At 57.3% G+C, this 136,395-nt stretch overlaps 9 protein-coding genes across 24 annotated transcripts in view; 4 read left to right on the top strand and 5 right to left on the bottom strand.

Moving 5' to 3' along the window:
* PYCR1 (pyrroline-5-carboxylate reductase 1) overlaps nucleotides 1-2,441 on the bottom strand; it is a gene marked incomplete at both ends in the record, with an annotated part of 3,083 nt that extends 642 nt beyond the window's left edge. The window contains 6 exons of the mRNA XM_080714171.1: nucleotides 285-448; nucleotides 599-691; nucleotides 906-1,127; nucleotides 1,496-1,675; nucleotides 2,079-2,149; nucleotides 2,375-2,441. Coding sequence (XP_080570297.1) covers nucleotides 285-448; nucleotides 599-691; nucleotides 906-1,127; nucleotides 1,496-1,675; nucleotides 2,079-2,149; nucleotides 2,375-2,441 — 797 coding nt within the window. The remainder of the gene's footprint in view (nucleotides 1-284; nucleotides 449-598; nucleotides 692-905; nucleotides 1,128-1,495; nucleotides 1,676-2,078; nucleotides 2,150-2,374) is intronic.
* An 8,071-nt stretch (nucleotides 2,442-10,512) lies between these two features.
* Nucleotides 10,513-11,436, bottom strand: MYADML2 (myeloid associated differentiation marker like 2; the record flags this gene model as incomplete). The annotated part of the gene is made up of 1 exon (XM_080712966.1): nucleotides 10,513-11,436. The coding sequence occupies one exon, from the start codon at nucleotides 11,434-11,436 to the stop codon at nucleotides 10,513-10,515; it is 924 nt and encodes a 307-aa protein (XP_080569092.1).
* A 5,740-nt stretch (nucleotides 11,437-17,176) lies between these two features.
* On the bottom strand, nucleotides 17,177-25,070 carry NOTUM (notum, palmitoleoyl-protein carboxylesterase; the record flags this gene model as incomplete). The annotated part of the gene is made up of 11 exons (XM_080713766.1): nucleotides 17,177-17,483; nucleotides 17,708-17,755; nucleotides 18,288-18,435; nucleotides 19,862-19,962; nucleotides 20,073-20,264; nucleotides 20,969-21,071; nucleotides 21,369-21,427; nucleotides 23,087-23,147; nucleotides 23,602-23,697; nucleotides 23,777-23,829; nucleotides 24,742-25,070. 11 exons carry the CDS (start codon nucleotides 25,068-25,070, stop codon nucleotides 17,177-17,179), a joined length of 1,497 nt encoding a protein of 498 aa, XP_080569892.1.
* A 13,196-nt stretch (nucleotides 25,071-38,266) lies between these two features.
* ASPSCR1 (ASPSCR1 tether for SLC2A4, UBX domain containing) lies at nucleotides 38,267-85,765 on the top strand (the record flags this gene model as incomplete). Its single annotated transcript, XM_080712967.1, has 16 exons — nucleotides 38,267-38,368; nucleotides 39,739-39,794; nucleotides 46,089-46,203; nucleotides 49,630-49,730; nucleotides 65,136-65,193; nucleotides 66,700-66,773; nucleotides 66,926-67,352; nucleotides 79,722-79,861; nucleotides 80,080-80,161; nucleotides 80,671-80,737; nucleotides 81,319-81,381; nucleotides 81,699-81,751; nucleotides 85,089-85,140; nucleotides 85,313-85,382; nucleotides 85,448-85,623; nucleotides 85,704-85,765. The coding sequence occupies 16 exons, from the start codon at nucleotides 38,267-38,269 to the stop codon at nucleotides 85,715-85,717; spliced, it is 1,650 nt and encodes a 549-aa protein (XP_080569093.1). The 3' UTR covers nucleotides 85,718-85,765.
* Nucleotides 85,766-90,456: 4,691 nt separating this feature from the next.
* Nucleotides 90,457-97,361, top strand: LRRC45 (leucine rich repeat containing 45; the record flags this gene model as incomplete). Its single annotated transcript, XM_080713564.1, has 17 exons — nucleotides 90,457-90,682; nucleotides 91,114-91,175; nucleotides 91,443-91,513; nucleotides 91,754-91,932; nucleotides 92,110-92,238; nucleotides 94,296-94,408; nucleotides 94,669-94,727; nucleotides 94,873-94,950; nucleotides 95,052-95,187; nucleotides 95,261-95,338; nucleotides 95,416-95,527; nucleotides 95,612-95,682; nucleotides 95,928-96,020; nucleotides 96,274-96,366; nucleotides 96,692-96,865; nucleotides 96,935-97,082; nucleotides 97,165-97,361. The coding sequence occupies exons 1-17, from the start codon at nucleotides 90,463-90,465 to the stop codon at nucleotides 97,359-97,361; spliced, it is 2,013 nt and encodes a 670-aa protein (XP_080569690.1). The 5' UTR covers nucleotides 90,457-90,462.
* Nucleotides 97,362-97,905: 544 nt separating this feature from the next.
* Nucleotides 97,906-99,537, top strand: RAC3 (Rac family small GTPase 3; the record flags this gene model as incomplete). Of its 3 annotated transcripts, none has more annotated exons than XM_080713654.1 (6): nucleotides 97,906-97,940; nucleotides 98,279-98,350; nucleotides 98,529-98,646; nucleotides 98,750-98,812; nucleotides 99,141-99,300; nucleotides 99,341-99,537. In XM_080713654.1, the coding sequence occupies 6 exons, from the start codon at nucleotides 97,906-97,908 to the stop codon at nucleotides 99,535-99,537; spliced, it is 645 nt and encodes a 214-aa protein (XP_080569780.1). The 3 variants fall into 3 exon arrangements, with proteins under 3 accessions (XP_080569780.1, XP_080569781.1, XP_080569782.1); XM_080713655.1 differs by having other exon boundaries at nucleotides 99,407-99,537; XM_080713656.1 differs by having other exon boundaries at nucleotides 99,141-99,304; nucleotides 99,407-99,467.
* Nucleotides 99,538-102,107: 2,570 nt separating this feature from the next.
* Nucleotides 102,108-103,771, bottom strand: DCXR (dicarbonyl and L-xylulose reductase; the record flags this gene model as incomplete). The annotated part of the gene is made up of 8 exons (XM_080714268.1): nucleotides 102,108-102,211; nucleotides 102,301-102,418; nucleotides 102,502-102,566; nucleotides 102,646-102,745; nucleotides 102,828-102,870; nucleotides 102,957-103,111; nucleotides 103,518-103,615; nucleotides 103,720-103,771. 8 exons carry the CDS (start codon nucleotides 103,769-103,771, stop codon nucleotides 102,108-102,110), a joined length of 735 nt encoding a protein of 244 aa, XP_080570394.1.
* A 5,028-nt stretch (nucleotides 103,772-108,799) lies between these two features.
* On the bottom strand, nucleotides 108,800-110,463 carry LOC308275882 (carbonyl reductase [NADPH] 2; the record flags this gene model as incomplete). The annotated part of the gene is made up of 8 exons (XM_080714269.1): nucleotides 108,800-109,006; nucleotides 109,085-109,202; nucleotides 109,364-109,428; nucleotides 109,520-109,619; nucleotides 109,685-109,727; nucleotides 109,801-109,955; nucleotides 110,036-110,133; nucleotides 110,412-110,463. 8 exons carry the CDS (start codon nucleotides 110,461-110,463, stop codon nucleotides 108,903-108,905), a joined length of 735 nt encoding a protein of 244 aa, XP_080570395.1. The 3' UTR covers nucleotides 108,800-108,902.
* Nucleotides 110,464-135,842: 25,379 nt separating this feature from the next.
* The window catches only part of GPS1 (G protein pathway suppressor 1), a gene marked incomplete at both ends in the record, with an annotated part of 4,563 nt that continues 4,010 nt past the window's right edge, over nucleotides 135,843-136,395 (top strand). For 9 of the 14 annotated variants that reach the window (XM_080712634.1, XM_080712629.1, XM_080712639.1 and 6 more), the window contains one exon: nucleotides 136,149-136,181. In XM_080712634.1, the coding sequence (XP_080568760.1) occupies nucleotides 136,149-136,181 (33 nt within the window). Of the gene's footprint in view, nucleotides 136,182-136,343 lie in introns of those variants that run through there. The other 5 variants (XM_080712632.1, XM_080712633.1, XM_080712630.1 and 2 more) reach the window with 3 other exon arrangements.

Raw genomic sequence — 136,395 nt, forward strand, 5'->3', positions numbered from 1 at the left:
AGGAGGAGGGTGTTGAGAGCGGGCCCCCAGAGGCTCCCTGGCTGTCACAATGATAATCTGACCAGGGTAACAGTGCAGGCTGGGAGAAGGCCTCCAGCTACACGTGCAGACGCCCCTCCACACAGGACAACAGAAAGGGGTGAGGGGCTCCGCAAACTGTGACTCTGGGAACCTTGGGTTCTCTTTGCCCTGCCTCAGGCCAGAGCACAGGCCACATCTGCTGAGCGCCGGATGAGCTGCTGCCTGAGGCCAAGGCTGTGCCGCGCTGGGCAGCAGGGGCCCACCGTGTGCGGATGCAGGAGGCCTCCACGGCGTTGATGAGCAGGGAGCGGAAGCCCCCACTCTCCAGCACATGTAAGGCATGGATGGTAGCCCCGCCAGGAGAGCAAACGTTGTCCTTGAGCTGGCCGGGGTGCTGCTCCGAGTCCAGTAGCATCTTGGCTGCACCCTGCGGCCAGAGAGAGGGTCTGATGGCAGTGGGGCCCCACCTGCCTCCTCAGCCACTGTCCAGGGTGCAGTGCCAACTCCCCGCCCATCTGCCCCGGTGCACCTGCTTGGCTGGCAGGGCCACCCTATCAGAGGGTTGGAAAACACTGACCAGGAGGGCCTGAGCCCCGAGGCGGACTGCCAGGCGCCTTGGAAGCCCCATCTTCACACCGCCATCAGCCAGGGCATCCAGGGCAGTGAACGCCTGCGGGGAGAGGGCTCCCTGAGCCAATGCCCGCCTTCCCTCTTCCTCTTCTGGCCCAGCACAGGGAACAGGGTAAGTGGGGCAAAGCGCCAGCTCCCACAGCCTGGGAGCCCAGACACCAGCCCTCCAAGGAGAGCAGAGATGGAGGAGAGGGTGCCCCAGGGCCCTAGGTCTGCTCACAGCCCCACAAGCCACCCATCACGCCGGCCCTCACATAGGCAGGGCCACTGCCGCTGAGCCCCGTGACGGCATCGATCAGGTCCTCCTCCACCTCTGTGCAGAAGCCCACGCTGCCTAGAAGCTGCTCCAGGAGCCGCCCGTCCTCCACCTGGGCGTGGGTGCCCGTGGCGTACACGGTGACCCCCTCCCGCACCACCACGGGGGTGTTGGTCATGCAGCGGATGACCTTGGGTCCTGGCCGAAACGTTGTCAGCTTCTGGAGGAGAAATCAGCTGTCAGCCAGGCGTGGTGGCGCACTCTTGCAATCCCAGTACTCAGGAGGCTGAGACAGTAGGATCGTAGGTTCACAGTCAGCCTCAGCTACTTAGTGAGGCCTTCCGCAACTTAGTGAGACCCTGTTTCAAATAAACAATAAAAAATAGGGCTGGGGGTAGAGCTCGGAGGTAGAATCCCCCTGGTTCAATCTCCAGACAACAGCAAGAGACAGGGGGGAGGGGGAGAGAATCAGCTGTCTTTCCTGCTCCCCAATGGAACATTTCCTCAGTTCTCAGACGGAGAAGCCAGCTCCTGACCACGGCACCCCACCCTTCTGCAGGCCCTGCTGGCCCGGCCCACAACACCCACCTTCTCAATGGAGCTGATGGTGACACCGGCCGCGCAGGACACCACAATGTGCCTGTCCTGGATATCGGCGCCAATCTCATCCAGGATAAAGGGAATGATGTGCGGCTTCACAGTCAGGAAGAGCACGTCGCTGTGTCGCACCGTCTCCCTGTTGTGGGGTGTCAGGTTCACCCCCAACTTCTGCAGGAGAACAAGGCAGCTCAGCCTAACCCAGAGGCTCTGTGGCCCCACAGGGCCTGAGACCAGCCCAGAGGCTGCTGGGCTGTGGGTGCGGGCGGGGCTGGACTCAGGGCGTTGAGCTTGGAACCCCCTCAGCTGCCCTCCACACCCAGAAATGGAGAAAATGCTCTGCTCTGCAGTGTGTCCCCTCTGCAGACAGAAAAGAGATGCTCCACACGCCCCTGTGCTGAGCCCCGCTCACTCTTACGTCTAGGGAGCCCCGCTCCAGACCAGCACCCCCCACCGCTGTGCACAGGCCAGCAGTGGAGCCGCAGCAGGGCCTGAAGACACCCGGCCCATCACTGTCCCAACCCCAGACATGGGCCCTGGAGGACCCCGTGACATACCCTCCACCTGCACCTACCCTGAGGGCGGAAACCGTGGTCAGGTCCATGTCTGGGGAGCTGGCCATTATCTTGTGGGCAGCCAGGACACCTGTGGGGCAGAGTCCCTCCCTCAAGGCCAGTTCAGGCCTCCCTCCCTCGACTGCCCAGAAAGGAGGCTGAAAAGAAGTCCCAGCTCACTGACAGGTAAGGCAGCAACTCAAACATATGGAACCAGGCAGAGGCTGCGGACCCCAGCGCCGCCTCCATCCCAGCCCTCCACCCCCAGCCTCGTCCAGTCTCTCCCACTCAGGCCCCTCCCTGCCCCAGGGTCTACCTGCTGACGTGAAGCCCTTGGCCAGGGCAAAGGCCAGCTGGCCAGCCCCGATGAAGCCCACGCTCATGATGGCCGGAGGCCCGGCGCACGCAGCCCTCGCCTGGCACGGGATCTGCAGGGGCAGCTACGAGAGTAGCCCCGCGGGACACGGAGCAGGAAGTTAGGTGGGCAGTGCCGGGCCTGGCCGCTCCTCCGGGGCGCCACGCTCCCGCCCCAGCCGGCCTGACCCTCCCCGCTGTCCCCCGTCCGGCCCGGCTCGGCTACTGTCCCAGTGCTCCTGCCCGGAGCGCGATCCTCGTGGCCCTCCAGCCTGCTGCTGAGGGTCGCAACCCCCCTGAAAGGGGTCGGAGGGGCGCGGAGGAAACGATCGGGAATGGGAGAGGGCGCAGCGAGGCCCCAGCGCTCGAAGACCCCCGCCACGTCCGAGCCCCCAGGCCGACCAGAGCCCCCGGGTCCCGAAGCCCCAGACTAACCCCTGCCCAGCTACCCCCGCGCAGCCGGCCCCGGCAGTGCCGCGCCCGCCACGCGGCAACCGCGCCCAGGCCCCGCCTCCCCGGCCCCAGCCAATCAGCGGCGCGGCCTCTGCTCTCCGGCCAATCGGGATCCGGGCCCGAGCATCTGGGCATTGCATCACCCTCAGGTCCCGCCCGCCGGCGCCCCGGGTCCAGGCGCCCGCCCCAAAGGGAAAGACAACTGCGCCTCGGGTCAGCGGCGAGAACCCCCACACCACCACCTTCTGGTGGGCGTCTTTTCTGTAGGGTCTCTTCAAGGGCGCCCCTTTGAAAGCTGGATATCCTCTGGTGACAGGCCCTTTGCGCTCCCAACCTCCTTCACACAGGTGGTAGGCAGCTAGTACACGGAGAGAGATGATCTTGCAGTGCCCCCTGACTTCTTGTCTGCAGAGTGCCTGGGAGTGCTCCACCCTGAGTCTCAGGGAGAATAAGTTCTAGACATCCCTCGCCCTCCAGGAAGCAGCCAGGGTCTGTATCCCTGCTGTGGGGCTCCTGGACCACAGCAAAGAGGAAGGGATCCTGGGACAGCTCGTGACCCCAACAAGGGCAGAGGTGCCCCGCTTTACTTTTTCTGTTCTGTGTCTTAGGTGAGGACAAGCTGCTTCAGAAGGTAATTTCAGGCCAGGCGTGGTGGTGCACGCTTGTAATCCCAATACTTGGGAGGCTGAGAAAGGAGGATCGCAGGTTCGAAGCCAGCCTCAGCTACTTAGTGAGGCTTTTAGGAATTTAGCGAGACCCTGTTTCCAAATAAAATATAAATAGGTCTGGGAGTGTAGCTGGAGGTAGAAAGCCCCTGGGTTTCATCCCCAGTACCACACACACACACACACACACACACACACACACCAGACAAAAAAACAAAAGGTAATTTCAGAACCTGACCTGGTGCACACCTGTAATTCTAGCACTTGGGAGGCTGAGACAGGACAATCGCTGGTTCAAAGCCAGCCTTGGCAACTTAGCAAGGCTCTCAGCAACCTAGTGAGACTCTGTTTCCAAATAAGAAAACAGAGAAACTGGGCTGGGGGTGTAGCTTGGAGGTGGAAAGCCCTAGAGCTCCATTCCCTGCACCACACCCCAGGAATGGAGGGAGGTGGGGTTGGCTCAGGAGGTGGTGGTGGTGAGGTGGCCCCTGGAGAGAGCAAGTTGGCATGCGGACGGGGGAGTCTGGTCCTCACCCTTCAAGGGAGGTGCTGGGGTAAGGGTGTGTCCCAAGATGAAGCTCAAACCTATGGCACAACACCTAGGAGTTCATTATGTTTCCAGACAAGAGCTTCCTCAGCCGGGCGCGGTGGCACACACTTGTCATCCCAGCATTCGGGAGGCTGAGACCAGAGGATCACGGTTCGCGGACAGCCTCAGCTACTTAGTGAGGCCCTCTGCAACTCAGTGAGACCCGGTTTCAAAATAAAAAAATAGAGGCCGGGCGTGGTGGCGCACGCTTGTAATCCTCGCGCTTGGGAGGCGGAGACAGGAGGATCACGCAAGTTCGAAGCCAGCCTCGCTGGCGTAAGAGACCCTGTTTCAAAAATATAAAATAGGTCTGGGAGTATAGACCGGAGGTAGAAGGGCTTCCAGGAACCCCAGTACCACTAAAATAAATAAATAAATAAATAAATAAATAAATAAATAAATAAATAATAGAGCAGGGGCTGTAGCTCGGAGGTAGAATGGGGTTCCATCCCCAGACCCGCAAAAAAAAAAAAGAGCTTCCTGTGTGTGTGTGTGTGTGTGTGTGTGTGTGTGTGTGTGTGTGTTGCTGAGGACTGATCCCAAGGGCTGGCCATACCCCCAGCCCTTTTTATTTTTTTTATTTGGAAACAAGGTCTCACTGAATTGCTGAGACTGTCCTTGAACTTGAGATCCTCCTGTCTCAGCTTCCTAAGTACTGAGAGTATAAGCCTGTGCCACCGCTCCCAGCTGGGGGTGTAGTTTGGAGGTAAAAAGCCTCTGGTTCAATCCCCCCCCCAAAAAAAAAAGATTACTTTTCTCCAAGTGATAAGAAAGTTACTCCCTCCTAAAAGCAAAATAAAATACAGTTTTCTGGCCGGGCGTGATGGCGCACGCTTATAATCCCCATGCTTGGGAGGCGGAGACAGGAGGATCACGCAGGTTCAAAGCCAGCCTTGCTGGCTTAAGAGACCCTGTTTCCAAATAAAGTATAAAATAGGTCTGGGAGTGTAGCCTGGAGGTAGAAGGGTTCCATTCCCAGTACCACCAAAAGATAAAATAAATACATAAAATACAGTTTTCTGGATGAAACTTTTGTGTGTGGGGGGGTACTGGGGATGGAACCCAGGGGGCTTCTACCTCTGGGCTACACTCCCAGACCTATTTTATATTTTATTTGGAAACAGGGTCTCTTAAGTCAGCTGAAGTTGGCTTTGAACTTGTGCAATCCTCCTGTCTCAGCCTCCCAAGTGCGGGGATTACAAGTGTGCGCCACCATGCCTGGCCTGGATGAACCTTCTAATATACTATCTTCCTCTTCTTTTCCTTCTCTTTCTCCTTCTCCTTCTTGTTCTTTTAAGTACTAGGGATGAAACGCAGGGGCATCTTACCTCTGAGATATACCCCTACCCCTGTTTTTTAATTATTTTTCTTTCCTCTTTTCTTCTTTCTTTCTTTCTTTCTTTTTTTATTTTATTTTATTTATTTTTTTTTGTGGTACTAGGGGTGGTACCTCCCAGACCCTTTTTTTTTGGGGGGGGGGTCTGAGGATGGAACCCAGGGGCATTCAACCTTCGAGCTACACCCCCCACCCCACTTTATTTATTTATTTTTTTGGTGGTACTGGTAAGGAGATAGAAAGGAAATAGGCAGATAGGGAAGAGGCCTCGGTAGAAAATACTTAATTTCCTGAGGGGTGAGGGGCCAAGGTTCAGAGATGAGAAGGAGAAAGCTTCACAAAACCATCTGTTTACTAATCAACAAACCCAGGAGACATCACTGGAGCAAGTCTGACACTCCTACTGAAAGGAGATGAGGCTCTTCAAAGGACATGCAAATACCCTATGCAAATTCTGAGAGCTGCTTCCCAGAATTCCCCAAATCCCAAACTCACCACAACCAAACAGAGAACATGCAGACATATATAAAAACCTCTAGCGCAGCCACCAAAACGGGCTTTTCCCTCTTGGGGACCCCCTTCCCTTTGGGGAGCTTTTCTCCCTTGCAGGTCACGTTAGCTTTGAGAGAAGGCAGAGTGCAATTGAGGGCACGTGGCTCAGGCTACACTCGGGTAGTGACCTGAAGGCCTCTGCTGGACATCAAGGCCGACCAGGGCCCCTAGGGGTGACCTGCACTTCTTTTCTGGCAGATTGCAACTGAAGGCATTTGGTTTGGGCTACCCTCAAGTATTGTTCTGAAGGCAGCTGCTGGACCCCAGAGTTCCAACCGCCCCTTTGGGGTGTTCGGCCACTTTTCCCTATTCCCTGCTGCTTCCAATAAACCACTTCCTCCCCTTCCTGCGGTCTGCAGGTGTCATTCTTCGCTCACCATAGACAAGAACCCGGTAAGGAAACGCCGAGTTTCTTCTCAAGAAACCCCCCATTTCACTGGGGTTCCTGGAAACCCTTCTACTTCCAGGTTACACTCCCAGACCTATTTATTTTTTATTTTTATTTGAAACAGGGTCTCTTAAGCCAGTGAGGGTGGCTTTGAACCTGCGATCCCTCCTGTCTCTGACTCCCAAGCGAGGGGATTACAAGTGTGTGCCACCACGCCCAGCCTCCAGCCCTATTTTTATTCTTTATTTTGAACAGGGTCTCACTGAGTTGCTGAGGACCTCACTAAGTAACTGAGGCTGTCCTTGAACTGCGATCCTCCTGCCTCAGCCTCCCAAATACTGGGATTAAAACCATGCACCACCACACCTGGCTTTTTTATTTATTTTATTTTTATTCTTTCTTTGTTTGTTTTGCTGTACTGAAGATGAAACCTGGGGGCTTTCTACCTCTGAGCTACACCCCCAGCCCTATTTTTTTATTCTTTATTTTGAAACAGGGTCTCCCTGCATTGCAGAGGACCTAAGTAGCTGAGGCTGTCGCGAACCGGGATCCTCCAGTCTCAGCCTCCCGAGTGCTGGGATTACAAGCGTGCGCCATCACGCCCAGCTTGGCTTTTTTAATTGTTTATTTGGGAACAGGGTCTCACTAAGTTGTAGAGGGCCTCACTTAAGTAGCTGAGGCTGGTTGTGAACCTGCGATCCTCCTGTCTCAGCTTCCCGAGTACTGGGATTACAAGTGTGCACCACTACACCTGGCTAATTAATTTATTTTTAATATGCTTTTATTGATGAATTATAGTCTCATATCATATCATAATGTAAATCATATTTATTAATTTATTTATTGTAGTACTGAGGATTGAACCAAGGGGGCTATACCCCAGCCCTATTTTTATTTTTATTTATTTATTTATTTATTTTAATTTATTTATTTATTTTTTTTGCGGGTCTGGGGATGGAACCCAGGGGCATTTGACCTCTGAGCTACACCCCCTGCCCTATTTTTTATTCTTTATTTTGAAACCGGGTCTCACTGAGTTGCAGAGGGCCTCACTAAGTAGCTGAGGCTGTCTGCAAACTGTGATCCTCCAGGTCTCAGCCTCCCGAATGCTGGGATTACAAGCGTGCGCCACCACGCCCGGCTTTTTTTTTTAATTTATTTTTTAATTTTTAATTTTTAATTTTTTAATTTTAGAACCCAGGGGCATTCTATCTCCAAGCTACACCCCAGCCCTATATTTTATTCTTTATTTTGAAACAGGGTCTCACTGAGTTGCAGGGAACCTCACTAAGTAGCTGAGGCTGACTGCGAACCGTGATCTTCCTGTGAACCGTGATCTTCCTGTTTTAGCCTCCTGAATGCTGGGATTATAGGCGTGCACCACCACGACCAGCCTTTATTTTTTATTTGAAGCAGGGTCTTGCTAATTTGCTGAGGCTGGCTTTGAACCTGCGATCCTCCCATCTCAGCCTCCTAAGTACTAGGATTACAGCTGTTTTTTTTTTGTTGTTGTTTTTGTTTTTTTTTTTTGGGTGGTACTGGGGTGGAACCCAGAGGCTTTCTACCTCCGGGCTATACTCCCAGACCTTTTTATATTTTATTTGGAAACAGGGTCTCACTAAGTTGCTGGAAGCCTCACTGAGTAGCTGAGGCTGGCTTCGAACCTGCGATCCTCCTGTCTCAGCCTCCCAAGCGCGGGGATGACAAGCGTGCCCACCGCGCCCGGCTGTCGTTTTTTGTTTTGAACAGGATCTTGCCGGAGTCGCGGGCGCTGTTTTCAAACCTGCGGTCCTCCTTCTCAGCCTTGCAAGCCCAGCTTGCCGTGCTCCTTTTGAGCCCTGCTCCTTCCCTCCTGTTCCTTCCCTCCTGTTCCTTCCCTCCTGCTCCTTCCCTCCTTTGCCCTCAGAACCTTTGGCATTTAGGTTGGGCCTGGCATGGTGGCACAGCCTGCAATTCCAGGACTTGGGAGGCTGAGACAGGAGGATCTCAGGCTCAAAGACTGCCCCGCATCTTAGTGAGCGTTCCAGCAACCCAATGAAACCCTGTTTGAAAACAAAAAATAAACAGGGCTGGGGTGTAGCTCAGAGAGAGAATGCTCCTAGGTTCAATCTTCGATGCTACACACATAAAGAGAAATCTCTTTCTAGTTATTTTTGTCCTTAGAAGCATTTTTGTAGCTGAGTATGGTGGCGCCCGCTTGTACTCCCAGGAGGATCACAGGTTCAAGGCCAGCCTCGGCCACTTAGTGAGGCTCTCAGCAACCTAGTGACCCTGTTCCCAAATAAGAAATAAAATTGGGCTGGAGGTATAGCTCAGAGGTAGAGTGCCCTGTGTTCAATCCCCATGTCACAAAAAAAAAAAAAGAAAAAAAGAAAGGAAGAATGAATGCGTGCATGAATGAATCTGCCCTATCTGGTGACATGGTCCTCTGACCCCAGCCTTCTCCCCCCATGGGGACCTTCAGGACACCTGCAGACCCAGGCCCACCTTAGAGAACCTGTGGTTGAGCCCAAACCCCCACCCTCTCCAAGCCAGCAACATTGACGTAGGCCCCACCTGCCGGCTGACGCTGACGGCCAGGGGCTGGCCTGCGGCCCTTGGGCCTCAGAGCTGCTCAGATTCCACGGTCCAGAAGGTGCAGCCCCTCCCCTGCCCACGCCCAAAACCTCTGGGACTCCCAGGCAGGGTATGGGGCCTGGTGGGTGCCCAGGGTCCCTAGGGAGGAGGAGGGGAAGCTCAACGTTGACCCTCCTTCCCAGGGGCCCATCTCAGCCATCGTGTCCTGTCACCCTCGATGTAGAGGACACTGCCTGTCCCTTCGCAGAGCCCCGGTCCTTCCCTACACCCCAGGGCCCAGGGCGCCCCCCGAGCCCCTTCCTCCCCCAGCCAGGCCTGGTCCAGGCCCTTCTCCCAGAGCACCCAGGGAACAGGTCCCCGCAGGTACAGTTGGTCACAGCCGCTCGGCAGGGACGGCTCGGTCAGAGGCAGAGCACAAGTGAACATCTGCATTTATTTACTGTTCAGAGGTGGTTTCAGAGGTGCGGCGCACACCAGCACTTGGGAGGCTGAGACAGGAGGACGTTGGGGGCCAGTCAATTGGCCGAGGGGCTCATGAGCTGCTACCACCATGCTTTGGCTTCAGGTGGCCGGTGGGCCTGCCTGAGGCTGGTCCAGTCTCGGCTCTGGTGCGGGAGAAGCTGGCTGCAGTGTGCAGGGGGATGGTGCCAGGGGTGGTCAGGAGCAGCAGGCATCTGGACGCTTGGGTGGACGCACCTGAGCCCAGGCTCCGTGTCCCAGGCCGGCCTCCCAGAGATGTGTCAAGGCGCGGCAGAAGCTGCTGTGTCATGGCCCGTGGTGGCGTCCGGGTGGGGGCTCCAACACCGCATCAGGACCATCTCCTCAGCCCTTCCTGGCCACCAGCGCCATCCAGCTTGCTGAGCCCTGGAGGGCAGCCCTGGACAGCCACAGCACAGTTGTCCCTCTCCCTCCAGTGGCCACAGCCACGCGGCCTTCCAGGGCCCGGGAGACAGAGTCCACACTGCCAGTCTTCTTCTCCTGGGTCCGGCACAGCTCCCCACCAGGGCTCTATTCCTGGGACTCTGGGAACTGTCCCTTCAAAGGTTTCGGCTTCCATGTCCCCTCTGTTGGCCTGGTACTCTCCTGGGCTTGTTTCCAGCCCATCACACACCTGTGGAAATTGTCCCCTTTCTAAGGTATCGCCCGGCCAGAGTGCCTTTCCAGACACTGGTGGACATACTGGGCCATCTTGAATGTCTATCTGGCCCCCGTGTTCCCATCTGTTAAATGGGTCACAGTGGTCTTTGCCCCAAAGGGTTCCCGTGTATTACAGTGGCCAGAACTGAGCCCAGGGAGGGCCAGGAAATAGAGACAGAGTCAGAGTTAGGAAGAGGTGAGCTGGTCTGTCTCCCTGCTCAGGCAGGGCCTCCAACCCTCCGAACTTCCCCAGAACCCAGCCTCGGAGTGCTGCTGGAGGCCCCGGAGTGCCGACCTCAGCCCTCGGCCACCCTCCTGTTTGCTCTGACATCTTGGCTCACCTCGGTCACCCTCTCATGCCTGGAAGCTAGAGAGAGCCGGGTGGCAGGTGTGGCTTGCCAGGCTACAGGGTAGGCACGAAGCGGATCCTCTGGGAGTAGGCCAGGTCCACGATGTAGAGGAGCAAGTTGACGTAGGTGAAAATTGCCACCACCAGCTGGCTGTCCCAGGGGCAGCCGCCCCGAGGGCAGTCGGGGGGCCGCCTAGGCTCCCCGTACTTGGGGTCGAAACAGAAGACCGGCCAGATCACCGCGGCACTGAAGTACAGGAGCACAGCCAGGAAGGTATACAACACCACCAGGCGCTCGAAGGGGCAGCCCAGGCCCCCGGTGTGGCCCAGCACACTCAGGGCCACCACGGCCACCGTGGCCAGGAAGCACAAGCTGTAGACGGCCACGCACCACTGGGTGGCCACGTAGCGGCCGTAGCGGCTGTCGTGGACCAGCGCCCCAAAGATAATGCAGGCCACGAAGGCTTGGACAATCTTGAGAAGCCCCGAGACCGTGGCCATGTAGCTGGCTACCTGGCCAGGCCGGGCCCGTGTCAGGGCCACCTCCGCCGCGTAGGCCAGAAAGAGGAGCCCGGCGAAGACGCTGGCCGCCAGGCGGAAGTCCCTGGCCAGGCAGCCCGCGGGCTGGGGCGGGCACTCCAGCCGGGTGAAGTAGAGTGGGTAGATGACGGCAGCCGTGGCACACAGCAGCGTGGCCAGCATGGCGAAGGCGGCCGTGAAGTTGCCCCAGGACAGGCGCAGGCAGCCGTGGAGCCGCGTGAGCTCACAGGCCACCACGAGGAGCGAGATGGCGAAGCAGAAGCCCCAGGCGGCCATGCAGAAGGTGCCCTGGACGCCGGCAAAGCCGCCCCGGTGGGCGACCAGGCTGAAGGTACTGCAGCCCAGCGCCAGCTGCAGCACCCGGGCCGTGCCCACGGGGGACGTCACGGCACCCAGGTGCAGGTAGGCGCCCCCGGGGGGCTCCATGGTGCTGCCCATCTGGCCGAAGGCCTCCCGCTTCACGCAGCGACGGTGGCCCTGGGAGCCCTGTCGGCCGAGGGCCCTTTGTCTTCTGCGGCAGCCTGCAGCGGTGACATTGCGCCCGCCAGGCAGCGTCCGCCGCCTGTGGGGGAGCACCCCAGCACTATAAATAGACAGCCAGGATCAGAACCCTGGAATAGCAGCCGTGTGCCTGTCCCCATCCAGGAGGGACATCTGACCCTGCGTCCACCAGAGCCTCCGCGGGACCATTAACCCCCTGGCTGCCGGCGCTGCCCTCTTCCCTGCCCCCAAGCACCTGCTTCTGCCAGTCGGGTCAGTGTGGGGAGGGGCGGGGAGCGTGGGGGCTTCCGCAGCCTCCAGCCGGCTGTGCTGGGGGAGGGGTGGAGGAGGCTCTGAGCCGGTTCCTGCTCATTTCTCTCTCACCTTCTGGACAGTGGCTTGGGGCAGAGCTCTGCGGGTTTCAGGACTCTGTTATCACTGTCCCTGGGGTTCACCCCAGAGCCCTGAGTGGAATTTAGACACCCTGGCCCCAAGTGCCAAGGGCCCACCCTCCTTCTTGTCACTCGCAGCCGGAGGGCTGCTGCAGCAGAGAGAGGGGTTTGAGCTTGAGATATCATTGAGGAGGATCTTATGAAGCTCTTGTCCTTTGTAGGGATATAAATGCCTAAGGGAAAAAAACTTGATTCTTAGATTTTTTCTTTCTTTTTCTCTTTCTCTTTCTTTCTTTATCAAGATGGGGCCTTGAGCTGGGCGTGGTGGCCCATGTTATGATCCCAGTACTCGGGAGGCTGAGGACCCCAGGTTTGCTGCCAGCCTCAGCTACTGCACGAGACCCTACAATTAGTGAGACCCTGCTTCAAAACAAAAAATAGGGCTGGTTGTAGCTTCGAGATAGAATGGCCCTGGGTTCAATCCCTAGTACCCCCTCAAATAAAATGATGGGGTTTTTTCTTTTTTTTTTTTTTACTGGTCTGGGAATGGAACCCAGAGGTATTTGACCTCCGAGCTACACCCCCTGCCCACTTTTTTATTCTTTATTTTGAAACAGGGTCTCACTGAGTTGCCAAGGACCTCACTAAGTAGCTGAGGCTGTCCGCGAACCGCGATCCTCCTGTCTCAGCCTCCTGAATGCTGGGATTACAAGCGTGCCCACCACGCCCGGCTTGATGGGGTCTTGTTGCCTAGGCTGATCTTGAACTCCTAAAACAGGAGGGACCCTCCTGTCTGCTTCAGTCTTCTGAGGAGCTGGGACCACAGGTGTGCACTGCTGGGCCCCCACTAGCGCTCTCCTCTCTCTCTCTCTCTCTCTCTCTCTCTCTCTCTCTCTCTCTCTCTCTCTCTCTCTCTCTCTCTCTCTCTCTCTCTCTCTCTCTCTCATGGTATTGGGGATGGAACCTAGGGGCATTCCACCTCTGAGCTACACCCACTGCCCTATGTTTTATTCTTTATTTTGAAACAGAGTTTCACTGCGTTGAAAAGGGCCTCACCGAGTAGCTGAGGCTGTCCATGAACCGCGATCCTCCAGTCTCAGCCTCCCAAATGCTGGGATGACAAGCGTGCGCCACCACGCCCGACAATTCCTCTCTTTTTGACTTTTCCTTTGGTGCTGGTGACCGAGCGAAGGGCCATGCACATACTAAGCATGTGCTCTCACACCGAATTATACTTCTAACCTTGGCTGAGTTTTTTCTTTTTTCTTTTGGACTGTCGACTGAACTCAGGGACGTTCTCTCTCGGAGCCTCACTAGGTTGCTGAAAATCTCCCTGAGCAGCTGAGGCTGGCTGAGAACCTGCGATCCTCCTGTCTCAGCCTCCCAAGTACTGGGATCACGGTGTGCATCACCACGCCTGGCCTCCAGTCCTTAATTAATTTTGTGTATGTCTGGTACTGGGGATTGAACCTGGGGCATTCTCCCTCTGAGCTGCACCCTCAGTCCAGTTTGTTTTTGTTTTTTGCGGGTCTGGGGATGGAACCCAGGGGCATTTGACCTCCGAGCTACACCCCCAGCCCTATTTTTTATTCTTTACTTTGAAACAGGGTCTCACTGAGTTGCAGAGGCCTAAGTAGCTGAGGCTGTCCGCGAACCGCGATCCTCTGGTTTTAGTCTCTAAATGCTTGGAGCTGGGCGTGGTGGGACACACTTCTGATCCCGGCAGTTGGGAGGCGGAGACAGGAGGATCGCGCAGGTTCGAAGCAAGCGAGCCTCACTGGCTTAAGAGACCCTGTTTTGTTTTGTTTATTTTTGGTGGTACTGGGGGTGGAACCCAGAGGCTTTCTACCTCCGGGCTATACTCCCAGACCTATTTTATATTTTATTTGGAAACAGGGTCTCACTAAGTTGCTGAGAGCCTCACTAAGTAGCTGAGGCTGGCTTTGAACCCGTGCGATCCTCCTGTCTCCACCTCCCAAGCGCGGGGATTACAAGCGTGCGCCACCACACCCGGTTAGAGACCGTTTCTAAATAAAAATATAAAATAGGTCTGGGAGTGTAGCCCAGAGGTAGAAGGGTTCCATCCCCAGTACCACCACCAAAAAAAAAAAAAAAAAAAAAATGCTTGGAGCCAGGCGCCACCACGGCGGGCTTCCAGACTTTTACTCTTTAATTTGAGATGGGGTCTCACTAAGCTTCTCACTCACAAGTTGCTGAGGCTGGCCTTGAACCTGTAATCCTCTTCTCTCAGCCTCCGAAGTACTGGGATTACAAACTGTCACCATGCCTGGCTTAATTAAATTATTTTGTGGTACTGGGGATTGAACCCGAGAGCATTCTACCTCTGAGCTACACCCCAGCTCTATTATTTTTATTATTAGTAGTATTTTTTTGCGGTACTGATCCCTTCAGGCCAAGCCCACAAGTCATGTGTTTAATGAGTTTCACGTCCAGACACACAAAGCCACTTCGGACACCTCTGGGTCCTTTCAGATGGAGTAACACATCCCTCTAACGGTAAGAGTCATCGCCGACTACCTTTCCCTGTACAAAGATCGGGTCTCCCGGTGGCATGTCCTGCGTCCCCACCCCTGACCATAGCACTGCAGGCCCCTTCCCCCAACCAGCCTCCCCAGCCACCATGGCAGCCGGCCCCTCCTCCTCCACCCAGCTCTCCTGCTCCCTGTCCTCACGGGACAGCTGAGAGCCGTCCAAGGCCTCCCAGGAGGCCTGGCTCCAGACCGCAGCTAAGCCCCGGTGACCCTCCGTCCTCACCAGCCTTCAGCCGCTGTGATGCTAACCTCACTGCCGCCCTTGGCTACTGGGACGCCATGGATTGCTACGGGGGGCCTGTAGGAGTGGTCCTCAGAGGAGACGTGGGCCACCTGGCTCCGCCTGGGGAAGCAGCAGTGGGGTTGCAGGAGTCCCAGCTGGGGTGGAAAGGGGCCGGGATGCTTCTTAGTTGGCCCTAGGGCACCATGAGCGCCTCGACAATTCACACACCCAGCCCTGCTCGGGTCATCAGGCCCAGGGCTGCCCTGACCTGCTGGCAGTCAGACCCCAAGATCCCCACCCCCATTTTGTTAGGGGTTGAGGGCTTGGGGTCTTCCTGGTTCTCCCTACTACAGGAGTGGAGCGTGGAGCTGCAGGTTCCCGGTGACTGGTTGGAAGCCAGGTATGGTCTCTGGCTGATCCATCCCAGCACCTCTCTGAGCTTTGATTTTTTTTTTTTCCGGTACTGGAGATGGAATCCAGGGTACTGTACTCACTCGCTCACCCCCAGCCCAATTTTTTTTTTTTTTTTTGGTCTTTTTATTTTTGAAACAGGGTCTCACTGAATTGCAAAGGGCCTTGCTAAGTAGCTGAGGCTGTCCGTGAACCATTATCCTCGGGTCTCTGCCTTCCAAATGCTGGGATTACAAGCATGCGCCACCACGCCCGGCTTTTTCTTTTCTTTTCTTTTTTTCTTTTTGGTACTGGATATGGAGCCCAGGGGCATTCTACCTCTGAGCCACACCCCCAGCCCTTTTTTTTTTTTTTTTTTTGCGTGTCTGGGCATGGAACCCAAGGGCATTCGACCTCCAAGCTACATCTCCTACCCTGTTCTTTATTCTTTATTTTGAAACAGGGCCTCACTAAGTTGTGCAGGGCCTCACTAAGTAGCTGAGGCTGTCTGTGAGCCGCGATCCTCCGGTCTCAGCCTCCCGAGTGCTGGGATTACAAGCGTGCGCCACCATGTCCGGCTCCCAGCCCTATATTTCATTCTTTATTTTGAAACACGGTCTCACAGAGTTGCAAAGGGCCTTGCTAAGTAGCTGAGGCTGCCTGTGAACCGCGATCCTCCCGTCTCAGCCTTCCGAATGCTGGGATTACAAGCGTGCGCCACCATGCCTGGCTTTAATTTCTTCTTCTGCACCTGGAACTTATGATAAACCTTCCTTGTAGGGCTACTGGCAGAATCAATAACTGGATTTGCGTAGAATGCTTTGCTCAGGAAGTTCAACCCCAGATGCCCAAGGCCTGGGTACGACCTTGACATTGCCACAACTGCTCTGTAGCCAGGTGTGGTCGTGCACTCCTGTAACCCCAGAGACCCAGGAGGCTGAGGCAGGAGGATGATAAGTTTGAGGACAGCCTGAGCAATTTAGCAAAACCCTGTCTCAAACCAAAAGAAAAGGGCTCAGTGGTGGAGTGCCCCTGGGTTCGATCCCTAGTACTGCTAAAACAAACAGATGCCCTGTCCTTGCCCCAGCAATCCCACTTGGAGGTTAAGGTCAGCGATTTGCCCAGGAGCAGAGTGACGCAGACAAAGCTCCCCTCAGGCACCCTTCACCTTGCTGAGCCTGTAACCCACAGGCCCGTTGCAGGACCAGCCGGGAGCGGCAGGAGCCCGGTCTCCTTGTGTTCCAACAACCTGGCTTCAAAGAAATAGGAAGCCGGGCGCGGGGGCACACGCCTGGAATCCCAGCACTTGGGAGGCTGAGTCAGGAGGATCGCAGGTTTGACTAGGGCCTTGGCAAGCAGTGAGACTCTCATCAACCTACAAGACTCTGTTTTCAAATAAAAAATAAAATAGGGCTGGGAGTGTAGCTCAGAGGTAGAACACCTCTGGGTTCTATCCCCAGTACCAAAAAGATTTTTTTCAAAATAAAACTAAGAAATAGGGATGGAGAGAAAAGCTCAGAGATAGAATGGCCTGGGTTCAGTCCCCAGTAACACACGCACGCACACACACACGCACGCACGCACACAGCAGTATGGCTGTTATCAGCTGAGCTGGGAAGTGGGTATTTGACAAATGATGAGCAGGGCCTCCCAGGGAGGGGCTCAAACAGGACTGGGTGGGGTAGGGACCCGTGGACATAGAGGAGGGGTCAGCAGCGGCCCCCTTCCCCGTCCCCTGCTGCCCTGCGGGGTGGTACAAGGCGAGCAGAACAGTCCTTCAAATAATCAGGTTGCACCGTGAGTTTCTTTCATTGTCTTTTTCTTTCATTATTTAAAAAAAATATGTTACAAAACAATATCATTCATCATATATTTCTTGCTTATTTTCCTTTTTTAAAAAATTAAAGTAATAAAAAAGTCACTTTATAAAATAATACAAAAGGGCACGATGAGCTGTTCGGGCGGCCCTCCGAGCTGCGGGGTCCGGAGCCCAGTGCGTCCCTTCTGGCTCCCTCCCTGCGCGGCGGGGCGGGGGCCGGGGCAGGGAAGGGCGCGGCCGGCCGGGGGGCTGCGGGGGGCTGCGGGCGGCCGCACACCCCTGCGGGCGGCGGGCCAGGCGCGGCCGTGGCTCCGGGCGCCCCCTAGCGGCCGCCGGGCAGCATCCCCAGCACCTTGCCGGGCTCCAGGCCCTGCTGCTGGGCCACGGTCTGCACGTCGAAGCCCATGTGCATGAGGAACTGGGCCACGTTCATCTCCTGCCCTGTGAACTGGTCCCGGATGGTGGGGCACGAGGGGTTGCAGTGGGGCCAGGGGCAGCTGTCCACCAGGTGGACGGGGCAGCCCTTCAGGGGGACTTTGCTGGCCTTCTGGCTGTCATGGAGGCTTCTGTCCCAGCAGTGCAGGGCCCGGGGCAGCGAGGTTCCCTTTACTTGAACGTCAGTCCAGTGACTGCAGACAGAAAGCAGGTAGGGGTCACAGGAGGGCATCGCGACCACTGGGGGGCGCTGTTTTAATACCTGCCACACAGCCAGCTGTGCGGTGAGCGGCTGTGGAAGCCCCAGGACGCCCTTGGCGGAGGAGCTGGGAGGGGCTTGGTGGAGGGCAGGTGTGGGCGCTGGGTCATTGGAGTCAGGGTTGCAAGCGCAAGCTGCCCAGGGCCCAGGCCCACTGACCTCCGGATGATGATCTCGTGGGAGAGGCAGGCAGGGGCGAAGCTGGCCCTGCGGGGAGAAGCTGCCTGAGCCCCAGGCCCGGCCCCCAGCCTGGGCGGCAGGACAGGAAGCTCCATCCTGCCCCTGCCCGCTGCCTGGTGACCCCTCCCTCCTGTCGCTGGGACAGCCAGCTGCTCTCTGCCTGGGCCACGGCCCTGCCAGCCGTCTGCTCCCTGCTGCCTTTAGTACCTCCGAATCCTGCTCAGAGCCCAGCTCACTGGGTGCAGAGTGGGCCAGGCAGGAGCAGGAGGCAGGCTCCAACAGGAATCCTGAGATTTGGGGGACTTCTTTTTTTTTTTTTTAACCCACAGGGATTCCTACCTCTGAGCTACATCCCCGGCCTATTTTTTTATTCTTTATTTTCAAACCGGGTCTCACTGAGTTGCAAAGGGCCTCACTAAATAGTAGCTGAGGCTGGCCGCAAACCACAGTCCTCCTGTCTCAGCCTCCCGAATGCCGGGTGGGACCTCTATTTTTAATCAAGTGGCTTACTGAAGACTTGGAGGGCTGAGTGAGCACCCCAGGGAACCCGCACACTCACGGCACATCCTTGAGGGTGCCGCGTAGCTCCCGGCCAAGGTTCTGAATATACAGCCACTGCCCCTCCTGCACCGGCTGCCCCGTGAGGTGCACATTGTCCACGGTCAGCTGGGCCTCATCAAACAGCCACTGTACCACAAACACGGGACCTGGAGGGGGGAACTCGGCTCAGCTTAGCCTGTCTGGCTATTGGAGCTCCCAGCTCCGTAGCTGAGTGCCCCCAACCTGTGTGCCTGCCTGCTTCCTTCTTTCCTTCCTTCTTTCCTTCTTTTGTGGTATTGGGGACAGAACCCACGGGCATTTTCCTCCAAGCTATACCCCCAGTCCTATTTTTTTTTTAATTCTTTTATATATATATATATTTTTTTTGTGGTACTGGGGGTGGAACCCAGGGCCTTTCTACCTATGGGCTATACTATCAGGCCTATTTTTTATAATATTTTATTTGGAAACAGGATCTCACTAAGTTGCTGAGAGCCTCACTAAGTAGCTGAGGCTGGCTTCGAACCTGCGCGATCCTCCTGTCTCAGCCTCCCAAGCATGGGGATTACAAGCGTGCGCCACCACTCCTGGCTTATTCTTTTATCTTGAAATGGTCTCATTAAATTGTGGAGGGCCTCACCAAGTTGCTGAGGCTGTTTTCAAGCCTGCATTCTCCTGTTTCAGCCTCCCAATACTAAGATTATAAGAGTGTGCCACCACACCCAGCCTTTTCTTTTTTTTCTTTCTTTCCTTCTTTCTTTCTTTCTTTTCTTTTTTTTTTTCAGTGCTAGGGATTGAATCCAGACCTTCCTGCATGCTAGCAAAACTCTCTACTACTGAGCTACACTCTCACCCCTCCTTTCTTTCTTTCTTTCTTTCTTTCTTTCTTTCTTTCTTGTATGTGTGTGTGTGTGTGTGTGTGTGTGTGTGTGTGCGCGTGCGCGCATGGGGTGGAACCCAGGAGCATTCTATCTCTGAGCTACACCCCAAGCCCTATTTTATTTTTCATTTTGAAACAAGGTCTCCCTACATTGTGGAAGGCCTCACTGAGGCTGGCCTTGAACCTACAATCCTCCTGTCTCAGCCTCCCAAGTACTGGGATAGCAGGTGTGCGCTGTGCACTGGCCTCCCATTTCCTTAAAACCCGCCCTTCCTTGAGGAAGGACCCTCGATAACTTATCATCACTTTGGCCTGGCTCTCAGGGACTCATTCCAGTTTGATCAAAATTTGGTGGTCATGTCCCCTTGCGCGGGACATCACCACTTCTCAGTGGGTCTGGGGAGGTGCCGCCAATGCCCTGCTGCCCAGGGGGCAGTGCGGGGATTCAGCTCTAAAGCTGTCCCAAGCACCAGAATGAGTATGGTGACCAACCATCCTGGTTTGTCCAGTGCCAGGCGTTTCAGGGCTAAAACCCGGACAGTTCCAGGCAAAGAGAAGTCAGCCTGGCATAAACTGGTTGTCCTGGCACACGTCTGGTCCCTCTGTGGCCAGGGCAGTAGTCTCTGGTCCAGGCCTCAGAGACTCTGGATTTTCAGAGACAGCGAGTACAGTCATCCCACGCTGCCCACGTGCACAGCCCAGCCGCCACTCACAGCGCAGGGTTGGGTAGACTTTGTAGCCAAAGAAGCAGTTCCACTCCTCGCCCTCCTTGAACTGGCGCCGACAGCGCTCTGGGACCATCCCATTCCAGTACCTGGAGCCATAGCTGCAGGTTAGGATGCTGCGGGCCCTCTGCCCGAGGCCCGGCCCACCCGGGGTCTCTGCAGCCGCAGGGTCCCACGCAGGGCCTGGGACCCCGGGTACCTGAAGCCTCGGCGGATGGCCTCCGTGGGCGCACAGGTGATGGTGTCGACGCATTCTGTGTGGCGGTATTGCTTGTTGTCCAGGAACCAGCCCGAGTCGGCCAGGCCCCGCACCTGGATGCCTGGGTACCCCAGGTCCTCCAGCTGCTCAGCCACGCGGTCCACGTTCAGCAGCACTCCGGTGCCCCCCGCGCTGCAGGGGAGGTCGGACATGAGGCCAGGCGGCCCGGAGCTCACGCCCACGCCAGAGCCTAAGGAGGGGCAGCCCCCTGGGGGCATTTGGACAGGCGGACACATTGGCTGCTCATGCGTAAACCCTACAGACCCTTCGGCTCAGAGGCAGGGCTGGTGGAGCTTTTTCCCACACAGGGAACCGAGCTCTCCCTCCCTCCTTCCCTTCCTCTCGTTTTCTGCCTCAGTGTCCTTATCTGGAAATCAGCTGCATCGCCTCAGGCCCCTTCGTCCATTCTGTAATGTGCCGTGCGAGCCTACTGGCTGACAGGTATGATCCCTGCACAGCGGGACCCTGCCGAAGGGGCATCCAGCCATGGCTGACCCTAAACCACTGCCTGCGGTCGTTCGTGGAGGCCAGAGTTCTCTGAGACCAGACTCCAAGATGCCCCTAAGGATGGGGGTTCTGCTTGCAGTCTTGCCCTACCACTGCCCACCAAGGCTGGGCACGCCTGGAGCCGCGGCTGCATCAGGGCAGCGGACCCCAAAACACATTCTGTAGGGCTCTGCCTCTTCCTTGCCCTCCCCTGCGCACTCCCGGCCTTGGCCCAGGGCTGCCCCCCTCACACGCGCGCCTCCGCCCAGGGTTGCCCCCCTCACACGCGCGCCTCCGCCCAGGGCTGCCCCCCTCACACACACGCCTCCGCGCAGCGCTGCACTGCCCACCTGCTCCCAGCCAGCAGCAGCACCTTGGCCCCGCTCAGCCCTTTGCCCAGGAGTTCCCGCACCACCTCCTGGATGATGAGGGCCCCCATGAAGACGTACTCATCTGCGTGGAGGAGGGGCAACCTCAGGTGGGGCCTGCGCAGAGAGAAGCCTCCTGCCCAGGCTAGCAGGACACAGGGTCTGGGATCTTCCTGGGGCTGGGGTGGGTTGCAGGGAGTGGGCTGGGTGCAGGAGGCCCAGCTGGGTGCCCCAGGAAACATCAGGAGTGTGGACACCTCAGGGCCAGGTCACCTGCTGACAAGCAGGTGCCCTGGGACCCTCGTAGGAGGTGTTTGAGCAAGAGTCCAGGCAGAAAGTGTGCATGCCCTGTCACGGGAGGGTCGGGAGGGCAGGGACTCACCCTTCTCAGGCTTGGAGGAAGCCCCACTCCAAACGTCACTGGAGCAGTAGGGGATGAAGCTGCAACATGGACCACAGGAGACTGTTCTGCTGCCCAGAGCCCCAGGGAGGACAGGAGCCCTCGAGAAGGACCATCCCCCAGGAGGGACCATCCCCCAGGAGAGACACCCCCCAGGACGGACCAGCCCCCAGGAGGGACCAGCCCCCAGGAAGGACCATCCCCCAGGTAGGACCACTCCCCCAGGAAACACACCCCCCAGGAGGGACCAGCCCCCCGGAAGGACCATCCCCCAGGACGGATCACCTCCCCAGGATGGATCATCTCCCCAGGAGAGACCAGCCCCCAGGAAGAACCATCCCCCAGGTAGGACCACTCCCCCAGGAAACACACCCCCCAGGAGGGACCAGCCCCCCGGAAGGACCATCCCCCAGGACGGATCACCTCCCCAGGATGGATCATCTCCCCAGGAGAGACCAGCCCCCAGGAAGAACCATCCCCCAGGTAGGACCACTCCCCCAGGAAAAACACCCCCCAGGAGGGACCAGCCCCCAGGAAGGACCATCCCCCAGGACGGATCACCTCCCCAGGATGGATCATCTCCCCAGGAGAGACCAGCCCCCAGGAGGGACCAGCCCCCAGGTAGGACCACTCCCCCAGGAAAGACACCCCCCAGGAGAGACCAGCCCCCAGGAAGAACCATCCCCCAGGTAGGACCACTCCCCCAGGAAAAACACCCCCCAGGAGGGACCAGCCCCCAGGAAGGACCATCCCCCAGGACGGATCATCTCCCCAGGAGAGACCATCCCCCAGGAGAGACCATCCCCCAGGAAGAACCGTATGACCATCCCCCCAGGAGACCACTCCTCAGAAGGACCATTCCCCCAGGAGGGACCACCCCCCAGGAGGGACCAGCCCCCAGGAAGGACCATCCCCCAGGTAGGACCACTCCCCCAGGAAAAACACCCCCCAGGAGGGACCAGCCCCCAGGAAGGACCATCCCCCAGGACGGATCATCTCCCCAGGAGAGACCATCCCCCAGGAGAGACCAGCCCCCAGGAGGGACCAGCCCCCAGGAAGAACCGTATGACCATCCCCCCAGGAGACCACTCCCCAGAAGGACCATTCCCCCAGGAGGGACCACCCCCCAGGAGGGAACAGCCCCCAAGAAGAACCATATCCCCAGGAAGAACCATACCTCCAAGAGGGACCATCCCCCAGGAGGGACCATCCCCCCAGGAGAGACCATCTCCCAGGAAGGACTATCCCCCAAGAAGTATCATCTCCCTAGGAAGTGTCATCTCCCCAGGATGAACCATCCCCTCAACAGGGGCCATCCCCCCAGGAAAGACCATCCCCTAGGAAAGACTATCCCCCCAGAAAGAACTATCTCCCAAGAAAGACCATCCCCCCAAAAGGGACCATCCCACAGGAAAGACCATCTCCCAGAAAAGACCATTCCCCTGGAAGGGACCATTACCCCGGGAGGAACCATCCCCCCAGGAAGGACCAACCCTAAGAGGGACCATCCTCCCAGGAGGGACCATTTCCCCAGAAAAAGCACCCACCCAGGAAAGGCTGGAGGAACCATCCCCCCAGGAAGGACTATTCCCCAGGAAAGACCATCCCTCCAGGAGGGACCATCTCCCAGGAAGGACCATCCTCCAGTCTCCGACGGACTCCCTAAGAACCCTTCAGGAAGCCCTCCATGCTTCTCTTACACCATGTTTGCATTCCACCAGTGGGGGTTCTCCTCTGGCTGAGAAGACAGGATCCCTGTACCTGGGGACACAGGGCAGTGGGTCTTTCTTACTGGAGGGCTTGTGTAGGGATGGGGACTGCAGAGAGGCGGAGAGGAAGAGGATGTTCCTGCTTAGCCCCGGAAAGGGAGATGAGTAGAGCTGACCAAGTTCTAGGGGATGGGTGGGCTTAGTCACTGCGGGTCACCAAGGCCACTCACGATGCCCAGCCAAGGTGTGACCCTGGATGTCACCCTTGATCTCCATGCTTCACCAGCTGCTTTGGCCCTGGGAGGATGGCCAGTGGCCACCATAGGCACTTGAAAATTTTCTGAGGAATTGTAACTAAAGCCAGCGCTCCCTGGCCCAGGAAACTCAGAGCCCTGGGACCGGAAAGACACCCGAGGCTCTAGGAAATGGTGCAAGGTTCTCCCGGAGGGCTTCATTTTGAGAGCCTGAAGGCTCGCCCCTCCCCGGCCCCGGGCCCGGCCACTGACCTGTGCGAGTGTGTGGCCAGTCTTTGGAGCTCATAAGTCGCCGCATCGTGTCGTATCTGGAGTCGCAATTCTCGCGGTTGAAGCAGTACCAGCCGCCTGCGGGCACACCCGCCACACTGGAGCCCTGGGGCCAAAGGGAACCAGCCCTTCCCGCGCCTGGGCCCCCGGGACGCACCTTCCAAAAAGAGCAGCCAGCGCCGGCTGCCCTTGGACTCCTTTAGGTAGTAGCTGCAGGGAAAGACTCGCCGGTCAGGCGGCGCGCGGGGGCAGAAAGGGTCGTTCCACCTGTCGCCCGGTGCGCGCGTCGGCCGCACGGGGGCGCCAGCGGCCAGGCCCGCACGGAGGGCGCCGGCCCCGGACGGGCGCCACAGTCCCGAGAGGGGGCGCTCGGGGGCCGGGACCTGCCGCGAGGGGCTGTGCGGCCCGTGGAAAATCCCCACGGCCCGCCCGGCGCGGACCCGCGGCAACCTCGGCGCCAGCGGCGGGCGGGGAGCACCCCGGCTCGAGGCCGGGGCGGGGGCACCGGGGCACGCCTGCGGGCGTGGGGTGGGGGTGCCGCCCAGGCGGTGTCGCAGCCTCCCCCCTAAGGCGCAGCCTGACGTCCACCCGCTGAGCGCACGGGACACCAGTCCCTCCGCCAGCCCCAGCATCACATCTTCCCCTGCCTTCGGGGCTGGTGTAAGATTAGAGTGCAGCGCCCCAGGCCCTCCCGTCCCACCTGGCCCCCCGACTTCCTCGCCCCTCTGGTTAGGGACGGGGTTCCTGGCTGTCCAGAGTCGACCTGGGGTGGGGTGGGAGCGGGCCGGCCCTCCTCGCCCCCCAGCGTCGCCTCTTGTTGCTGAAGCAGGGCCGCCCCACGCTGCCTGCCGTCTGCCTCCGTGCCCACGCGGAGGGGCCGCTCAGGTGGCCGCGGGCGGGCTGGTTGGGGACCGAGCCTCCGAGCGCCGCCTCGCGCGGGAGGCCACGGTCCGGCACCTTCCAGGGCCAGCACCCCGGGGCGCCCGCCCGACGGGAGCCCTTCTGCCCGGTGCGTGAACTGCCGCCACCGACAGCGGGGGTCCGGCCGGCTCGGCACGGGGGCGGGCGGGGAGGCGGGGAGGCTGCCCGAGCCCGGCGGCTGGACGGCCCCGGGGTCCTTACCCTGCGGGGCTGCCGTCGTTGCAGGTCACCGACGTGTTGAGCAGGAGGTGCAGGCGCAGGTCCTCGTTGAGCTGCTGCGCCGAGCAGGGGTACAGGGACTGCGCCAGGCTCTTGACCTGCGCCATGAAGCTGTCCATGTTGCCCTCCACGGCCGTGAAGTCCAGCGGGAAGCTCTCCACCGGCGCCGCGTCGGCCCGATGGGGGGCCGCCGGCTGGGGCGGCGCCGGGGCCGGCTGCGGGCCTCGGCGCCTCCAGGTCTTCCTGCCCTGGCCGCCCCCGGCCCAGTGCAGCAGGCCCAGCAGCAGCAGCACGCGCACCCCCCGGCCCATGGCCGCGCCGCGCCGCCCGCGGCCACCTGCGGAGGAGCGGGCGACTCTCAGGCCGCGGCCCGGTGCGCCCGGCGGCGGCGGCGTCGAGGCTCGGCCGCGGCGGGGTCCGAGCCGGGCTCCGGGGGCGGCGCGCGGGCTGGGCGTAGTCCGGGGGCCGGGGCCCGCGCGGGGGGGGAGGGGGCGCCCGCTCTGTTCTTGGCGGCGGCGGCGCCTTTTCTTCCCAAACCGCGAGCCGGCCGGAGGGGCCCGGGCTCCCCGCGGCGGCGCTGGGCCTGGCTCCGCGGGGGGCAGCGCGGCTCCCCGCCCCGGGCGGCCTCCGCGGGGGGCGGCGGCGGGAGCGCACCTGGGGCCCGCGCCCCCTCCCCGGCGGCCGCCTCGTCGCTGGGCCGCCCGCCCGCCGTGCGCCCGGCTCGCCGCGCTCCCTCTGGCGCGGGCGCAGGGCCGCCGGGGCTTTTATGCAGCCGGCCCGGGATCAAAGCGGCGCGGACCCGGCTCCGCGCCGAGGGGCCTCCGGGAGGCGCGGACAGGTGTGGCGAGCCGCGGGAGGGCACTGGGGACAGGGGGCCCGGCGACTCGATCAAGGCCGGTGGCCGGGTGAAGTCCGCGCTGCCGCGCCCCCGCGCAGAGGAGCCTCTGCCTAAAAACCGCTGCCCGGCCGGCCACCACTGGGGGAGGGGACCGGGAGCCCGAGGAGGGGCCGGCGTGGCGACCGCTTGCGACCTGGCGCCTCTGCCAGCCCCCTCCGCCCCGAGTGCCCTCCGCTCCACTCCCCAGGGCTGAGGTCGCTGGGGACGCCATGAGGTTCCCGGCAGGAATTAAAAGTGGGGACGGGGGGGGGGGGGACAGGTGCTTGCTCAGCAGCCTTTCTGCTCTGGGGTGGTGGTAGGACAAAAGAAAGAAAAAACAGAGCTGCCCCCTGTGCCCCGGACACCGTTCACGCACAGAACCTCCTCCTGTTTGACTTTACTCTGCCTCCTGCAGCCCGGTGGTCTTTCCCCGACGACAGAAAGTAGGCCTGGCATTTGCTGCAAAGGGTCCAGACCCCCCCCCCCAGCAGGGCTTCTGGATCTCACCTCTTAACTGGGCACTCGGCCAGCCCGAGCCGAGCCTGTCTCACCTGGGAGGCACCTGCCGCGACTTCCAGGCAGCTCAGAGTTCCGGGGCCCTCTGCCCATCCCCACAACACCTGCACCCCTCCCGGCCGAGCCTAGAGCTGACAAAAGACAGGGAGAGGCCAGAGGACCCTGGGGAGCTGGCCAGTCATGCAGGGAGGGGCCCAGGGCGCCCCAAGCCCACCATCAGGCCAAGAGGTGCCCCACAGACCAGACAGGCTCAGGAGCAAGCGTCCCACCTGTTGGTGGGAACGGAGTTCAGCTCACAGAGTCTGCATGCAGCTTTTTTTATTCAGATCCACACTCGCTGTTCCTGTGTCACCAGGTCAGTTCAGAGGCCATTCTTGGGATGGGCCGAGGGGCAGTAGCTTCACCCTCAACGTGTCTTCCCAGGTAGCCCACAACAGAGGAGGATGACCTGGAGGGTCTGCAGGGGCCAGGTCCTGCCCCAGGGGCCCTCTGCTTTCAGAACCTGTTATTCCAAGCCCTGGCGGAGAAGTGCCAACTTCCAGCTGGGTGGCACGGATGTCCAGGGTCCTGCTGACCTGGCCCTGAGCCACTTCCTGGCAGCCTCATCCTGGGCAAGCCCTGCGACGACCCCCCCCCCCCCGCGTGCCTTCATCTCCTCTTCCTCAAAGCCGGCAAGTACCCTACCTCTGTCGGAGGCCGCTGTGGGATTACGGGAGCCCATGCGTGAAAGTGCACAGCGGGTTGGTGGTTATGATTACCAGCGAAGCCCCAGGACGAGAGAGGAACATGCATATTATGTTCTCTGGCATCTGCTGTAACGCGATTTAGCCTGCACATTGAACCACAAAGAGTTCATGTTTTGGTTTACTCAACACTAGTAGCAGAAGCAGAGAGGGGCTCAAACTCAACATTTCCTGGAACTTTTCGGCCCTACATCTCGGTCTCGGTCTCCCCTGCTCCCCCTCAAGCCCCTGCCATGACCTGATGACTGCCAAGGCTGGAGTCTTGCAGCCAGGGACAGGGCCCTGAGGCTGCTCATATCCCTGTCTTCCTCCGAAACCCAGACGGGCTGGCTCTGTCCTCCCCCAACCAGCTTCGTCCTCTGCGCCTGGGCTGTCCCCACCCAGAGCTGTCAGTTCTCTGAAAGCCCTGGGCTCTGGGCCCCTGCTCTCAGGCCACCTGTACCAAGGCCAGCATCCACTGTGGCTCTGACGAGTCACCGCAGGACGGCTCTGGCTTCACCATCACCAGGCTGGATACCCCGTCATGCCACTTGCATGGCTGTGTGCAAAACCATAATAAGCAATAACAAGTGTTGCTGGGCATGGTGGCGCACGCTTGTCGTCCCAGCATTCGGGAGGCTGAGACTGGAGGTTTGCAGTTCGAGGCCAGCCTCAGCTACTTAGTTGAGGCCCTCTGCAACTCAGTGAAACCCTGTTTCAAAATAAAGAATAAAAAATAGGGCTGGGGTGCAGTTCGGAGGTAAATGCCCTCGGGAATATCGAGACCCTTGTGCATTCACTGCTGGGGAAAGCGTAAAATGGTGCAGCTGTGGCAAAGAACAGTTTGGTGGCTCCTCAACCAGTCAACATAACGTCGCCGTGTGACCAGCAGGTCTACTCCTAGGCTTAGACCCAGAAGACTTGGAAACGGTGTATGGACAAAAGTGTTTGCCTGACGGTTCGCAGCAACCCCGTTCACAATGGCCAAACGGTGGGAACAACTCAAAAGTCCCGCCGAGGACTGGATGACCAAACGTGGCCTCGCTCTACAGTGGGGCATGTTTCAGCCATAAAAAGAAAGAGGTCTGACACACGCCACAATGTGAATGAATCTCGAAAACACCGTGTGCTAACCGAAATAACCCAGACACCAAGGGCTCACACAGTGTGACTCCGCTGCTGTGTAATGGCCAGAGACAGAAAGTCGGTCAGTGGTAGCCAGGGGACAGGAGGGACAGGGAGTGACCGTGGACTGTTGATGACTATCTCTGGGGTGATGAAAATGTTCCAGAATTGGCTGCGGTGCCGGTTGCACAATGCTACGAATGTACTAAACACCATAGAAGTGTACGTTCTGAAATTGCTAGCGCCATGCTCTGTGAGTCCCCCCAGAAAGTGCCGGTGAGTCAGACTGCTGGTGGGCAGCGGGATGGGCGCCGGGCACCAGGCAGCTGGGGGAGTGGGGCCGGAGCCCAGGTGAACAGAGGCTGGGCTGGGCTGGCCTTGGCACTGTTCCCCTGGACAGCTGGGGTGGCCAAGCGCCCACTTCCTGTATTTGGGGCCTGGCTCTACCGCTGGCCTGTGCCTGGGCGCTGAACTTCTGTCCTTCCTCTGTGGGGTGGACTCAAAAACCCTTGCCTCACAGGGGCCTCGTGAGCTCAAATGAGGCTGTAGGTACAGGGGCTCGGTCCTGGTGTCCCCAGGCGATGCATGTGGGACACACGGCACTAACAGAGGACAGGTGCCGCGGGAGGTGCCGCCGACCCCTCGGGGATCAGGGTGGTCTGAGGTCCCAGGCCTAGGAGGCTTGTGGAGCAGCTGGGATGGCAGACACTTACTCGGGCTTGGGGCTGATGTTCTAAGCCACGCTGTGGAAGCGGTCCCCCAGAGACGTTCCCGTGGATGCTGGGCAGCTTGGACACCAGCCCAGGGTTGTGCCCTCCTCTGCCCCCACCGCCCCACTGCCGTGTCAAGGTTGGGTACTGCACGCTTCCTGCCCCTGAGCTTGCCTGGCAGCCATTCAGGTCGGTAGCAGGTCCTCCTTCCTGATCTTAGACCTTGCCCGCTCAGCTGCAAGGGGGCCTGGGAAAATGAGAGTCCCGAGGGGGCTCACCCTTCCCAAGGGGCACCGCACATGCAGGATGGGGGTGCAGGTTTGTCTCACTGCCCCCCTATGGGAGGAGGGTGGGGCCAAGGATGCACAGATGAATCCTGAGTTAAATGACTGTCAGGAGTCCTGGGCCCCGTCCTGGCAGGTGGAAACCTAATCCCTGGCAGGAGGGAGGAACGTTTCAGTCAACAAGAGCTAGGGCCCATGTTGGGTGGCTGTGGGGCAGGCTGGCCTGTGGGTGCTGGGGAGAGGGCAAAGAGTGGACAGCATCAAACGGGCCAGGTTCCCGTCTGAGACCCTCTCAGGGGCCACCAGATCAGTGGCCTGTCCAGGGCTGGGCCTCGGGGCACAGTTCCCGTGCCCAGATGTGGGCGCTCAGGCACCCGCCCTCCCCCAGCCTCGCACTCAAAGCAGAGGGCGGCTCCGTGGTCCAGCCGCGCCGTCTGGGGCCCAGCTGTTGTGCGCTGGCCCCAGCCTTACTCAGCCACCTGGGCGGCTCTGTGCCCCAGCTGAGGGCCTCCGAGGCCCAAGTAGGCAGGGAAACTGGGGGAACCATCCTGTTCCCCGTCGGTGCGTTCCAGGGGGAGGCCCTGATCCCAGCTCTGGGGGCTGACCTCCAGCTGAGCCCAGGGGGGCCTCAAGGCCAGGTGGTCCCTGTTCAGTTTGAGCGCCCTCGCTTTATTGGCAGGCTCCCCCTTTCCCTGAGGAAAGCCCCTCAGCCAGGGCTGTCTGGTAGGGGCAGCAGAGGCCAGTGGGGCCACGCAGCCAGGACCAGAGCCTTCAGAGACAGCTGCTGCTCAGCAGAGACCTGGCTGTGGAAGCAGCCCGATGTGAGCAGCCCTGAGGCGCCCTGGCAGAAAGGGCTTCTCCCTCCCCCGGGACGGAAGCAAGCGGGAGTCAGAGCCCCTTCTCTGGGGATATGAGCGCCGAGAGTCTCGGCCACTCCACTGTACCCCTGACTGCTCCCAGCGGGGAACGGAAGACCGGTGAGGGCATGTCCATCCCCGGGCTCTGACCTCTGGGGCCTTTGGCCCTGCTGGCCCTCTGGCAGGACCTACCCTCCCCGACCCCCGGCAGCTGGCCCTGCCCCACCCCACCTCCCCGTGTGGCTTTGCCTGGTGGATGGTCTGGCCGGAGGACCCTGCTGGATGCCGACCTGCGCTGACTTGGGCCAGTTGTGGAGGAGCGGGGTCTACCTGGCGGTGGACACTCCAGAGCTGGGAGGAAGGCTGTGGGCAGGGGAGGGGCTCCTGGTTCATCTGTGAGAATGGGGCTCCTTGGGGTGTGTTGGGAGCCTCGTCGGTGCGCCCGGCAAGTTCCTCATCCTTACTGGACAGTTGAGGGGCCAGGGCTGGGGAGGTCAGGGGCCCTCGGCCCCAGGCGCAGGGGCCTTCCCACCTGCTCAGCTCGGGCCCCTGGCCCTAATGAGCTGTCGGCCAGGCCCCTCGTTCAGCTGCTGGTCCCCAGGCTCCTACTGCACTAGGGGCTGCAGGCCAGGGAGCCCGGCTGGCCATGTGACCTCGGCTGGCCCTCCCTCCCACCCTGTGATCCACACGTGGCCTCTGGGGAGGCTGAAGCAAACCCTCAGATCTTGCCACTGGGAACCTTTCAGCGCCAGCAACATCAAAGGGGGCAGCGGGGGCGGCGGATGCTTCTCTTAAAGGGCCATGCCACTTTTAATTCAAAGCAGATCCTGGGAACAGCTGTCTAGCTGCTGCAGGAGGGAGGCTGCCGCAGCGAGGCGGAGTGGGAAGGTGGTGTTCGGGGCTGCCCTGCCCTCTCCAGACCCCTGAGTTTGCTCCTCAGAATGTAGTTACAGCACAGAGGTTAGGTGGGGCCGAGGACAAGAACCAGCATGGGTGAGACGCTTTCTCAAGCCTTGCTGGAGCCTGCTAAGCAGGGTCTCACGATGAGGCAGGGAGCTGCTATCCCACCAGCCAGCAGGGTGGCAGTGTAGACCCCAGCTTCATTTGTTGAAAGAAAATGGTGTAACAGGAGATTCCTACCTGCCCAGGTGCCGGCACTGCCTGCAGGCCTCTGACTGAAGTTGAACGTGGGCAGCTCCGTGTGCCAGGGGAGATTCCTGACGGTCATTCCCTAGCTCTTGGCAGGCACACTTTGCAGGTCTCTCTCTGTTTCTCTCTCTCGGGTACTAGGGGATGAACCCAGGGACATTCTACCTACAGGTGCCATTTCCAGTCCTATTTTACTTTTTAATTTGAAACAGAGTCCTGCTAAGGTGCCGAGGGCCTTGCTAAGCCACTGAGGCTGGCCTCAGACCTGTGATCCTTCTGTCTAAACTTTTCAAGTACTGGGATTACAGGCTTGCACCACCACACCCAGTTCTGTGCAGGGCTTTTTTCAGGAGGGGGCAGATGACAGAAAACAGCTGCCCAGGAGCTCCTTGACAGGTTGTCAGTGGGAACAGAAATGTGAAAACTGTGCAGAAGCCGGGCGTGGTGGCTCATGCTTGTAATCCCAGCACTTGGGAGGCTGAGACAGGAGGATCGCACAGGTTCGAAGCCAGCCTCGGCTAATTAGTGAGGCTCTCGGCAACTTAGTGAGACCCTGTTTCCAAATAAAATAGAAAATAGGTCTGGGAGTCTGGGAGTATAGCCCGGAGGTAGAAGGCCCTGGGTTCCATCCCCAGTACCACCAAAACAAAACAAAACAAAAACAAAAAACCCCAAAAAAGGACAGAATGGGCTGATTCCCTGGCCTGATTCTCTGTAGCCTGGGACAAAGACCCCAACCCCCACTTCTGGTCAGGCTCAGGGCTTCCCACAGCTGACTGGGGACTCAGGCCTGCAGTGGCCTCGGCGAGGTCAGTGCTGTGGCGGCTCCCATGCCACAGAGGCAGGAGGGAGGCACCGGCAGGCCCGCTCTGTGCCAAAGCCAGCAGCGACCAGCAGGAATACATTTCCTCCTCTTCCTCCTCCTCCTCCTCCTCCTTCTTTGCTTCTTCTTTTTTGTACTGGGGATGGATCCCAGGGGTAGTCTACTTTCAAGTTACAGCCCCAGCACTAGTTTTTATTCTTTATTTTGAAACAGGGTCTCACTGAGTTGCAAAGGGCCTCACTATGTAGTAGCTGAGGCTGTCTGCAAACTGTGATCCTCCTGTCTTAGCCTCTAGAATGCTGGGATTACAAGCGTGCGCCACCACACCCGGCTAGTCGCCGTCGTCTTCTTCTTCTTCTTCTTCTTCTTCTTCTTCTTCTTCTTCTTCTTCTTCTTCTTCTTCTTCTTCTTCTTCTTCTTCTCCTCCTCCTCCTCCTCCTCCTCCTCCTCCTCCTCCTCCTCCTCCTCCTCCTTCTTGGTCTGGGGATGGAACACAGGGGCATTTGACCTCCAAGTTACACCCCTGGCCTATTTTTTATTCTTCATTTTTTATTTTTATGTTGATCATATTGAAAATAGCACACATTCAGAGAGTGCTTGGTGCCCCCCCTGCTCCCCTCCCCTTCCAACACTGAGTGTCCAGGCTGACCATGCTATATTCGTACTTTTACACATATTTGGACGTAGCTCCTCCATTAATCAACCTCAGCCTTCTTCCTCTCCTCTCCTTCCATTCTAGCTTTGCTGAGGTTTCCCCTCCATTATCTGGAGTCCCTCTGGCATCCCCAATGCTCCCTAGTTTGGGCATATTAGAGAAAACACACATCCCTTCTCTTTCTGTGCTTGGCTGACCTCACTTAATATAATGTTCTCCAGGCAGGTCTTTCCATCTTCTTGTGAATGACATGATTTTGTTCTTCTTTATTGCTGAGTAGAATTCCATTGTGTGTCTTTCTTTCTTTCTTTCTTTCTTTCTTTCTTTCTTTCTTTCTTTCTTTCTTTCTTTCTTTCTTGGTGGTACTGGGGTTCCTGGAAACCCTTCTACCTCTGAGCTACACTCCCAAACCTATTTTATACTTTTTATTTGGAAACAGGGTCTCTTAAGCCAGTATGGCTGGCTTCAAACCTGTGCAATCCTCCTGTCTCTGCCACCCAAGCGTGGAGATTACAAGCGTGTGCCACCACGCCCGGCTATTCTTTTTTTTTTTTTTTAATTGGTGCACTGTATTCATACATCATAGTGGGATACAAACTTTTGTAGACATACATGCACACATCGCCCAGTCAGCCCCGACCCGATCCCCACCCCATTCCCTCCCCATCCCTCCTTCCCATGCTTGGCTTAGTGGTTGACATCTAGTATTATAGCAATTTATCCAAAATTAAAAATGATAATTTCACATAACAGTTTCATTTGTCTGATACCAAGCTTTTGATGACTTAAAGATAACATTTCAATATTTCTTTTTGCTTTCTTTCTTACCAGAGAATATTTTTTTCTATTTTTTTAGGTGAAACTATCATATATTTATATATTTATTTTTCAGAAAAAAATCTATCCTAATATGGAATATGGACTCTAGATACCCAAAACGATCTTGAAAAAGAACAAAGCTAGCAGATATATATTTTCCGACCTCAAACCATATAAAGCTACAATAATTGAAACAGTGTAGTACTGTTCTAAAGGCAGATATATAGACCATTGGAGTTAAATACAAGCCTAGAGCTAAATTCTTCCCTATATTATCAAGTTATTTTTGACAAGGTTTCCACGAACATTTGGTGGTGGAAATAATAATCTTTTAACTAAATATTGTTGAAAAATAATAATTACATGGAAAAGAATAAAATTGGACCCTTACCTAATCCCATATACAAATATTAACTCAAAATAGATAAAAGACCTAAATATAAATCTTAAGACAATAAACTCTTAGAAGAAAATCTGGGTCATAAAACCTCACAACATTGAAATTGGCAGTGATTTCTTGGATATGATTTCAATGGCACAGGCAACAGAAGAGTATACAAACTCCCTAAAAATATATATATATATATATATATATTGTATAACCAAAGACAATGTAAACAGAGTTAAAAGTTACTAGTAGAATGGGATAAACTATTTCCAAATGCTATATCTGAAGGTATATTAATATTCTAACTAGACATCCTAAAAATTAACAACAATAAAGGCAAACAATACAATTTAGAGATAGGTAAAAGACTAACGTAAATAATGAATCTCCACAGATAACCAAACCAATCTTAGTTATCTGTTGGATGGAAAATCTTGTTTCTCTAGTTCTGATGTGTGTTACCTATTTCTTCTTTGTAGTTAATCTCTTTGAGTATTTTCTCTAGTGCTGGTTTTGAAGACATAAATTCCTTCAGTTTCTGATTGTCATGGAAGCTTCTTATTTCTCCATCTAATTTGATAGAAAGTTTTGCTGGGTAGGAAATTTTTGGCTGGAAGTTGTTTTCTTTCAGAGTTTGGAATATGTTACTCCAAGCCCTTCTGGCTCTCATGACTTGGTTTGGGAAGTCTGGAGTGATTCTAATTGGTTTGCTTCTGAATGTCACTTGGCCCTTTGTTTTTGTTGCCTTTAAGATTCTCTGCTTGGCTTCCACATTGGTCATTTTGACAATTATGTGGCGTGGGGATCCTCTTCTCCGATCCTGTCTAAAGGGGGTTCTATAAGTTTCCTGGACCTGTGTATCGACCTCTTGCTCTACGTTTGGAAAATTTTCTGCTATTACTTTCTTGAAGAGATTGTTGATCCCTTTGGTTTCACTTTCTTTTCCTTCCTCTATTCCAATTATTCTTAGGTTAGCTCTCTTAAAATGGGCCCATATTTCTTCAATGTCAGATTCCTGCTGTCGGATATTTTTTTCTAGATTAGAAACTATGCGTTCATTTTTGGAATGATTATCTTCTAAGAGCGAGATTCTGTTCTCCGTGTGGTCTAATCGGTTGTTCATGCTTTGAATTGAGGCCTTTACTTCATTAATTGCATCCTTTATCTCTTTTTGGCTCTCTCTGAATTCTTTTCGAAGCACCTTTATTATTTCTACAGTTATTTTCCTGATTTGATCTTCTAGAAATCTCTGATTTTCTGTTTTATCGGGTTCTGATGTTGTGGGGTTGTGGGCATTCATTGCTCCAGTGTTATTCCTCTTTCCCATGATTTCGGAAGTTTGTGCCTTCTCTGGGTTCTTCCCTTGGGTCACTATGGCTTCACTTAAGGTTCTCTGGATCTCGAGTCTGTAGTATCTCAGACCCCACTACTCCTTTACTGGGTTGTATCACAGAGTCTCCGACCCAGAGAGTCGATAGAGGCTGCTTTAGACTGTGGGGGGTGCCAGGTTGCACGTTCTCCTATGGTGTGATATCTCTGCCACCGCCCCTCCCCCGCTGGGTCAAGTCCCAGGGAGTACAGTACTGGGATTTCTCCTCTGTGGCCCGCAATTTGACTCACTGTTCTTGAGTACGCAGATGTAACTGTACTGGACTCGGTGAATTCACTGCTGCTGCCGCCGGTAGCAATATGGCGCCGCTGCCACGCCCTTGGCCGTGAGGCTGGCGTATTTTTTCTTCTCTGGTTTTGAGATCCACTCTGAGTCCCTGCAGCATGTGCTGAGCTCAGCCACTGGGAGCTTTAGATGCTCCCTGCGCCGAAAGATCCCGCCTGGCTGTGCCGCAGCGGCTCACCTCGGCTTGCTGTAGCCGTCCGGTGAATTCGCCGCTGCCGCCGGCAGTATGGCGCTGCTGCCACGTCCTCGGGCGTGAAGCCGGTGTATCTCCTCTGTGGCTCTGAGCTCTGTTCTCAGTCAGCTTTCTCTCTGGAGCCTGGTGATTTTTTTGTTTCTCTGGTGATGGTGTTTTCTGGCTATGAAAGGCGCTGATTTTGTGGTAATGGAGATTGGTTGTTAGCGGGGCTCTTAAGCCCCGCTTTTCTCGGTCGCCATCTTCCCGGAAGTCGGCCGGCTATTCTTTATTTCTTATTTTTTAATTTTTTTTGTGGGCCTGGGGATGGAGCCCAGGGTCATTTGACTTCTGAGCTATACCCCCTGCCCTACTCTTTTTTTTTTTCTCTGCCCTACTCTTTATTCTTTTTCTTTTTTTCTTTTTGCAGGTCTGGGGATGAAACCCAGCGGCATTTGACCTCTGAGCTATACCCCCTGCCCTGTTTTTTTATTCTTTATTTTGAAACTGGGTCTCACTGAGTTGCAGAGGGCCTCACTAAGTAGCTGAGGATGTCTGAGAACCGTTGATCCTCTGGTCTCAGCCTCCCAAATGCTGGGATTACAAGTGTGCGCCACCACACCTGGCTTATTCTTTATTTTTTTTTGAAGCAGGGTCTCACTGAATTGTGGAAGGCCTCACAAGTTGCTGAGGCTAGCTGAGAACCTGTGATCTTCCTGTCTCAGCTTCCCAAGTACTGGGATTACAAGTGTGCGCCAACATACCCTGTGGGAAAATTTTCTTGACTGAAGATGTCTATAAAATGTAGGAGGAGCCGGGTGTGGTAGCGCATGCTTGTAATACCAACATTCAGGAGGCGAAGACTGAAAGGATTGTGGCTCGTGGACAGCCTCAGTTACTTAGTGAAGTCCTCTACAACTTAGTAAGAACTTTTTTCAAAATAAAGAATAAAAAATAGGGCAAGGGGTGTAGCTTGGAGGTCGAATGCACCTGGGTTCCATCCCCATCCCCAGACCTGCAAAAAAAAAAAAAAAAAAAAAAAAATGGAGGAAAAACCTGGAAAGTCATGATGTTGCAACAATAAATGTCATAATGAATTCATTCATCATTGGATGTTAAAATTTTGGGGTGAATGGTTATAGAAAAAAAGTAGCAATTCTCTCAGAGTATTTACCCACACCTCTCTCATTTACTACACAAAGAATAAGGAACCTTGCCCTCGACCACACAGGACTCTGGCGGACCCCGACTCGATCGAGTTGTCAAACCTCATGTCCTCCCTCTCAAGGCAGACTGGGCCCTGGATTTCCTGATGGCCTGTGACCAGTGTCACCTCACGACTGTGGGATGTTGAAAGAAGAGAGGCCCAGACTCTGACAGTGCTAGTGTCTTGAGCAATGGAATCGACCCACTGATGTTGCCCTGGCAGCGGGCACTGCTCAGGGAGGCCCCGGGCAGCCCAGTGGTGTGGTGTAGACAGGCCTTCAGATGTCCCTGGGGCTCTTGCAGTCAAGGGAGGTGCCTCTGGGTATCAGTGTACCGGCGTGCCTGTGGGATGGATGTGTTGTGGAGTGCACCCACAGAAGAGGGGCTCCTGGAACAGCAGTGCCCCATGGCCGCAGGGTCCTCCAGACTCCTGCTGCCCGCCGGGACACAGGGACACAAGTGTGACCGGCACAGGCAGCTGAACAGGCGGGAGTCCAGGATCGGATTTAGAGCTCAGCCAAGACCAAGGCTGGGGGATACTCCTGCAAGTGCTGGGACTGGTCCCTACAGCCCACTGCAGTGAGGGAGGCACCTCCCTCCAGAGGAGGAGCTGCTGGAAGGCCAGGACCAGAGGAAATCCTCCGGAATTGCAGGTGTGTCACTACACCCGCTCTACTTTATTTTTTGTGGTACTAGAGATTGAATCCAGGCGCATTCTACTGTTGAGCTAGCCCCCAGCCCTATTATTATTATTAATTATTATTATTATTATTATTATTATTATTATTATTATTAGTGGTGGTACTGGGGTTCCTGGAAGCCCTTCTATCTCCGGGCTACACTCCCAGACATTATATGTATATATACATATATATATATATATGTATAAATTTTTTTTTGAAACAGGGTCTCTTAAGGGTCTCTTAAGCCAGCGCGGCTGGCTTCGAACCTGCGCGATCCTGTCTCCGCCTCCCAAGAGCGGGGATGACAAGCGTGCGCCACCATGGCCGGTGCTTATTTTTATTTTGAATCCGGGTCTCCCTAGGTTGGTGAGAGGCTCATTCATTTGCCAAGGCTGTCCTTGAACCTGTGATCCTCCGGTCTCGGCCTTCCAAGTCACATTACGGGCCTGCGCGGCTGCCGCCCAGCTCTAAGGCAGACAGGCGTGCAGGCCGGGTCTGCGGTGTGAGGGACGGCGGGGTGGAGCCAGGAGGGGCGGTGTGGGAGCCGGCGAGGGCCGCAGCGCGGAGGCGTGGAGGGGTGTCAGGGAGCCGACCTCAGGCCCGCGTGGACTGTGGGGGTCCCGCGCGCCCGGGAGAGCCCTCGGGGCGCCGTCCCTCCTCCCTGAGGTGCGCCCGGGTCAGGTGCGCTCAGGGGAAGCCGGGTCGCAGGGCTCGGGGCGTGGCCGGGGGCGTGGCCGGGGCGTGGCCACCGAGGCCCCGCCCCGGCCGCGTGGCTGTGCGTCGCGGCTGTTTCCGATAAAGTTGTTTGAAGGCGAGCGGGCCGCGGGTCACGTGGGCGGGCGGAAGATGGCGGCCCCGGCGGGCGGCGGGGGCTCCGCGGTGTCGGTGCTGGCCCCGAACGGGCGGCGCCACACGGTGAAGGTGACCCCGAGCACCGTGCTGCTGCAGGTGGGCGCGGCGCCGAGGCCGGGGGCGGGGCGGGGCGGGGCCTGCGGCGGCCAATGGGCGGCGGGCGGCGCGCGGCGGGACCCCGGGCCGGGCCGGCCTGGCGGCCTCCGGGCCGGAAGCGAGCCCTGCCGAGTCACCCTCGTGCGCTGGCACGGATTCAGCCCCAGCGTGTCCGAGCCCCTGCTGAGGGCGACCCCGGGATGCCCAGGGACCCGACACGCGGCTGCGGCGGGGGCCCAGGGCGTGGGATGGGCGCAGAGCCCAGCAGTGGGGGGGGCGCGGTCAGTCGGCCGGACGACGGGGCCGCTGCGAGGACCCGCGGGGCCGACCCCGGGCTTCTGGGGAAGAGGGGCGGCGTCGGCAGCCGCAGCAGGTGCGCGGAGGCCGCCGGGCCCCGCAGTAGCCCGCCAGCAGGCTCGAGGCCGGGTGCAGAACTGGAGTTTGAACTTCATTTCCTGGGAGGGCGGGATCCCACGGGGTGTGATAGGAAGGTCTGTGGGAGCCAGGCACGTTGGCGCAGGCCTGTAGTCCTAGTACTGGGAGGCCGGTCCAGTTCAGGAAGATTGCAGGTCTGAGGCCAGACTCATCGATTTATCGACTTTGTGAGACCTAATTTCAAAATTAAAATAAGGGCCAGGTGTGCTGGCACACTCTTGTAATCCCAGTACTTGAGCGGAGGGTCGCGGGGTCGAGGACATCCTCACCAAATAGTGAGACTCTGAGCAACCTAGTGAGGCCCTGTTTCAATTGAGAATAAAATAGGACCTGGGCATGGTGGCACACACTTGTAATCTCAGCATTTGGGAGGCCGAGACAGAAGAATCGTGTACAAGGACAGCCTCAGCTACTACTACTTACACCCTTTGCAACTTAGCGAGACCCTGTTTCAAAATAAACACGTAAAATTAAATTAGGGCTGGGGTGTAGCGCAGAGGTAGGATACCTTTGAGTGCAATCCCCAGAACCACAAAATATAAATAAAATAGATCTTGAGATGTAGCTCAGACGTAGAACATCAGTGGTTTCAGTGGCTAGTACCACATTAAAATAACATAAGATAAAGAAGGTTGTAGGGCTGGGGTGGTAGTTCACAGGTAGAATGCCCCGTATTCAATCCCCCCATCCCCACACAAGAAAAATGGCTTATGGGGAAAGGCCTTCAAGTTCCAGAGCATGAGATCAGGCCATACAGGTGATAGCCACAAAGCTGGGGGGAGAAGGCAGGAGTGGGATCCTCAGGAGGAAGAGGGGAGATGGATGCCACTGGGGGTCACTTGCATCCAGTGGCCATGTGCCAGGTTTGCCTGGGCGGCCAGGCCACAGGCTCTGCCTGGCCGCACCCTGAGGCCCACTGTCCTTTGACCTCCTAGGTTCTGGAGGACACATGCCGGCGGCAGGACTTCAACCCCAGCGAATATGATCTGAAGTGAGTGTGCCGGGCTGGGCTGTGGGCTCTCTGTCTCTCCCCCTCCTTGGGTGGCCTAAAGCACACAGTGTGCCTTCCCGCCTCTGGGGGCTGGAAGCCCACATCAAGTGTGGCAGGGTGTGTCCCGAATGTCCTAGGGCAGCCCTCCTTACCTCTCCCCCAGGCCCGGGTCTTCCTTGGCCCGTCGCGGCCCCACTTCTCATCTCTGCCTCCGTTTTCACCTGGCCTCTTTCTGTCTTCTAAGGACACTTGTTGATGGGTTTAGGATGATGTCATTCAACATTCTTCTTTTCTTAGGGGGCACTGGAGATGGAGCCCAGGGGCATTCTACCTCCGAGCTACACCCCCAGCCCTGTATTTTATTCTTTATTTTGAAACAGGGTCTCGCTGAGTTGCAGAGGGCCTCACTAAGTAGCTGAGGCTGTCCGGGAACCCAGATTCTCCTCAGCCTTCCAAATGCTGTGCACCCGCCACTGCACCTGACCACAGTTCTTAATTACTTTTGCAAAGACCCATTTACCAAATAAGGCCACATTCACAGGTACTAGGGGATAGATAGGACACTCAGGTATCTTTACACAGGGGCAGTCTATCTCTGATCTACACATCCAGCCCCTTTTAAAAAATGTATTCATTTAGAGCCGGGCGTGGTGGCACACGCTTGTAATTCCAGTGCTTGGGAGGCTGAGACAGGAGGATCGCACGGGTTCGAAGCCAGCCTCAGCTACTTAGGCTCTCAGCAACTTAGTGAGACCCTGTTTCCAAAGAAAGTATAAAATAGGTCTGGGAGTATAGCCTGGAGGCAGAAGAGACCCTGGGTCCTACTCCCAGTACCACCACCAAAAAAAAAAAAAAAAAAATTCATTTATTTATTTTGTGTGAGTGTCACTGAAGTTTGAACCCAGGGGCATTCTACCTCCAAGCTACACCACCAGCCCTGTTTTATTTTCATTTTGAAACAAGGTCTTGCTAGATTGATGAAAACCTTATTATTTGCTGAGGCTATCCTTGAACCTGCAATTCTTCTGTCTCAGCCTCCCAAGTACTGGGATTATAAACTTTCACCACCCACCTGGATCTTTTTTATTTATTTTGAAGGCCTCATTAAGTTACTGAGGCTATCTTCAAACCTGAGATCCTCCTGTCTTAGCCTCCCAAATACTAGGATTATGGAAATGTGCCACCATGCCTGGCTCTGATGGGGATTGAACTTGGGGCATTCTACCTCCAGGCAATACCCTCAGCCCTATTTTTTATTCTTTATTTTTGAAACAGCATCTCACTAAATTACTGAGGCTGGCTGGGAACCTGCAATCCTCCGATTTCAGCCCCCCAAGTCCTGGGATTACAAGCGTGCACCACCACAGCTGGCTTTCTTTATTTTTTATTTTTTATTTTTTTTATTTTTTGGTGGTACTGGGGTTCCTGGAAACCCTCTACCTCTGGGCTACACTCCCAGACCCATTTTTATATTTTTATTTGGAAACAGGGTCTCTTAAGCCAGTGAGGCTGGCTTTGAACCTGCGCGATCCTCCTGTCTCCGCCTCCCATGCGCGGCTTATCACGGCTGGCTTTCTGATGTATCTTTTTAATGGGCACTGTTCAACCCTACAGGGGGTTTTAGTGCATCTCGTTATATAAGTTCCTGGGGGTTCTCTGAGGGCAAGGAGCTGGTCAGGGAGAAACCCTGCAACCACATGGAGCCTGGCAGCCTTGTCCCTGGGGTTCCACGTGCAGGTCTCTTTCTGTGGGCACCAGCCTGGCGAGAGGGCTTCCACCACACCCTCAAGGGATCCGAGGGCACGGAAGAGTCAGGATCCTCACACTCGTGAGGGATAGAGCCATGTGTAGAACTGTGTGTGTGTGTGAGTGAAAGAGACACTCACACACACATCCTTACGCACATATACCAGGGATTCCGCCCGGGGTAGTCCACTTCCTATCTACACCTCCTCCAGCCGTTTTCACTCTTTGGGAAAGGCTCTTCCGATGTCGCTGAGCCTCCCTGTGTTGCTGGAGCTGTCCTTGATCCCGTCCTCCTCCTGTCCCAGCCTCCCCAGCAGCTCTGCAGCTCACAGACGGGTGTTCACCGTGTAGTCCTAACAAGGGGCCAGTGGGCACAGCCTGCTCTCTCAGCCTGTCCATGCTGCCTTGTGGGGCTTTCCCGGAGGAGTTTCTCAGGAAAATACCTGTCAGGCCATCCCAGCCTCCTGCCCGAGGCCTGGCCATCTGAGAATCCCGGACACCTCTTGGAGCGGCAGGTGGGTGGTCCCCAGTGCCCTGCGGTGGGTGTCGCCTGCTCTCTGTCCCCTGCTAACCTGCCTGTGGTTAGAACCAGTGAGTGTGCTGTGAGTCAGCCCTGCTGCAGTGTTGGGTCAGCTTTTTGCATCTGTCCCCCTCAGCCACTAACTGCATAATTTGTTTGGCCTGTGATCCTAGTATTTGGAAGATTAAGACAGGAGGATCACAAATTCCAGGCCAGTCTGAGCAATTTAGCAAGAACATGCATGTCTTTTTTTTTTTTTTTTTTTTTTTTTTGGTATTGGGGATTGAATCAAGGCATTTTATCTCTCAGCTATATCCCTATCCCTTTTATTTTTATTTATTTATTTTTGTTTATTTGTGGCACGAAGGATTGAACCCAGGGGCATTCTACCTCCAAGCTATACCGCCAGCTCTATTTTTAATTTTTATTTCTTTTTATTTTTTTGGTACTGGGGATTGAACTCAGAGGCTTCCTACCCCCAGGCTACACCCTCATTCTGATCTTATTTCTTTATTTGGAAACAGTCTCACCAAGTTGCTGAGAGCCTTGCTACATTGCAGAGGCTGGCTTTGAACCTGTGATCCTCCTGCCTCAGCCTCCCAAGCACTGGGATTACAGGCATGTGACACCACTCCTGGCTATCTTCATTTTGGAACAGGGTCTCCCTAGATAGCTGAGAGTCTCACTAAATTTATGAGCCTGTCCTTGAACCTGCAATTCTCCTGTGTCAGAATCCCAAGTACTGGGATTATAAGCATGCAACACCACGCCTGGCTGTTTTTATATTTATTATTTATTTTTTTGTGGTACTAGGGGTAGAACCCAGAGGCTTTTCTACCTCCAGGCTACACTCCCAGACTCCTTTTATACTTTGTTTGGAAACAGGGTCTCCCTAAGTTGCTGAGAGCCTCACTAAGTAGCTGAGGCTGGTTTGAACCTGTGCGATCCTCCTGTCTCAGCCTCCTAAGCGCTGGGATCATAAGCATGCACCATCACGCCTGGCTTATTTATTTATTGATTTATTTACTTCTGGGTTTGGGGATGGAACCCAGGGGAATTCAACCTCCAAGCAAAACCCCCTACCCTATTTTTTTTTAATTGGCTATTTTTATTTTGAAACAGGGTTTCCCTGAGTTGCTGAGGCTGTCCTCAAACCTGCAATCCTCTTGTCTCAGCCTCCCAAGTACTGGAATTATAGGCATGTGCCACTGTGCCCAGCTGGGACTTATCTTAAAGTAAAAACTGAAAAGGGCTGCTTGAAGTTTCACAGTAGAGTGCCCTGGGTTTGACCCCCCAGTATCCCCAACAGTACAGAATCAAACGCGCTGCTCCTCCTGCTGCCTGCCGCCCCTGGCTCCCCTGGAGCTGCCTTCCGCCTCGCTCACACGCCCACGGCAGTTCCTGGGTTCCCAGCGCTGGAGGTGGCTCAGTGCGGCTCATCCTCGTCTCCCAAGGCCCTTGGGCTCTGTAAGTCGTTCACAATCCGGAAGACACTCAGGCCTCTGGCGTTTAGTGGTTCCCACTGCTGTGTGTGTATTCAAATATTATACAGAGTTTTCTCCCCAGGTCTGTCATTTCCCCCTAAACTTTTGCTAGAACAGAACCCAGCGGCTGACCTGAGGGCAGAAGTCCTCTAGTTATTTTTCCAGCGGTGGCTTCCGGCCTGTCTCCTTATAAATCAGAACCAGCAGCTTTGTGTGTTTAGAGCCACAAGCAGGAGCTTTTCAGACATGTACGATCTGAAGGCTGAACAGTGGTGGTTCTTGTTCTCCCCGGGTGCAGGGACCTCAGGGAGTTGGGATGAAAGAGGGACAGGGTTGGGAAGGCCCCCAAGAGGGTGCTACCTGCAGCCCGTGGGCCCAGGTGAAGCCGCACAGCGAGCCCCTCCCCCCTCCCTGGCCGGTTCGGTTCTTCTCTTCCCAGGGTCAGGTGTGTGCCATCATGCCTGTCCGCGACCCATGCGTGTTTTTAGCTGGGCATCAGGTCCAGGCCTACTTCTGCATGGCTTAGGCTGCCGGTCGACTCCTCCATCTGTTTCTTGCCTGCAAGGCAGGCTAGCTGTGCGGTGGCTGCATTTTGGAGAAGGCTGGCATCTTGGAGACTCCCCAGACGAGCTCAGGGCCTCCGCACACTCCCCTGGGCAGCTCCTCACTCCCCGACCACCTGCTTCTCTGCAGTCCTCCCCGTGTGGGCTCAGAGGAGGCTCACCCCGCCCTCCACCGGGTCCACCTCGGCTCCTCTCTGATGGCTGGAGGCTCAGAGCCCTTCGTGCACAGCTGGTCTGCAGGGCACGGCGGAGGGGTGGCAGCTGCTGTGGGTTCCAAGGTGCGGCTTAGCTGTTTAGTCTTTTTTTTTTTTTTTTTTTTGCAGTACTGGGGATGGAACCCAGGGGCATTATACCTCTGAGCTACACCCCCAGCCCTATTATATTTTTTAAATTCTTTATTTTGAAACAAGGTCTCACTGAATTGTGGAGGTCCTCACTAAGTAGCTGAGGCTGGCCACAAACTGCCATCCTCCGGTCTCAGCCTCCCAAGTACTGGGATTACAAGTGTGCGCCACCACGCCCGGCTTAGCTGTCTAGTCTTGACATTAGTTCACCTTAAGGACTTTTACACAGCCTTTTGATGCTGTGACCAAAATACGTAACAAGAATAACTCCAGCCGGGCGTGGTGGCGCACGCTTGTAATCCCCGCGCTTGGGAGGCTGAGACAGGAGGACCGCGCAGGTTCGAAGCCAGCCTCAGCTACTTAGTGAGGCTCTCAGCAACTTAGTGAGACCCTGTTTCCAAATAAAAAAATATAAAAAAGGTCTGGGAGTATAGCCCGGAGGTAGAAAGCCTCTGGGTTCCATCCCCAGTACCACACACACACACAAAAAAAAAAAAAAAAAAAAAAAAAGAGTAACTCCGAGGAGGAAAGGTTTATTTGGGTCACAGTGCAGAGGTTCTGTCCAGGAAGAGCCAGCTCCAACCACGGGAGCATCATGGCAGCAGGACATGGTGGAGAGAGTTGCTCAGCTCTTGGCGGCTGGAAGCAGAGAGACAAAGCAGGGGTGAGGGCCAGATGCCCGTTCCCTGCCCCCCAGCCACACGCTACCTGCCTCCAGTTGCACCCCGCAAATCCATCCAAAGTATTAGTCCATCAGTGGGTTAGGATTAATTCACCGACAGATTAGAGCCCTCTTGGTTGAATTATTTCACCTCTGAACATTGGTACCCTGCCAATACATGGTCTCTCCTGGGGGACATTCTAATATTCAGACCAGAACAAGGTCTTTGGGCTGGGATGTTCCAGGTGTGGTTTCTCTGGAATCTCTGCCTCCTCTGCTTGTCTCTAGGGTGTGTCCTTCTTGGAGGGAGGAAGGAAGCAAGAGTCAGGCCGGTGGCTGTCACGTATGCGAGAGCAGCCGTGGCAGCCGGGAGAGTGGAGAGTTGTCTGTTAGCACTCTGGAGGCTATTTTTCTGTGTGTTTCTTTTCTTTTCTCCTTTCTTTCTTTCTTTCTTTCTTTCTTTCTTTCTTTCTTTCTTTCTTTCTTTCTTTCTTTCTTTCTTTCTTTCTTTCTTTCTTGTGGTACTGGGATTCCAGGCTACACTACCAGACCTATTTCTGTTTTATACTTTTTATTTGGAAACAGGGTCTCATAAGCCAGCGCGTCTGGCTTCGAACCTGCGCGATCTTCCTGTCTCCACCTCCCAAGCGCGGGCATTACAAGGGTGCCTCACCACGCCGGCTGTGTGTTTATTTTCTGAGGGTCTGCTTTTGGGCCCTTTGCCGCTGTCAGCCTCCTGGCCTCCCCAGAGGCTCGTGGTGCTGGCAGCCTCCTTCCCTGCCTCCTGGGCTTGGTGCTGAGTTGGCACTGCTCCTCTTCCTTCCAGAAGGCCCCTGGAGTCCGGCACCGCTCTGTCTCCTCCGCAGGTCACACTTTTCACAGCCATGGGGCAGGCTGGTGGGACCGCCTCGCAGTTTAGATGGGTCAGGGCGAGTGGAGCCTGTAGGGCAGTGTGTGGCCTTGGTCTGTCCTGCAGGTTCCAGAGGACTGTGCTTGACCTCTCTCTCCAGTGGAGATTTGCCAACCTGCCCAACAACGCCAAGCTAGAGATGGTGCCGGTGTCCCGGAGCCGGGAGGGGCCTGAGAACATGGTAGGTGGCAGCTGTAGAGCCGGGGGCTGCTGCTCCAGCTTCTGCTCAGAGCCAGGATCGGCCTACAGCGGGCCAAGGGGGCCGGGGGAGTGCCACTCGGTGTTGGGCCCTGGGTCAGGAGGGCTGGGGAAGGAGAGCTGAGCCTGGGGCCTTTGTGGGCCAGGCCAGAGCCTGGGTTTCCTACTTGGGTAATTAATGACTAGAGATGAGAGCTTATATGGATTCTTATTTTTTGTACTGGGGATTGAACCCAGCAGAACTCTACTACAAAGGTTCATTCCTAGACCTTTTTCTTTTTTGTTTTGAGACAGGGTCTTGCTAAGTTGTCCAGTTTGCCCCAAATTAATTAAATAATTAACTTATTTTGTGGCACTGGGGATTGAACATGGAGGCATTCAACCTCTGAGCTACATCTCCAGCCCTATTTTTAATTTTGAAACAGGGTCTCGTTAGATTGATGTGAATCTCATAAGTTGCTGAGGCTTTCCTTGTACCTGCGATCCTCCTGTCTCAGCTTCTCAAGTACCGGGATTGCAGGCGTGCGCCGTCACACCCAGCGGCCCCCAGTGCTCCTGCCTCAGCTGTCCCAAGTGGCTGAGATGGCAGTGGGCCACCGTGCTCAGCTGCTGGCCGGCCTCTGTCACGCGCTGCTCCTCAGCCTCCTGCACTCTCCCTCTGTGAGGACGCACTCCTCCATCCTCAGTCCAGGGCATCGGTGACTCTGCAAAGCCACGTGGGCTGGGGCTGGCCGCCGTGGTCTCTCCAGGACCGCTGCTGTTGTGTCCGCTGCAGGGAGAGAGCGTGGCTTCCTGCACAGGCCCTAAGGGTGGTGAGGAGGGGCCCTGGTGCTGCCACGCAGGGTGCTCCTCTTGTGCCTCACTGTGTTGTTCTGTGTGGCATTGGGTTGGACCCAGGAGCATTCTGTCTCTGAACTACACACCAGCTCTATTTTTTATTTTTTTATTTTGTTTTATTTTGGTGGTACTGGGGGTGGAAACCAGAGGCTTTCTACCTCCGGGGTATACTCCCAGACTTTTTTTTTTATATTTTATTTGGAAACAGGGTCTCACTAAGTTGCCGAGTCTGACTTCAAATCTGCTTTTCTCCTGTTTTAGCCTACCAAGCAGTGGGATTATAGGTGTGTGCCACCATGCCCAGCATGTTACTGGGACTTTTTTTTTTTTTTTTGGTACTGTGGATTAAACCCAGAGGCTTTCTATATCTGACCTACTCTCTAGCCTACTTTTACTTATTTATTTATTGCTATTATTATTTTTGTGGTACTGGAGATAGGACCCAAGGGCATTCTATCTCTGAGCTACACACCCAGCCCTAGTTTTATTATTTATTTTGACACAAGGTCTCACTAAGTAGCTGAGGCTGTCCACAAACCGTGGTCTTCCTGTCTCAGCCTCCAAAATGCTGGGATTACAAGTGTGTGCCACTATGCCCGGCTTTTTTTTTTTTTTTTTTTTTTGAAACAGGTTCTTGTTAATTTGATGAGAGTCTCACTAATTGCTGAGGCTGTTCTCCAACCTGCAATCCTCCTGGCTCAGCCTCCCAAGTACTGGGAGTAAAGGTGTGCCACAATATATCCTGGCCTATGCTACTGAGATTTAACGTAAATAAATATGCATGTAAAGAAAGAATCCTGTGGCTGAAATAGGAAGGTAAGCCTGACTTAAAGAAGTAAACCCAGGCTCAAAGCCAGCCTTGATAACTTAGCATGACTCTCAGCAACCTATGAGACTCTGTTTCCAAGTAAAAAATAAAAGCTAGGCATGGGGCTGCATGTTTGTAATCCCAGTACTTGGGAGGCTGAGACAAGAGAGATCGCAGGTTCGCAGCCAGCCTCAGCTACTTAGTGAGGCCCTGCACAAGTTAGTGAGACCCTGTTTCAAAATAAAGAATAAGCCGGGCGTGGTGGTGCACGCTTGTCACCCCAGCATTCGGGAGGCTGAGACCAGAGGATCACAGTTCACGGACAGCCTCAGCTACCTAGTGAGGCCCTCTGCAACTCAGTGAGACCCGGTTTCAAAATAAAGAATAAAAAATAGGGCAGGGGGTGTAGCTCGGAGGTCGAATGCCCCTGGGTTCCACCCCCAGACCCACCCACACACACAAAAAAAGCAAAAACAAAATAAAGAATAAGAAATTGTGCTGGAGTGTAGCCCGGAGGTAGAACGCCCCTGGGTTCCATCTTCATCTCCAAAAAAATAAGAAATAAAATCAGATTGAGGGTATAGCTTGGGGGCAAAATGCCTCTAGGTTCAATCTCCAGTACCAAAAAAAAAAAAAAAAAATGGAAGTAAATGCTAAGCTGGGCGTGGTGGCACACGCTTGTAATCCCAGCATTCAGGAGGCTGAGACAGGAAGGATGTGCTTTGCGGACAGCCTCAGCTGCTACTTAGTGAGGCCCTTTGCAACCCAGTGAGACCCTGTTTCAAAATAAAGAATAAAAAAATAGGGCTAAGGGTATCACTCGGCGGTAGAATGCCCCTGGGTTCCATCCCCAGTACCACACACAAAAAAAGTAAATGTTAAATTGGGCATGGTGGCACACACCTGTAATCCCAGTACTTGGAAGGCTGAGACAGGAGGATCCCAGGTTCAGAGTCGGCTTCGGCAACTTAGTGAGCCTCTCAGCAACTTAGTGAGACCGTTTCCAAATTAAAAATAAAATAGGAGCCTGGCGTGGTGGCGCGCTTGTAATCCCAGCGTTTGGGAGGCTCAACGGGAGGATTGTGGTTTAAGGACAGCCTCAGCTAGCTAGACCCTTTTGAAACTCAGTGAGACCCTGTTTCAAAATAAAGAATAAAAAATAGGGCCAGGTATGGTGGTGCACGCTTGTAATTCCAGCATTTGGGAGGTTTAGACTGGAGGATCGCGTTCGCAGACAGCCTCAGGTACTTAGTGAGGCCCTCTGCAACTTAGTGAGACCCTGTTTCAAAATAAATAATAAAAAACAGGGCTGGGGTGTAGTTTGGAGGTAGAATGCCCTGGGTTTCATCCCTAGTACTGCAAAAAAAAAAAAAAAAAAAAAAAAAAAAAAAAAAAAAGCATCCTGCTTAGTTATGAAAAATAATTAAGAAAATATAACATAGTTACCTGTTGCTGTGTAATAATTTTCCTGAAACATGGCCATACAGCACAGTCAGTTCACCAGCTCTGAACATCTGCCTGACCACCGAGCCTGTGGTTGGGTTGGGCCAGCGCAGTCAGACACAGCTGCGATCCCCGGGCCGCAGCCCTCCCTCGCGTGGCGCCTGCAGGCCAGTGCACCCTGGGGCCTGTTGGTGCCCTTGGGGTGTGCTCTCCCCGGCCAGGTCTCTCTTGAGGCAGTCTTTTGCCTGAGCCTGGGGGTTAGATGTGGCCAATAGGACGGCTGCTCTTCCTCCTAGTAAGCTCCTCCCATCTGCCCCCTAGGTGCGCATCGCTCTGCAGCTCGACGACGGCTCCCGGCTGCAGGACACTTTCTGCTCAGGACAGACCCTCTGGGGGCTCCTCAGCCACTTCACACAGACCAGGTGAGCGCTGGTGGGCAGGCCCTGTGCCGCATCTGCCTCTCTGGGACCTACCTGCTTGTGGCCCGAGCCCAAGCCCTTCGGCACTGTGACCTGGTGAGAGGCTGTGTGGCTGCCTGTTCACCTGTCAGCACCCAGCTGCGAGCAGCCAGCAGCTCTTCTTTTTTTGTCTCTTGGTACCGGGGATCAACCCAGGGCATTCTACCTCTGAGCTACACCCCCAGCCCTATTATTTATTTATTTAGTACTGGGGATGGAACCCAGGGGCATGCTACCTCCAAGCTATACCTCCAGCCCTATTTGTAGTTGTTTTTTTTTTTTTTTTTAATGGCACTGAGGATTGAACCCAGGAGCATTCTGCCTCTGAGCTACACTCCTAGCCCTATTTTATTTTATTTTGTTTTACTTTTTTGCAGTACTGGGGATGGAATCCAGGAGAATTCTACCTCCAAGTTACACCCCCTGCCCTATTTTTTATTCTTTATTTTGAAACAGGGTCTCACTGAGTTTCACGGGGCCTCACTAAGTAGTGAGGCTGTTTCTGAACCGCGATCCTCCTGTCTCAGCCGCCTAGATGCTGAGATTACAAGAGTGCCCACCACGGCTCTTCCCATTTTATTATTTTTTTAATATAAAAAACTTTTTAAATTAAAAAAAACACTTTTTTTGATGGTACTGGGGTTCCTGGAGGCTGTTCTACCTCTGGGCTACACTCCCACGGGCTATACTCCCAGACCTATTTTATACTTTTTTATGTGGAAACAGGGTCTCTTAAGCCAGCATGGCTTCGAGCCTGCGCGATCCTCCTGTCCCCGCCTCCCAAGTGTGGGGATTACAAGTGTGCGCCACCACGCCCGGCTTATTTTTATTTTGAAACAGGGTCTTGTTAAGGTTGCTGAGAGTCTCATTGTTTGCGGAGGCTGTCCTCAAACCTCTGATCCTCTTGTACAGCCTCCCAAGTACCAGGAGTATAGGCATCCAGTGGCTTTTTTTTGCAGTACTAGGGATTGAATATCTAGGGGCATTCTGTCTTCAAGCTACATCCTCAGCCCCCCCCATTTTTTTTCAGTACTGGGGATGGAACCCTGGGGCATTCTACCTCTATCCTACACCCCCCCCACCCTACTTTTGTTCTTTATTTGAAACAAGGTCTCGCTGATTTGCAAAGGGCCTCACTAAGTAGCTGAGGCTGGCTGCGAACCTGGGATCCTCCTGTCTCAGCCTCCCAAGTACTGGGATTACAAGCGTGCGCCACCACGCCCGGCCAGCCATGGCTCTTCTTACTGAGCTTGCAAGCCAAGCAGCTTGGCCTTGCCCTCCAAAAAGGACAAGGGCTTCCCTCTATTTTTGTGGGGGCGTGAGAGGCCCCCAAAAGCGTGGTGAGCAATACAGGGTACTTAAGGTACTAGGTGCCTCTTCCTCAGACAGAATCTATGTTTTGAGGATCCTTGACTAGAACAGACCAGACGCTGCAAGACGTCAGTGACTCTTCTACTGACAACCTGTAGTTATAAAACTTCCTGTAAAAGAATCTTCTTAATGCTGGTTTGTGCTAGGTGTGGTGGGGCACACCTGTAATCCTAATACTTGGGAGGCTGAGACAGGAGGATTATTTGAGGCCAGCCTCAGCAACTTAGTGAGACCCTGCCGTGCGCCGTGGTGGTGCACGCTTGTAATCCCCACGCTTGGGAGGTGGAGACAGGAGGATCGCGTAGGTTCAAATACAGCTTCTCTGGCTTGAGACCCTGTTTCCAAATAAAAATATAAAAATAGGTCTGGGAGTATAGCCTGGAGGTAGAAGGGCTTCCAGGAACCCCAGTACCAAAAAAAAAAAAAAAAATCATTAAAAATAATAAAATAAGCTGGGTGTGGTGGCGCACACTTGTAGTCCCAGCCCTTGGGAGGCTGAGACAGTAGGATCACACAGGTTCGAAGCCAGCCTCAGCTACTGAGTGAGGCTCTCAGCAACTTAGTGAGACCCTGTTTCTAATAAAATATAAAATTAGGTCTGGGAGTGTAGCCCGGAGGTAGAAAGCCCCTGGGTTCCATGCCCAGTACCACACACACACACACACACACACACACACACACACACACACACAGAATATAAATAAATAAAATAAAAACAAAAAACAAAACAAAAAAAAAACAAAATAAAAAAGTAAGCTGGCCGTGGTGTCCCATGCTTATAATCCTAGTACTTGGGAAGCTGAGATAGGAGGATCACAGGTTTGAGGATAGCCTCAGGAGGTAGTGAAACTGTTATCAACCTAGTGATAACCCTGTTTCAAAATAAAAATAAAATAGGGCTGAGGACATAACTCAGAGGTAGAATACCCCTAGGCTCAATCCCCAGTACCCCCCAAAATAAATAAATAAATAATAAAGCCACTGGTACAGTACTTGTGAGGCTGAGACAGGAGGATTTCAGATTTGAGGATAGCCTTAGCAATCAAGACTCTGAGCAACTTGGTGAGACCCTATTTCCAAACAAAAAAAGGAACTGAGATGTAGCTTGGAGGTAGAATGCCCCTGGGTTCAATCTCTGTTACCACAGAATATAAAAGTAGCCAAGCGTGGTGCATGCTTGTAATCCCAGCACTTGGGAGGCTGACAAAGGAGGATCACAGGTTTGGGGCCAGCCTCCTACAACTAGTGAGTTTCTCTACCACTTAGACCCTGTTTTAAAATAAAGAATGAAAAACAGGGCTGGGATTGTAGTTGGGAAGTGGAGTGCCCCTGGGTTGGATCTCCAGTACCCCTAACTATGCTATGTACGTACAAATGCGTGCACGTACTCACCTAGCACTGGGGTGTACCCTGGAGGTAGAATGTCTGTGTCCATCCCCGGTGATGCACACGGCTGGGTGCGGTGGCCGCCGCTTGTAATCCCAATACTTGGAAGACTAAGACAGGAGGATCACAGGCCTCTGGCCATCCTCAGCAACCTAGGCACTTCGCAGCTTAATGAAACTGATTCAAACTAAAAAAAAATTAGGAGCCAGGCATGGTAGTGTGTGCTGGTAATCCCAGTACCTGGGAGGCTGAGACAGGGGGATCACAGTTTTGAGGACAGCTTCAGCAGTGTAGCAACACTCTCAGCACCCTAGCGAGATCCTGTTTCAAAACCAAAAATAAGAGCTGTGATTGTAGCTCGGAGTTAGAATACCCCTGGGTTCAGTCCCCGGTGCCACAAAACCAACCAACCAACCAACCAGCCAGACGGAGCTCGGTCTTTGCACTGTGGAATGGAAGTCTGTGTTCACGCTAGAGGACTCGGCGGCAGAGTGGAAGGAGCGGTGTTTGCTGTGTGGCTGTAGACACTGCTGTGGTCTCTGGGCCTCGGGCCTCGTCTGTACCACGGGTGTGTAGACAAGAAGGGTTGATGCGTCTCCAGGGCAGGGAGCGGGGCCTGGCACTGGGCTCCGTGGGCATTGAGCAGACACTTGGGCTGGCCCCGTGGTGGTGAGGGCTGTGGTGGAGAAGCCGTCGGCCCCCACGCTGTGCTACGGCAAGGTGCTGACGTCTGTGGGCCGGGGTTTCGGAGACCCCGCATCAGCAGTTTGAGTGGCTGTGAGGTTGAGGCCAGGTTTGACTAGGTTTAAAAAGAAGGGAGAAGCAGGGTGTGGTGGCGTTTGCTTGGGATCTCTGGTTCAAAGCCAGCCTCGGCAGCTTCATGAGGCCCTCTGCAACTTAGGAAGACCTTGTTTCAAAATAAAAAATAAAGTTTGGCTGGGGGCGTAGATTGGAGGTGTATTATGTCCCTGAGTTCAGTCTGTAACCACAGTACTTGGGAGGCTGAGACAGGAGGATCGCAGGTTCACTGCCGGCCTCAGCAACATAGCGAGGCTTTCCGCAACCTAGCTGCAGTGTTGAAATTGAGTCAGGGGTTGCAGAGGAGTGTGAGACCAGCACTTTTTATCTTGTGCTCCTGGGCAAGGTCTGTCGACCGATGTTGGTCAGCAGAGTTGCACAGGGAGAGGAAGTGAGGGCCTTTAGGTAGCCAGGGTCTGTGGGTGGGGCTAGCGAGGTGGGAGCGTGCCGGGCCTCTCCTGACACCTGGGGTCTGCCCTGTCCCTGCTCTGGCTTCCTGGGCTCCGGGTCTCCTGTCCCAGCTGCAGGGTCCTGTGAGGGGGGGAGGGGACCAGATCTATCATCCCGGCCTTTTGGGGATATTGGTCGACAACCGAGTCAGTAAGTACTTCCTGCTGGCAGGGGCATGTTGTGATGGGGGCCCCTCCACCAGGAGAGGTCGGGTTATTCGGAAGCAGGCAGGCAGGAGTGTGGCTGCAGCAGGAGTCGATTGAAGGTTACCCTGGACAGCTCAGGAACGCGCGTCTGAATGAACGTTAGCAGGCAAGGGGCTAGCAAAAAGGAAAAGGCCAACCGGCGGGTGAGGAGCTCTGAGCCAAGAGAGCTCACCTTCCCTGAAAGAGTGAGCTGCGGAACCACCATTGTTAGTAAGCAAGGGCCTGGGTAGGAGAATTAACGCAGGTGTGCGTCTAGCGGCCCAAGGGGCTCGATGAGGCGGAGCCTAATGATGTGGGCTCGCTGGCTTGAGCGGGAGGCCAGTTGTGGAGCCTCGGTGTGCACAACACTGAACAGTGCTAGACCCACTTAACCCCAAGGTCCAGAAGGGCACATTATTTAAGGGGTTTCGGCAAGCGCGGTGTGTGTCCCGTTTATGGGCATCGCTGCCAGGAGGAGTCTTTCCAAGGAGGCACAGATAAAGCAGTGGGTGACATCTGATCGGACCTGGGATGAGTTTAAAAACTTGACAGTTCGCCGGGCGTGGGGGTGCACACTTGTAATCCCCGCACTTGGGAGGCGGAGACAGGAGGATCGCGCAGGTTCGAAGCCAGCTGTGTGTGCTGGCTTAGGAGATCCTGTTTCCAAATAAAAAAGTATAAAAAAATAGGTCTGGGAGTGTAGCCCGAAGGTACAAGGGTTTCCAGGAACCCCAGTACCACCTAAAAAAAAAAAAAGAAACTTGACAGTTAGTTGGACCAAATTGATGTAGGCGGAAATGGTTCGTGTGGGTGGAAGCTGCCCCTCTAGGGTTTTCTCTGAGTCCAGAGTGTTGATGTGAACCTGCACCTGGGCACTGGCTGGCACATAGGCAAGGGGGAGAGAGAGCGAGCCCAGCGGCCCTGGTGCAGACCCAGCTAGTACAGCTTGCCTGTCACTCCTGAAGCCCGTCACATCTGGTGCCGAAACCTGGGAGGAGGGTCGTCTTCTCCCTCCCTGAGCCCCCTGTGGCTCCCCATGGACCGTCCTCCCGAGGCCCCTGAGCTGAGCCCTCTCTCTGCTTTCTGGGTTTTGGCACCAGATGTAACGTTGAAATTGAGTCAGGAGTCGTGAGGGAGGCAAAATCCAGTAAAGGAGTGTGAGACCAGGCACTTTTTATTTTGCGCTCCCGGGTGAGGTCTGTCAACAGAGGTCAGTCATCAGAGTCACGTCAGAGAGAGGAAGAGAGGGACTTTAGGTAGCCGGGGTCGTGGGTGGGGCTAGCGAGGTGGGAGAGTGCCGGTCCTCTCTCAATTTCTGCGGTCTGCCCCAGCTCTGCTTCTGGTTTCCCAGCCTCCAGGGTCTCCTGTCTCAGCTACAGGGTCCCATAAGGGTAGGGGGAGGGAACCCAACCTATCACTAGTGAAACCCTGTTATAAAACAGAAAGGGTTGGGGCATAGCTCGGAGGTAGAATGCCCTGAGTTCAATCCCCAGCACCATGAAAATAAATAAATTTAAAAAAAACCAAAAAACAGAGGAGAGCTGGTTGTGGTGGCGCACGCTTGTAATCCCAGCATTTGGGAGGCTGAGACAGGAGGATCCGGGTTTGCAGCCATCCTCAGCTATGGAAGGATGCCCTTTGCATCCCAGTGAGACCCTGTTTCAAAACAAAGAAGAAATAGGGCTGGGGGTGTAGCTCAGAGGTAGAATGCCCCTGGGCTCAATCTCAAGTACCAAAAAAATAAAAATGAAAAATGGAGAAGCAAAGCTGGGCGTGGTGGCACACGCTTGTAATCCCCACGCTTGGGAGGCTGAGACAGGAGGATCGCACAGGTTCGAAGCCAGCCTCAGCTACTTAGTGAGGCTCTCAGCAACTTAGTGAGACCCTGTTTCCAAATAAAATGTAAAATAGGTCTGGAAGTATAGCCCAGAGGTAGAAAGCCTCTGGGTTCCACCCCCAGTACCACCAAAAAAATAAAAAATAAAAAAAAATGGAGGAGCAGAGCATGGTGGCTCATGCTTATAACCCTGTACTTGGGAGGCTGAGACAGGAGGTTCAAAACCATCCTCATAAGTTAGTGAGGCTCTCGGCAACTTAGCAAGACCCATTAAAAAAAAAAAGCCTGGGGTGCAACTTGAAGGTACACCCTTCAAGGTACACACCTTCAATTGAACCGTAATTGCTGGTTCAATCCCCAGCACCACAAAAACAACAGAACCGAATCAGATGGAGGCGTGGAGGGTCAGGCGAGCAGAGGTCAAGTGTGCGTGGCCATCTGAGCGGCTGGTGGGGATGCGCAGAAGGATGCCGCTGCGCAGGTGAGGGCCTGGCGCTCCCGCTGCCCTCGGCAGGACCAGGTTGGTAGAAGCAGTCAGCAGAGGAGTCTGTGGGACATAGGCGCCAGCCAGGGACCCCTTGCCTGGAGGCGCCGCAGTCTGGGGCGGCAGCGGTCGGGAACAGCCTGCGGCAGGCTGCCTGGGTGCTGCTCACGGTCGCGGGCCCTGGCAGAGTGTGAGAATGTGCGCGGCACAGCCCAGGCCAACAGGAGCTGGCCAGCCTGCATCACCGCTGGCACTGCTGCCCCGGCCGGGCCCCGAGGGGAGAGAATGCGGTGCATCGGGCATAGATGAGTCCTGCCTGCAGAGGAGGTGCGAGGTGTGCCAGCCCAGCTGAGGGGCAGAGGGCTCTCAGCAGTACTGTCCTCATGAAATCAGGACCTGAGGACAAAAGACATCCCAAGGCTCTGAGGGAAGGGCAGCCCTGGAACCCCTGCAGTGGGCAGGCAGCCAGGTGTGGGACCATGCCTGTAATCATGGACTTGGGAGGCCGAGACAGAAGGGTCACAGGTTCGAGGCCAGCCTTAGCAATTTGGCAAAACATTGTTTGAAAAATAAGAAATAAAAAGGGCCTGGAGCGTAGCTTAGAGGTAGAATGCCCCTGAGCTCAATCCCTAGTCCCAAACAAAAACAGGCATACCTAAACAAATGAGAAAAGCTGGAGTCAAAAAGGATGCAGGCCTGCAGTAAGTGCCTTCCAGGCAGGGACACTGACCCCAGCAGCGCCTGATGCTTCAGTGGAAGGGCTGCCTCCCATTCACTGTTGAATTGCAATGGGTGGGCAGGGATGAACGGGATGCCCGGGGTTGCCAGTGGGCGTGGTGATACCAAGGAGACCATAAGCTTCTTAGGAGCAGCAGAGGAAAAGTGGGACAGCCCTGTTTGTGTGTGTGTGTGGTTGGGGATGGAACCCAGAGGCATTCTACCACCAAACTACACCCCCAGCCTGACTTTTTATTTTCATTTTGAAATAGAGCCTCACTATGTTGGCGGTGGGCCTCACTAAGTAGCTGAAGCTGGCTGCAAATCTGCAATCCTCCTGTCTCAGCCTCCCAAGTACTGGGATTACAAGTGTGCGTCACCACGCCCGGCTTGGGGCAGTCCCTGCAACAGGAGTGTGGGGCCTAAGGCCACAGCCCCTGAGGTCTGAGTGCGAGCCTGTGGAAGCTGTTGGGGCCCTTTGTAAACACGGGGATGAGGTGTACACAGTGATCTGTGCCCAGCCCTGTTTTGCTGTGCTGTAATTGCCTTCCTGGAGATCACATGGGAACACTGCTGCTGTGTCATCTCTCCTGAGCGACCAGAGCGCCAGGGCCACGGCCCTGTGCCTCGGAGTGCGGGCTGCAGGCCGAGCTGAACAGGCTGCCTGGCTGCGCAACCCCAGTGCTCCCTTGGGGTAAGCGCCAGAGGCAGAAGTGCTAGACCAAAAGATAGGGCATCTTTTTTTTGTGTGTGTGGTGCTGGGGGAGGAACCCAGGGCCTTCTACCTCTAGGCTATACCTCCAGCCTATTTTATTGTATTTTTTTTAAATTTGGAAACAGGGTCTTGCTAAATTGTTGAGAGCTTCACTAAGTTACTGAGGCTGTCCTTGAACCTGTGATCTTTCTCAGCCTCTGAAGTACTAGAATTATAAGCCTGTGTCACTACACCCAGCTAGATGGGGCATCTTTATTTTTTTTTATTTTTTTTATTTTTTGGTGGTACTGGGGTTCCTGGAAGCCCTTCTTCCTCCGGGCTACACTCCCAGACCTATTTTATATTTTTGAAACAGGGTCTCTTACGCCAGCACGGCTGGCTTCGAACCTGCGCGATCCTCCTGTCTCCGCCTCCCAAGCGCGGGGATTACAAGCGTGCGCCACCACGCCGGGCTAGATGGGGCATCTTTAAAACTCATTTCTGACTGGGTATGGGGGTTCATCCTGGTAATCCCAGTACTTGGGAGGCTAAGATAGGGGGATTGCAGGTTTGAGGCCAGCCTCAGTGATTTAGTGAGACTCTGTTTCAAAATTTAAAAAATAGAGCCAGGCATGGTGGTACACGCTTGATATCCCAGCATTTGGAAGGCTGAGACACGAGGATCGTGGTTTGCAGACAGCCTCAGCTACCTAGGCCCTTTGCAACTCAGTGAGATCTTGTTTCAAAAATATAATGAAGAAGCCGGGCGTGGTGGCGCACACTTGTAATCCCAGTACTTGGGAGGCTGAGACAGGAAGATCGCACAGGTTTGAAGTCAGCCTTAGCTACTTAGTGAGGCTCTCAGGAACTTAGTGAGACCCTGTTTCCAAATTTCCAAATAAAGTATAAAATAGGTCTGGGAGTATATCCCGGAGGTAGAAAAGCCCCTGGGTTCCACCCCCAGTACCACAAAAAAAGCCAGGCGTGGCGGCGGATGCTTATAATCCCAGCATTCCCAAGGATCGCGGTTCGCGGACAGCCTCAGCTACTTAGTAAGGCCCTCTACAACTTAGTGAGGCCCTGTTTCAAAATAAAGAATAAAAAAAAATAGGGCAGAGGGTATAGCTCGGAAGTCTTACGCCCCTGGGTTCCATCCCCAGGCCCGCAAAAATAAATAAATAAATAAATAAATAAATAAATAAATAGAATAGAATAAAAAATAGGGCTGGGGGTGGCTTGGAGGTAGAATGCCCCTGGGTTCTATCTCCCAGTACCGCAAAAAAATAAAATAAAATAAAAATATGTCTGGAGGCCTAGCTCAGGGTTAGAATGCCCCTGGGTTTATTCTCCACTACCACAAAAAAAAGCAGTTTGTTTTGTTTGTTTGTTTGTTTGTTTGTTTGTTGGGTCTGGGGATGGAACCCAGGGGCATTCTACCTCTGAGCTATACCCCCTGCCCTATTTTTTATTCTTTATTTTGAAACAGGGTCTCACTGAGTTGCAGAGGGCCTCACTAAGTAGCTGAGGCTGTCCATGAACTGCGATCCTCCTGTCTCAGCCTCCCGAATGCTGGGATGACAGGTGTGCGCCACCACGCCCGGCTCCAAAAAAAGGTAGTTTTATCTCTTTATCTCTGAAAGTGCTGACCCAATTTTGTCTTGGAAGCTGGCGCTTATATACTGTGGAGCAGGATGGAGGCCCCACGCTCAGTGTATTTCCAGCGCTGGTGAGGGTGCAGTGCCAGGTGAGCACAGGGTGGGGACCTCTCAGAGGGGACGGTGGGCAGCTGAGTCTCCACCCCAGAGACGCTCCTCTCGGAGGTGAGGGAGGAGCATGCGCCTCAGGGCGTCACACTGCCCCAGGCTCTGGGTTTCAGTCTCCAGGGTGAGGCAGGCAGGAAGCTGGCTTCCTGGTGACGCCTCGGGGTACGGAGAGTCTAAGAGGGGCGCTGTGCCTGGTGGGGCCAGCGTGGGTCTGGCCAGGCCTTGTGCATTCGCTCCTGGGCTGGAGGCAGTAGCATCCCGACCCCTGGCTGGCTGCGGCCCAGCCCTGGCCCTCCAGCTCTGGGGCGGCGCTGGCCGCTAGGACTGTCAAGCAGCCACACCTAGCGGCCATGGCGCTCACTCAGAGTTCCCACTTACCACACTAAAGGGAAGGTAAAAACCGCGCAATTAATGTTAGTAATGTTAGCTCAGTATACCAAGGTACTATCCCTTGCACATGTAATCAATAGGAAAATCAGGTTGTTTATTTTCGCGTGAGGCTTTGCGTGGAGTGTGTCACACGAGGAGCCGTCTCCGGCTGCTGCTTGTGGGCAGGCTGGGCGCTCTGGCTGTGTCCCCCGTCTCATGCTGGGAGGGCACACACTGGCTGCCAGCTCCAAGCCGAGGAGGGTGGAGGGCCATGCCGATGTCCGGGTCACCGGTTCGTCCGCCCAGGCTGAGCCTGCGCTTTAACTAAGGATGGATGCCCTCTAAGTGATCAGACACAGATAGAAGTAAAGTGCAGTCTCTTGTGGGTCGGGGGATGGGCACACCCGCAGGCCACACACATGGGGCTGGGGACACGCGGAGAGGAAGGCACTGTGGGCCCTGTGGTCCTGTGAGCAGTTCTCCTCCACTGCGAGCTCAGGCAGGTCTCTGCAGCAGACCACATCTGCACAGTCACGTGGGTGTGACGTGCACAGGGTCAGTCCGGCAGGCTGTATCCCGGGGCCAGGGAGGTGGTCACCAGCTGGCGTTGGATCAGGCAGAGATGTGTGTGGACCTCCTCAGGAGCGGAAGGAGGTGGTGCTAGGAAGCTGATTCCAGGGTGGTCGAGCTGCTGGTGACTTGTGCTCAGCATAGATCCCGAGGCTCCATGAGTGAGAATTCACCAGCCTGGTCAGAGCCCATTGCTGCGGACGTCCAGTATTCAGGTGGTCCCTGCCTCCGCCTGTCTCGCTGTGGCCCAGCCACTCGGTGTGGGAATAGCGTGGGCTTTTTGTAAATGTCAAGTCCCTGAACTCACTAGAGGGGACTCAGCCCTCAGAGCTGCCCCCGTCCTGGCAGAGCCTTCTCCCACGCCCTGTTACCCCCTCCCAGCCTAACTTCGAGGCTGAATCCCTCCGCTTTGCATACTGCTCCTCTGAGTAGGTGCTGTACCTCCGCGCAAGGCCAGGTGGTCTCGCTCCTGGGGCTGGAGGGGCTGCCGGTGAGGGTGGTGCTCTGCTGATCTGAGACCGCCAGTGGCCACACTCAGGTCCACTTGTGCCTAGAGGTTCCATAGCTGGGACTCTCCCAGGATCAGCTGCTTGGCTTTCTTGCTCACTCCAGCCTGGCTGGGCTGGCAAGTGGTGGGCCCAGACACCGGTGCCTTGCTGGTGCTCTGCAGGCCTCCGGGGCCCGTGGGAGCTGTGCCCAGTATGTCCCCCCGGCGGCCTTCCCTGGCTTTCGTCGGCATGTCACTGGTGCGGACAGTGCAGTGAGCTCGTGTTGGTAGTGCTGGTGTTTTACAGACAGGTACTGCCTGTCCCCAGAGCATGGTATACTTCACAGGAGCCAGGGCCCACACAGGCAGACGGTCCCCCCAGGGTGAAAGTCCTTAGGCCTGCCCTGCCCGGACACCTCGCTGGCCTGCGAGGGCGAGACCCTGTCCATTCCCTCAGCACTCGCCCTGTGGCCGAGGGGCTTCTCTGGAGGAGGCCACACAATGTACCTGGTGTCGTGTCCTAACTGATGAGCTGGAGTCTGCTGACTTGGCCTGGCCCAGGCGCAGGAGCAGCTTTGTGGGTTCTGGGGTTCCAGTCGTTTGCAGCTCATGAGGTCTGCGCAAGGGTGCCGCGCAGCTGCACTGACGTGGGAAAACCACAGGCCCCGTGTCCAGGACAGAGAGCTCTGCTTGCTGGCCTGGTGGCAGAAGGTCTGGAAGCGATTTTGGCCAGCCCTCCCTCGGCCTGTGGCCGCTTGACATGTTTACTGGCCCTTCCTCTCAGACCCCACGAGGGAATCTGATCCGCCTGCTGCTCCTTTTGGAGAAGCCGCACATCAAAGCCCGGCCGGCATGTACTGTGCCCCGTTTGTCATCTGTGTCCATGGTGCCCCAGGGAAGGGTTTCGAGAGGGGGCACTGGCGACGCTCACTGGCGGATGGTGTGGGGCCGTGCCAGGCAGGGTCAGTAGCTGGGCCAGCTGGGTGATGACCAGCTGGGCTCTGCAGCCGATTAGTGACATGCCTGTCACATTCAAGGGACAGGACCCTTGGTCTTCCTACCCCCCTGCCTCGGGCTCTCATGGGGGTGCTGTCCTTGGGAAGACAACCTAGGGAAGGAAAGATTCCTCGGGGCTCAGCGTCAGAGTTTGAGTCCACGGTTGCGCGCCCCAGTGTTCTCAGCTTGTGGTGAGGCAGGTCATGGGGAGAGGAAGGGAGGATGTCAGGGACAAGGTACAGACCCAGAGCTCCTCCCCCAAAGACCCATTCCCTCCGGCCAGGCTCCCCTCCTGCTGTTTCCACCACCTACCACAGTCCGTGGAGTTGTGAGTGCATCAGTGGCTTTGCTCACAGACAAGGTCAGAGCCTGTGGTTTCTCCCTTCCCAAAGCCCGGCTCTGAGCACCGCTGGGCCACGACCGATCCTTCATGCAGGAGCCCTGGGATGCTCCAGAACCAGCCCGGCAGCCTGTCTTCCTGAGCTGAGATGTTCCCTTCTCTCCTCTGGTGGCTTTAGGCAGAAGAGCCACATGGGCTAGACAGGATGGCACACGCTTGTAATCCTAGTGCTTGGGAAGCTGAGACAGCAAGAACGCAGGTTTGTGGCCAGCCTCAGCTACTTGGTGAGGCCCTCAGCAGCTTAGTGACACCGTTTCAAAATAAGGAATAAGCCGGGCGTGGTGGCGCACGCTTGGGAGGTGGAGATAGGAATAAGCCAGGCATGGTGGTGTGATGGTGCATGCTTGTAATTCAAGCATCTGGGATGCTGAGACAGGAGAATCATGGTTCGAGGACAGGCTCAGCTACTTAATGAGACCCTGTTTCAAAATAAAGAATAAAAGCTGAGTGTGGTGGCGCATGCTTGTAATCCCCGCGCTTGGGAGACTGAGACAGAAGGATTGCACAGGTTTGAAGCCAGCCTCAGTTACTTAGTGAGGCTCTGTTTCCAAATAAAATATAAAATAGGTCTGGGAGTATAGCCTGGAGGTAGAAAGCCTCTGGGTTCCACCCTCAGTACCACCCAAACAAAACAAAAATAAAAAGAATAAAAAATAGGGCAGAGGGTGTAGCTCAGAGGTTGAATGTCCCTGGGTTCCATCCCCAGACCCGCGAAAATAAGTAAATAAATAAATATATAAATAAATAAAATAAAGAATAAAAAATGGGAGCGCCGGGCGTGGTGGCACACGCTTATAATCCCCACGCTTGGGAGGCAGAGACAGGAGGATTGCGCAAGTTCGAAGCCAGCCTTGCTGGCTTAAGAGACCCTGTTTCCAAATAAAATATATAAAATAGGTCTGGGAGTGTAGCCTGGAGGCAGAAGGGTTCCATCCCCAGTACCACCAAAAAAAGAAAAAAAAGAAAAAAAAACTAGGGCTGGGGATGAAATTCAGAGGTAGAATCTCCCTGGGTCCCATCCCCAGTAAAAAAAAAAAAAAAAAAAAGGGGGGGGGAATTAAAAAGTAGGGCTGGGGTGTAGCTCAGAAGGCCCTGAACTTGGCGCCTCCTGTCTGGTGCGTTTGGGGTCTTGTGTCTCCTGAGCTCTGGGCTTGGGGTTTCTGGTGGCAGGTGTCTGTCCCCCTGGGCAGAGGTAGGTCCAGCAGCCAGTTGGTGGCGGTTCCTGAGCAAGTGCTCCCCAGTTCTGCCTGGCCTCGCGTGGAGGCCGCACCGGCCTGCGGTAGGTATCCTCTGCTTCGTGGAAGCACCGGGCTCGGGCCATGAGCCTTGCCTCCTGCTGAGGCTCTGCATGTGGCCAAGGCTGGTGGCCAGGCAGGGAAGGGATGTACCCTGGAGCCCAGGAGCAAGAGGAGAGATCAGAGAGAGCACGGAAGAGGAAGGAAAGATGCCAGCCCTCCTGTGGGAGGGGCCGCGGCCTGGCTGGCCGGCGGCAACAAAACACACACAGTGGCCCGCCATCTTTGCCAGGGGTGTGTCTGGGTGGCACTCAGGCCTTCCCTATCAGGTCCTTTCCCCCTGTGAAGGCCAGTCTCACTTGTGTGCGTCCCCATGGAGGCGGGATGCTGGCCTCAGGACACCGCCTACGTGTGCCTTGCCCTCAGGCACCAGCTCAGCTCCAATGCGCCCGGTGCGCTATGGGGCCGAGGCAGCTGTGAGGCTGGCAGTAGTTGCCTCCTCTGCCTGGGTCCTCCTGTGGCCAGTTCCTCTTCTCTCCAGGAGAGGGACTAAGGTCCAAGATGGACTTTCGGCATTTGAGGTGAATTTTACAATGGCGTGTCAGGAAATTTAAGAGTGAGCTTGTCCTTGGGGGCCGTGGGTGTCAGCATGGGCAAATTGCAGGGCCAGGATGTGACCGGCATCTGCGGTCAGTGTAGGTGGCTGCGCACGTGGCTGTGATGTGCAGAGGGGCGGTGGCGGGGTCAATGGACAGATGCGGCAGTCTTGCCAGCGAGCGCAGCGGCCGAGCTGAGTGACGCCGTCCAGGATGGAGATGGACAGGACAGCAGGAAGAGCAGGGAGGGTCTGGTACCTGGTCTTCCTGGCCTGTTTGTGCCCGCCAACCCTGCGCCAAGCCCTTGGCCTGTGGCCATTGCCCTCAGTTACTGTCTGGCTTATGGTGTGAATCACCTTGGAGCCCATCCTGCCCTGCTCGACCCTGCAGATGCCCATCCGAGCCTTGCAGGAAAGCGCCACCATTACTGTCCATGTTGTGGGCTGCGGCTCCCAGCTGGGATGTGGTGGGGCACAGCCCACCTCCTTCGGGACACTGGGCCCTGCAGGCACAGGTGACAAGCCGTGGTTCCAGGGTGTGGATGGTCAAGAGCTGACGCTCTGGCCCCAGGAAGGCCGTTGCCCTATTTGGCTGGGGTCTGGGCAGAGGGGATAGTGCGGTGGTGCTCGTGCTTAGGAACTGGGCCACTTAGCTCTGAGGCTACTTAGCAGGTCTGCGCTCTGAGTTGTTTCTGGTGGTCTCTGGTTGGTGTCTCTTTTAGAGGCAGCTTCAGATGACAGCCTGGGGACCCTCCCAGGACCTGTTGCAGGCCCTTGGACTGGTGCATGACTGGGTGCCACCTCCAGGGATTGGCAGGGCGGCTTGTCCCGCTCCTGTGTGGCCCTCGGGTCCAGCCTCCAGGCTGGGGGGTGGGAGAAGTCCCCGGACTGCGTGCTCTGGGCTGGGCCCGCGTAGCTCGCCTCATGGAGAGGGGAGGAGGCCTTGGAGACCCCGGGCCAGGGAGACTGGGTCCCCTCGGTCCCAGCCGTCCTGTGGGGCGGTCCCTGATGTGTTCTTTCCTGTCCTTCCAGGGAGCGTCTGCAGCAGCCTGGAGAGGTGACCCCTGTCTGTGTGTACATGAGGGATGAGGTAGGTGTTGGCCACCCACCCTTGTGCAGCCCGCCCTTTCCAGCTGGAAGCTCCCCGCTTCACTGTCTTCAAAGAGGCAGCCGGGGCAGCAGGCTTCTGAAAGCTGATGTGTTTTATGGAAAAAAGCGGAACAGTGGCTCTGTTGGAGCTTGGCTGCGGCTGCCAGGCTGCTCCCAAACCTCCCTCTGCGGCCTGTTTGTGTTTTCAGCTTCTCTCAAAGCCCAAGAGTCACAAAAGTGGTTTCTTTTTAATAAATATTTGCTTTGCTTCGTGTTTTGATCTTTTTCAAAACCGAGTGCAGCATGGCGCAGCGAAGCCTGGCAGTGGGGGCCTGCGTCTGTCGGCCCTGCCCAGCCCCGCGTGGCAGGCTCCTGCCTCCTGGCTGTCCCGACCTCACAGGGCTTTTTGTTCCCACCTTGGCCCCACGCCCTTTCCTGGCTGGGGGCTGAGCCTGCCTGCGGGACGGGACTTCATCCTGGCCTAGAGCTGCGAGGGGGCAGGAAACAAGCTGAGCGGGTGGGGGCCACCTCGCCAGCGCCTCCCTGGGAGGACGCGGCCATGGCCACCAGACCCGGGCCTGCCACTGGTGCTTGGCACACAGTCCGGCTTTTGTGTTGTGTGGAGGCAGCTTCCCAGAGCCGGCCTTAGCTCAGTGGACTTGGCTATCTGGGCCTGAACTCTTCTGTCTAGAGCTGAGCATCAGGAGTGACCCTTGAGGGCCAGAAGATAGATCAGTGCCTGAGTCCTTGCCTGGCACGTGGAAGGCCCTTGAGCTTCAGCCCCTAGCACTGCCGTAAAAGAAAAAAGTAGTTCTTGAGAGGGAGGACCTAGAAGAGCAGGTCCGAGTCCCTGAGGCAGTGTGACCGTGTGTGTGTGTGGAGGAGCTGGCCTGGGCCCTGCCCTGCCAGGAGAGCCTGTGAGGTGGCCGTTCTGAGCTGAGACTGGGGTGGGCGCCTCCAGCGGTCCTCAGCCCCGCAGACAGTGGGGATTCCCTCCACAGGGGTTCTCGGGCTCCTGGAGCCTGCGGGCAAGGCGGAGTGAGCAGGGATGCACCTAACGCTGCTCTGCCCCTTACTGCCACAGGCAGGCTGCAGGGAGGAGGCTCAGAACGCTGCCCTCAGCAGGCTGGCCTGTGGTGGCCATGGGCCTGGCACTTGGGGAGCAGAGCCGCAGGGTTGTGGGTGGGGTGGGGTCGCCTGCTGCCCGGGAGGAGCCGGCCAGGGAGTGCCCGTGCACCTCCAGTCTTCTACCCGCCCACCCCTGCTGGCCTCGAGTCCCTGGCCTGTTCTGCTCTCTGTCCTGCTCTGTGTCTCTGGCCCGTGTCAGCTTTGGGCAGGGCACCCCCTCCAGTCAGTCCTCCTCCTGGGCCTCGATGGGCGCCGGTCACAGCTGAGGATGCTGGATCGAGAGGGAGTGTAGGCCATGGTGGGCACAGGTGGAGGGCGTTCTGGGAGGGTGCGGTGGGCCTGACTGTGCAGGCTCAGGGCGCCCTCCTGTGCTCCTCAGGTGACCGGCAGGGCCGCCTTGCAGAGCACCACGCTGCAGTCACTGGGCCTCGTCGGGGGCAGCGCCACCATCAGGTAGGCCGTCCAGCTTTGGGAAAGCGCTGGGATGGGGATGGTGCCTTCCTGCCAGCTCTCCTCTTTCCGGGGGTGAAGCGGACACGGGAGGGGCCGTGGTGTCTTTCTGGAGGAGGAAGAGATGCTTTGCTCACTCTCTGGCTCCCACCTAGGTTTGTTGTGAAGTGCTGTGACTCTGCGGGCAAGCAGGAGCCTGGGGCCTCCAGGAGCAAGACCCCAGGAAGCCCAACTTCCTCCATGTCTGCCAACCAGGCTGCTGGCAGCCCTGTGCTCCCCTTGGACTCAGGGGAGCTCAGCAGGGGCGACTTGAGCCGGCAGGATGCCGTGGCCACCTCGGGGACCGGCCTCATGGGGAGCCTGGAGCCAGCAGACACTGGGGCGAAGCAGAGCGAGAGAGAGCCCGCCCCTGCCCCCTTCGTTCCTTTCTCTGGTGGGGGCCAGCGCCTGGGGGGCCCTTCCAGGCCCTCGGGGTCTCCAGTGTCATTCTCAGCTCAGGGCCCCAAGTCCTCTAGCCCTGGAGGCCCTTCCAAACCCAAGAAATCAAAGCCTGGAGTGGAGCCACAGCGGGAGCTGGAGCCGGTGAGGGCTGGGCCTTGGGGTGGGGCCGGGCGTCCTTCTCGCTCAGGAGCAAGCCCCTTGGCTGGTTGTGGCAGCCACCACCCCCTGGTGTCTTCCCAGCTTGTGGCTTCTAGGGTGTGTGTGTGTGTGTGTGTGTGTGTGTGTGTGTGTGTGTGTGATGTGCTGGGAATGGAACCCAGTGGCAGTCTACTGCCAAGCTATGCCCCAGTCCTTTTTATTTTTATTATTTATCTATTATTTTTTGCAGTACTGGGAATTGAACCCAGGGGCATTCTATCCCGGAGCTACATCCCCTGCCTTTTTTTTTTTTTTTGGTGGTACTGGGGGTGGAACCCAGAGGCTTTCTACCTCCAGGCTATACTCCTAGACCCATTTTATATTTTATTTGGAAACAGGGTCTCACTAAGTTGCTGAAAGCCTCACTAAGTAGCTGAGGCTTCGAACCTGCGTGATCCTCCTGTCTCAGCCTCCCAAGTGCAGGGATTACAAGCGTGTGCCACCACGCCCGGCACCCCCTGCCCTATTTTTAATTTTTATTTTTGAAACAGGGTCTCACTGAGTTGCAGAGGGCCTCAGTAACTACCTGAGGCTGTCTGTGAACTGCAATCCTCCAGTCTCAGCCTCCCGAATGCTGGGATTACAAGCGTGCGCCACGACGCCCAGCTCCAGCCATGTTTTTTATTTATTTATTTATTTTTGTGGGTCTGGGGATGGAACTGAGGCATTTGACCTCGGAGCTACACCCCCTGCCTATTTTTTATTCTTTATTTTGAAACCGGGTCTCACTGAGTTGCAGAGGCCTCACTAAGTAGCTGAGGCTGTCTGCAAACCACGATCCTCTGGTCTCAGCCTCCCGAATGCTGGGATTATGAGCGTGCGCCACCATGCCCGGCTTATCCTTTTTTTTTTTTTTTTTTTTTTTTTTTGGTGGTGGTACTGGGGTTCTTAGAAGCCCTTCTACCTCCAGGCTACGTTCCCAGACCTATTTTTACATTTTTATTGGAAACAGGGTCTCCTAAGCCAGCGCACGCGGCTGGCTTCGAACCTGCGCGATCCTCCTGTCTCTGCCTCCCAAGCGTGGGGATTACAAGCGTGCGCCACCACGCCCGGCTATCCATTTATTTTGAAACAGGGTCTCACTAAGTTACAGAGGGCCTCACTAAGTAACTGAGATTGGTGGTGGACCTGCGATCCTTCTGTCTCAGCCTCCCAAGTGCTGGGATTACAAGCGTGGGCCACCATGCCCGGCTTGCATGGTGGCAAGTCAACCTGACAGGAGATTGTGATATCTTGGGCCACTAAGTAGGGCTCTGACTGCCTGGTAGGGACTTCCTTGGCATGGAGGTTCCCATGGCTGTGGTTAACCTTGGTTAGGAGTTAGGAGCGGCCCTGAGCCCTGGTGTAGCGACTGGGTCCGGGGCTGGTGGCCTCACTGGCGCCTGTGATGCGCGTTGCTCTCGTGATGGCTTTGTGAGTGGGAGTTGTGTGCACGCCCGTGTGCTCAGCGTCTGCCCGGCTTGTCTCAGAGCTAGACCTGTCTCAGCCCATTTGCCTGGTTCTCCCGCTATCCTGGTAACCTCACCCACAGCCCACGCGGGGCAGGGCACTGTGTGTATCACACCAAGTGGACGGCTAGCAGGTGGTGGCACGGCCCCCCACCTGGGGCCGCGTCTGGGTGCTGGCGGACTCCGCGGGACGTCCACCTCCACGCTGGACATCTGATGGCCCTGGCTACTGCAGCCGTGGCCGGGCTCCTGAGCAGATGGGCGAGGTGCGGGCCAGCTGTTCGGCTCGTGCCTAGAAGGCAGGGCCTGGGTTTCCTCAGGCTCTGGGTCTCTGCAGCCGAGCACGGGGCTTCTCTAGACTCTCTGGAGATGGGAGTTTGCATACCCCGCAGACATCAGCACTGGGGTCGGGCTGCGGTGGCGTTCCCTGTCCTCGAGCTCCTCCGGTGATGGGAGACTCCGTCCAGCCCACACCGAAACGCCTCAGGCCCTTGGGACATGCAGGACTCCCCTCCAGGCAGGGCTCCTGGGAAGCTCTGGCTCTTCCTCCCAGAGTTCCAAGCAGAGCTCCGTCAGCAGGATGGGAAAGCCACAGCTTCTGGCCCCCGCTGGAGAGGGCCCTTCCTCTGGCTGGCATGTAATCTGAAGCCTGTCGCCTGGAGCTGGCAGTCATAGCTGGCCGGGGGTCTTGAAGGGGCACGGCTGGTTTGGAGAGAGGAGGTGAAGCGTGTTTTGTTCAGCACGCACTTCTGCCTTGGCGTTAGGAATGTCCGTAGAGAGACAGCGTCTGGGCCAGCCTCAACCTCGCCTGTCACCTGTGACGCTCCACAGAGCCACCGGAGCCGCAAGGGGAGTGCACCCGGATTTCAGGGGCTGGGGATGGAGCGCAGAGGTAGAATGCCCTGTGTTCAATCCTCAGGAGCACCAAAAAGAAAAAGAAAAAAAAAGGATTAAGAGAGTTAGCCCGTTGCAACATAACAGGAAGGACAACCAACAACACAATCCTTCCTTCACAGGGGAAACAAGATTCTCCACCGAGCAGGCATGGTGGCACAGCCTGTAATCCCAGCATTTGGAAGGTTAAGACAGAACCTGCAGGTTCCAGGACAGCCTCAGCAGCATAGCTTGCTGACACCTTGAGCAGTCTAGTGAGACTGTTTCAAAAACAAAAAATAGAGCCAGACATCGTGGTGCACACTTGTAATCCCAGCATTTGGGAGGCTGAGACAGGAGGATCATGGTTTGAGGACAGCCTCAGCTACTACTTAGTGAGGCCCTCTGCAGCTTAGTAAGACCTTGTTTCAAAATAAAGAATAAAAAATGTAAAATAAAATATAAATAAAAAATAAAGAATAAAAATAGGGCTGGGGGTATAACTCAGAGATATACTCAGAGATATAACTCAGAGAATACTGGGTTCCATCCCCAGTACTGCAAAAAATAAAAGAAAGAGAAAAACCTGTATGTTGTTTTCTGGCCTTCAACATAGGTTTTTTTGTGGTGTTGTTTGTTTTTTGCAGTACTGGGGATGAAACCCTTCTACCTCCGAGCTACATACCCAGCCCTATATTTTATTTTATTTTATTTTATTATTTTTTGAAACAGGGTCTCACTAGGTTGGTGAGAGTCTCACTACCCGCTGAGGCTTTTCTTGAACCCGTATCCTCCCAAGTATGGGAGTTACAAGCATGTATCACCATGCTGAGCTCTTCTGTTCTAATCATTTGTCTTAGTTGTTGGGGTTTCTGTAATAATGCCGGGTTTGCCTTTCCTCTTTGTTTTTGTTTTGGGTACTTGGGATTTCACCAGGGTATTTTACCTCTGAGCTACACTTCCAGCTCTATCTTATTTATTTTGAAACAGGGTCTCACTAAATTACCGTCCTCTGGCCTCTAACTTGCAATCTCCTTGTCTCAGCCTCTCACGTCCTGGGTGTACAGGTGTGTGCCACCATGCCTGGCTTTTCTTCTTCCCTCTGTCTGTGCTCTGTTCTTTTTTTTCTGGGTTGCTGATATTTGGTAAATAGTAGCTATATGAGCCTGATCATAGAGGAACAATCTGTGGATGACTGTTACAGCAAAAAGTCTTTGTCAAGCTAAGGAAGTTACTGTTCTTAATTTTCTGAAATTTTTCTTAATATACTTAGGTTTTTTTTTTTTTTTTTTTTTTTTTGGGGCGGGTCTGGAGATGGAACCCAGAGGCATTTGACCTCCAAGCTATACCCCTGCCCAATTTTTTTTATTCTTTACTTTGAAACAGGGATTCGCTGAGTTGCGGAGGGCCTCACTAAGTAGCTGAGGCTGTCCGTGAACTGCGATCCTCCGGTCTCAGCCTCCCGAGTGCTGGGATGACAAGCGTGCCCACCATGCCCGGCTGGTGTTGATGTTTATGTACAGTTTTTTCTGCATCAGGTGAAGTGAGTGTTTTCCCTTGAGTTCATGGGCATGTGTGGTGTGGAGAGATCTCTGTATCGAGCTGTGCTTGCATTCCAGGAGTCTTCTGGCTGCCGGGCACCGTTCATCTTGGGCAGCTACCACTGTGTTTCAGACTTGTGTATCTGTGTGGTGAGACAGGCTGAGATTTTCTCCTGGTTTCATCTTTGTCCAGCCTGGGAATGGTGACCATCGCACTGTGAGGGAGGGTGTCAGCCCTCCCCTTTTGTGTCCTGGAAATAGCCTTTGAGAGAGGCGCGTCCATGGCGGAAGGGTATGCGATACTCCAGGCTGTGCTGCCATTGCAGCTGGTGCACGTGAGGCCCAGGTGGATGGCTTCTGAGCATGTGTTTGTGGGGCTCTGTTGCATCCCACCTTGTCCCTTCTCTGGGAGCCACTGTCCAGATGGGCTTCCTGGCCCTTTACCTGACTTGTCCCTGTCGTCCCTGGCCTATGTCCTGGCCTCATCTTGGAGCCTTGTGGGCAGTTGCTTAAGTCTCCCTTGTCTCATCTGCAGAATGGGGGTGCTTGCGGCACCTTGGACTGAGTGCCGGAGTAGGTGGGGTGGGGCCCCAGCCACCCTCAGTCATGGGCTGGCAGTTCTGAGAACCCAGCTGTCTCCAGCAGCAGGGCCAGGCCTGGGCTTCTGCCCCCGCCTCATCTCCCACTGCTGTTTAAGATGGTGGGTCTGAGTCTGGTCCCTGGCTCCAGGCATGGGTTCTCCTGCCTTTGCTGTTCTTTCACATGGTTCTTCACTCTGGTCCTGGCTTGGGGCACAGCGGCTCCTGTCTTTGTGGTCGTCCTGTCTGGTTCCTGCCTCCAGACACAGCAGCCTCCGCCTTTGCGGCTCCCGTGTCTCCCTCGCTGTGGCTCCTGTCTCAGGGCGCAGAGTCCCACCTTGTCGTTCTCACTCCCAGGTCTGCTCCGTGGGAGCTCGTGCTCCTCATAAAATGCGCGTTCCTGTTTCAGTGGAGCCCACCTTCCTACGCGATCTCACCGTCACCATGCATCAGACCTGGTCCTGCATCTCACATTGAGGTGACCCGTTCTGGGAACAGGGAGCAGGCCTTGCTGGGGAGGCCCGCTGTCCCCTGCGTCCTGCCAGGTCTCTGCCCTTTGCCTGCCGCCCGCCTCCACCCACCACTGCGGGACCCTTGCTCCTGGCCGGCCTTGGGGCCGGGGGCCAGAGGTTGGTGTGTGTGAGAACCAAGGTCCGCCATTGGTTATCGCCACTGGGGCTGCCGCTCTCTCAGGGCTACCTGTGTGAGCCCATGTGGGCACACTGTAGTCCTGGCACTGTGTGAGCCCCCATGCCGCAGGGAAGCGCTTGCTCCTGCCTCCTGCCACATACCTGGTGGTGCGCTGTGGCTGTGGCCACTCCCCGCTAGTCCAGGTCCTGCGTGGTGCCCTGAGCCCGGGGCTGTTCTGTGTGTCCTTGTGTGGTAGCAGGAGAGGGGACCAAGTCCCAGGACCTGTGCATCTTGGTGTGGGATAGTGTGCCCTGCCCCAGTGATGGTGACGCTGCCTGAGCCTCCTGGAAGTAGGGCTGGTTGGGGGCTGGTGCTGGGCCTGGCCACTTCGGCCTGTTTTTTTGGGACCCCGGGTTTGAGGGACCAGCACTGTCTTGTGTGCGGATGGCTCGGCCTGGGCAGGGCCTGACTTGGATATGCCTGCCGTGTTGGGGCTGGCGCAGCTGACCTGGGCTGCTCTGGGGTGGCTGGCCCTGTCCCAGGGAAGGGTCCCAGTACAACCCCAAGGGCTGATCCAGGGCCGCAGCCAGAGCCCAGGAGGGGGTGCGTCCTCCCGCCTCCACCCGCCCTGGGCCTTTGATCTGGAGCAGGCGGCTGATTGATTGCGGACAGTCCCGCCTGCTCCGCAGGCCTCTTGTCACCAGCAGCCACACGCCCAGAGGGCCAGCCAGCCGCATGTGTCTGCTCTGTGTCCCTGCCCCGTCCTGGGGGGAGGGGGCGGGCGTAAAACAGAGCTTTTTGGGGGAACTTCAAAGGTGCACTGTAGTAATCAAAAAGAGTTTCCAAGTTCCCCATTAATGTTTTGCCTGTGTGTGGTTTTTGGATTTAAATAAAGACTTAGAAGAAAGAGACAGGATAAGATGTAGGCAGGTCCTCACCGAGGCCGGGGTGGTGCACAGACCCGGGCGGTTCCTGCCTTTGATCTCAGGCATTAATTATTAGAAGGTGGTTTTACTGCGATCAGAACTGGGCGCTGGGAGAGGCTGGGCTGCCCGGCGCCCCCTGGCCCTGTCCTTTGAAGTCCCTCCACGGCCGGGAGGCCGCCCTGCAGCTCTGCCTGCCTGCCGATCCTAGCAGACCCCCCCCCAATGCTGGTGGACGCCCCAGCAGCTGCTGGCACAAGGGCTGATCCCGATCAAAGACCTGTCCGCGGGCAGGGCTGGCGGCTGCCGCCTGCCCCTCCCCCGGGGGGTTTCCTCAGCGCTGGGCGCCCTCGTCAGGAGGCCTGGCCTTCGCCCTCTGCCCAACACCCTCAGGACTCCTGGGGTTGTGAGGGCATGCCTGGGAGGTATGGGAGTGTGAAGCGCTCGCTGCCTCAGTGAGGTGAGGATGTGCCCGGGGTAGTGGGCACGGCTGAGCCTGGGCAGCAGGTGACCTTGGAGGGCTGGGCTCCGTGCTGTGTCAAGCCTCCTGGCTGCCCTGCTGCTCCTCAGCCCTGCCCTCGCCTCGCCTCGCCTCGCCCTGCCCACGGGTCAGCCTTGTGGGGGTGTCGTGGACAAAGCCCAAGCCCAGCTGTCCTGAGCCGCAGGCCATGCCTTCATTGCAGGCCACAGGTTTGCTGGCAGAGGGCTCAGCAGCTGTGCAGGTGGCCCCTGCACATTTTGGCTGCTTTGTGTGTGTGTGGGGGGGGGGGTCTGGGGACGGAACCCAGGGGCATTTGGCCTCTGAGCTATACCCCCTGCCCTATTTTTTATTCTTTGTTTTTTGAAACTGGGTCTCACTGAGTTGCAGAGGGCCTCACTAAGTAGCTGAGCCTGTCCGCGAACCACGATCCTCCGGTCTCAGCCTCCCGAATGCTGGGATGACGAGCGTGCCCACCACGCCCGGCTCTTGGCTGCTTTTGAAGCCTGATGGCTAGCAGGTGACGAGGGGCTGAGGTTCCCCATATGGACTGTGCTGGAGAGGTCCTGCAGACCCAGGACCGCATGCGCCTGCCGTACTTGGGCCATATCTGCTGGGCAGTCCCTCCTCCTCCCTCGGCTCTGTCTTCCCTGAGCTCCCCAGAAGCGGGTGCCAGGTTTGCCAGGAGACCCCACATTGCTTGCGTTGATTTTTTCATTATTGGGGGATATCCATGTGTTTTCTTCATGCGGAAAGTGGTTGGCTCCACAACGTGCAGGTGCTGCCTCTGCAGCCCGAGGTTTGGCACCCCTGTCCTGTTCTTAAAAGCCTTTCCTCACTTCGCCGTGATGTAGCTCACATTCACAGTAGAGGAGCCGAGCAAGTGAGAGGTGCTCAGGGGCAACCGACACCACCTGCCGAGCACCGGCACTGCCAGCGTGTGCTGCCCACGCGGTGTCGGAGCACGCAGACCGGCGGCACCTGGGCTCAGAAGCACGTCTTTCTTGCCTTTTCCTGGGCTGTGCAGAGCCTGCGCCTGGGCCACAGTGCTGCGAGGTGCCGCAGCCCGCTGGCGGTGGTCTTCACCCTGACGCTGACTTCAGTAGGTCTGGGTGTCCGTGGGGCTGGGGGGGGCAGGAGGGGCTCCGGAGAGTGATGTGTTCTGCTGACTGCGACTGTTTCTCTGCGCCCCAAGGTAAACCAGGGTCCGTGGGGACATTGTGGCCACAGGCACTGGCACCCACCACCCAGGGCTGTGGCTGTGGCGGTGGGGCTCTGAGCTGGGCACGGCGTCGGCTCCAGAGGAGGGCAGGCTGCATAGCCAGAGACCGTGTGTGTGGGCAGTGCGGCCTGGGCTGGGGTCGGCGTCCCCGCTTCTGGCCTTTCAGTTGTCTTCTCCCTGGCCACGTGTGGTTGCGCGCTGGTGGGCAGGCCCGGCTGGCGATGCCACAGAGTCGTGCCCAGGCCTGCCGAGGCGCCGTCCGCTCCGGCAGCCGGGGCCGTGCTTGTTGCTGGGGAGACAGGCACACCTCAGAGGCCGTGGTGGTGCGCGAGTTCCAGCCATGCCACCGAGGCCGGAGCGCTCGTGCTGACACCACGGCTCCCGCGCCGGCCACATGCTTCGGCGCCACCCTCCCGAGGGCAGCCGGACATGGTGAGTAAGCCGGGAGGTTTGGCCCGCATCCTGTCTGTAGTGATTCATGAAGCTCAAAGCCGCGAGGGAAACAGTTCCCGTTCCCTCCTCCCAGAACCATTGTCAGAGCAGCCCAGGCTGAGGAGACCAGGACCCTCCGGAGAAGCCCTAGAACCCGAGGCAGAGGCCGCTCCAGATCAGAGCAGCCCAGGCTGAGGGAGACCAGGACCCTCCGGAGAAGCCCTAGAACCCGAGGCAGAGGCTGCTCCAGAGAGCTTTTGCATTTTTTTCTCCATGCTTCATCACATCCTGGAAAATTACTGCAAGAAATGCCACCTGCCAGTCGTGGGGGTGCACTTGTCCCCCAGCACTCGGGAGGCTGAGACAGGAGGATCACAGTTCATGGCCAGCCTCAGCTACTTAGTGAGGCCCTCCGCAACTTAGAGCCCGTTTCAAAATTAAAACATCAAAAGTAGAAAGCTCCTGTTTTCAGTCCCCAGTACCTCCCCCCTCCCCCCTCCCCCCAAAAACCAGAAAAGACACGTTATCAGGATCCTTTCTTTTTTCTTTTGTGTGTGTGGGGGGTACTGGGGTGGAACCCAGGGGCTTTTCTACCTTTAGTCTATACTCCCAGATTTTTTTTTTTTTTTTTTTTTGCGGGTCTGGGGTGGAATCCAGAGGCATTTGACCTCCGAGCTACACCCCCTACCCTATTTTTTATTCTTTATTTTGAAACAGGGTCTCACTAAGTAGCTGAGGCTGGCTTTGAACCTGTGCGATCCTCCAGTCTCCGCCACCCAAGCGTTGGGATTACAAGCATGCGCCACCACGCTCGGCTCTTGGGAGCATTTCTGACAAGAACAAGGCCAGCCAGGCCCAGGCGAAAGCCTGGGTGCACCTCCAGGGCCCAGACCTGGCCCTGCCTGCCCACCTCGCTGAATGGTGCCTGCAGCAGGGCCCATCACCAATCCTCATGCCTCTGTGCTCCCCGAGCCAGGAGTCAGGCCTCCACTGCCCCTCAGGTGGTGGCACGGCCTGCCAGCCCTCAGAACTGCCTCCCTCCTGCTCTGGCTGCCCCCCCACAGTCCCGCCTCAGTTTCCCCTCTCTATCATGTGGCAGTCATAACAGCCCCACCCTGCAGGCCTCAGAATGGCCCCAGCTCCCCCTCCATGCAGATTCCTTATCTGCCTGCCCTGCTCTGGCTGCAGCACCTGGGCACCAAACATGTGGGGTGGAAAGATGGGGTCCTGTGTTCTTGGAGGGTGATCACCTTCAGGAGCCCAGGCCAGTGCTGTGTTCTTGGTGGCCTCTGAAGTCGTGCTGGAGACTCGACTTACAAAGGTGTCCCAGGCTTCGTCTCTGGCTTCCACTCTCCTGCAGGACTCAGCTCTGGGCCCCCTGTGTCAGCTCTGGAAGACACACAGGATTGGGGTTTGGACAGCTCCTCTCTGGCAGTTAGATGCCCCGGGAAGTGGGGGCTGGCAGTGGCAGGGCATGGTCCCCAGCAAGATAGCCTCACTTTAGGTGCAGGGACAGAGACACCTGCAGGGTGGGAGGTGCTGAGCCCGGATGCAGGTGGCCTGTGCGTGGTGCCGCTGAGCTGACGGCGGCGGGCCTCGGGATGGTCAAGAAGTAGGCCTGTTGGGAGCTGCCTGCCCAGCCCCCACCCCTTCCACTTGCTGGAGTCCCTCAGTGGGGAGACACATCGCACTGAACTTTCACTGGGCTGCACCATGTCTTGGAAAGATTCACCCTCAGCTGCCACTTGGCCTGGGGCCTGGGCCCTGCACCTTCTGCTCAAGCCTCTTCTAGCTTGGGAGTCATCAGGAACCCTCTAACTGCCCTGGAGTCCTCTCCCAGCCTCGGCCAAAGAGAAACAAAACCTCCTCTTGCGCCCCCTAAAAGCCAACTGGAGGGAAGAACAAGGATGGGCACTTGCGCATGCCTGTCCCCTGCACTGTCCTGTGTCGGGCTCGGGGACATCTCTCCTAGCATCGTTCTGTCCAGGCGATAGACCCAGCCCCTTTCCTCCTCTCCTCCCTGGTGGGCCAGTGTGGCCTGCCCCCTGCAGTTGGCACTGTGCTTTCCCCCTGCCTGGTGGTGTCTCGTCCCAGACATCTCTGCCTGCACCTCGGATGGGAGCCATGCGTAAAACTACCCATCCCAACAACAACAAATGAGAGCCAGGTGCTGGGCAGAGTCCCGAGTAAACAGGGCCAGGGCGTGGCTTGGGACAGGGCTCTGGCCTTCCCCACCCGCCGCAGCCCCTCCCTGCCCAGCGCCGCCTCTGCCACGGAAACTCCCGGGAAGGCTCCAGGGCCCATGATGTCTCTGCTCACATGTGCCGTCAGTTCTCTGGCTTCTCTTGCCACCCTTTGGTGGCGAGGTAACGTTTCCTATCAGCCCAGCCACAGAGCTCTTGGGAGACTGAGGGGTCCCACCTGCCCTCTCTGTGGTCCTGGGTCCAGCCCGACCCTTGCCCAGCGGCTCTGCTCTGGTGGGCACTGTGCCCTTGCTGCTCTCCTGCACTGCTCCCCTGGCAGACCCACACCCAGTGCAAAGGAGGCCTGTGGGTGTGACTGGCACTTGGTCTTGTTTGACAGACTTCCCAAGCAAAGTCAGGGAGTCTGGGTTCAAAATATTGAGGAATTTAGTTAATTTCATTTTCAACTGAAATTAAGTGACCTTGTGGTATGAAGGGGATAGTGGCTGCTCATGTCTCCCATCCTGGAAGTGGCCTGGGGTGTGTGGGCCATAGGATTATCAGCACTTCCCAGGGTGGGCATGCCTGCATCCTGCCGTCCCCTTGGTCCCCAGGCTATGGCCAGGAAGTACCAGGAGAGCCCAGGGTAGCTGTGCTGGCGTCTCTCCTGTGGCCAAGTCTGGGGGCAGGGGCCCGGTCTGGGTGGTCAGGCTCAGTTCACTCTTGGGCCTGGGGCTGGCTCTTCAGTAAGGGCCTGGAACTGGCTACCAAAGCCTACTCCTTAGCTTAGGGCTCTGAGACTTCATCTGCATCAGGATCCCAGCCTGCACTGGTCCCCCAGGGCCAGGAAAGCTCCCGGGTGGGGGCACCTCCACGCACTGCCCGCCTCCCTCCCTGGGAGGGCCCGCGGAGCCGCGGCCCTGCTGGAATGTAGGCGCTGTGGCCACGGGGCAGCCTGGCGCCTGGAAGCCTGGCAGGAAGAGCTCTGGTGTAGACTGCTTGCGGCGGCTGCTCTGTGGTTGTGGCTTTGAAGGGGCAGCCCCCTGGGGCTTTGGTTAGCCACCTGTGGGCCCCTGCCACAGGCCTCCTCCAGCCAGCCCTTCCTGTCTACTCTGCCAGGACAGTGCCCCAGGTCAGAGGGTCAAGGTGTGACCAAGGACCCGACCTCCATGGATGGTGGCTGGGTGGTCCTGGGGACCCAGGGCAGGTGCTCATCAGGCCGTCCCCTGTGGGTGAGCTGGGCCTGGGAGGACAACCTTGGGTGATGGGGCCTCGGCCTGGCCAGCTATGGAGCTATAGGAGGGAAGGAAGCTGTTCCTGGAGCCTCCAATCCTGTCCCCACGTGGGCGCCGAGGGGCAGAGCAGGAGCAGAGGCTGGGGCCACCCGCCATTGATGTGTGTGTGCTGTTTTGTTGGAGAAACGAGCTGAGTGGGCCCCGCTGGGCACTCGTTGAGCCTGGCTCCCTGGGGTGGCCTCAGCCCGGGGGCCCACCTTCTGGGAGCACCACAGACAGCGGCTTGCCTTGGGGGTCTCCATTGCTGTTGCTGCTACTTAGGAGTGGCGCTGTCCTTTGGTCCCCAGGGTGGGCAGCGGAAGGGCTGGCTGGCTCCCCAGAGGAGGGAGAGGTGGAGTCAGCCACGGCTGAGAGGGCACTGGGGGCAGTGGCTGGGGTTTTTGCCAACTCTAATTTGAAGGCTGTTGCTGCCTCTCCCCTCAGTGGCACCCCTGACGTGGCCTAGAGCAGGGGCACTGCTTCCGGGTCAGTCGCTGTCTGGCTTCTCCCTGACGCGTAAAGTGCACAGGGAGCTGCCTGAGCTGCACTCATCCAGTGCCCTGGGTAGTGCGGGTGCCGGCCCTAGCTGGACCTCAGGGTAATGGGTGTGCTGAGCTGTGGGAGGGGCTCCAGCTGGCTGGCCCCCGGCTTGCCGTCCAGGGCCCACCGTGCTAAGATGGAGGGTGCTCCGCTCTCCCAGGAAGCACGTCAGCCTCCGTCTTCTCCCCAGCCCGTGGACCGAGACCCCGTGGTGTATCACCGTGACCTGGGGGACCTGCTCCAGGCCTGGCCAGCAGAGCTGCCCGATGAGTTCTTCGAGGTGACCGTGGATGATGTGCGACGACGCCTGGCCCAGCTCAAGAGTGAGCGGTGGGTGCCCTGGTCCCTGTGACACCTCTTGTGCCTTCCTGTGGTGGCTCGCCCAGTGGGTGCTGCCAGGCTTGGCCCTGGTCCAGGCCCCCACAGCCCCGTTCTTGGCGCACCTGCAGGTGTGTGGGCTCCTAACCCCTCCCTGCCCTGGGGGGCAGCCCTAAGCCCTGGGTGACACCTTCTGAGGGACACCTGGCTCTCAATTTCTCCTGCCACAGGAAGCGCCTTGAGGAAGCCCCCTTAGTGACGAAGGCCTTCAGGGAGGCTCAGATGAAGGAGAAGCTGGAGCGCTACCCGAGGGTATGGCAGGACAACGTCTGTCCTCATGGGGTGGGCCTCAGCATGTGGCCACGACGTGCCGTGCCATGGCGTGTGGTCACAGCACACAGCCTGTGCCACTGACAGGGACATGTGCATCCCCCGTGCTGGTAGAGGGGCGTCCTGTGCGTCCGTGGTTTACCAGTTAGCCAACCAATCTCTCCATGTTTTATTTGGACGTCTCTTGTGGTGCTGGGATGGGGCACAGGGCTCACGTGTGCCAGGCAAGCACCCCACCTTCGGGCTATGGCACAGCACTCTGGTGGAAATCTTAGAACAGATTTTACAACATAGTGTCCTCAGAGTGCCTGTGTCCACACAGCGGTCCCCGTCCCCAGCCATGCCTCAGCCCTGTCGGGGGGCGTGGGGTTAGGCTGCACAGCCTGGCCAGGGGCGGCTAACGCTGCCTGGGGTGGGTTGCATGGTGAGACCGCCCTGTGCTGGGCTGAGCTGTGTCAGTCCCTCTGACCTTCCCACTTGTCCTGGTCCAGGTGGCTCTGAGGGTCCTGTTCCCTGACCGCTACATCCTGCAGGGCTTTTTCAGCTCCACTGAGACAGGTACGCAGCCCTGGTGTGGGCTGGGCCCCTGAGTACCTCTTGGTCCATCCCTTCTGAGCCACAGGAATATGGCTGCCTGCTGTTTAGGTCCAGGGAGCCTGGACAATGGGGGCTCAACTCCTCTCTGTGGGACATCCAGAGGGGCCCGAGGTGGGCCTGGTACAGACCATGAGCCGGCCTTGCCACAGGCGCTCAGGTGCCCAGGACCCCCATCCCTAGAAGAAGGCAGCGAGGCAACCCGGTCCCAAGGGCCTCCGTGTCAGCGAGCTGGCTGGCACGACAGCCCCAGGCCTGCGAGGCCCTCCTCCAGCAGAGCTCCGCTGGCATGGTGGGGGAGCCCCGGGCTGAGCAGGGCTCTCCTCAAGGAGGGAGGGGGTCTCAGTAGCAGCCTGTAGGGCCATCTAGCCGCGTGAGCACCCAGGAGCTCGGAGAAGCGGAATTGATCCCTCCCTTGCTTAGCCTCTGCTGAGAGAGTGGGAACGGTGTCCGAGTGTGGGCACAGCCTCGGGCTGGCAGTGGGGCAGGAGGGAGGCCCAGGCGGCAGCCATCCACAGCCCTCTGCTGTCTCTTCCCTCCTCTAGTGGGGGACCTGCGAGACTTTGTGCGGAGCCACCTGGGGAGCCCTGAGCTGCCGTTTCACCTCTGTGAGTCCCTCCTGAGCCTGCCTCCAGCCTTCGCAGAGCCCTTATCCAGGCTGGCCTGCCCCCCCCCCGGGGGGGGCTCGAGGGGCCTTTCCATAGAAACAGAAACGTCCTGAGGCCCGGTCATCCAGCACCGCCCCTGGACCAGGCGGGCTCGGTGCCCTCTGCTCGGCAGCCTGGCCTCCCCAGTGTCGGTTCTCAGCTCAGGCTGCGGGGAGGGGGGCTCGCCCCAGTCGGCTCCTGCCGAGGTGGAGGTGGGCCGGGGCCGCCTGGGCCCAGGGCGGGGACAGCGTGCTCCCTGACACAGCCTCCCTCTGCAGTCATCACACCTCCCAGGACGGTCCTGGACGACCACACACTGACCCTCTTCCAGGTACTGACTGCTTGCTGGGTGCTGCTGCGGCAGGGCCCCCTGGGAGGGCGGGAAGGGTGCAGGGTGAGGCTGCGGTTGGAGGGTGCTCAGGCATTGCCGCAGGGCAGTAGCGCCATTTAGAGCCGGCAATTCAGAGGGAGCCGCGTGCCTCTGAAGTTTTCTGACAGGGTTTTCCAACCTCCTCCGCTTCCTGCCTGGCCCCGGGGTGGGGATGGGCCTGGTTAGCTGGCCAGCGTTTGTGCCGGGGCCGCCAGGCGGTCTCGGTGCCTGGACTGCTGAGCGACTCCAGCCCCTTGCCCTGCATCCGGGTGAGGAAGGGCCGTGGCAGGGCTGGCGAGGAGCGCCAGGGGGTCCCGAGCCTGTGTCCCCGGGCCCCTAGGAGGGCCTGGGAGGTCCCAAGGCTGAGGCTGCCTGATCCTGTGCCCTGTCCACTGCCTTGCAGAGCCAGGAGGAGCAAATGTCCTGTCCCTTCACAGTAACCCTGGGAGAGCAGCTGGGGCCTCCCCAGCCTCTCTGGCCTAATGGTTTCCTCTTCAAAGTCTCTTCAGATATTTTAATTAACAACAGAGGCCGCCCGGAGGCCTCTGCAGAGGTCTGGTTTGGGGTGACAGGCTCCACCGGCTGCCTGGAGCCGCCTGTTGGGGTGAGATGGGGCACGACAGGCAGGCGGGCTGGAAGCTAACCAGAGACCACGGAAGGAGCTGCAGCGTCCTGAGGAGATTGCTCTGCCTCGCTGGCCAGCCGGCTAACAAACACTGAGCTTGGAAGATGCTCTGGGATGGAGGGCAGCGCCTGATGCCCCTCCTGTGTCAGGGCTCGCCTCCCAGCCCCAGGCACCTCTCGTCTGCCCATCCAGATCCTGGCGACACTGCCCCCACCAGCAGCAGCTGTCTCCTTTCATCCATCAGCCAGCCTCAAGTGGGGTGCGGGCCTGCCCGTCCCAGAGCTGGCAGGTCCTAGGGAAGGAAGCCTGCCTCCCTCCGGCGGGTGAGCGGCGGCGGGCGCGGAAGCCGTGGCTTTCATGTCTCTGGCGGCCTGCTGCCCGGGGGTGTCTGGAGCCGCCGCCTGCTTCAGAGAGCCAGGGTGTGTGTGAGGGGGTGGGGTGTCGCTGCCCTAGAGAGCAAGCATTTCCTGGAGGGCCAGTTGGGGTGAGGGCAAGGGGAGAACGCGGGACAGAGCCCCCCATATACCTGAGCCTAAGCTCAGGGCCTTGCCCTCCCCAGCCAGCACTCACCCAGGCCGAGGACCAGCAGTGCTCTCCGGGCCCCTGGCTTGGGGAGGAGGGGAGTCTGGGCCCAGACTCAGTCTGTTCTGCAGCAGCCCCTAGCCCGGGAATCTCCTCTCGGTCCTCCCTGTGGGCCAGCTGCTGCCTGGTGTCTTGTGCCCACCTGCCCTCTGGACCCTCAGCTGTCTCCAAGGCCCAGGGGGTAGTTTGAAGGTTGTGGTCAGATCTGTCCCCAGCCCTCCCTCCGTGAGTGTGCTGGAGCCAGGCGGTAGGACTGGCCAGGGCCTAGCATCCCAGCCAGCATGTAGCCCCACGTGTGGAACAGCCCTGGGGTAGTGAATGGTGAAGTCCTTCAGGGCTGCTGCTGTTGGGTAGGCAAAGGGTGGGTTCTGGTGGTCAGGGTGGTTTGTGGTCCACTTGACTGTCTCATTTGATTGGGACCAGTGGGCAGGGGCTTCAGGTAGGCGGTGAGGCCTGGCTCAGGAGGGGTTGATCTGAGGGGCTCGGAGGACTCTGGGAGAGGCGGCCTTCTCCCAGGCCTCAGGCCTGCACACCCTTTCTCCAGGTGGAGTAGAGGAGGCAGTGAGGGGCAGAGGTGGGCCCCAGTCCACCCTGCAGCAGGCCTTCCACACCCCCAAGCTGAACGCAGCCGAGGCTAGGCCACAGCCCAGGGCTCAGCCCTCGAGGGAGCCCGTCACCGGGCTGAGGCCGGCATTAGGCCGCCGCTTCCCCTTCCTGTGAGTTCAGCCTTCTGCATGGCTGTTTGTGTCCCAGAAGGTGACAGCCAAGGTGGGCGCAGTTTCTGGTGTCCTGGGGGTGGGCACGTTGAACCTTCCACGGGTGGGAGGGGAAGGTACGGCGGGGTCCAGGGAGGGAGGCTCACTTGGGGGCCATGTGGAGGCTTTGCCTCCCTGGAAGCCCCAACAGCCTTGATGCCCCCATCCACTGCCCTCCCAGCTATGGCCCAGCAGTGCTGCTGTCCCTGCTGGGACTGGGCAGACACGGGCCAGGCTGAGACTACACCGTCCAGTGCGCCCAGCCCATGTCCCCGCTTAGCTCCCGGGCAGCGCCAGATGAGGGTCCCGTGGGGGGCCTTGCATGGCCTTCTCTTCAGGTAGCTGACAGAGCTGCCTCCGCCTGGGGCCTGCTGGGCCTGCGCCATAGGTCAGTGTTTGGGACCCAGAGGCCAGGCCCGGCCACTCCAGAAGGAAGGCTTGGGCTTCCCGCTCTTGACGGCAGGCCCCACCTACCCCACAGGCTACCTCTGGGGGCTTTGATGCAGGCCCCAGGACGGTTTCAGAGCCTTCACCCCCTTGTTGGTGCCCCTCCCTGCAGGCTGGAGGCTGTTTCAGCCTTCCTGGGCCTGGCCTTTGAAGCCTGCTCTTACTAATCTTCTAAACATCCCCAACCCCACCCACTGCGGCTGCTGGGAGCTGCACAGGGGGCAGTCCCTCAGCTGGCGGCAACAGCCCCAGAAGTGCTGCTGGCTGCCCGCCTTGCCCAACAGCCTGTGACCCCACCTGCCCGGGCACGGGGGCTCACCAGGATGAAGGGGACAGCAGAGCGTGTGTGTGCAGGGAGGCCCAAGGGAGCCGCTGCCCTGCCCTGCCCCCGGTGTCCACCTTGCCTTGTGGATGGAGGTCCCGGCTCCCGTGGGCTCAGGTGCCTGGGGCCTCCCGCCGACTTCCTCCCTGGTCAGCCAGTGACCACGGCCCTCCCAGGGCATGCACTCTGCAAGGCCGCCCCCATCCCACCTGACATCCCCCAAAGCAGCTTGGGTTTGGCAGCAAACCAGGCCTGCCCTCCCAGTGCACTGTCTCCCCTCAGCCCAAAGGAGGCCCCACCCACAGCCCTCACTGCCTTTGGGGCAGCACCCTGTGGTCACCGTCTCTAGACCACCCCTCAGGGCAGTCTGCTCTGGCTCCCGGTAGGGGACCTGCAGGTATGTGCTCGAGTGCAGCTGGGCTCTGAGACTGGACCTCAGAGGTCCACTCATTGTGCAGCCGGGTGGGAGGGAGGCGAGGCCCAGTGCTGGGGCCCATTGGTCTGCAGCGCCGCTGCTCGGGCCTGGTGCGTGCCCCCCGACAGCCAGAGCCCCTGCCCTCCTTGCAGGCGAACCTCTTCCCCGCCGCCCTGGTGCACTTTGGAGCAGAGGAACAAACTGGTGAGTGGGGCTCTCTACCACACTGGCCACGCCAGCTGTCCCACACCTGGACCCCAGCTTGCCTGAGGCACATGCCCGTAGGCTGCTCGGTCTGGGGATCCGTAGCTCCTGACACTTCCCTTCCTTGGCCCTCGCCTGCCCCGCCAAGGTGAGGCGCACTCTGGCCCCGCAGGACACTTCTTGGAGCCAGGACTACTGGAACACGTGGTCTCCCTGTCTGATGCCGACATGCTGGTGGCTAGGTAGGTGCCTGTGGGGCGGGGCCTCCCACAAGGTGCCAGCCTTCTGACCTTGCCTCTCACCCCAGGTGCATGTCCAGGGCCGCCGGCTCCCCACCCCCACTGCCAGATCCTGACCCTATGGCCCTGGAGTCTGAGCCAGCTCCTGAGGAGGGGGCACTGGACCCCCCAGAGCCCATCCCAGGGACGGCCCAGCCCGTGAGGAGGAGCCTGGGCAAGGTGCCCAAGTGGCTGAAGCTGCCAGGTGCCTGCCAGGGGCGGGCGGGGAGGAAGGCCAGCCAGGAGCCGGGTGGGCCTGTGGTCACCTTGGCATTTGTACTGCAGCCGGCAAGAGATGAGAGCTGCCAGCCAGCGGTGTCACGCAGCGACAAGGACCCCACCCACCCCGAGCAGGAATAAAAACTCGCGCTTCTCTCCAGTCCTCCCCTTGTCCTTTCTGCAGAGAAGGTCCTCCTTGTTCACCTGCGGCTGCCAGGCCAGCCCCATGTTGCTGCAGACTAGGGCTTGGTGTTCCCTGAGGAAGGCCTGGCTCGCTGGCTTCCTCTGCGTTTCTCCCTGACTGGCCTCATTAATGACTCCTCCAATGGCAGTGTAGGCGGAGGCCTCCCCAGCAAACTCCCTGAGGCAGGCCCTCTCCCTTCCCTTCCAGAGCGGGCACCCCGAGCTGGATACAGCTGTGGCCCCTCCCCACCCACTGTGGGGTGCAGGCAGGTGCAGCTGCTGCTGCCTCCAGAGGCCCCAAGGCTGCTCTAGGGCTCCACAGGGCAGCTCTTCTGCCTCGAGGTGACTCCACACCTGGCCATTCCTCAGACCTAAGGTGTGCAGCTCCTTGGGCCCAAGACCACCTGACCCTGGGACATCCCCCAACTGCTGTGTCTGGGAGCTCCAGGCTGCTGTGGGGCTTGGGGCAGGTAGCCCTGAGTCACCCTGCAGTCTACTGGGAGGGGGTCTGCACCTGAGGTGGGAAATGGGCAGGACCTGGGGGCATCTGGCTCCTAGGCCTCTCAGCCTGTGTCCAGGTCCTGCCCATGGTCACTGAGCCCTGTAGGCCGAGGGCCGCCAATTCCAACGCTCCAGGCAGGACACAACTGCGCCAGCAGCAGTTTCGCTGGCCCACAGCAAGACTAACATCTGGAAGCGCAGGCTACGCGTGTGTGAGGGCTCTGGGCTCCCTGTCCCTTTTAGCCTGTCCATAGGGGGCCATTTATTCACCTGTTCCTCCTGAGGGTTCTGCCTTGGTCCTACCAGGACAGGTAGAAGGGAGCCTGGGGGCCAGGCACTGAAGAAACTTGACGTTGGGTGATAGTGTTGGTTTATTGGGGCTGCTTCGTGGAAACAGATTTGTAGTTCAGGGAGGCATCCTGAGGGGAGTATCAGACGGTCCGAAGGTTTGTGTGGGGGTGGCAAGAACAGGGCACTGCAAGTGGCTGGCTGGGAGGACACGGGGCTCCTGGGGAAGCCGAGACCAGGAGGCAGGCCGCTGCCACCTGCCTCCCTCGGACCCAGGCGCTGTCCCTTGTGGCACCCTTAAGAGGCCAGAGGACAATCTTGTCTGCTGGTGGGAACCTACACGGCGACTCCACCACAGCTTTGCCAGGGGCCTTGGGAGGACGCGCACCCCTAGAAGTCCAGGAGCTGTGGGGGAGAGGGTGCTCAGTGGTGGCCAGGCCTCCTGCGGGGCCAGCACGTCCGCCCTGCCTGCCCCACTCACCAGCTGAGGAAGCACCTTCTCCAGCTGATCCACGTCCACAATGGCCACGTCCTCTGCCTGCGCCTGGCGGACAGCGCGGACAGCCGCTTCTGACACGATGCCCGGAAGTGAGGGTGGCGGAAGCGGGGTGGGGGGGGGCTTGCCTCCCCAGCCCCATGGCAGCCCTTGGTAGTCAGCTGGGGTTCCTGCATAAGTCCTTGTTGGAAACTGGGGAAAACCTGTGTGTGGTACTGAGGATGGAAGCGAGGGCCATTCTACCTCTGAGCTACACCCCCAGCCCTACCTTATTAGGAAACGACCTCACTAGGTTGCCTAGGCTGGCTGCAACCCTGCACCCCTCCTGTCTCAGCCTCCCAAGTACTGGGGTTACAAGTGTGTGCCATCATGCCTGGCTGAAAACTTGTTTGCGCTGAAAAAGCAAGGGAGCAGTCTCAAGTGCCCTGGGGCTGGGGCCCCGGGCTCACCCATGACGAACACCGTCAGCAGCTCCGCGGCGAGTTGCAGCGCGTCCCCACTGACTGCAAGGGGACAGCAGGTCACAAGGGGGCCGAGCGCCCCTCGCCCACCCTCCTCGAAGGCACCCCACCTTTGGTCTTGCTGTCCTTGAAGTGCAAGTGCAGCAGCCTGCTCACCAGCTCCTGGAGGGGAGGGCAGGGAGGTCAGAAGCAACGCGCCCACAGCCCCTTGGGCGCTCATTCTGGGAGCACCACCACCCTAGGGCATCCCTCAGGGTGGGAACAAGCACAGCCGTGCTGAGTGGGAGAGGTGCTGATGGACGCTGGTAGCAAGGGCCTCTGCAACCTCCCTGAGAGCCCCAAGGAAAGACACACCCACTGGGGAGTGCCCCTGGCTACCTGTACCTGCTGGAGCTCCAGGGAGCACAGCGAAGGAGGAGGGTCTGTGTCATCTGTCCCTGGGAGACAGGGAGGAAGCAGTGGCCAGCGGCCAGCTCTCCCTGTGAAGATGGAGACCCCGGCTGGGCCCTGAAGGCCTGAGCAGCAGTCCCTCCAGGGGTCTGCCTACCATTGCTGCCGGGCTTGCACCAGCTCTGCCCTGTCATGCATAGGGTATCGTCCTGCTGGGGGTGACCAATGTGGTGGGAGCACAGGGCTGAGTGACAGTGAAGAGGGCTGGGCGGGCCTGAGCCTGTTTAGCTGTCCTTGGCAAGAAACAGCGAGTCATTTCTGGGATCTGCGAGGCAGTACTGAGTTTTGGAAGGATGCTTTTTGGCTGCTGAGATCTCAAGATAGGCTACGTTGCCGGGTTTAGCTGTGGAACCTCCTGAGGGAGGGAGGATGGGGACAGGAGAGTCCGGGCTGGTCTCAGTGCGAGGCTTGGGATCCTGAAAGGATGGTACCACTCTTGAGATGAGGCTGACGGTAAGTCTGAGGGCTCAGTTGTTCTTTGGAGATATTTGAGGGAGAGAGACACAGGAAGTCCCAATAGAGGCTGATGCAGGTGAAGATGAGGTCCTGGGCAGTTTGTGAGGTCATGAGCCCACTAGAGGCTGCCCAGGACATGGCAGAGTGGGAAGTGGCTGGGGAAGGAGGCAGTATGGACCAGCTATGGAGGTGGGCACCCAAGGTGCCACCAGCATCATCTCACCCAGGAGATGCAGGATAAATCCCCCAGGTGGGTGCGGGTAAAGGACCGGCCGCAGTCAGCACCTGTCAAGGACCACAGGAGCGCAGCGCCGCCTGCTGATGCCACCTGCCCCACCGACTCCAGGAGACCCCAGCAGGCTACCCCAGAAGACCCTAGGTGGAAGATAACCCAGAGAGCAGGCCTCTGCAGAGGTGTGGACGCCAGCCGCTGGGCTCGTTCCACACACAAGTGGCAGAGACTGGGAAGAATCAGGGTCACACCAAGATCCTGGCCCTCACCACACAGGCCTGTCAAGGCTACACCCCATAAACACTTGAGGTCACTAGTCTGTAAAGACTACCACCCCAAATCGGGCATGGTGGCACCTGCTTATAATGCCAGCATTCAGGAGGTTGAGACCAGAGGATTGCGGTTCGCAGACAGCCTTAGCTATCTAGCGAGGCCCTCTACAAATCAGACCGTGCTTCAACAACAACAAAAAAAAAGTTAAAAAATAGGGCTGGGGGTGTAGCTCGCAGGGAAAATGCCCTTGGGTTCTATCCCCAGTACCGGAAAATAAATAAAACCACAACCCCAGGAGGGCTTGGTCCAGAGCAGTGGCCTAGGCGGCAGTACCACCACCCAAAAGATTAAAGAAGGGGAGGGAGACTGAGGCAGGTGAGCCGGCCCCTCGCGCCTCACCACGTCTGGGGCGGCAGGACCCTCCCTAGCGGCCACAAAGGCCTCCTGATGCGCCGCCTGTGACAGGAAAGACCTCGGTGCCTCATGACCCTCAGGCTAAGCAAGAAAATGGAAGACTCGGAACCGCTGACCCGGCACCAGAGGCGGCCGTGTCTAGCCCCGGCCCTGCCACTCGCGGCACGCTGCGCGCCTCCGTTCCCCCAGCAGATGGGCGAGCCCGCCTGGCCGGCGCAGAGCCCCCTCTGGCCGCCCGGCATGCGGATCTGGCCCGGCTGCGGGGCCCCACCCTAAAGGCCGGCGGACAGCGCTGGGGCTGGCTTGGGACACGCCGCACGTATGTCACGCGGGGGCCCCCTGGTCAGCCCGCCGCCAGCCACCCGTGGGGCTCACCTTCCGGAAGCCCGCGTCGGCTCCCTCCATGACCGCCACCAGCGCGCGCGTTCTGCGAGCCCCGCCCTCACGTACCAGCCAATAAGTTAGAGCCCCGCCCTCGGCCCCCCAGCCAATGGGCCGGAGCGCGCCCTCCTGGAGCCACGCCCCCGAGCCCCAGCCAATGAGCAGGAGCGCGCTGGCTCGCTCCTCCCCTCTCTCTCTGGGCCCTCGTTAAGCGCCTCTTTCGCAATGCCTCCTGGGAGCTGTAGTCCCCACTGGCCTTCCCGGCGATCCCCGCTCTTCCTGGATACTCTGGCGCGCGGGCGGCGAAGAGTGTAGCTGCTGCTATCGGGGCTCCCGGCGCGTGGGCCGGCTGGGCTCAGGGGCTGCAGGGCGGGCCTGGGGTACGTGCGACGCGCCCGCCCGCGCCCCTTCCCCCTTGGCCGTCTGAGGACACCCTCTTTGAGCGGCCACGACCACTCGCGTTCCGCTCTTCTAGGGCCCTCCCACTGAGCCGGCGCGGCTCGCCCCCCAGTCCACTTAAGCGCCGTCCCCACCCCGGGACTGCCCGCGCGGAGCCGCGGCTTTTAGTTCTGCCGCCCCGGGAACTTCTTGTAGACCCTCACGAAGAGTCCCTCAGCTGCCAGCACAGCCCGCTCACTTGGGGTCTGTCTCTAGCAGCAAGCAGGGAAGCCCCTGGCCGCCCTCGAGGACATGGAGGAGTTCCGGCGGTCCTACAGCCGCCTGTGCAAGGAGAGTGGGTCCGAGCCCCAGGAGACTGTCCTGCGGCAGCTGCTTCAGCTCCCACTGGGCCGGTTGGACCTGGCCACACAGGGCCTGACGGTGGACACCTGCAGGGCGTTGGGCATGCTGCTGCAGAACCAGGCACTGTTGACAGAGCTCGTCCTTAGCGACTGCATGCTGAGCGAGGAAGGTGGGCACGCCCAGTTTGCGGGGCAACTTCTGCACCCTCAGGGGGAGGTCCAGGCCCACTTACGCCTGACCCTGACTTTGGCCTGAGCAGCCACAGGCAGGGGATTCTTCCCGGTGAAAGGTTGCTTTTCCCCACCCTCTGAACAACCCTAATGTGAGCTGTAGTTCCCTACCCAAAACCTGGGGGTCAGGGCAGTGTGTCGCTATTAGGGGGCCAAAGCCCCGGCTTTGAGTGAGGTCTCAGCAGCCCAGCTCTGCCTGCAGGGCTGCAGATGTTTCAAGGCACCCTCACAGTGAGTGGGGAGACTCATTTCCAAGGTGAACCCCGGCCAGTGGGGGCCCTGGGGGCCCTGGGACAGTAGCTCCTCCTCTGGATCTGGGGAGGCCTGCTATGAGGTGCAGAGGCAGAGCGGCCGCTCCCTCCTCCTCTAGGGGCCATACTGCTGCTGCAAGGGCTGTGTGCTAACACTGTCATTCGGTGTCTGGATCTAAAGGTGAGCAGTAGAGGGGGATGCCAGGGCCTGGGGTCTTGGCTAGAAACCACTGTCTGTAAAGAGCTCCTGGCACCAGGGCCTTCAAGCTCCTCTCAAATTGCCGTGTGTGTGTGTGTGCGCGCGCGCGTGTGTGTGTGTGTGTGTGTGTGTGTGTGTTTACGGGCCCCAGGATGCCCACTGAGGTCAGGGCGGCCCCATGGGGTGTGGATGTGGTGTTGAGAGCCCAGCCAGGGTGACAGGAATGATTGTCCACTGTTCCTAACCTAGGGCAATAACCTTCGAGCGGCAGGGGCAGAGGCTCTGGGAAAGCTCCTCCGACAGAACCAGTCCATTCAGAGGTAGGGCCTAGGTCCCAGTCCCTCTGTGTGGCTCAGGGCTGGCCACAGAGAACATGATCCTGCAGCTCCTCCAGGCCGGTTGTCCAGGCTGCACCTCTGTTGGGGGAGGAGGTGGGTTTATATCACTCAGGAGGCTCCAGCCTGGGCCACAGACCCCTGAACCCATGCCCCCTGCAGGACCTGGGGCCGTGGGGCAGGTGCTCCACTGGGCCAAGGACCTCGTGTCCACCCTTCCCACAGCCTCACCCTGGAGTGGAACAACCTGGGCACGTGGGAGGACGCCTTCGCCACCTTCTGTGGGGGCCTGGCGGCCAACAGCGCCCTGCAGCAGCTGGACCTCCGCAACAACCAGATCAGTCACAAGGGGGCCGAGGAGCTGGCCCTGGCCCTGAAGGGCAATGCTACCCTCCAGCAGCTGGGTGAGGCCTCCTGCTCTCCTGCTCCGCTGAGCCCTGGGGGCCTTACACTGCTGGAGGGGTAGGGCTGGGTTCCTGCAGCCACAGGCAGCACCCCAAGGGGAGCATCTGATTGGGCCAGGCCCTACCACCACCACCAGGCACCTTAGAAGAGTCTGGTGACAACAGGTTTCCTTCCAGACCTGCGCTGGAATAACATTGGCCTCCTCGGGGGCCGGGCCCTGGTGAACTGTCTCCCCAGCAACAGAATCCTGTGGAGACTGGACCTGGCTGGGAACAACGTCCCCAGTGACGTCCTGAGAGCCGTGGGTATGGGCACATGGGGACACTAGCTTGGGCCTGTGACAGAGGCCTGTCCACCAAGGAGGGGGGCAGCTTGGGCCTCGGACAGGCACGCTGGTTACAGGAGCAGCCTCGGTAAGAGGAAAAGGGATGCTGGGTAACCACGCCAGCTTGCTTGGCGCTCGCTGCCCCCCCCCAGGGAGGGGGGAGCCCATTTCACAGACTGGAAGCCATGGCTTGGAGCCCTGCCCCAGTGGCCAGATGCTTGAGGCGGTCCGGGCGGTGGCTGGAGCTGGGGTTCTGGGCATTGCCTCCTGGTCACCCCGAGTTTGCTGAGTAGGTATGGGGCTCCCTTGCCTGTGCTGCTGCTGCCAGAGCTACAGCCTCCCTCCCACAGTGAGCCCCAAGGCCCTATAGATGACGCCTCTGGCCCCGCAGCGTCACACCACTGCTCACTGCCAGCCACGGGGTCTGAGCTTGGGCCTGGAGTCTGAACCCCAGCCTCTCCCACAGCGCTGAGCCTCAGGGTCACTGCCTCCTGATGGCCCCACCTGGCCCTTCTGACCACGTCGCCACTTTCCCCAGACCCACCTCCACACAGCTGTAGCTGTTGCAATTGATTTTTTTTTTTTTTTTTTTTTTTTTTTTTTTTTTTTTTTTTTTTTGCGGTACTGGAGATGGAACCCAGGGCATTCTACCTCTGAGCTATACTCCCAGCCCTATTTTTTATTCTTTTTTTTTTTTTTTTTTTTTTTTTTTTTGGTAGTACTGGGGGTGGAACCCAGAGGCCTTCTACCTCCGGGCTATACTTCCAGACCTATTTTATATTTGATTTGGAAACAGGGTCTCACTAAGTTGCTGAGAGCCTCACTAAGTAGCTGAGGCTGGCTTCGAACCTGTGCGATCCTCCTGTCTCAGCCTCCCAAGTGCGGGGATTCCAAGCGTGCGCCACCACGCCCGGCTTTATTCCTTATTTTGAAACAGGGTTTCACTGGATTGCAAAGGGCCTCACTAAGTAACTGAGGCTGTTCTCAAACCTCAGTCCTCCTGCTCAGCCTCCCACATGCTGGGATTACAAGCCTGTGCCACCACACCTGGCGTTGTAATTGCTTTTGACTGCCACAGTCAAAATAATATCCACTTACCAGAACACAATGCCTACCTCTTGAAGTTGTGCAGTAGGGTTGTGTGTGGAGGTGTAGTACTTAGGAGGCTGAGATGGGATTGCAGGGCACGGCCAAGACCAGCCTCAGCAACTTAGCAAGACCCTGTTTTAAAAGTTATATTAAGGCTGGGCGCATGCGTGTAATCCCAGCATTCGAGAGACAGAGACTGGAGGATCGCGGTTCGTGGACAACTTAGCTCAGCTACTTAGTGAGCGAGGCCCTTTGCAACTCAGTGAGAACATGTTTCGAAATAAGGAATAAAAAAATAGGTCTGGAGGTACAGTGCCCCTGGGTTCCATCCCCGGTACTGCAAAAAATAAAAAGTTAATATATTAAGCTGGGTGTGGTAGCACACACTTGTAATCCCAGTGTTTGGGAGGCTGAGACAGGAGGATCATGGTTCCCATTCAGCCTCAGCTATTTAGTGAGGCCCTTTTCAACTCAGTGAAACCCTGTTTCAGAATAAAAAATAAAATTTCAGGTTGGGGATGTAGCTCGGAGGTAGAATGCCCCTGGGTTCTATCCCCAGTACCACAAAAAAGAAAAAAAAGAAGAAGAGAAAAAGGTCTGAGGGTATAGCTCAGAGGTGAAATGTATCTGGCTTCAACCCCAATACATAAAAAAAGTTGTGTAGTGGCTCTTGACCTTTGGGGTGGAGGGCAGATTCCCATCTCCAGCACGGCACCCACTTCTGGCGTGTAGAGCACCTCCCTCCACATGTGCAGGAGACACCCCTCACCAGGTGCCTCCTGCACCTGTTGGTGCACTGGACGGGGTATATCTGACTTGTCAGGGGAGATGCCCCTTCCTCCCTCCCACAGGATTAGTTCCTAAAGACCGCCATGCCGGCAGCCAGCACAGGCTGTGCCCCGCCTGACGCCAGGCAGCCCGGCAGTGGCTAACAACTCTTTCTGACAGAGCAAGCCATGGACCACAACCAGGACCGGCACACTGTCTTCCAGGAGAACCAGGCCCGCACCCACGTCCTCAGCAAGGAGGTGCAGCACCTCCAGGAGGAGAAGGCCAGGCAGGTGGGTGCAGCTTCCTCACTGACCTTGAGCCGCGCCCCAGTCACCCGGCTGGCTGTGCATGTGCGGCTGGCCGGCTTCCCCTGGGGCCAGCGGCCAGCCCCTAGGCTCCGTGAGGCCCACCCTCCTGCACTGAGGCAGTGGGCAGGGGGCTGGCAGAGTCCTTCATTTTGCCGGTGTTGCTGGGTATCTGCTCTCCTTTCTCTGGCCAGGGCAGGGGGCCGGGCCCTGGACTGATGGGCTTTCGCCAACTCTGTCCCCAGTTTCTGGAGTTAATGGACACAATTGATAAACAGCGTGAGGAGATGGCCAAGAGCAGCCGGTGAGCGGCCGGCCGCGGGGAGTGGGCTGGAAGGTTAACGGCGGCCCAGCATGGTGCCTGGTGTGCCACAGAAGCACGGGATCACGGCGCCTCTGAGGCCGGAAGGGCGCTGGTTTGGGTTTCTCAGACCCTGCTCTGCCCACAGGGTATCAGCAGGTCAAGTGGCACAGCTTCAGGAAGCCCTGGATGAGAAACACTCCATCATCAATGCCCTCAAGGCCAAGTGAGCGGGGAGGGAGACAGAGGAGGGCCGAGGCTGGGGGCACCGGCGGGGCCGCACTCCTGACAAGCGGGGGCCGGGCTGGCGGCCACCTTCCTCTGCAGGCTGCAGATGACCGAGGCCGCCCTGGCTCTGGCAGAGCAGAAGGCCCAGGACCTGGGGGAGCTGCTGGCCGCAGCGGAGAAGGAGCGGCTGGGCCTGTCACAGAAGGAGGAGAAGGAGCGCAGGCTGGAGCGACAGGTGGGGGCACGGCCGGTGGCTGGGAGGGACGTGGCGGCATAGGTGACTGGTGACACCCACACCCACCTCTCAGGAGGCTGCAGAGCGGGAGTCCAAGCTCCTCAGAGACCTGTCTGCTGCCAATGAAAAGAACCTGTTGCTGAGAAGCCAAGTATGAGAGGGCGGGGGCTGGGGCCGGGGTGGGGGCTGGCGGGGCGGGCTCTGCTTCCTTCCCCCTGCTCACTCCAGGTGGACGAGCTGGAGCGGAAGGCCAAGTCTCAGCAGGAGCGGCTGTTTCTGGCCAGGCAAGAGCTGACCAACACGTCCGCTGAGCTGAAGATGCGTGCTATCCAGGCTGAGGGTGGGCACGGGCAGCCCACCACTGGGGCTGGGGGCCAGCTGGGCACCCCAGGAGGCTTACCACACTTTCCCCCCTGGACCCCAGAGCGCCTGGATGTGGAGAAGAGGAGGGCCAGGCAGAGCCTGGAGGACGCGGAGAAGCTGCACCTCAAGGAGGTGCGTTCTTGGTGTGCGTGCACCGGTGGCGCCCCCAGCCGGGCGTGCCCCTCGTGGCGTCCCCTCGCAGACCTTGAGGCTGAGGGCGGCTCTTCAGCCCAAGTGGGTGTCAGACCCAGGACCTCTTGTCCTGAGTCCTGCCAGGACCCTCAGAGCAGCCCTTTCCCGAGAAACACCTGCCTTCTGGGGTGGGACTCCATGCAGGGGCGGGAGCCTGCGCCTGTCCTGACCCCACACCCGGGCAGGTGGACCACATGACCCGCCACCTGGAGGAGAGCGAAAGGGCCATGCAGGAGCGGGTGCAGAGGCTGGAGGCCCTGCGACTGTCGCTGGAGGAGGTGAGCGCGGGACCCTGGAGCACAGTTCTCAGGTCTCAACCTCGGGCCCCCTTGGGGCTGCCCACCAGTGTGCACACCAGAGACTGAGGGTGACTGGCCTTAGGGCCCCTTGCCTGAGGAAACCCTGGGCCAGCCACGTGCCCCTGACGATGCTGGCGAGTGGGCGTGCCCACAGCCCACTGCGCCACCAGGGGCCAGCTAGAGGGGTCCTGGGCCTGCCAGGAGGCTGGTGGCAGCTGGCTGTCTGGTGCAGGAACTGAACCATGTGAAGGCAGCAGCGCTCAACGAGCGTGGCCAGGCGGCAGAAGAGCTCATGAAGGCCAAGAACCAGGCCCGCCTGGAGGAGGTGAGGCTGGCCTCAGGGCCACTGGTGTGCCGGGCCGAGCCTGGAGCAGGGCTGAAGTGGCAAAGACCGGGCTGTCGGCCAGGGCTGGGGTCTGACGGGAGGGAGGTACCCAGAGCCAACAGGGCTGGGTTGAAGGGCTGGGTAGATGGCGTTGGCCTCAACACAGACGCGGAAAGGAGCCGGCAGGAGAGGGGCTGGAGAGCGGAGTTGCTCCAAGTGGGTGACACCGTGCAGGGGGGGGGTGGTGTCCGGCCACATGAAAACTGCCCCTCCGGATGCGGATGCCAGAGGCCCTCGGTTACAGCAGCACCCCCTGTGCCCTCAGCAACAGCACGTGGCTGGCCTGGAGGAGAAGCTGCGGCTGCTGGCGCAGGCCCGGGACGAGGCACAGTGTGCCTGCCAGCAGCAGAAGCAGGCTGTGGCGGAGGCCCAGGCGCGGGCCAGCCAGCTGAGCCTGCAGGTGGAGGGGCAGCGGCGGCGCCTGGAGGAGCTGCAGCAGGTAGCGAGGCTGCGGGCGGCAGGCTCCCGGGTCCCTGTCCCTGCGGCCGCCTCACCCTGCCGCCCATAGGAGCTGAGCTACAAGGACCAGGAGAAAGTGGCCGAGGTGGCCAGGGCCAGGGTGGAGCTGCAGGAGCAGGTGGGCCGCTTGCAGGCCGAGCTGACGGCCCAGGAGGCTCTGAGGGAGAAGGTGGCCGCCCTGGAGCGCCAGCTGAAAGGTGAGCGGCAGAGCCCAGCTGGAGGGCTGAGCGGGCGGGGGCTCAGCTCGGCGCCCCCTCCTCACCCAGCCCCCGCCCGCAGTGACTGCGAGCAACCACCGGGAGGCGCTGCTGGACAAGGAGAGTGAGAACGCGTCCCTCCGGGACAAGCTGCGGCTCAGAGAGGCTGAGATCGCGCGCATCCGGGATGAGGAGGCTCAGAGGGCGAGCTTCCTGCAAAACGCCGTGCTGGCCTACGTGCGGGGGTCCCCCCTGAGGTCCCTGAGCCCCCCAAAGTGAAGGGGGCAGGAAGGCCCCAGGTCCGCCCGCGCCTCCCTTCTCCAGGGGCAGGCCTGAGGTCCACGCGGATTGGCCCGGAGGCCTGCGGCCGCTCCACGGGCATGCTCGCCCGCGCCCACCGGGACCCCTCGTCCCGGTGGAGAGGATGGGTTCCCTCGTCCCAATCCCAGACCGACATGCCGGGGACCGTGCGGCGGGAGGGAGGGGTCCCGACCCGGAGCGCAGCCGCCGCCGGCGGGGATGAAATACAGAACTTTTGCACCCGATTGGTGACCCGTTTTGGTCCAGCGCCTTCTTTACCAGCTGCCCCCCGGGTCCCTGGGGCGGGGCGGCGGCAGGAGGCGGGAGCCAGGTGCGGGGGGTGGGCCTCCGCGGCGCCCCGCCCCGCCCGCGCTCGGCTGTCTCCGCCGGCTCCGCCCGGGCTCGGCGGCGCTCGGCTGTCTCCGGCCGCTCGCTCGCCGGCGCTCGGGTCCGCGGCCGCTGCGGCGCCGGGCATTTCTCCGCAGCTCGGCTGGCGGCCGCGCCCGCCACCCGGCCCGCGCCCATGCAGGCCATCAAGTGCGTGGTGGTCGGCGACGGGTGAGTGCGCAGCCCATGTGCGCGGCCCCTCCGCGGGTGGGTCGGCCTGGGGCGCGGCCCACCTGCTGCTGGCCGTGGGTGGGGCCGGGCCTTCACCTGCGCCGCCTGGCGGCCCACCCTCTCCTGCCGGCCTCGGCGGGCGCTGGCCGCCCACGAGGATGCCCGCGGCCCCAGCCAGGTTGCCCGGCCGGCCTCCTGCAGCCCCAGGTGGCTGCGGCTAACGAGCCGGGCCCGGGCCGCCCCGCCTGGCCTCTTCTCCGTGGGAGGGCTGCCCTGGCTGGGCAGGGGGCCGAGCGAGGCTGGGCCTTCAGCCACGTGGGCTGGCCCTCTGTCCACAGCGCCGTGGGGAAGACGTGCCTGCTGATCAGCTACACGACCAACGCCTTCCCGGGAGAGTACATCCCCACCGTGTGCGTGAGTTCGGGGGGAGGCGCCCCACCCACTGGGGCTGAGTGCACCCAGGGCTCCCCTGGGTCTGGCCGGGCTGGGGCTATGGTTCTGGCCAGAGTTCTGGCTCTGCAGGCTTGAGAGCGGGCTCAGTGGGCTCGGGCCCCCGCCCAGCCCTGGCCTTGACGGTCTGCTCCGCAGCTTTGACAACTACTCAGCAAACGTGATGGTGGACGGGAAGCCGGTCAACCTGGGGCTGTGGGACACCGCGGGACAAGAGGACTACGACCGGCTGCGGCCGCTCTCCTATCCCCAAACTGTAGGTGACCACAGGGCCCACCCCGGAGCTGGGGAGTGGGAGGGGAAGGGGCCAGGACCTTTGGGCCCGCCTTGACCACCCCCATCTCCCCACCCCTCCCAAGGACGTCTTTCTGATCTGCTTCTCCTTGGTGAGCCCGGCTTCCTTTGAGAACGTCAGAGCCAAGGTAGGACAGGGGGGGGCTGTTCCAAGCACCTGTAGGGACAGGACCAGGGCCTAGTGCCTGAACATTGAGGCATCTCATCCTACAGAGGCACGAGGCGCTGTCTTGCTTAGGGTGGTGTGAGGGCGGATGGGGCCAAGGGGTGGTGGGCACGGCCCTCAGATAATGGAGAAGCACCTCGTCACCTGTCACCGGGGTGGGCCCTGACACGCCTCGGATGGGCCCTCCTGTCCCAGTCATTCCCCACGAAGCAGAAAGAGCCGAGGTTGGGAGCCGTGGCTCCGGCAGTAGGCACAGGGCGGCCTGTGGGTTAGAGCCTCTGTCCCCGCAGTGGTACCCAGAGGTGCGGCACCACTGCCCGCACACGCCCATCCTCCTGGTGGGCACCAAGCTGGACCTCCGTGATGACAAGGACACTATTGAACGGCTGCGGGACAAGAAGCTGGCGCCCATCACCTACCCGCAGGGCCTGGCCATGGCCCGAGAGATCGGTGAGTAGGGGCAGCAGCCCTGGGGGCAGGGGCGCTGCAGGGCCCTGCACTGGCTCACCCGCCGGCCTCGCGTCCACCTCCATGGCCCCGCTCTGCTGCCCCCCAGGCTCGGTCAAGTACCTGGAGTGCTCAGCCCTGACCCAGCGGGGGCTGAAGACAGTGTTTGATGAGGCCATCCGGGCCGTGCTCTGCCCACCCCCCGTGAAAAAGCCGGGCAAGAAATGCACCGTGTTCTAGAGCCCTCCCCAGGCCAGCCTGGCAGAGGAGCGGTCCTGGCCCAGCCTGCGTCGTGCTGAGATGTTGGTGTCCGAGTCTGCTGTGGGAAGTGGTGTGGGTGGGGAGGGGGGCGTGGGCACGGGGCTGGGGTGACGGGTCCTGCCCCCGCTGCCTCCTCGTCTGGGTACAGCTCCAGCCTTCCCGGTCCCCCGTAGGAGGCCGGGAGGGAGCAGGGTCTCCCTCAGGCTGTAGGGGTGGGCCCAGGGCGGCCCCAGGATGGGTTTCCCTGGCGGGGGTGGGGAGGGTGGGGGAGGGTGGTTATGTCATTCCGTCCCAAGAGGAGGCGGCCCCTTCTTATTTTATACAATAAACATGTCCATCAACATCTGCCTCTTCTGTCCTGTCCTTTGGTCCAGGGTGCCTTGCCCCAGCCATCCCCCAGGGGGCGCAGAGGAGTCGGCATGCACCGGAGCGCCTTGAATCCTAAAGGGGGTTCTGAGTTGGCCCACACCTGGGGTGAGAGAGGCTGCCCCTGCCCCAAAGACGAAGCAGAGACAGGTGCCTTTAGCCATTTTGGGTGCCGTACAAGGCCTTGGGGTGGAGAAGCAGCTGAGGCAGTGGGCAGGCTCCTGCTGCTCCCCTTGTGCTGGGGGGAGGCGGCCATAGAGGCTGAAGCCAGGCCGGCCTCCTGGAGCCATGAGGGGCCCAGGGTGGGCCCCTCCTCTGGCTGGAATCAGGAGAGCATGGGGCAGAGGGGACAGGGCAGACCGAGGCATGGAGACCAGGCATAGTGACTGGTGTTGCCACAGTGGAAAGAGGTGGGCACAGCCGTGGTCCAGGGGCTTAGACTTCACCCCAGAGGCCTCAGGCCGCCACCCAGGCAGACATGGGGTCAGAGGGCCCCCTGTGGGCCCCCTGGCTTGCTCCCATGATGTGACGGTCAAGAAAGCTGATTGCTACATTTTTAGGAATTTGACTAGCCAGCTGTTAAAAAGCCACTATTAATAATTAAACTTATAATGAGTCGTATTTAAAACAAAGTGATAGGCAGGAATGGCGGTAATCCCAGTATTCAGGAGGCTGAGACGGGAGGATCACAGGTTCAAAGCCAGACTTGGCAACTTAGCGAGACTCTTCAGCAACCTAGTGAGACCCTGTTTCCAAATAAAAAGAACTGAAGCCGGGCGTGGCGGGCACGCTCGTCATCCCAGCATTCGGTTGACTGAGACGGGAGGATCGCGGTTCGCAGACAGCCTCAGCTACTTAGCGAGGCCCTCTGCAACTCAGTGAGACCCGGTTTCAAAATAAAGAATAAAAATAGAGCAGAGGCTGTAGCTCAGAGGTCGAATGCCCCTGGGTTCCATCCCCAGACCCGCGGTGGGGGGGGGAAGAAAAATAATTGGGCTGGGGGTGTAGCTTGGAGGTAGAGTGCTTCTGGGCTCAATCCCCAGTAACACACACACACACACACACACACACACACACGAGTTACCAAATCCAATACCTCGCTGCCTAATTAGCTTTGTACGTATCAGTACCATCTGTGCCTCTGGGGTTATTCCCTCTGTGATCGTAGCTAACAGAGTTCTGCTGCCCATCTCTCTACTCCGCATCCAATGATGTCTAGTTGGCAGCTTGAAACCAGGTGTGGGTATTTACACCATGGAAACTGGCAGACTCTACATGCCAGGGCTTGACTTATCCCGAGACTCAAAGTGATAAAGTGCAGATTAAAGCAGGTGTGGTGGTGCACACACCCGTACGTGGGAGGCTGAGACAGGAGGATCGCAGGTTCAAAGCCAGCCTCGGTAATTGAGTGAGGCTCTCAGCAACGTAGACCCTATTTCCAAATAATAAAATAAGGCTGGGGGTGTAGATCAGAGGTAGAATTCCCTGGCTTCAATCCCCAGTAACACACACATACATATACAAATTAAGTGTGGGTTCCAGTGCAAACAGGACAGAGTTGTAGAAAGCTCTTCCAGCACTGGAAAACGATTATCTGACTCTGCTCAGGTCACTGGGAAATGAGTGAAGTCTGACAGACATCTGTGTCACACGTCTTACTCAGGAACCATGGGGGAGATCGGTGTTCTCAAGCTCCTTCCCACAGTCTGGACAGGGCCAAAGGCCACATGGGTCAAATTCACCACCCTCTTGAGGGGCCAACCTTCTGGAAGGTTCCACCTCCCAGCTCCTGCCAGGGAACTAGCAACACCGAGAAGTCTGAAACGTGGGCCAGGCCACCACCTGGTCTGGATGGTAGATCTCGCAGATTTCTGTCTACCTGGAAATCAGCACATCTCGCTGGGCTAACGTGACAGGTTTTTTATTTTACCTATTTATTTACGGTACCAGGGATGGAACCCAGGGGCATTCTACCTCCGAGCTACACCCCCAGTCCTACTTTTTAGCCTTTTTATTTTTGAGACAGGGCTAAGTAGCTGAGGCTGTCTGCAAATCAGGATCCTCCGGTGTCTGCCTCCCGAATGCTGGGATTGCAAGCGTGCGCCACCAAGCCCAGCCAAGTGTCAGGTTTCTTGAAGAATGGGAGAGCTAGGCACAGGCGGAGGTGTGTGCGGGTGGAGGGCTCAGGTGGCCAGGAAGCCCCCGTCCACTGGCAGAGTGGCGCCTGTGGTCATGCCGCTTCGGTCACTCAGCAGGAAGAGGATGGCGTCCACCACATTCTCCACCTCTGCGGGCGGGGGAAGGGCGGGGCAGAGGCCGCGGTCACCTCCCTGCCAGCCCCGGCCCGGCAGCTCCAGCGTGGGCTCCGCGACTCACCAGCAAACATGCCGAGTGGGATGCGGTCCAGCATCGCCTTGGCCTTGTGGGTGTCGCTCCAGTTGGCCCGGCCCATGGGCGTCATCACCACGGTGGGGTTCACTGCGTTCACGCGGATCTGCTCAGGGAGGCGGGGTCAGCAGAGGGGGAGGGAGCCCTGGGCGAGCGGGCTGGCTGGTGGAGGTCACTAGCCTGGCTCACCTTGTGGGGCCCAAGCTCTAGGGCCATCACCTTGGTCAGCATGTCCAGGGCGCCCTTGGTGGAGCCTGTGAAAAGGGACATCTTGGAGCTAAGCTGGCCAGGCTGGGGACGGAGCCCCCACAGACTGCGGCCAGAGTCACTCACAGTAAACACTGTGGTTGGTAATTGCACGCTGGGAGGCCTGACTGGAGACATTCACGATGGCCCCTGGGGCTCCCCGCTCGATCATGCCCCTGGCCACGATCTGAAATCGCAGAGGGGCACAAGGCAGAACCACACCCATTCAGTCTTCAGAGTTCCTGCCCCCAGCGGGCAGGGCAGCTCACCTGGGACACCTGGATGACAGCCCGCAGGTTCACGTCGAAGGACCTAGTGGGGGTGGGCAGGCCTGGTCAGGGCCTGCAGGAGCCAGGGGCCGTCGCCTCCCTCCAGGCCTCCTCCGCCCCCTGGCTCACGTGCTACAGGCTTCCTTGGTGACCTCCAGGAAGGGCTGCAGCAGCGCCACGGCCGCATTGTTCACCAGCAGGTCCACAGGCCCCACACTGCCCAGGGCACGCTCAGTGGCCTCCCAGTCCGCCAGGTCCACACACACGGGCTGCACCCCAGGACACTGTGTGCATTGGGGTGAGGTACAGCTGCCAGTGGTTCCGTGCCCAAGAGGCACCGCTGGGCCTCTGCCTCCTAAGGGAGGGGGCGGGGCTAGGGCTGGGAAAGGCTCTGGCTAGAGGGGTCAAGGGTCCCAGCGGCCTGGCAAACCCAGGGCTGCCGGACCCGGAGCCGGCTGTCTCCAGCCAGTTCACTTCCTGCCCCAGCGCTCTCGCAGGGCCAGGTCAGCCTGCACGTCAGCCTCGTCCTGAGCCCTGGGAGCCAAGCCCTCCACTGCCACGCAGCCACCTGCCCGGGAGGGGGTCGAGGGTCCCAGCCAGCCCCACGGCAGGGGCCTGGTCAGCACCCGCAAATGAAGCGGGGGTCTCAGCAAGCCCCACTGGCTGCCGCGCTGGGACCGCAGAGCCTACCTCACGGACGAGGCTATCCAGGTCGGCCTGGGTCCGGCTTACGGCCACCACGCGCGCCCCGGCCTTCTGCAGCGCCTGGACCAAGCTGCGCCCGATGCCTGCAGCGACCACGGCTCAGTGCCAGACCCTGGCCCTGGGCTCGCCCGCGGCCCCAAGCCCGAGCCCGCCAGCCCGCCTCCGCCTGTGCCTGCCCGCGGCCCACCTTTGCCCGCGCCGGTGACCAGCGCCCGGCGACCGGAAAGCCCCAGGTCCATGGCGGCGCGGTCCGGGAACTGCGCGCTGGGCCCCGGGTCTCGAGGTTTGGGGCGGAGGCAGGGCGCTGCAGAGCCAATCACAAAGGAGGCCTTCGGGTGGGGGCGGGGATATTCTAATATGGCTCCCTCCGCAGGGGTGATTGGCCGAGGGGACGTGGGCGTGGCCAGGAGGGCGGAGACCCCTCTGGCCCTGGGACAGGGCTTTTCAAGCTGTCCGTGGGGACCCACTCGCTTAAGGAGCCCTAGTCCACAGGTTTTTTTCCCCTGCCAAGATTATTACAAAAAGTAGATATGAAAGTGCCAGAGAAGAATGTACAGCTACTCCTGAAATGAACACGGTGCCACCTTGGACACGTCCAAAGTTTCCAATGTCCCCCCTTTCCCAGGCCAGGAGTGGATCACGACCGCGCGCCTGTAATGTCCAGGGGAAAGAAGGCAGGCCACAGAATAAGCTTGAAGCAGACAGCATCACTCGGGCTCCGCGTTGGCCTCAGGGCGCTCCATCCCCGGTGACAGCCCAGCCTCCCCACCAGGCCACCAGCACCTTAGGAGGAGCGGGACAAGTACTGCTTCCAGGGGCCTATGGGTCACTCACAGCGGTGCCCTGGCTGCTGCACCTGCACCGCCCTATAAAAGACACTGTTGGTGAGTCATTGTGGGAAGGGTAGGGAAACTGCCCTAAGACCTTCGGTGGTCAGTGGCAGGGTCGGGGTGATGTAGGGCCTCTTACCTGGGCCTTTGGGCCCAAGAGGCAGACCGGCTGGAGGCACGGTGGCCAGGTGAAGCAGGAGACGCAGATTGGAGAAGCCGCTGGAGTCTTACAGGTGCATCCCCCGCCTGGCCTGGCCTTCGGCCTAGAAAGCCACCCTGCCTCCTGCTCCTAACCTTGACCCTGCCTTCTGCCTGCCAGAGGCTGAGGGCGGACAGCCCCACCCCGCTGTCCCTTCCTGCTCTGCTCACAGGAGAGCCCCCAAATCTCAACTGTCCTGTGATCCTTGGCGAGACTGAGCCAAGCCAGCTTCGCCTCCCACGCTCTCCCTGGAGGCCCTGCTGACTGGTCAGAAGCCCTCAGCACCGCGCGCTGGCCCTCCTGCACTGCCTGGAAGACTCACCCAGCCCCTTCTGCTCTGCCCAGCCCAGTCCTGCTGGCTGGCCACGCAGATGGCACGGGCCATGCCAGGCAGGCCAGCGGGGAGTCCTGCAAGAGCGGCTGGCCAGCCCGGGCTGCAGGGCTGTCCTCGTCCTATAAGAGCCCGTCTGGGTGCCCTTTTACGGTGTTCTTGGCAGGGAGTGTGCCCAGAGGGGAGCAGGCTTCCTGGGGAGAGGACGACAGGCTCCATCCACTGCCCACCTGCTCCTGCTCTGAAGCTCAGCCCCTCCCTAGGGGAGGCCGGCCCAGTGCGCCTGCCTCCCCCTCCGCTCCGCCTCTGCCCCAGGCTGCTGGCCTTGCACAGATGGGCCTCCTCTTCGGCAAGAACCGCTGCCCTTTGGTCGCAAAGGCAGGGTCAGCAGTCGAAGGGCAGCCTTTGATGTGGAAAGCTGCCTCTAATCCCTGTCCCTCTGCCCAGCCTCTCCAGGTCTGAACACCAGGATAACAGAGCCTGTGCGCGCCTGCGGGTTTACTGCGACTGAACCCAGGGACCGTCTACCACTGAGCTACACCCCCGGCCCTTTTTTACTTACTTAGCCATTTATATGTTTTTGTTTGTTTGTTTGTTTGTTTTGTGGTACTGGAGATTGAACTCAGGGGTATTCTTCCTCTAAGCTTCACCCTCAGCCTTATTTTGTTTATTTGTTGTTACTGGGGATGGAGCCCAGAGGCACTCTACCTCCACGCTACATACACCCCAGCCCTTTTCATTTTTTACTTTGTTAACCGGGTCTTGCTAAATTGCTGAGGTTGGCTGGCCTCAAACCTGTAGACCTCCTATCTCAGCCTCCTGAGTACTGGGATTATAGGCGTGTGCCACCAGTGTCACACACGCGTGCGCTCTCTCTCTCTCTCTCTCCACAGAGGGTTGAACCCAGAGGCATTCTACCTTTGAGCTTCACCTCCTGCTCACTTTTATTTATTTTTTATTATTTATTTATTTATTTATTTATTTTTTGGTGGTACTGGGGTTCCTGGAAACCCTTCTACTTCTGGGCTACACTCCCAGACCTATTTTATATTTCTATTTGGAAACAGGGTCTCTTAAGCCAGCGAGGCTGGCTTCGAACCTGCGCGATCCTCCTGTCTCCGCCTCCCAAACCCGAGGATTATGGGGATTACAAGCGTGGGCCACCACTCCCAGCTCAATTTTATTTTTGTATTTTGAAGGGGCAGTGTGACTGTCTTATATACACTCCACTTTGTTACCACTCAGTGCTGTTACTCTGAAATGTATGTTTAACCTTTGCACTGTTTTCTGAAGTTGTAACCAGCCCCGAATGGACAGCTCTTCCTCCTCTCTGTGTCCTGGGATAAACTGCAGATGAACTGCTCTGAACTAAGTTCCACCTCTCCCCTGGGGAGACCTACAGAAGACAATCTGGTTTCCAGATACGGATAAGAGGGGCTAGCCAACCAAATCCTGTTATCTGTCTCGGTTAAGGGAGCTCAGCCAATAAGGAAAAGGTCAAATACAGTCAAGGGTTTTATGGTTTTCCTCCATAAAAAGAGGTCTGGATGACTGGAGGAGCACACAGCTCTAACAATTAGCTCGAGAGTCTGCAGGCCCAGCTAGCTGGTAAAATTCTTTTTTTTTTTTTTTTTTCTTTTCAGGTCTGGGGATGGAAACCAGGATTTGACCTCTGAGCTACACCCCCTGCCCTATTTTTTATTCTTTATTTTGAAACTGGGTCTCACTGAGTTGCAGAGGGCCTCACCAAGTAGCTGAGGCTGTCCGCGAACCGCGATCCTCCTGTCTCAGCCTCCCGAATGCTGGGATTACAAGCGTGCGCCACCATGCCCGGCAATGCTAAATTCTTTTAAATTCTTTTAATATATATATATATATATTTTGGTGGTACTGGGGTTCCTGGAAGCCCTTCTACCTCCGGGCTACATTCCCAGACCTATTTTTACATTTTTATTTGGAAACAGGGTCTCCTAAGCCAGCGCGTGCAGCTGGCTTTGAACCTGCGCAATCCTCCTGTCTCTGCCTCCCAAGAGCAGGGATTACAAGCGTGCGCCACCACGCCCGGCTAAATTCTTTTAATAAATTTTAAATAACCTGTTGGTGTGTGGCTCTTCGTCCCCGCATAGTCCCAGACCAACAATTTCTCTTCCTTCCTTCCTTTCTTCCTATCTTTCTTCCCCTTCTCCTCCTCCTCCTCCTTCTCCTCCCCCTCCTTCTTCTTCTTCTTTTTGCGGTACTAGGGATGGAACCAGTACCAGCCCCCAAGCTTCACCCTCAGCCTATTTTGTTTATTTTATTTTTTGTTACTGGGGATTAAACCCTGGGGCATTCTACCTCTACCTCCAAGCTACACCCCTAGCCCTATTTTTTTATTCTTTATTTTGAAACAAGGTCTCACTGAGTTGCACAGGGCCTCACTAAGTAGCTGAGGCTGTCCGCAAACCATGATCCTCTTGTCTTGGCCTCCCAAATGCTGGGATTACAAGCGTGCACCACCATGCCAGGCTCAATTTTATTTCTTATTTGGAAACAAGGTCTTGCTAGGTTGATGAGTCTCACTACTTGCTGAGGCTGTCCTTGAACCTGTGATCCTCGTGTCTCAGCCTCCCAAGTACAGGGATTAGAAGTGTACGCCACCACACTTGGCTTTTTGTTTTTTAAACAGGTCTCACTAAATTTTGGAGGACCCCACTAAGTTGCTGAGGTTGGCCTTGAACATTCAATATGCCTATCTCAGCCTCCCAAGTAATGTGTAATATGATTACAGGTGTGTGTCACCACACATGGTTGTGTGTGTGTGTGTGTGTGTGTGTGTGTGTGTGTGTGTGTTTTGCTGGGGGTGGAACCCAGGGGCATTCTACCTCTGAGCTACATTCCCAACCCTATTTTATTCTTTATTTTGAAACAGGGTTTTACTAAGTTGTAGAGGGCCTCACTAAATTGCTGAGGCTGGCTGTGAAGCTGTAATCCTATCAAACATCTCAAATATTGGGATTACAAGCATGCATCACCATGCCCAGTTTATTTTTAATTTTTCAGTGTCTTGCTGCTGGGCATGGTGGTGTACACATGTAATCCTAGTACTTGGGAGGTTGAGACAGGAAGATCACAGGTTCAAGGACAGCCTCAGCAAATAGTGAGGCTCTCTTCAGCCTAGTGAGCCCTGTTTCAAATTTTTAAAAAAATAAGCTGGGCATGGTGGTTCAGGCTTGTAATCCCAGCATTTAGGGGCTGTGACAGGAGGATCGCAGTTCGCAGACAGCCTCAGCTACTTAATGAGGCCCTTTGCAACTCAGTGAGACCTGTTTCAAAATAAAGAATAAAAAATAGGGTTGGCGTTGTAGCTCAGAGGTAGAATGTCCCGGGGCTCAATCCCCAGTACCAAAGGAAAACAAAAAACAGGGTCTTGCTAAATTGCCCAAGCTGAAGCTGGACGTGGTGACGCACACTTGTAATCCCAGCATTTGGGAGGCTGAGACAGGGGGATCACGGTTCGTGGACAGCCCCAGCTACTTAGTGAGGCCCTGTGCAACTCAGTGAGACCCGGTTTCAAAAATAAAGAATACAAAACAGGGCAGAGGGTGTAGCTTGGAGGTGGAATACCCTTGGGTGGCATACCCAGACCCACACAAAAAAATAAAAAAAAATTGCTCAGGCTGACCTCCAATTTGCCACTCTCCTGTCTCAACCTTCCAAGTGCTGGGATTACAGGCTTATGAACAGCGTCCGTTTATTTAGGCAAATCTTCCCCAGCACAGCGGGTACCCGCGGGTGGGTCACAGTGGCCTACAGAAGTAAGTGTGAAGGGGCTTGCTGTGGGGGCGGGGCCGGTGAGCGTGGGGCGGGGCCATGAGCGGGGCGGGGCCATGCGCGGGGCGGGGCCGCGGCGGGGCGGGGCTGCGGGGAGGGCCATGGCGGGGCGGGGCCTAGAGCCGATGCTGGGGCCGGGCCTCGGCCAGGCGGGGCGGGGCGGGTCAGGCAGGCCCCTGCTGGCAGCCCTTCCAGGGCGCTCAGGAAGCCAGGTAGCCCGCGTCCACCAAGATGCCCGAGCCGCTGGTGGAGGCGCTCTGGTCGCTGAGCAGGAAGAGGATGCTGTTGACCACGTCGTCCACCTCTGCGGGGCGGCGGGCGGGTCAGGGCGACTGTCCGCCTCCGCGGTCCCGGGGCCGCTGCCCCACCGCCCCGCCCCGACCTGCAAACTTCCTTAGCGGGTGGCGCTCTTTCAGCTTTCTGGAGAACTCGGGGTCGGCCGAGACCATCTTGCCCATGTTGGTCAGCACCACTGTGGGGTTCACGGAGTTCACCCGGATCTGGGGCCAGGGACCCGAAGCGGTGGCCTTAGCCCCTGGACCCGTCTTTGGTCCCCCAGGACAGAGCGTGCATTCTGGGTTCAGTTGTCCACCCCTGACCTTGCCCCTGCTGCCCGCCGGGTGCCCTCAGGCCTGGCCCTCAGTCCCCACCCCATGCTCACCTTGTGTGGCCCCAGCTCCAAGGCCATGGCTTTGGTCAGCATGGTCATCGCACCCTTGGTGGAGCCTGTGGGGGACAGCACGGGCCGTAGGGACTGAGCCCTCCTTCCCGGAGGCCAACCCAAGCCCGGCGTCCTGAGGGCTGGGTGTGCACTCACAGTAGGTGCTGAGGTTGGGGAAGGTGACGTGGGCCACCATGCTGGAGACGTTGACAATGGATCCGGGCACTCCTCGGTTGATCATGCCCTGGGCTACGATCTGGAAGCCAAGGATGGGGCAGTTCACCCCACCCACCCCGCCCAGGCCACCCTCCCATGACTCACCTGAGACACCTGGAACACGGAACGAAGGTTCACATTGAAGGACCTGAAGGAGAGAGGGACCGTGGCCACCTCCACCCCTCCTCAGCCGCCCTCCCAGGCTGTGGCGCCCTGCCCACCTGTCGAAGACCTCCTTGGTGACCTCCAGGAAGGGCTGCGGCAGCAGAATGGCGGCGTTGTTCACGAGCAGGTCCACGGGGCCCACGGCGCCCAGAGCCCGCTCGGTGGCCTCCCAGTCACCCAGGTCCACGCACACGGGCTCGATCCCAGGACACTGTGGGAGACAGGCTGGGATGGCGGGGTGGCCCCGGTGGGCGTGGGGGCGGCCCGGGCGCGGCGGGCTGTGAGCCTCACCTCTTTGGAGAGGCTGACCAGGTCGGAGTCGGTGCGGCTCACGGCCACCACTCTGGCCCCTGAGGCATACAGGGCCTTCACGGTGTCCCGCCCGATCCCTGTGGAGATGGGACACCGTGGGGGGGATGGCCGCGCCCGCTCAGGCTAGGTGGGGAGCAGGTGGCAGCGTGGGCTGCAGCCAAGGGGGAGTCAGGCCCCGGGGAGGCTCTGTAGCTGGACACTGAGGCTGGGGGCTGCTGGGGCCGGGGCGAGACTGGGACGGGCTCCAGCCTGGTGGCAGCAGCTCAGGCCCGGCTGGTGGGGGTGAGCCGTGCCAAGGTCAGCAGGGCCACCCCCTCCTCCCCAGCCCGCACCCCACCGGCCTGCACACACTTACCTTTCCCTGCCCCCGTCACCAGGGCCCGCAGCCCACTGAAGTTCAGCTGCATGGTGCAGACTCCGGGCTCATCTGACAGTGAGGGAGCACGTGGGCTTTTATAGGCCTGGGCTGGCAGGTGAGGCAGGGGTGGGGCTGGAGGCAACAGCCTGGCAAGGGTGGCATAACCCACTTCCCTAAAGGGGTGGCCTCCTCGCTCCCCAACAAGCCAGCCAGGTGCTCCGTGTAAGGGTTTGGTCAGGCGTGATGGTGCACACCTATAATCCCAGTACTTGGGAGGCTGAGACAGCAGGAAGACCTCAGAGACCTCAGAGGTTCGAGGCCAGCCTCAGCAATTTAGCAAGATCCTAGGCAACTTGGTGGACCTTGTTTAAAAAAAAAAAAAAAAGCGGGAAGCGGTGGTGCATGCCTGTAAGCTCAAGAGTTGGTAGTTGAGAGAGGAAGGGTCAAAGGTTTGTGGCCAGCTTCAGCAACCTTACGATTCTCTCTGAAATTTAGACCGTTTCAAAATAAAACAGAGCTGGGCGTGGTTATTCACTCTTGTAATCCCAGCATTTGGGAGGCTGAGACAGGAGCATCGAGGTATCGAGGTTTGCGGACAGCCTCAGCTACTACTTACTGAGGCTATTTGCAAATCAGTTGAGACCCTGCTTCAAAATAAAGAATGAAAAAAAAAATAGGGCTGGAGGTGTAGCTAGGAGGTAGAATTCCCCTGGGTTCCATCCCCAGTACTGCAAATACTGATAATAATTAATAATAATAATACATAAAAATAAAAAATAGCTGGGCATGGTGGCTTGTAATCCGAGTTTATAAACACAGCATTCGGGAGGCTGAGACAGGAGGATCGTGGTTCGCTGACAGCCTCGGCTACTTAGTGAGGCCTTTGCAACTTAATGAGTATCTGTTTCAAAATAAATAATAAAGCCAGGCGTGGCGCACGCTTGTAATCCCAGCATTTGGGAGGCAGAGACCAGAGGATCGTGGTTTGTGGACAGCCTCAGGTACTTAGCAAGGCCCTTTTGCAACTCAGGGAGACCCTGTTTCAAAAATAAAAAGACTAAAAACTAGGGCTGGGGGTGTAGCTCAGAGGTAGAATGCCATAATAATAATAATAATAATAATAATAATAGTAATAATAAAGTAAGACAGCATGCACGTCCACCCGCCTAGATGCAGGTGAGATAGTAAAGGAGGCAGAAACAGAACTGTTTTTCTGTGTTGCTGTGCTGGCCTCCAGCCTAGCAGGAGTGGAATTTTTGTTTACTTGTCTGGACAGAAACATTTCCCTTTGACAAAGGTTACCCCGGGACTGGAGAGGCACCCCAGCCTCCTGGGGTGTTCAGGTCGGCTGTGCCCAGCGGGAACAGGGTGCCATTGCACACTCAGTCCTCCCAGCTCTCGAAACGCTCCTGCCCGGGGTGGTCCTGCTGCTCAGGCGGTGCCAGGCACCCACAGCAGGTGGCAGGGAGCCAGCAGGCGTCCTGCCCTGGAGATTGCTGGTGCTGGCCAGGCACCTCCTGCACACCTCACCCCGGACCCCGGGCCCTGGGGCCGCTGAGCCTCAGAGCCTCCTCACCGGCCCCTCCCAGGCGCCTCGCCTCCAGCAGCCCCTACACCAGGAAGTCGTCATCTCAGAGCAGACAGGTGGTTTGCCAAACAACCGGGGGATTTAACATGGCCACCCTAATTCCACCTCTGGGAGGGGTCCAAAGCACCTGCCTGTCTTGTGTGACAGGCTTCAGCGACAAAAGCCTCTGTCCAGGGTCAGCAGGTCATATGACACCTCTGCCGGGCAGGAGGCCTCAACCCCCACTTGCCCCTCTGCATCCCTGGACCAGACCACCTGGTGGTCAGGATGTCTGTCCCTCCTGCCCTCTCCCTGAGTCCCAGAGGCCACCAGGAGGGCCCTGGCCTTCACCTGTGACTCCCAGAGAGAAGGATGCAGGAAATCTCGCCCTGGGCAGGGACAGGGGCCGCGTTTCTCCTTTGTTAGAAATGTAGTTTGAGTGGGCCTGGTGGGGCCTGGTGGCACACGCTCTTAATCCCAGTACTTGGGAGACTAAGACAGGAGGGTCACAGTTTCATGGCCAGTCCTGGCAACTTCCAAGGGCCTCTGCAACTTAGGGAGACCCTGTTTGAAAATAAAAATAAAACTGGGCTGTGGGTATAGTTCAGAGACAGAATACCCCTGGGTTCAAGCCAAAGAACCACTAAAAAAAAAAAAAAAAAAAAAAAAAAAAGCAGCACGGTATGTTAGCAGCCAAGGGGTTTTGTTTTTGTTTTTTTTGCGGTACTGGGGATGGAACCCAGGAGCAACACCCCCAGCCCTATATTTTATTCTTTATTTTGAAACAGGGTCTCACTGAGTTGCTGAGAGCCTCACTAAGTAGCTGAGGCTGGCTTCGAACTTGTGCGATCCTCCTGTCTCCGCCTCCCAAGCGCTGGGATTACAAGGGTGCGCCACCACGCCCGGCTGTTAGCAGCTAAGTGAGGGCATACTTAGGGACAAACTCTTACTCTTACAGGGGAGATGGGGCCTGGAGTTGCAAAGCTGATGCAGGGCCTTCCTACCACGGGACCTGCTGCCCTGCCCAGTGAGGAGTCCATGGGCCCCGCAGCCCACGCCCACAAGAGGCCTCCGCGCGGCCTCGGGCTTGCGCCTCAGTTCATGGTCTAACCTCGACACCTTTACAGATGGCAGACCTGCTGTTCGTAGGGTCTGCCGATGTTCCTCCTGCTCGGGTCCGGGGCTGCACCTTCCTCAGGAGCCCCGCGGGCCAGATGCCGGGGTCTTGCGGCTTCACGTCCCGGGCAGCTTCCGCTGGTGCAGCCGGGGCGTTACTCCAGCCTCGCTGGGTGTCAGCTGTGACCATCTGGACCACCCGCTGACCTGCCAAGCTTAACAGAGCGGCGTCCTGGTGCCTTCTAGATCCCCGTGGAAGGTCTCTGGCAGCCACGCGGCTCCCAGGGTGCGAGGAACGGGATTTGGGAATCTCGGCGCAGCCACGTGCCACACTGGTCCCCCATGGGTCCGCTCCCCTGCTCCTGATCTCAGTCACGTGGCCACAGATGCTGGTCTCAGCCTGCCGTGCGCTCTGACAGTGCCAGCGGGGGCCTGGCCGTGCCGGATTGGAGGGCTTTACGTGGACTTTAATTACAAAGGGTGGGAGCGCCGAGGGGCGCCAGGGGCCGCGACGTGCTCCGAAGGCAGCTTGCAATCCTCGGGCAGCCCGGCTCTCGACGGCTGCGATGGGTCCCCCGCCGGCAGCCCTTCCTGTGCCCATTGGTTTGCTGGCTTGAGGAGTCCCGAAGGGCCAGTGCACGGGCCGCTTCCAGTTGAAGGGGACCGTAGCTGTGTTCACCAGGGAAGCGTGAGGAAACCAGGACCGCTCTGCTGGCGTGAAGCCGGAGTTGCAGAAACGGGAGGCAGACGTTTTGCTGGGGGTCATTAGTGCATTAGTGGAGGATAAGAGGCTCCTCTCCTGGTTGCTGAACCCCAGTCCTGGTGCAGGAAGAGAAGCGCGTGCGTGGGGTGCTGGTGTCACGGGACAAGAAGCGGAGTAGCGCTTGGCGCAGGCAGAGGAGGGGCAGTGGCGGCCGGGAGGCCTGCACCAGGCAGCGGCAGGGTGGCTGTCTGGCCAGCAGGCTGACCGGCAGTGAGCCACGACGACAGCGTGGTGGCCCTCTCCAGAGCAGCGCAGAAGGAGCAAGAGCAGCCGCCGCCCGGGACAGCCCAGGCCGCAGGCAGCCAGCGCCCACGGAGCCCCGGCTGGCCACGCCATTCAGAACCCTGCCCTGCGTGGGGGCCCTGTGCCCTGGCCCCGGGCCCTTACACTGGACCCTAAGAAAGCAAAGCTCAAACACGGCCCGGAGGCCGCCACCCCAGCCCCAGGGAGGCTGCCACCAGGGGCCACAGCACAGTCGTCAGAAGAGAGTTCCTCTGTTCTCCCGAGGCCGCATGTGTGCGTATGCGTGTGCATGTGTGTGAGAGAGACAGAATTGAGCTCAGGGCATCCTACCTCCGAGCTGTACCCCAGCCCTGTTTTATTTTTATTTTTATTTGGAAACAGCATCTCCCTAGGTTGATGAGAGTTGTTGCACTACTCGCTGAGGCTGGCTGCCAACCTGCGATCCTCCTGTCTCAGCCTCCTAGGTACTGGGATTGCAGGTGTGCGCCGCCACGTCTGGGCCCCGCTTGGTTTTATTCTCCCTCTTGTGACGGGGGCCTGGCATTCTCAGAAGACCCCTGGAGGTGGGGGGAGCTGCACGTGCTCACACACGAGGGCTGGGCATGATCCACAAGCCTCTAAGCTTCTCTCAAATCCCTTCCTCTAGCGGGCATGGTGCCACACCCTTGGGAGGCTGAGATGGAAGGATCCAATTTCCCAGCCAGCCTCAGCTACTTAGTGAAGCCCTCTGCAACTTCCTGAGACCCTGTTTCAAAATAAAGAATACAAAATAGGGCTGGGGGTGTAACTTGGAGATAGAAGGCCTCTGGGTTCAACTCCCAGTATCAAAAAAAAAAAAAAAAAAAAAAAAAAAAGGAAGGTTTTATCCTTTTTCCTCTTTGTGGGAAGTCAAAAATCCTTGACAAAACTCTCTGAAACTGAACCCTGTTCCCAGGGGACATGCGAGCCGGGCAGGTAGGCTGGCCAGAGCCAGCCCAAGCGGGGGACAAGCCGGCCTTGAGCAGAGGGGAAGGAGCCCTCCGGGAGCCCTGGGGCAGGGCAGTGTGGGAGGGGCAGGGTGTGGGGGGGGTGTCAAGGGCTGGGCACATCCCTGAGCCCTGGGCGGGGCCTCCAGAGGGCCCCTTACCCCAGGGACACCTGCAGGGCCGCTTCCCAGGCATTAGCTGTTCTCCACTTTAGACTGGGGCTGATTTCTTTTTCTCTTTTTTTTGTGTGTGTTTTGTTTTGTTTTTTGGTACTTGGGATGGAACCCAGGAGGGGCATTCTACCTCCAAGCTACACCCTCAACCCTATTTTTAATTCTTTTTTTTGAAACAGGGTCTCACTAAGTTGCAGAGGACCTCACTAAGTAGCTGAGGCTGTCCGCAAACCACGATCCTCTGGTCTCAGCCTCCCGAATGCTGGGATTACAAGGGTGCGCCACCACGCCCAGTTTGGGGCTAATTTCTATTACAGAAGAAAAACAGTCTTTGGGGTTTGAGGTCTCCCTGGGTTATAGGGCTGGGAGGCTACGGAGGAGGCAGGCTGGAGGGGGGGGTCCTTAGGTGGGCGGGTCCGGGGAGGCACGGGAAAGATGAGCGTCCTCCACGTCCCTGTGTCCTCTCCTACAGGTGGAGAGTAGCCCTGAGACCGGGCGGTCAGGCTGGGATTGGCCAGCGGAGTCACTGACCTAGTGCTAGTTCCACAGAAAGAGGGAAAATCCAGAGCACAGATGGGACTCACCCAGAGGGGGAGACTTGGCCGCTCAGCGAAGCCGCCTGGTTTCGGCACCATAATATGTCATGATATGTTTGGGGGATGGCGATGGTGCAGGCAGAGACAGTCCAAGCAAGGAGCTTATCAAGAAGGGAGATGGGGATGGCGGCGCAGGGTGGCGTCTCAGAGGAGTCAGCCCACCGCCGTCAGGCGAACGTGGCCTCTGTGGGAATAGACGGGCAAGCCAACTGAGCGGCCAGGAGAGAGGAGCTGAGGAAGATCTGCAGCTCAGGGAGCAGAAGGACGTTCTGCGGAGCGTGGGGTCCCGCACGAGGGCCGGAGCGAGGGTCTGCCCTGCATTTTCTCACGGAGGTGCCCAAGGCGGCTGCTGCTTCCTGGTGTCTGGCTGGCTCCCAGGCGCCCTGGTCCAGCCAGGCTGGTACGTACCTGGTGCCCTGAGCTGGGCCCAGCCCTGGGGCCTCTGGCAGCCACCATTTTCAGGGGCTGGGAAAGGGCCCTGCTCGGGGGAGAGCCAGGCCAGCCCGAGGCTGTGTTTGGCTCCGTCTGGACAAGAGGACCCCACCTTCTGTAGTACAGTTGGCCAGACCTTCTGGCTCTTAGACCACTAGTGTAATGGCAAAAGCAAAAAGGAGGCAAACTGGAAAGAAAGGAGAAAAAAATATAGCTTTAAAATTTAGACACCTCAGCTGGGTGTGGTGGCGCACGCTTGTAATCCTCGCGCTTGGGAGGCGGAGACAGGAGGATCACGCAGGTTCGAAGCCAGCCACGCTGGCTTAAGAGACCCTGTTTCCAAATAAAAATATTTTAAAAATAGGTCTGGGAGTGTAGCCTGGAGGTAGAAGGGTTTCCAGGAACCCCAGTACCACCAAAAAAAAAAAAAAAAAAATTTAGACACCTCATTATACCCTGCAAAGTCTGTTCTTTCTTAGATAAAAGGCCCTTAATAGGTCATACTTATAATCACAATGGCCTATCTCCTCACCTGCCTCACCTGAAATTTCTGTGATTTGTGCTAAAGAATTCCTCCCAAAAGTCCGACCTTAGGTGGAGCCCAGGCCTCACTCACACCTACCAGAACAGCAGGACCTTGCATGCCAGATACGATAACCACCCGTTTCTGCTTTTTTTTTTTTTTTTTTTTTGGTGGTACTGGGGGTTGTAACCCAGAAGCTTTCTACCTCCGGGCTATACTCCCAGACCTTTTTTAAATATTTTTTATTTGGAAACAGGGTCTCACTAAGTTGCTGAGAACCTCACTCAGTAGCTGAGGCTGGCTTCAAACCTGTGTGATCCTCCTGTCTCAGCCTCCCAAGCGCGGGGATTCCAAGCGTGCGCCACCACGCCCGGCTCAGTTTCTGCTTCTGTAAACCTGCTGGCTTAATAGACGGCTCACCCCTCTTGGTTTTCTCCCTTATAAACCCTTAACCCTGGCCAGACAGCGCACCCCTCCAGTTAGGTTTCTGGACTGAGGACTCCCCGCTGGCCAGCTAGTAAAGGCTTCAATTGGCACCTTCCCTCGGACCCTCGAGCCTCTCATCTCACTAAACCTGCATAGACACTTTGTGTCCACAGAGATACCCCTTGGGGCAGGGCCCTCCGGGTTCTGTTCCTGTCTTCTGAGCCTCGATGTAAACGCAGGGAGGCAGTAATCTGGGGCTCTGGTGGCCCCAGGAGCCAGGGGTGTTTGAGTCTGGGGGGTCTGGGGCTCACTGCTGTGCCTTGTGCTGGCTGAGAGCCTGCGTGAGTCAGAGCTGAGGCTGCAGCTGGGCACGGTGGCACACATTTGTAAACCCAGCTCAGGAGGCTGAGACAGGAGGATTACAGGTTCAAGGACAACCTCAGCAGACAGTGAGACTTGCATCAACCTAGCAAGATGCTCTTTCTTTCCTTCTTTCTTTCCTTCTTTCTTTCTTTTTTTTTTTCTTTTTGGTACTGGAGAGTGAAAGGTTGAAAATAGAGTTAGGGAGTTTAGGAGGGAGGTAAAAACACCAACCGGGTTGTCAGAGACGCTGCTTTATCGGACCCGACCCGGCACCCTCCGGGGAGTCAGCCGGCCGTGGGGAAAGAGACCGAAGGGCCACGCGTCTGGAGAGTCCTGATCCCCGGCTGAGCCACTGGGGGATCGGAGGCACCGATGTTTTATAGGCGTGCCGATTCTCTCGCGACATCTGTGGTCTCGCGACCTCTGGAGTGAGATGTTTGGAGTCTCGAGGCACCTGGAGTCTCGCGATATCTCCGCTTCTGGCTTCCGGGGTTCTGCCTCCTGTTCCTGCTGCGAGATCACGTGCGGGAGGGGAGGGACCCGACTTATCATCCTGGCCTTTTGGTGATAATGGGCGGAGACCGAGTCTCAAGCTACTTCCTGCTGTCAGAGGGCGTCGTAGGGGGTCCCCTTGGCAGGTGGGGGTATGGGTGCAGCGGGAGTCAGAGGTTACCCTGGACAGCTTGGTAATGTGTGTTCAAGGAGACTTTAACAGACAAGGAGCTATTGAAAGAAAAGGCAAATCGTGAGAGCGGGTCCCAAGTTGGGCAGGAGCCCCTCAGCTACTGGCCCTTGCCCAGAAGGGAAGGAGCCCAGCAGCTGCTGGCCCTTGTAGCCCTTTCAGATATGAGATAAATTGTCACTAGATTTATTAATATGATAGCAGTATTTTTCCTGAGAAAACATGCTATTGGGTCAGGAGAGTTTAATACTTTAGAGAGTTTAATACTTATGGCTGTCTGGCATCTGAAGAGGAAGAGCACCGTAATATGTAAACAAGTAGACCTGCTGAAATAAAAAATTTGTCCTGAGGCTGTTGTAGCGGAGCCCTTTGTAGACTCGGCCTGAGCTTCAGGCAGAGCAATCTTGTCCTGCAAAAGAGGCTTGTAGTGCGTGGGCAGGAGAGCTTGCCGTCAATCCCCTGTACTGAGATCGGAAAAGGAAAAACTAGAACCTGAAAGGATGGAAGGACTGAGCAGGCAACCAAAAAGGAGACTGGCTTACCCACTACCTGGAGAGTTACCCTGGGCTGGCAAGGAGGATGGAGGTTGAGGGATCCGGGAGCCGTCAGTCTTCAGCCAGGCCGAGTAGGGCCAGCAGCGGGGCCTGGTCTGGAAAGGTGCTCCCCTGTGCTAAGGCACCTGGGGCTCACCGCTTTTCCAAGGGCACTCACTCTTCCAGTGTCCCTCCTGGCCACATGGTGGATGCGGTTGAGGGCAACTACATGCCCAGTGGCCATTTAATCCACATTGAAAACAGGCTCCTGGAGGTGGTTGCCATTTGCTGTCCTGCACCCCTAGGTGGCAATCATCGCCCTGAGGGCTGAGCCTCCTCTGCTGGCCGCAGGGATCTGCCTTTTGGCAAAGTCGGAGTGTACACTCCATCTCCGCCTGTTCCTCTCTGGATTAAAAACTTAAATGCCATGTTAACCAAATCTTGGATAGAGGTTTGAGGACCGTCCTCAGCCTTTAAGTTGTTTGAAAAGCCCCCTGAGTTGGTTCCTTAAGGGAGGATGGCAGGGGAACAGAGCGGGTTAGAGTGGGAGGCTGTCCTGGGATAGGATGGTGACCGGGCGGTGAGGAGAGAGCCTGTGGGTCAGTGTTTGCAGAAAGCGGCGCCTGCAAGCCAGCCGGGTCACACGCTGGCACCCACGTGTCCCCACAAAATGGTGACTGTGCCTATGACTCAGCAAAACTGCAGGCTGGCGCAGGCCAAGATGGCGACTGCGTAACGTCACAAGATGGTGACCAAGATGGTGACTGTGATGTCATCAGGCAGCGACTATGCGCCATCACAAAATGGCGGCTGACAGGAAAATGGTGGCTGATGGGGGAGAGTGTTTGGAGGGACAGGAATGCAGGGGGGAAAAAAGCCTGGACATAAAGACTTCCGATCATTTACCATACCGCTTACAAAAGTTGTTAACCGTTCTTGGGCCACCGCAACCCATTGCCCCACTGGTATCAAGGCAGACAGGCGCTCAGGGCATACGTCCTCTGCTTGTTTGGAGGTTCGACCAACAGGCGTCCCCATTTTCCTGATCAATCATTCGGAAATGGGGGTTAAGAGATCGGGGAAGACGCCTCCATCCCTTCTCAAAACTGGAGGATGAGCTGGTCATCCGGAGGGTGGTCCCAGTGGACCGGGGGACAGCGGATCACCAAGAGCTTGGATTTCGGAATCCGAGTAGACCAGAAGACCCAAGTCCGGAACCCGCTAACCCAGGGAAAGGGAGGGAGCTTACCAGAGTGAAGGGTTGCTGGCCAGTGTGGGCTGCGGCAGAAGCGCTGAGAAGCTGCTGGGGGCGCAGTGGAGTGGGGGTGGCGCCGTGCCTGGTGCGGGCGGCACTGGCGGCTGGCGTGGGGCAGAATCAAACAGTGGCGCGGGTGGCATGGCTTGCTGGGCCCGCGGTGTGGAAATAAAATGGCAGCCAGGCGCCTGGCAGACGCTGAGGCCGGGCCACGTGGCGAGTGGCCCAGCTAGCCTGGCTGGGGGGCAGAAGCCCCACCTGCAAGCCGGGCACGTGGTGGATCGGGGCACATGGTGGAGGCCGGGGTGGCGGTTCTGGAGGGTCCAAGCGGCGGGCGGCGCTGGCAGGAAGTGCCCAATGGCAGGCGGAGGCGGTTCTTGTGTGGGGCCGGCGTGGGGGCGGCAGCACTGGCGGAGCTGGACGGAGAGGTGTCTGGGGCATCTGCAGGCAGCAAGAGCGGCCACAGCAATGGGCAGTGGCCGGGTAGGGGGAGGTTTCGGCTGCACCTGCACGGAGCACACCGATGCAGTGGTGGGTCAGAGAGTTTAAGGAAAGAAAAAAAAATTTAAAAATTAAAGATTAAATTAAATTAAAAAATAATCGTCCCGGGGTCTGCACCGGATGTCAAGATTCCGATAGAGGGAAACGATGACAAAGGAAGCAATCAGCAAGAGCTCTGCTTTATTCAGCGCCCTTCGGATGGGTCCGGTGGTCGTGGGGAAGGGGAGCAGTCCCTGTTGGCTGTTGGAGCCACCTGGGTTTCAGGGCAGATATATTTCTATTCCCACTGGGAGATCACGTGGGGGAAGGGAGGGACCTGACTTATCAGAGAGTAAACCAAGGAATATCCTACCTCCTAGCTATAGCCTATTTATTTATTTATTTAGTTAGTTAGTTATTGTGGCACCAGGAATTGAAACCAGAGGTATTCTACCTCTGAGCTACACCCCAGACATTTTTTTTTTTTAAAGAGTCTCAGCCGGACATGGTGGTGCACACTTGTAATCCCAGCATTTGGGAGGCTGAGACCAGAAGATCACGGTTCGCGGACAGCCTCAGCTACTTAGTGAGGGCCTTTGCAACTCAGTGAGACCCTGTTTCAAAATAAAGAATAAAAAAATAGGGCTGAGGGGTGTAGATCAGAGGTAGAATGCTTCTGGGTTCCATCCCTAGTACTAAAAAGAAGAAAGAAAGAGAAAGAAAGAAAGAAAGAAAGAAAGAAAGAAAGAAAGAAAGAAAGAAAGAAAGAAGAAAGAAAGAAAGAAAGAAAGTAAGTCAGCCTCACTAAGATGGAGAGGACTTAAGTAGCTGAGGCTGCCTGCGAATCTGTGATCCTCCTATCTCAGCCTCCCAAGTACTGGGAAGGTAAGTGTGCCACCATGCCCTGCTGACCCTGTTTCAAAATAAAATAGGATTGGGAGTGTAACTTGGAGGAAGAATGCTCTGGGTTCAGTTTCCAGTGACACACACACACACACACACACACACACACACACACACACAATTGAGGCTGCAGCCTCAGTCGCGCCTGGGGCACCAGGCAGGTGACGAGCGCCTGGCCTACTCCGGGGGTCCCTAGGCTCCAGAAGCGCCCTTCGGGCAGCGCCTGGGTGGGCTTTGAGCAGCAGACCCTCCCCTCCCCTGCAGCGGGGTCCCATTCCCTGGAGGCTCCTGGTGGGTCCTGGATGGGAGGTGTCCCTAGGAGCACGGTTTGGCAAGGAAAGGTCTGGCCCTTATATAACAGGATTATAACGTGTCTCAGGACATGTGGACGGAGAGAGGGTGCAGGGCTGGTCTTCTTGGCTAAGAAACTAAGCCCTTTGGGGAGGGGTGGGGTTTTGTTAGGTGTAAGCAAATACTGTGGGAAATGCCAACCTAGCCACTCCCAGGGGTTAGGGAGGATTAGCCTGGGGGTTCAGGCATGCAGAAGGGGAGCAGCACACGTCCTGCTTCAAAGCTGCCCAGCTACAATCCCCGTGACCCTCCTCAGGGAAACTGAGGCTCCATGCCCTTCAGGGGCTGGGGTGGGGAGGAGACCCCAGGCCTTGGCCCCGGGCCCACCTGCGATCCTATCTAAGCCTCCCAAGTACAGGGTCACAGCCAGCTGAGACCCTGTTTCAAAATAAAATATAAAAAGACGGGCGTGGTGGTGCAGGCTTGCAATCCCTGTGCTTGGGAGGCTGAGACAGGAGGATCGCACAGGTTCGAAGCCAGCCTCAGCTACTTAGTGAGGCTCTCAGCAAGTTTGTGAGACCCTGTTTCCAGATAAAGTATAAAATAGGTAGAAAGCCTCTGGGTTCCACCCCCAGTACCACCAAAAAAATAAAAAATAAAGAGGGCTAGACATGTGTCTCAGAGGTAGAATGCCCCTGGGTTCAACTCCTAATGCCAAACCAAACCAGAGACCAGACCAGACCAGACCAGACCGCCTAAGGCAGGAGATGGCTCATCCCCATCCCAGCGGCTCCAGGGCACTGGCTGGAGGATGGCGGGTTCAAGGCCAGCGCGGTAATTCAGCAAGACGGGTTGGAGGTCAGAGGTGGGGTGCCCCTGGGCTCCATCCCCAGTACTGCCAACCAACAAACCCAGCCCAGGACTCCACATACCGTCCTGCTCGTAAACGAAGCTCCTGCGTACAACCTGTGCTCCGGACTCACCCTCCTGCCCGGTAACCAGAAACCACACACACACACACACACACACACACACACACACACACACACACACACACGAGAGAGAGAGAGAGAGAGAGAGAGAGAGAGAGAGAGAGAGAGGGAGAGAGAGAGAGGACGCAGTCTTACTAAGTCTCAAATCATCTGCAATAGATGCAATTTTACTTATCTTTCTTTTTCCTGTTCCTTTTTCCTTTTTCTTTTTTCTTTTCTTTTTCTTTCTTCTTTCTTTCTTTTTTTTTTTTTTTTTTTTTGGTACTGGGAATTGAATCCAGGGGCCCCTTTTTATGTTTTATTTTGAAACAGGGTCTCACTAGGTTGCCGAGAGCCTCATTGCTGAGGCTGGCTATAACCCGCAATCCTCTTGACTCAGCCACCAAGCCTGGTTTTCATCGACTTCAATTTGGCAGAGTCCAGCTTCATTCTCCTACAGGTAGGAATTCAGTTTTCACACCGCCACTTGTTGTCAAGACCATCTTTTCTCCGTGAGCAACGGTAGAAGCCTCGCCAACAACAATCTGCCCGTGGAGCTGAGGTTTAGTCTGTGTTCTGTTCTACAGGTCCGTACATCTGTCCTGGATGCCAGCACCCCATTGCCATAGTTATGGAAGCTCGTGGGGAGGTGGGTAGTCAGGAAGGGTGGTGCGCTCTCCTCTCTCTCTCTCTCTCTCTCTCTCTCTCTCTCTCTCTCTATCTCTCTCTTTTTCAAGATTGTTTTTTAGCTTTTTGGGTCCATTGAGATTTATGGGTGAATTTGAGGAAAGATTCTATTTTGGCAAAGAAAGGTCATTATTTTTTGTTTTGGGCACTGAGGATTGAACCGAGGAAGGAGCATTCTACCTCTGAGCTACAGCTTCAGCCCTATTTCATTTTTTAATTTGAAACAGGGTATTGCTAATTTACAGAGGGTCTAAGTTGCTGAGGCTGGCCACGAACCTGTGATCCTCCCCTCTCAGCCTCCCAAGTACTGGGATTACAAGTGTGGGCCACTACACCCAGCTTGCTTTATTGGAGTGTGTGTGTGTGTGTGTGTGTGTGTGTGTGTGTGTGTGTGTGTGTGGTACTGGGGATGGAACCCAGGAGCATTCTACCTCTGAGCCACACCCCTAGTCCTATTTTTTAAAATTCTTTATTTTGAAATAGGGTCTCATTAAGTTACAAAAGGCCTCATTAAATAGCTGAGGCTGTCCGTGAACCTCGATCCTCTGGTCTCAGCCACCTGAATGCTGGGACTACAGGTGTGTGCCACCACGCCCAGCTTATTATTATTATTATTATTATTATTATTATTATTATTATTATTATAAAAAAGCCTCACTAAGTTGCTGAGGCTGGTCTCGAATCTGTGATCCTCCTATGTCAGCCTCTCAAGTACTGGGATTACAGACGTGTGCCCCATGCCCAGCAATTCAGTACCTTTTCAGAATTATATTCATGAGAATTATTCAACCATTAAGTTGTCGTCTTATTTTTATGGCACTAGGGATTGAAACCATCCTGTGTTCTACCTCTCAGCTATATTCACAGTCCTGCTTTATGTTTTATTTTGAAACAACGTCTCATTAGGTTGCTGGGAGCCTTGCTAAGTTGCTAAGGCTGGCTTTGAACATGTAACCTTCCTGCTTCAGGCTCCCAAGTACCACATGCCTGGCTCAACCATTGAATATTCAGATGACCAACATTTAACCATTAATGCTAGGAAAACACAAGCATGAGCATCTAACCAGGTTATAGTCAGTGTGTTCTGTAGATTGTATTTTTTTCTTTTTTCTTTTTGTGGTACTACGGATTGAACACAGGGTATTCTATTCTATTTCTGAGCTAGCTAGAGCCCCCAGACATTTAAAAAAAATTTGTTTGCAATACTGGGGATTGAACCCAGAAGCATTCTTGTGTGTGTGTGTGTGTGTGTGTTGCTGGGGATTGAACCCAGTGGCATTCTACCTCCGAGCTACACCCTCAGCCAATTTTATTTATCTTTTTTTTTTTTTTTGCAGTAGTGGGGATGAAACACAGGGGCATTCTACCTTGGAGCTACACCCCAGCCCTATTTTTAATTATTATTATTATTATTATTATTTTTTTTTTTTTTGGTGGTACTGGGGTTCCTGGAAGCCCTTCTATCTCCGGACTACACTCCCAGACCTATTTTTACATTTTTATTTGGAAACAGGGTCTCCTAAACCAGCGCGTGTGGCTGGCTTCGAACCTGCGCGATCCTCCTGTCTCTGCCTCCCAAGTGCAGGGACTACAAGCGTGCGCCACCATGCCTGGCCTATTTCTTTATTTATTTTTTATTATTTTTTTTTTTTTGGTGGTACTGGGGTTCCTGGAAGCCCTTCTATCTCCGGGCTACAGTCCCAGACCTATTTTTACATTTTCGTTTTTGGAAACAGGGTCTCCTAAGCCAGCGCGCGCGGCTGGCTTCGAACCTGCGCGATCCTCCTGTCTCTGCCTCCCAAGCGCGGGGATTACAAGCGTGCGCCACCACGCCCGGTTATTTCTTTATTTTAAAACAGGGTCTCAGCCGGCGCATGCTTGTAATCCCTGCCCTTGGGAGGCGGAGACAGGAGGATCGCGCAGGTTCGAAGCCAGCCGCACTGACTTAAGAGACCCTGTTTCCAAATAAAAATATAAAATAGGTCTGGGAGTGTATCCTGGAGGTAGAAGGGTTTCCAGGAACCCCAGTGCCACACACACACAAAACAAAACCGGGTCTCACTGAGTTGCAGAGGCCTCACTAAGTAGTAGCTGAGGCTGTCCGCTAACCATGATCTTCCTGTCTCAGCCTCCCAACCACACCTGGCTTATTTTTTAAAATAAATTTTTATTGGTGCATTGTACTCACACATAAAAACGTGTGGAGATCTACATGTACACATCACCCTAATGTTGGGATTACACGAGTGAGCCGCCACACCTGGCTCCCAGCCTGGTTTCATTCTTTTTTTTTTTTTTTTTTTTCCAGCACTGGGAATGGAACCCAGGGACATTCTACCTCCAAGAAACACCCCCAACCCTATTTTTTTATTCTTTGAGACAGGGTCTCACTGAGTTGCAAACGGCCTAAGTAGCTGAGGCTGGCTTTGAAAATGTGCGATCCTCCCGTCTCAGCCTCCCGAATGCTGGGATTACAATGGTGCACCACCACGCCTGGCTTATTTTCTATTTTGAAATAGGGTCTCACGAAGTTGCGGAGGGCCTAAGTAGCTGAGGCTGGCTGCAAACCTGTGATCCTCCTGTTTCATAATGCTGGGACTACAAGCATGCGCCGCCGTGGGCTCAGCTCTATTTTATTTTATTCATTTATTTTTTCTGTAGTACCAGGTATTGAATCCAGGGGCATTCTTCCTCTGAGCTACACCCCCAGCTCTATTTTACTTTTTTTTTTTTTTGGCGGTATCAGTGGTGGAACCCAGGGGTATTCCACCTTCAAGCTACACCCCTAACCCTAGCCCTACTTTTTTTGTGTGTGTGGTACTGGGGGTGGAACCCAGGGGCTTTCTACCTCCAGACTATACTCCCAGACTTATTTTATATTTTATTTGGAAACAGGGTCTCACTAAGTTGCTGAGAGCCTCGCTAAGTAGCTGAGGCTGGCTTCGAACCTGCGCGATCCTCCTGTCTCAGCCTCCCAAGCACGGGGATTCCAAGCGTGTGCCACCACACCCGGCTTATTTTTTTTTTTAATAAAGTTTTATTGGTGCATTGTAGTCATACATCTCAATGGGATAAAAAACGTGTGGAGATCTACATGCACACATCACCCAATCAGCCCTTCCCTCCCCTCCCTCCTTCCCATGCTTGGCTTCCTGATTGGCTTTAATGTGTTTAAGTACAGCATGTACTTTGTTTATTTTTTATTTTTTTGCAAGTCTGGGGATGGAATCCAGGGGCATTCGACCTCTGAGCTACACCCCCTGCTCTATTTTTTATTCTTTATTTTGAAACAGGGTCTCACTGAGTTGCAGAGGGCCTAAGTAGCTGAGGCTGTGCGCGAACTGCGATCCTCCGGTCTCAGCCTCCCGAACGCTGGGATTGATTACAAGTGTGCCCACCACGCCCGGCTCAGCGTGTGCTTTCAAGAGTTTCTCTCTTCCCCCTTAGAGAGGTCACCTTAATTGCTCCCCTTCCTTCTTCATCTAGAGTTCCTCCTGTTCTCCATTTCTCCCTAGATTTCACACACCAGGAAAAGCACCTGATTTCTTATTTTTGTGACATTCCACTGTAAATGCCATAATTCTGTTCTCCCTATGGCTGGGAATAATCCCACTGTGTACCTATCCCATTGTTTTGAAACCCACTCATTCGTTGAGGGCCCTCTTGGCTGGTTCCAGTTTGGCGATGGTGAACTGTGCCGCTGTGAACACGGTTGCTCATGCATTAGTATTTTGATTTTCATTCTTTTTGGTAGACACCCAGAGGTGGTATCGCTGGATCATATGGAAAGGTCGTTTTCCTTCTCTGAGGATCTTCCATACTGTTTTCCAAAGGGGTTGCACCAACTTGCAATCCCAGCAACAGTGTATCAGAGCTTCTGATTCTCCACATCCTATCAATTCAGTTTCTTGCTTCCTCGGAAGTCCTTTTAATTTCCACACTTATTCCACTTACCGAAATCCTGAAAGCCAGAAGGTGAGCAAATGTGACAAGAGGATCCACTCACAGCCAAGTTGTTTTTTTGTGTGTGTGTATGTGTTTTTGTTGTTGTTGTTTTGCGGGTCTGGGGATGGAACCCAGGGGCATTCGACCTCCGAGCTCCACCCCCAGCCCAATTTTTCATTCTTTATTTTGAAACCGGGTCTCACTGAGTTGCAGAGGGCCTCACTAAGTAGCTGAGGTTGCCTGCGAACCACGACCCTCCGGTCTCAGCCTCCCAAACGCTGGGATGACAAGTGTGCACCCCCACGCCCGGCTCCCAATTTTTATTTTTAATAGAGGTCACTTGGATCTGGGGCTCTGCTGGGAGGTGAGGTGAGGCAGCTGCAGCTTCTAGTGCTTCCTGGCCACACGTTGCAGGGACCCGCTGGCCCTTTGCTGTGGAGCAGGCCCCGGTCCCAGGCCTGTTGTGCGGCAGGCTCCGGGCCTGGCCTCACTGGCTCCAGACCCAGCCTCACCTCTTGGCAGACTCTGGGCCCGGCCTCCCTGGCTCCAGACCCGGCCGTCTACAGAGGTTCACAATTTTATTTTCTTTATATTTTTGGTGGTACTGGGGTTCCTGGAAACCCTTCTACCTCCGGGCTACACTCCTAGACCTATTTTTATATTTTTTTAAATTTGGAGACAGGGTCTCTTAAGCCAGCAAGGTTGGCTTCAAAACTGCGTGATCCTCCTGTCTCCGCCTCCCAAGCACGGGGATTACAAGCGTGCGCCACTTCGCCCGGCGGTTCACTTTTTTCTTTCCCTATATTTATTTATTTATTTATTGGTGGTACTGGGGTTCCTGGAAACCCTTCTACCTCTGGGCTACAATCCCAGACCTATTTTTTATATTTTAAAATTTGGAAACAGGGTCTCTTAAGCCAGCGAGGCTGGCTTCGAACCTGCGCAATCCTCCCGTCTCCACCTCCCAAACGTGGGGATTTACAAACATGTGCCACCATGCCCAGCTCCTATTTTTTTTTTTAAAGTAGAATAAAACAGCATGTGTCATTTGCAAAACCTGGGAGCCCAATTCTCTAGTAGCAATGGATTTTATCCCCCCACTGAAAGCAGAGGCCCATAGCCTCACCGTGGAGAGGGAGGTCTGCTGCTCCAAGCACACCCTGGCCCCAGCGCAGCGCAGAGGAACGTGGTGGCTATGAGCACTGAGGTCTCCCAGGATTCTCTGCGCAGGGAGTCAGCCTGGCCATACAGGCAGGACTCCGACTTGCCCCAGATTATACATATATACATATATATACATATACACATATACATATATATATATATATTGTGTGTGTGTGTGTGTGTGTGTGTGTGTGTGTGGTACTGGGGGTGAAACCCAGAGGCTTTCTACCTCTGGGCTACACTCCCAGACCTATTTTATATTTTATTTGGAAACAGGGTCTAAGTTGCTGAGAGCCTCACTAAGTAGCTGAGGTTGGCTTCAAACCTGTGTGATCCTCCTGTCTCAGCCTCCCAAGCACGGGGATTACCACGCCCAGCTTGCCCCAGACATTTTTCTTGCATAGTATGTTGCCCAGAATTCCTGAGCATGTGTTGCAGGAGCAGTCTACTTTTGGGGAGATTGCTTCAAAAATTCAAGGTGGATTGGATTGGATCTGTTTGCCTCTCCTGAATACTGGCTGCCGCCATCTTGGTCCATTTCCACGAAACTTTCTTTTACATAGTATGTTGTCCAGAGTTCCTCACCGTGTGGGGCAGAAGCAGTCTACTTTTGGAAAGATTTCTTCAAAAATTCAAGGTGGGTTTGATTGGCTTTGTCTGCCTCTCCAGAATACCGGCCACCACTGCCGCCACCACCTTGGTCTTTCCTAGAGTATTATGTTAAGAACTCCTGTGCAGGTGTGGCAGGGGCAGTCTACTTTCTGATCTCTTCTGGGATGTCCCTCCAAAAATCACTTTTCTCACAGTGGCGGGCATCATGCTGCCGTCTTGCCTCTAATTCCGCCATTTTTTACTCTCTCTCCTGTATTTCAGATAGGAAGTCATGATTGGAAATGTCTCCATATGCTGTCCCAATCAGCTATTAAATCAAAATCTGCTGTCCAGGGTTTCTCAGAAGGATGCATGTCCTATTCGGCCGCTGCCAACTATCAGCACTGTGGCTGTGGTTGCCGCTGCAGCTGCAGCCGCCACCATCTTTCTCCCTCTTCATTTTTTTTTTTTTTTTTTTTTGGTGGTACTGGGGGTGGAACCCAGGGGCTTTCTACCTCCGGGCTATCCTCCCACGCCTGGTTCAATTTTTTTTTGTGTGTGGGGGTCTGGGAATGGAACCCATGGATAGTCGACCTCCGAGCTACACCCCCTGCCCTATTTTTTATTTTTAAACCTGGTCTCACTGAGTTGCGGAGAGCCTCACTAAGTAGCTGAGGCTGTCCACAACTTTCCTCTGGTCTCGGCCTCCCAAATGCTGGGATTACAAGCGTGCACCACCACACCAGGCTGGCTGGCATCTATCTATCTATCTATCTATCTATCTATCTATCTATAGGTGGTACCGGGATTCCTGGAAACCCTTCTACCTCCGGGTTACACTCCCAGACCTATTTTATATTTCTTATTTGGAAACAGGGTCTCTTAAGCCAGTGAGGCTGGCTTCAAACCTGCCCGATCCTGTCTCCGCCTCCCAAGCACAGGATTACAAGTGTGCGCCACCACGCCCAGCTTTGGCTTCAACATTTTTTAATAAAACAATGTGTTTTGCAGAAGTTGGGGGCTTGAGTGCTTAGTAGCAATAGGTTTTGTCTCCCCATCAAGAGTGGAGGCTCACGGCTTCACCTCGGAGAGTGAGTTCTGCTGCTCCATGCTCACCGCAGCCCCCAGCGCTGCGCAGAGGAGCACGGCGGCCTGGCGCACCTTTGTCTCCCAGGACCGGATGCACGGTGCGCCGGCGGACCCAGCCATGCAGGACTCCCTCTGATGCGCCCTGAACCTTCTTCTTACATAGTGTGTTGTCCAGAGTGCCTGAGCATGTGGGGCAGGTGCAGTCTACTTCTGGAGAGATTTCCTCAAAAGTTCAATTAGATTGCCTGTCTTTCCGAAATATTGGCCACTGCTGCCACCATCTTGGTTCTCCTCCTGAGCATTTTTCTTACGTAGTATGTTGTCCAGAATTCCTGAGCATGTGGGCCAGAAAGTCTATTTTTGGGGAGATTTCTCCAACAGTTCAAAGCAGGCTGGGTTGGATTGGATCTGTCTGCCTTTCCCCAATACTGGCCGCTGCCATCTTGGTCCATCTCTTCTCTCTTATAATTTAGGTAGGAATTCATGGCTGGAAATGTCTCTGTATGCTGTCCCAATCAGATAGTAACTCAAAATCTGTTGTCCGGGGTTTCTGAGAGGAATACATGTCTTATTCGGCCTCTGCCAGCTGGCACTGCTGCCATCTTCCACGCCCGAAATTTTTTTTTTTTTTCCGGTACTAGGGATGGAACCCAGGGTATTTTTCTACCTCTGAGCTACACCCCCAGGCCTATTTTTTAGTCTTTAGTTTGAAACAGGGTCTTACTGAGTTGCAAACAGCTTCACTAAGTATCTAAGGCTGTCTGCGAACCATGATCCCCCTGTCTCAACCTCCCAAATGCTGGGATTACAAGCATGTGACACCACGCCCGGCTCCTAGTTTACTTTTTATTTTGAAACAAGGTCTCAGTTGTGGAGGATCTTCTGGCTAAGTTGCAGAGGCTGGCTATGAACCTGGGATCCTCCTGTCTCAGCCTCCCAAGTACTAGGTGCATGCCACCATGCCTGTCTTTCCTTTATTTAAGAGAAGACAAAGCGTTTAAGTGACTGGCTTACAGCCACTCCACTGCCAGCTGCCAGACTGGGACGACTCCTACTGGTCCAACTGGCCCAGGCCAAGGGAGTCCCTCTAGGCCACAGCGCCCCCTGCTGTCTCCACGGGCATCTTTGGGAGCAGAGCCAGACGTGCAGAGAGGCCCGGGGTTCACCTCTGCTGGGAGAGGGCATTACTGGCCACTCCAGCTTTCCCCCTCTCTGCATATCTCTGTGAATGACCAGGAAAACAAGTATTGATGGTGAGATTAGACATAAGTCTTGGTGAGAAGGTATATTTGCAAATAACCTGTGAATAATAGAAATTGACTGTCTTCACCATCCCAGAGAACGCCCTGTGCTCACCAAACGCCTGGTGTCCTAAAAATGACGTCAAGCTGCGTGTGGTGGTGGTGCACGCTTGTAACCCCAGTACTTGGGAGGCTGAGACAGGAGGAGCGCAGGTTTGCAGCCAGCCTCGGCTACTTAGTGAGGCTCTCAGCAACAAGACTCTGTTTCCAAATATAAACTAAAATAAGGCTAGGGGTGTAGCTCAGAGGTAGGGCGTGCCCTAGGTTTAATTCCCTGCACAAGAGAGGAAGGCAGCATGGGGGAGGGAGGGAAGAGACCTGGGTGTGCTGGCAACACCTGCAGCCAGGGCTCGAGAGGCTCAGGCAATGGACCACAGGTTAGAGCTAGCTGACCCTCCCGCAGCCTGGACCCCACAACTTAGCGGGACCCCGTTTCAGATAAAAAAGAAGGGCTGGTGGTGAGGCTCAGAGGTAGAATGCTCCTGAGTTCAACGCCCAGTTCCAACAACAAACCTTTTACTGACTGTCAGAGATAACTAAGGTAAGCATCCAGCAATGTCTCAGGCCCTTTCTCTCTGCAGGACAGAGCCCAAGGATGCCGGTCCTACCTCCATGCAGGTATGCAGGCTGGGGCTGTGCTGATTTTCCTCCCCGGCCTGGGGGGGCTGCTGAACCCTGTAGCCTGGGGTGGTGAGGAGGTGGTGACTTAGCAAGGTATTAGTAGGACACCCCCTCCCATGTGACCACCTGGGGTGTCCAATGGCCTCCACCTAGAGAACGCAGCTTGCTGTTCCCTGCTGTGCCGGCTCCTGGGCCCCCTGGGACCTATAGTGCTTGACCACAAGTGTCCTTGAAGTGTGCCTGACTCCTGGCGGACGGAGCCCCACCCTCACAACTCCAGCAACTTAGTGAGACCCTGTTTCCAAATAAAATATAAAAATAGGTCTGGGAGTATAGCCCAGAGGTAGAAAGCCTTGGGTTCCATCCCCAGTACTGCCAAAAAAAAAAAAAAAAGAAAGAAAAGAAAAACCCTGGTGTGGTGGTGCACGCTTATAATCCCAGCATTTAGGAGGCTGAGACAGGAGGATTGTGGTTTGTGGTCAGCCTCAGCTACTTAGTGAGACCCTGTTTCAAAATAAAGACTAAAAAGTAGGGCTGGGGTTGTAGCTCGGAGGTATAATGCTTCTGGGGTTCCATCCCTGGTATCACACATACATGCACACACTTGCAAAAGAAAGTAGGGTTACTATAGCACATATAAAGCATGCTAAAAAAAAGCCCTAAGCTGGCCAGGCGTGGTGGTGCACGCTTGTAATCCCAGCATTTGGGAGGCTGGGACAGGAGGACTGCATAGGTTTGAAGCCAGCCTCGGCTACTACTTAGTGAGGCCCTTTGCAACTCAGTGAGACCCTGTTCCAAAATAAAGAATAAAAAATAGGGCTGGGGGGTCACTCAGAGGTAGACTGGCTCTGGGTTCCATCCCCAGTACTGCAAAAACAAAAGCCCTAAGCTGGACCACTGTAAGTCAGCACACACCTGTGCAGCACACTCACTCAGCACGTTTACACGGCTACCCACATACCCGCACCTGGCTCCGGCGCATGCCCACGTACCCGATGCTCCGCGGGGCAGGCTTGTCGTCTTGCCTTTGGCCCCTGTGGGGTGCCCGCCAGCCCTTGCCGCTCGCCGTGGCTCACAGAGGGTGGAGGGCTAAGGCTGGGGAAGTGGGGCTGCGGGTACAGACCTGCCCGGGAGTAGAGCCCTCCGCAGGGAGGAGGGCTGGGCTGCCAGGCGCCAGTGGTCGGCGAGACAGGAGTCGAAGAGAGTGGCAGGGAGGCCTTTACTCACAGGCTGTGCGTGCACAGCAGGGAAGTGGGACCCCCAACGCCTGGGATCCTGCCCGGTGTGGGGAGGGGAGGGCTCAGAGGGGAAAGTCCTGAGCGCTAGGGTGCAGAAGGGTGTCCCGGAGGCCCAGGAAGGAGGCCAGTGGTGGAGGCTCCTGGCTAGAGTACAGCTCTGCCCAAGAGCGTGCCCAGGGCGGGTCCTGGGAGCAGGCCCAGCTCTGCAGTCAGTGGGGAGGGGGCCCGCCTGCATGCGTCCTCCTGCTCGGCCCCATGGCCTGGACCAGCCAGCTCCTGCAGGTGAGTGGGGCAGGGTGTGGCCGGGGAAGCCCTTCACACCCCGGTGCCCCTCAGGCTGGGCGATGGGCTGCTGTGGGCGGCACCACTGCCCCTTCCTGCCGTCCATGGCACGCAGCGCTCAGCTGTCCTTGCTTGCCACAGCATGGAAGGCCAGCCTGGGCACCTGCCAGGTGCCCGTGCTGGTGGGCCGAGGGAGCCAACCAGGGCCACATCGGGGCAGCCGCCAGGGCCGCCGGTCACCGAGGAGCAAAGTCCCCCCTGCTCCTCATAGGACACCAGTCCGTGTCTGGGTAGAGAAGGCAGTGCACAGACTTGAACCTGAGAAGGGAGGAAGTGGGGTCAGGGCCAGGGGAGCAGGGGCAGCCACCGGAGCCCGCCCGGAGCGGAGACCCCCACTCACCGTGTGGGGTCCTGCTGCAGGCTGAAGCCTCCGGCCACATTCACCACGTTATGCGGGTTCTCGGGACCACCATAGCTCAGGGTGACCTGGAAGGAGAAGGGCGGACAGGATTAGGACCAGCACATCTTCCTGTACCCCCACTTGCTCTAGAATACCCTGCCGGAGGGGCCTTGCTCATCCTTTTTCCTTGGGGAGCAGGACAGCTGTCTCTCAAAGAAGCCGCCTGTGAGCTCTGATGTGGGCGTCTACTCCTGATACTCCTGAAGACACTGCTTCCAAAAGGGCAGAGGGTGTGCCAGGATTTAGCCGAGCACACAGAAGTCCTAAGGCCGAGCTCCTCCTTGGGCTCCTACCTGGCAGGGAGATCACCTAGACTGCGCTGGGCAGGATCACACCCTGGGTGGCAGGGAGCGTGGGGCCTACCTGCTGGAGCACGGCATCTGGTGGCAGCCTCTGCAGGTTCTCCAGGTGGGAGTGAAAGAGGGGGCTGTGCAGTAGGCGCGCCCCCAGCAGCCCCTCCACGATGTAGCCCACCGTGCAGTCATCCGGCAGCCGCACCCGCTCGGCAGTACTCATGAAGCTGCCCAAGCTGCAGGGAGGGCTGCTCAGCACCTTCGGCCCCTGCCCCCCTCCCCGGCCTCCCAGCTGGGCAACTGACCCCCACTCACCTGGCCCACGGGCTCATCTTGAGAGCAAGGCCCCTGCTCAGGCAGAACCCAGCCCCACCGGTAGCAAACCAGAACTTGACTGTGGTGACCTGGAGACACGGGGCCCGGTCAAGGCGGCCCAGGCAGAGCTCCCCAGTGCCCACCCTTCAGCGGGCACAAGCGCCATCCCGGGCCGCCCCCCGGGGAGCCTGCCCTGGCACTCACGGTGCCCCCTCCCTGGGCCCTCTCGGTGGCCTCGATGGGGTGGTCCAGGCTGGGCCTCCCCAGGTAGACGTCCTGGCTGGGAGAGAAGGTGGACAGCAGGTGCAGCAAGCCTTCGGGGTTCACATAGTTGTCGTCGTCCACGTGGCAGAACCACCTGTAAGGGAGGGAGACCCCGGCACTGCCCTGCTGCCTGGCGGCCCTCCCGCTCAGCCCGGCTCTGCGAGGGGCCAGTGCGGTCGCGCCTACTTGCGTCCAGACTCAATGAACTTGTCATACTCCACGGACATCTTGCAGCAGAGCGCCTGGCGGGTGCGCAGGGCCGAGCAGTTGGTGTTGATGATGCGGCTGCCTGCTGAGTTGGAGAAGGAGGTATGAGGGTCGCTGCCCAGCCTGCCCCCGGGTCTAGGCCTGACGGGCTGTCTGGACCCCTGCCCAGGTCCAACGCGGCCCTAGCTCACCCTCACCAGCTGGCCCTGCAGAGGGAAGTGGACAGCAGTCCCTGGGACCCCACAAGTGGCCACAGGACAGGAGGCACAGCCCCTGCGTGGCCTGGGGGGGACTGTCCCTCCAGGCGTCCTCAGAGGACGTGGCAGAGCCCTGGGAGACTGCCAGTGGTCGGGGAGACGGGCGCGCCCGGACGCCGGCCGGCTGGGGGGGGCGTCCTGGCCCTGGCCTGCATGCCGGTGGCCTGGGCAGTGCCTGGCCCCCGACACGGGCCCTCGATGGGGTGCGCGGGGCAGGCGCGCTCACCTGCCCGTAGCTGCAGCTCAGGGTCGTCTCCGTCGGTGAAGATGAACGTCTAGGGGAGAAACGAGCCGTGAGGCGCCGGCCGCGGGGCAGGCGCGGGCGGGCCGCGGGCCAGGGCGGCACGCACCTGCGGGCGCGCGCGGGAGATCCAGGTGCGCAGCAGCAGCCGCAGGCGCGGCCCGTGGTTCCTCCGGGTGGTCTTGACCGCGATGAACACGTCTTCCGGGCGCAGGCGGGCGGCGGCGCGGGGCGGCGCGGGCGCGCGGGGCAGCGGCAGCGGCAGCGGCAGCGGCAGCGGCAGCAACAGCAGCGCGGCCAGGGCCGCGGCCAGCGCGCAGCAGGCCCGGCACAGCGCGCCCCGCGCGCAGCTCATGCGGCCGCGCGACCCCGGCGCCGGGCGCGGGCCTCGGCGCGGCGGCCCCTTTAAGAGCGGCGCCGGCCCCGCCCGCGCCGCGACCCGGAAGCGGACGCGCGCCGCCCCGGAAGTGGACGCGCGCCGCGGCGGGTGGTGGAAGATGCCGCTGCCGGTTCAGGTGTTCAACCTGCAGGTAACGCGCCGGGGCCGCGCCCGCGCCCGCCGCCGGGCAGGCCGGGGAGGCGGGCGGGAGCGGCGGGAGCCGGGCGGCCTTGCGCGCGCGCCCCCGGCCGCGCCGCCGCCCCTCCTCCGCCCGCGCCAACGCTCCTCGGCGGGCGGCGGGCGGCGGGCCGCCATGCGGGGCAGCCCGGCGCCCGGCTCGGCCTCCTCGTCGGCCTCAGACCTGC

Source organism: Muscardinus avellanarius (genome assembly GCF_963383645.1).
Source record: "Muscardinus avellanarius genome assembly, chromosome: 16".
NCBI lineage: Eukaryota > Metazoa > Chordata > Mammalia > Rodentia > Gliridae > Muscardinus > Muscardinus avellanarius.